This window comes from Paroedura picta, chromosome 5 (assembly GCF_049243985.1).
Source record: "Paroedura picta isolate Pp20150507F chromosome 5, Ppicta_v3.0, whole genome shotgun sequence".
Taxonomy (NCBI): domain Eukaryota; kingdom Metazoa; phylum Chordata; class Lepidosauria; order Squamata; family Gekkonidae; genus Paroedura; species Paroedura picta.
This window is the reverse complement of record NC_135373.1, coordinates 30,334,423-30,476,906: the sequence shown is the minus strand read 5'-3', so window position 1 is coordinate 30,476,906 and position 142,484 is coordinate 30,334,423. Positions and strand designations below refer to the sequence as shown.

The 142,484-nt window shown below is 49.0% G+C and overlaps 2 protein-coding genes and 1 long non-coding RNA gene across 3 annotated transcripts in view; 2 read left to right on the top strand and 1 right to left on the bottom strand.

Annotated features, from left to right (window-relative positions):
- The first annotated feature begins 34,445 nt into the window (after nt 1-34,445).
- Nucleotides 34,446-95,350, top strand: NPHS1 (NPHS1 adhesion molecule, nephrin). Its single transcript, XM_077337038.1, is given in 31 exon segments — nt 34,446-34,556; nt 35,596-35,787; nt 40,472-40,594; nt 42,282-42,413; nt 44,197-44,278; nt 47,288-47,391; nt 49,826-49,947; nt 52,888-53,059; nt 54,726-54,883; nt 55,920-56,061; nt 57,702-57,826; nt 59,396-59,536; nt 59,539-59,575; nt 60,512-60,641; nt 63,178-63,350; nt 65,490-65,630; nt 67,846-67,986; nt 68,232-68,353; nt 70,963-71,134; nt 72,286-72,442; nt 80,062-80,213; nt 80,320-80,431; nt 82,224-82,405; nt 83,473-83,526; nt 85,187-85,243; nt 87,441-87,563; nt 88,064-88,088; nt 89,725-89,833; nt 93,130-93,229; nt 93,368-93,510; nt 94,310-95,350. Coding segments are annotated over 31 exon segments (3,819 nt in total). The 5' UTR covers nt 34,446-34,495; the 3' UTR covers nt 94,445-95,350.
- A 2,702-nt stretch (nt 95,351-98,052) lies between these two features.
- On the bottom strand, nt 98,053-128,377 carry NFKBID (NFKB inhibitor delta). Its single transcript, XM_077340905.1, has 11 exons — nt 128,296-128,377; nt 116,522-116,625; nt 113,679-113,712; nt 106,083-106,393; nt 105,342-105,544; nt 103,735-103,840; nt 102,882-103,028; nt 101,103-101,154; nt 100,853-100,998; nt 100,636-100,746; nt 98,053-98,347 (listed from the first exon to the last, which is right to left on the bottom strand). The coding sequence occupies exons 1-11, from the start codon at nt 128,309-128,311 to the stop codon at nt 98,129-98,131; spliced, it is 1,449 nt and encodes a 482-aa protein (XP_077197020.1). The 5' UTR covers nt 128,312-128,377; the 3' UTR covers nt 98,053-98,128.
- Nucleotides 128,378-141,157: 12,780 nt separating this feature from the next.
- LOC143837345 (uncharacterized) overlaps nt 141,158-142,484 on the top strand; it is a 15,106-nt gene continuing 13,779 nt past the window's right edge. Inside the window, exon 1 of the long non-coding RNA XR_013230960.1 lies at nt 141,158-141,421. This is a non-coding gene — a long non-coding RNA (uncharacterized LOC143837345). The remainder of the gene's footprint in view (nt 141,422-142,484) is intronic.

The following is a 142,484-nucleotide window of genomic DNA, read 5'->3' as shown; positions in this document are numbered from 1 at the left end:
CCAAGAGAAGAGCCTCACCACAATAGCGTAAGCCATGGTCCAAAAACCCAAACTTAATGACACCATCTGTTGCAGTCACTTACCACCCAGGCAATGAACAGACAAAAACAGGGGTAGTCAACCTGCGGTCCTCCAGATGTCCATGGACTACAATTCCCATGAGCTAGCCCAGGGGTAGTCAAACTGCGGCCCTCCAGATGTCCATGGACTACAATTCCCATGAGCCCCTGCCAGCTGGCAGGGGCTCATGGGAATTGTAGTCCATGGACATCTGGAGGGCCGCAGTTTGACTACCCCTGAGCTAGCCAGTCATTTATTTGCATTGGTCTTTCCCTCCCTGAGCCAGGGCCATTAACAGGAAGAGCTGACAAAAGCTGGACCTCCCAGGTCCTTCACCTTTTCCCCAAGAGCTACATAGGCTCTTAATAAGCTCTGCGCTGCACTGCGCAGTACCATTTGTTCCCACATGAATGAGGAGGAAGGGATAATGATCCGTGGGCTTTATAAGCCTTTCCAGCCTTTCTGTGGCATCCTTGATGTATGCACCAGGTAGACGGAATACCTGTCGGGTTGACACACTTCAGCCTCCACCCCTCTCAGTAGGGAATCCCCAGTTACCAGCACCCATCTCTTACTATCTTGGGGAGCAGAAGAGCTAGTCCTCTCATCTGCAGGGGCCTGTGGGGGGAAAATTGAGCTGTGGGGGGACTGGGGAATGGCCCTTGCTCCTGTGGTCCTGAATCAATATCTACAGGCAGATCCTGGAATCTGAGATTCAAAGAAGTAGAACATCTCCTTATTTTTCTACACCTACAGGTAACATTCTTCCAAGTGTTGCCCTCATGTGTTGTGTGCTCCTCTGTTTGATGAGATACTTCTCCCTTCTCCCCCAAATGCCCCTCCCAAGAGGGCTTCATGAGTTCTGTGCAAGAACTCTTTACCCTCCTTTATTTATTTATTAGATTTTTATACCGCCCTCCCATACGGCTCAGGGCGGTTATAAAGACATAAATTATAAAATGCAGCGTGGACAAACTTGCCTCTAGCCTCTGTATCTTCTCCTCCAGCAGATCTACCAAATAACACTTGCTGTATGCGTCATTGCAGTTACCCTAAGGCAGGGGTAGTCAACCTGTGGTCCTCCTGATGTTCATGGACTGCAATTCCCATGCGCCCCTGCCAGCAAACACAGGGGCAAACACTGGCAGGGGCTCATGGGAATTGCAGTCCATGAACATCTGTTGACTACCCCTGCCTTAAGGTAAGAATATAAACATGGCACAGACCATGCACGCCACTGCCTCAGCTCCATCACCAGCCATGTTGCTTTGGTCCATTATGGAAGTGGTTTGTTTCTTCCTGCACTCCCTTGAGTACTTACAGGAACTCCTGGCTTGACCCTCAGGCCAAGAGCCATTCCACTCTGGCCCTTCAGCTTGGGCCCCTGGTGAGCAGGATACTTTTATTGTGCAAAGACCCACCAGGCAGGCAGAAAGCTGAATCAGCAGTCAGCCCCAGAAAAAACACTACCTCCCCTCTTTGCACTCAATCAGCACAACAATCAACCACTGAACGCAATCTGCTGCAGTCACTAACCACCCAGCCAATGAACAGACAAAAACAACACTTAATCAAATGGCCTCTGCTGTCTTGCAAGCTATATGCCCCCTCAGCACTCACCACTCCAGCAGCTCACCACCTGGCTCCTTCTCCTGGCCCACCTAGCTGCCTGTGCTTCATCCCCTGGTGAGCAGGAGCCTTTTCTAGTGCAAAGGCCCACCTAGCAGAGGGTTCAATCAACAGTCAGCCCCCAGGCAAACACTACCTCCTCTCTTTGGACTCAAGTTGGCACAACAATCAACCACCTAGTGCCATCTGTTGCAGTCACTCACCACCCCAGGGGTAGTCAACCTGCGGTCCTCCAGATGTCCATGGGCTACAATTCCCATGAGCCCCTGCCAGCAAACGCTGGCAGGGGCTCATGGGAATTGTAGCCCATGGACATCTGGAGGATCGCAGGTTGACTACCCCTGGACAAAAACAATTCTGGCACTTTAGATCCTGGATGTTTAGATGGTTTCGGACCTGAGATCCGTATCAGAGCCAGGGGACAGTCTGACGGGGCCTCGGTGTCCGTTGTGAGACTAATGGTGTTTGTTGGCTGAGGCGCAGGCTTCAGTAGGCCTGCTGACAAGGCCTTCTTCCACAGAGCGGCTTTAAGCTGAGGAGAGCCGTCAGACTGTGCCTTAGGCATAATGTTTTGACATATTGATTAGGTTCCAGCATCGTGAGCCTCTCTGAGGCAAAGGAGACATCTTTTGTGCTCGTCAGCAAGGGGGATTTTAACCCCACACCTCAAAACACTTTTAGAAGATTGCCCTGGAAACCAGGGCGAAAAGGAAGAAAGACCAAAAGGCTTGTCTCTCCAAAGGAACGTCAAGGTGAGGAGCACTGAGAAAGACCACTTCCTGTCGCAGTGGCGAAAAAGGAACTGAGGGATGGGGACGCTTAGCCGTCGGAACTTGTGAAGCGGCCGTCAGGAAACCAAATTCCTGTGCCCCCCTCGAAATGTACATTGAAAGGTCTCACAGCTGGCCTGCATGTGCTCAGTCTCAAGACAGATAATGCATTCATAGAATCATAGAGTTGGACGGGACCTCCTGGGTCATCTAGTCCAACCTCCTGCACCATGCAGGACACTCACATCCCCATCGCTCATCCACAGTAATCTGCCACCCCCTTGGACCTTCACAGAATCAGCCTCTCCATCAGATGGCTATCCAGCCTCTTCTTAAAAATCTCCAAAGATGGAGAACCCACCACCTCCCGAGGAAGCCTGTTCCACTGAGAAACCACTCTAACTGTCAAGAAATTCTTCCGGATGTTTAGAGAATTTTTTTTGCATTAATTTCATCCCCTTGGTTCTGGTCCGTCCCTCCGGGGCAAGAGAGAATCCTGGGAGATCTCCAGGCCCCATTGGGAGGCTAGCCTGTGTGTCGGTTTTGTGTTCCTGACTTGCAATTCAAATTTGGCAAGTGTCGAAAAGTGGGCTAAAGCAGGACGTGTTGAGCTGCAGTCCATCCACACAGCGAGCTGCCCCCCCCAGGGTTGATTCAACTTGGGCAAATCCCTGGGGAGGGGGAAGACCCCAGACCCACCCCAATGCTGGTCTGCTTCAAAAGGCAACACATAGAAAAATTGTACGCTGGGCTGCGAGGGGGAGATGCTGCTTGTGTATCTCCACATGCCAGCGTCCCGTTCCCCTGTTCCAAGGCACATTGCTTCTTTTTCTGCCGGTGGCCTGTCGTCCTCCCCCTCCCCGTGGCGCGCTCCCATACACCAGTGACAGCCTGAATGATGGACGGCATGCACGGCCGGTCACCCATCTGCTTCCCATACGGGGACAGTGTGGCAGAGAGCTGTCCTCTCTGTTGGGGACGGCATTGGAAGGCGACCGTTCCAGATGGGAATTTCTCTCCCTCTATAGGCGAAGCAGCCCTTTCGGTCAGAAGCCACAGAGGAGGGGCCAAAAGCGGGGAGTGGGTGGGCCAATCCTTTTTTTTTGGGGGGGGGGGAGGAAGGTTTACAGCAGGGCAATATGTCATTCTGGCAGATTGCAAAAGTGATGTGGGAAGCAGAGATGTATCCGATAAGGTTACCAACTCAACCCTGGGAGATTCCTGGAGATTTGGACTGTCACCTTCCCTTTCCTCTCCCCACCACAGACACCCTGTGAGCTGTGTGACGCTGAGAGAGCCCTGATATTACTGAAGAAGAAGAGTTGGTTCTTATATGCCGCTTTTATCTACCCAAAGGAGCCTCTAAGTGGCTTCCAATCGCCTTCCCTTTCCACTCCCCACAACAGACACCTTGTGAGGAAGGTGAGGCTGAGAGAGCCTTGATATTACTGAAGAAGAAGAAGAGTTGGTTCTTATATGCCGCTTTTCTCTACCCAAAGGAGGCTCAAAGTGGCTTACAATCGCCTTCCCTTTCCTGTCACCACAACAGACACCTTGTGAGGAAGGTGAGGCTGAGAGAGCCCTGATATCACTGCTCGGTCAGAACAGCTTGATCAGTGCTGTGGCGAGCCCATGGTCACCCAGCTTACTGTACAATGCAGTAGAATTTAGGAAATTGGCAAGCTTTTACTCTGCATGTGTATATTTTGCTAACGGACTCTTGTGCCATCACGCCCTTGTGACTTGTCAATGTGTCCCGAGCTGCCTTGAGCCTATGAAAAGAAGCCGGGATAGAAATATTTTGAACAAATACATCTAACAGCACGTGGTGAGGTTTGCCAGCTCTGGGTTGGGAAGTCATAGGAAGAGCCCTGCTGGATCAGGCCAGTGGTCCATCTAATCCAGTGACCCATCCTCTGGAGCAGGGGTAGTCAACCTGTGGTCCTGCAGATGTCCATGGACTACAATTCCCATGAGCCCTTGCCAGCGTTTGCAGGGGCTCGTGGGAATTGTAGTCCATGAACATCTGGAGGACTGCGTTGACTACCCCTGCTCTTGAGGGTACAGAAGTTGAGGCCTTTCCTTGATGTGCCTTCTGACACTAGGATGCAGGGGCTGACAGCCTCTGAATGCAAAGGCTCCCTTCAGTCACCCTGGCTAGTAGCCACTGACAGAAAATAGCCGCATAGAATAAGTCAAATCCCCTTTCTAAGGCTGTCTGTACCTGCGGCCATCACTGCCCCAAGCCTGATGTTTAGGGAAGGGCGGTTTATAAATCCAAGAATAATAACGCATCCTCCGGCAGCAAAGTCCCTGGAGAATTGGTGTAGATACCGAGGGCAACCTGATCAGGGTGTCATGCTACAGAGTCCTCTCTCCAAAGCAGCCATTTTCTCTAGGGGAACGGATCTCTGCAGTCCGGGGATCAGTTGTAATTCTGGGAGAGCTCTAGCGCCTACCTGGAGTTTGGAAACCTGGGCCAATTCCGCACAAATTAAATGTAGCAGGAGTGTGGCAAATTGTAAATGCTACTAATTTGCAGTTACTAATTTGCTAGGGGCACCAACCTGCAAGTGGGCCCTGGGGATCCCCTGCAATTCCACCTCATCTCCAGACGACAGAGATCAGTCCCCTTGGAGAAAATGGATGCTTGGGAGGGGGGACTCTGTGGCTTTCTACCCCACCAAGGCCCTGTCCTCCCCAGGCTCCACCCCAATTCACAATAGGTTTCCCAACCTGGGTCTGGCCGCCCTATCCTCCCATCCCTGCTGGGGACCAGGGGGGGACCTGCCACCCCCCAATGTTCCCAGAAGGTGAATCTATACCTCTGAAGAAGACAAAATGCTCATGGGACAAGGGCAGGGAACCGGGTATCGCAAAAGAAGGAAAACAAATCCAAAACACAAGGAACCGGGTGAAAGATGGAAAACAAATTTAAAACTGTGGGTATCTGGTCCCCTACAAGGCGTCAAAGAAATTAGGATACAAGCCGTCAGTATTCGACACTCTGATTTTAAAACAAAGCAAAAAACCCACAAGGAAATTACTGGGGGCCAGCCTACAAAAGCCGTAGTCTCTGCCGCTTGCTCCGGCTCCCACCGTGAGGAAGTTAACAGGTTCCTCGCTCAACTGGCGTTTCCAGGGATCCAGGCTGGCAGTCCCGCCCCTGCTGCTTGGTAAAACCCTCAGCCTGTGTCTGGGCGGGGAGCCGGAGGACAGGGGAGGCCAGGCTCTGTGGGCCCAGCAGACAGCCTGGGCTTCTGAGTGGCAGGCCAGTGTGCGGCATTCAGCGCTGGGGCTTTTCCTACATCTCGCTACACTGGGCTGCGGGTGAGGGAGGTGGTTGTGGGGTTTCATATCCACACACACACACCTTTGGAGGAAAATACTCCCTTCCATGGAGAAAAGTGATGTGCAGGGCCCTGCTTAGACATGGTTTTGAGAGATCTGGCACTGTGCTGCCTGCGGCACCAACAGAGTTGTGTGGTGGGGAGCAATTTGGATTGGTGTGCTGGTCTGGAAAATTTAGGGATGCCCCGATTGTACAGCGCATCCCTGAGTGACGGAAATCAGGTCCCCTGGAGAAAAAATACGGGTAAATACGATCAGAATTGTGACCACCGCCGCTTATATGTTATATGTGACTTGTTGTTGATGTTAATTGGGGTTTTTATGGGGATTTTATTGTGTTTTAATGGTTTATGTTGTAAACTGCCCTGAGACCTATTTGGAGAAGGGAGGTCTAAAAATTAAACAATAACAATAACAATAACAATAACAATAACAATAACAATAACAATGGCTGCTTTGGAGGGTGGACTCCACCGCATGACCTCAGGCAGACAATCCTAGTAGCACAGATAGCATGTGCTAGGGACCTTGCTGTTCCAGGGGCCTTGCAGGGCTGTACGGTTAGAGGACCTTCACGCTGTGATTGTTAGGAGTCTTCATACTTATGCGGCTTGCGGCCCACAAGAATGAAAAAAAAGGGTGATACACATCCTCTGTTAGTAACTGAGCATGCACATTGCTCATTGAGTATGCGTGTGGACCACAAACTGGGCCCAAGGGACCAAGCCCTATGAAGATAGTTTGAGGGACTTGGGAATGTTCAGCCTGGAGAAAAGGAGGTTGAGAGGGGACATGATAGCCCTCTTTAAGTATTTGAAAGGTTGTCTCTTGGAGGAGGGCAGGATGCTGTTTCCGTTGGCTGCAGAGGAGAGGACACGCAGTAATGGGTTTAAACTACAAGTACAACGATATAGGCTAGATATCAGGAAAAAAATGTTCACAGTCAGAGTAGTTCAGCAGTGGAATAGGCTGCCTAAGGAGGTGGTGAGCTCCCCCTCACTGGCAGTCTTCAAGCAAAGGTTGGATACACACTTTCCTTGGATGCTTTAGGATGCTTTGGGCTGATCCTGCGTACAGCAGGGGGTTGGACTAGATGGCCTGTATGGCCTCTTCCAACTCTATGATTCTATGAACTATGAAGGATCCCTTAGATATTAGGGCATTGAGCTTGTGCGTCCCACCAGGCTATAGGAATCAGTTACCCCCAAGAAAATGGCATCTCTGGGGGGGTCAGACTCTGTGGCATCACATCCTTGCTGACCTCTCTCTGACCCCCAAACCCTGCCTTCTTCAGGCTTACCCCCAAAGCTCCAGGAATTTCTCCACCCAGAGGTGGCAACTCTTATGAGCAGAGAGGGTTCCCAAGCTCCACCCCAGGCCTGTTTCATTCGAGCACCTGAAGCCTGAAGTGGTTTAGTCCGAGAGCGATTTTACCGTTTGAGTCCGTGGCATTCCCCACGGGGATTGCCCTTATGGCTATTACCCATCTGTTTTCCGCCCTTCTCGCGGAGATTCACAGCAGATTACAATTTAAAAAACCCTAAACGCCAGCAATACGATAAAAGAAAAATCCAATCAATACACTACTATCACGCAGACAATTTGCACAGATATTAAAACAACATTATTCCTTTTATAGATAGAAATGTTTCACTGGACAATTCCATTCGATACACTCCAGCAGGACTGGTGCTGCCCCAAAACAGGCCTGTAGCTGAACCCTTTTCTTCTTGTCCTGAATCTTTCCAGCAGCTCTACACCACAGCAGTAGATCAGCAGCTGGGGGAGATGCCGTCAAAGATGCCCTCAGAGAAGACAAGCAAATGAAGATGGTTGAAAATCGAGAAGAAAAATTTCAGGAGAGAAGGCTGACGGGACTGCATACATTTAGCCTGGAGGCGAGAAAAGAGAAGGGAGGCATATCCGAAATAGTTTTTAAAAGGGCTCCGAGAGAAAGGAGAAGGGGAGCACGCCAATTCTCTCTGCCTGCTAATGACAATCCAAGAAAAAAGCGCCCATTTAAGCAAAGGGAGAGCCATGGTGGTATATTTGTTAGTGTGGCAGACTAGTAGGCCCATTCTGCACACATAGGATTATGCACTTTTATTGTGTTTTGGCAGCTGGATTTTCCTGTGCAGAACAAGAAAATCTACTTCTAAAGTGCATTGAAAGTGCATTATCTATTGTGTGCAGAATAGGCACTAAAGTACCTTGAAAGTGGATCATCTATTGGATGCAGAATAGGCAGGATACTTCTAAAGTGTGTTGAAAGTGCATTATCTATTGTGTGCAAAATAGGCAGGATAATCTACTAAAGTGCATTGAAAGGACATCATCTATTGTGTGCAGAATAGGCAGGAGGGGAGAATCTTTGTTAGTCGTGGCTCGGATCTGGTGTCATCCATGGCGGCACTGCGGCTCACCAGTCCCATCTGTCGAGCGGGCCATGCCTCGGATTTGATCTTTGGTGCAGGGGTGGAAGTAGATCTGGTTGTGGTTAATCCTGTCCCATGGTCAAAGTGCTACGTCCATGTACCACATTCTCCCTGTTTAAGCGGAGGGTGTATTTTAGCCTGCCCAAAGAGATTTATGGATCCAGAGGGTTTCCTGAATGCTCTGCAAGACCCAAATGCCTCCTGGTGACTCAGATAACCTGGTCAGTGACTGCCATAACCAGATATTGGCTGCCATTGATGTGATTGCTCCCCAATGGCTTCTGTGCCCCCACCTTAAATGAACTCTTTGGGCCAGTCACCTACCTCTCAAGGTTGTTGTGAGGATAAAATGACAGAGGGGTGAGTGATGCAAACTGCTTTTGTTTCTCATTGGGAACTAAGGTGGAGTAGAAATGAAGTAAATTAATCAAATAAGTAAATAAACTCTCAAATTTCACACCTCTTGGAGCTCTCTCAATCCTCATCTGACTTTTTTTTGGTGCATTTCTCCCCTCTTAATTAATTAATTCATATTTTCCTAAATACTTGGGTTAGTCCTCTAAGTTTGTAGAAGCCCCTACCTTGTTTGTGGGTGGCTGTTTAGTGCTGCTATCCTGACCATAGTATCTCTTTTCCAAGGTTAGGGTGGAAAATCTGACAAGTTGCAGCAGCAACGTTGGAGGGTTTTCAAGGACGGAGACAAAAAGAGGCGATCTGCCATTGCCCACCTCTGTTTAGCAACCCTTGTTGGTCCCCAGTCCAAGTACTAAGGCTAGGGTTGCCAGGTCACACCTGGACAATGACAGGGGGTTGGGGGATTGGGCTTGCCAACTCCCAAGGTTGGGAGCTCCAGGGACTACATGGGGTGTGACGTTACAGAGTCCATTTTCCAAACCAGCCATTTTCTCCAGGGGAAATGATTTCTGTAGTCTGGAGATGAGCTGTAATTCTGGGGGATCCCTAGGTCCTACCTGGAGGGTTGGCAACCCTAGTCAGGGCCAACCCTGCTGAGCTTTTAAGGCCTGATGACATTGGGCAGCCTTGGCCAGGTGGCAAGGAAGACAGTCCTCCTGTCCCTTTGGGTCAGAGCCACTGACCATGCGGCTGGCTATACATCTAGGGAGGGACCCCTGCGAGGAACTCTACTGTTTAAAGAAAAGCCCTTTCCAGCTTGGATGCTCACAGATCAGCAATGAAAACCAACTAGCCCACTAAAAGAGACAGGACGGGATTTATAAATTATGGGTCCTATTGATTATGGATAAAACAAACTGTAATTCAGTTCGGGAGGCCACCGAAAAAAGACATGTATATGACAGAATGGTGTTGTCTGCTCATATATTTGCAGAATGGGTGCATAACCTCCGCCAGCAGATTCCAGAGAGCATACGATATAAATATTTTTGTTGTTGTCGTCAGGCCTTCAGCCGTGTCTGAACTCTTGGCAATCCCTATAGCACAGCGGTTGCCCCGATCCCGCACCACCTCCCTGAGCCATGCAGTGTCCTGGCCGGTGTCCATCCCGATCGTGTCTAGCTACCATGCCCTTTGTCGGCCTGGTTTCCTTTCCCACTGACCAGTCCTGCACAATTGCTTATTCTCCACTGAGTTGGATCGCATCATATGGCCAAAGTAAGTGAGCTGGAGTTTCGTGATTTTGCCTACCAATGACAGATCATACTTTATGTCCTGCAGTATTTCCTCGTTTGTGACTTTTGCTGCCCAGAAGCCTTCTCCGACACTAGAGTTCAAACAAATCGATTCTCCTCTTGTCCGATTTTTTTCGTCGTCCAACTTTCACAGCCATAAGTGGATTGAACTAATCTACATTTGGTAGTCAGGCTGATGTCTTTGCTTTTCCACGTTCGGCTCAAGCTATTCATTGCTAAATGACCCAGAGCAATTCAAAGGTTTTATTTCCTTACTGCAATCGCCACTCCCATCCATTTGTGATCCAAGAAAAAAGGAATTCTTGGATCACAATGCATTCGAACTCTTCAGCGTCAATTGTTATTGGGACATTTAGAAAACACTAAAATCTTGAAAACAAATCCATAATGTGGTAATGCCTAGGCCTTATTGAAAGTTGCAGACTTGCTATGCATTCATTACTTCCTTCAAGGGGCAAGGAGTTCCAGAGGCATCGTTTCCTGAGTTCAGCTACCTATGGATGAGGAGGCATGCCACTCTCCAGCCAGGGCCTGGAGATCTCCAGAATAACAGACAGAGATCACTTCCCCTGGATGCTTTGGAGAGCAGCCTGTAGGGCGTTATATCTCCCTGAGGTCCCAAGACACATCCTCCCAAGGCTCCACCCCGAAAATCTCCAGAAATTTCCCAACTTGGAGCTGGCAACCTTATAAGATAGCACCAGGAGAACTGGGGCTTCTTTGACAATTTTGCTCAATTTAATAAATATTCACAGAACAGCAACAGAAACAAGAACTGTTGATGTGCTTCCTCCACACACACCAGATTCTTAGAGAGAGAGAGAGAGAGAATGCGAGCAATTTTTGCTGGTTCCTCTTCCTGTATAGGCCGCAAAATCTATTTCTTCACCCAGCCTCCTGCCCCCCTTCCGCTGGGGAAATTTGCTTTCCATGATGGGTAAATCACAGATTCTCCTCTCCACCTGTCAGCAGACAATCTCCTAACCATCCGTTCTCATTGATAAAACTTCAGCCTCCTGGGCCTTTAGCCTAACAAAGGGCTGGTCAGCCAGCAGCCGCTAATGGCTGCCAAGATATAGATTATGTGTAATCATACATTATTATCGGATCGAGGTGAGTGTATATTAAATGAAAGACGTGAGGTGGTGGGAGACGGGCGGCAGGCAGGGCTGGATCCCGCTTGCGTCTTCCTTCGGAGAGCCGTTGGTCCAAATGCTTTCTTTCGCAAAATGAAAGAATCGCAACCAGAAAGGATTTTCAGCGGCTCTCTCACACCTCACTTTTGCAGGAAATTTGTGCAGAGGGAAGAATCCTGCTCTCTCTTTGTGCTTGTATGTGTGTGTGTGTGTCCCCTGCATCTGATCATGCTACAACCTGGCTGGTTTACGGACGCTCATGCTCTATTTATTTTTAAAGGCTTATACCTTTGGGGTTGGCTTTTACCTGCTTAGCAGGCCGAGGTATTTTCCTGTGAAATGAGAGGATAGAGACGGCTTTGTGCAGCAGATTCCAGAGGGGGGCCGGGGTGTTTGTGCCGCATGCCTCCGTCCAGGGCTGGCCCAAGGGTTTGGGATGCTCCAGGCAAGCAACGCTCACTCCAACATAATGAAATATCAGGCTGCCATCATGAGATGGCAAGGGCTGCCCTCCTTACGTGTGCTTATCCGCCAGTAAAGCTCATTGAAGACTGTTGGACTTACTTAAGAGTAGGCATCTCTCACATCCTATGCTTAGGTCGGTCCAGCGTACAGCCCTACATCCATGGGCGGGGTGGGGGGAGGAATCCAAGTTAGGGGTGGGGTGTCTTTTTGAGGTTTTGATTCAGGAAGATGCCTGAGTCCTGCAACTTTGGCTGAGATGAGGTCTGAACTGCCTGTCTCATCCTCCCCAGTAAAAGGTAAAGGTATCCCCTGTGCAAGCACCGAGTCATGTCTGACCCTTGGGGTGACGCCCTCCAGCGATTTCATGGCAGACTCAATACGGGATGGTTTGCCAGTGCCTTCCCCAGTCATTACCGTTTTACCCCCCAGCAGCAAGCTGGGTACTCATTTTACCGACCTCGGAGGGATGGAAGGCTGAGTCAACCTTGAGCCGGCTGCCGGGATCGAACTCCCAGCCTCATGGTCAGAGCTTTCAGACATTGGCATTTCCCCGGGTGATTGGCATTTCCCCGGGCATGCAAGAAAGAGCCCCAAGAGCCAAGCTCAGACACAACCCCTTCTTACCACTCTGCGCCACAAGAGGCTCATCCTCCCCAGAGCAGTCCATAAAAACAACCCCATAGAAGGTGTATTGGGGAGAAAAGCAAGCCATAAATAAAGTAAATAAACAAGTTGTGCACCGCTGAGGTCAAAGACTGGACAAAACACATCCAACAACAATTTGCCCATGGATCCAACAACCTAGAGAAATGGTTGTTTCTTTCACGCAAAGGTTATCTAGGGAAGGCATTCCAGCTCCCCCCTGCACACAGTTGCCTAGCTTGTCTCTGCCTTACCCTGCTATGATGTCAGAACAGGTCAACCAATGGCAGCCAGGGACTCTGTGACCTTCTTCTACCTTGGTCCCCAATATAGGCCCATCATGTCATTGAAAAAGGCCAGCCACTCACTGATGGGCTGGGACAATGCAAATAATTCTGCATTAGGCTTTTGCTGTTGAGAAGCTGCCAGGCTTGATTGCAACTTGCTGGCCACGTAGAATCAGAAATAACTTCATGGCTCTAGCAAAATCTAACCCTCCCCCTCCAGGTTTCCTAGTGGCTACAGTGTTAGACTAGGATTTAGGAGCGCCAGGTTCAAATCCCCAGTCAGTAATTATTCTTGCTGGGTGACCTTGAGCCAGTTGTAATCTTTCCACTTAACCAGCCTCACGAGGCTGTCGCTAGGATAAAATGGAGGATGGCAGAAACATGTGCAACTACCCTGAACTCCGGGGTGCAATGAGGGGATAAAAATATACTAAACAAAGATGGCCAGGAGTGAACTGGAGGGAAGAGGTACAATTTTAAACATGCATAAAGAAATGTGATTTGGGTTTTATAAGTCTCCCTTTCTCAGACATCTGGATATAGTTCAATAGCACATTTTTTTTCCTATTCTGTTCAGCCTTATCAATCAACCTCTGAGCTAGGTAAGATTGCTCCCACTTTCCTGATGGAAAAACCGTCATCGAGTTGGAAGGGATCTCCAAGGACATCTAGTCCAATCCCCTGCAGAATGCAGGGAATTCACAACTACCTGCCCACTCACAGTGACCCCAATTCAATGCCCAGATGATGCCTCCCCCCACCTCCCTGAATCCCTGGCAAGTCTGGCCTGGAATAAATTTGCTTCCCGATCCCAAAGTGGTGATTGGCATTTCCCCGGGCATGCAAGAAAGAGCCCCAAGAGCCAAGCTCAGACACAATCCCTTCTGCCCACCCACTCACCCAATCTGCCTAAGTTCACAGAACATTTATGTCAGATGGCTTTCTAGCCTCTGCTTAAAAACTTCCCCACCACCTCCCAAGGAAGCCTGTTCCACTAAGGAACCACTCTATCAGGAACTTCTTCTGGATGTTTAACCAAAAGTTCTTTTGAATTAATTTCATCCCATTGCTTCTGGTGCAACCCTATGGGGCAACAGAACACAACTCTGCTCCATCCTCTGTATGACAGCCCTTCCGGTACCTGAAGATGTTGTACTTGGACAACAGCTGACTGTGACTCATTATTCAGAAGCAACCGTTTAAAAAGAAGGATCCGGCAGCAACAAGGGTCATTTAGTGATTTTCTCGATCCCTGCAGCGTTCGGAAAAGCGGGGAGGGGAAGAGAAGGATGTGATTGAAGGAGAATTATAGCAGGGCTTACTCCTGTTTTAAGGGTTGCACCGAAGCTGTTGCACAGCAGAATCGGATCCATGTTTACACGCAAATTAGCAGAGCGTTGTTTGCTACGGTTGTGTCTCTGGAACTTTGTGGGTAGCATCGAATGATCCATGATCAGAACAAACTGGTTTCTTCTCATTGTGCCTCATGCAGGTTTTTTTTTTTTTTTTTACTTTCAGCATTCCTTTGGAAGGACGGGATCAAAATAAAACAAAAAATCCGAATCTGTTTCCACTTTGACAATGAGCATCACCCGAGCGGTTAGGCCCTGAATGCCTGAATACATTCTTTCTGATGGCTCAGGCTTCTCCTCTCCTCCTGGAGGGGGAGAAACAAGGCAAAATAAGCAGGCTGCTACCCCATTGGCAAAATGCCTCATTAGCACACATTGGATTGATACTCCCTGATGTTTTGTGGCAGGGCCGTGCTTGTCGAAGCTCGGTACCAGCAGAAAGTTATCTGCAAATGCATCACTGAGACAGTGTGGAAGGTAGAGAGAAGCAAAGCATCTTGGGCTCTCTCTGCCAGATGAAATTGCTACCAGGACGCCAGCCTTCTTGGTGGTACCCTGGAAGTACCATGGAGAGGCCTGGAAACTGGCCAGAATCTGGGGCAATCTACATTACAGCAAAGACGGATCTATCTTTCTGTCTGTCCATGAGGCTGACTACATTAGAGCAAAGGCCGATCTCTCTCTCTCTCTCTCTCTCTCTCTCTCTAATTTAAATTATGCCAGTATTGGTTACAGGTAACCTTGCTAGTCAGCCAGAAAAAACCTCCTCTCCAAAGCCAGAAAATAATTGTTTTTGGTAGGATCAACAAAAAATAAGTTAATTTGAGAGATTGTTGTTTTATGTTCAGCTGGCTGTCCCTACGGACATGGTGTGGCTTTGGTTTTTAAGACAATATTGTTCATCATTTCAGGGCGGCTTGGTTTTGGGGCCTGCCCGCTTGTGAATTGTTTGCAATCCGTCATCTTCTTGGGACGGAATGTTCATCCGCTAGCTGGTCTCCTTAGAGGATCAGGATGGATGCAGCAGTATGTTTCTTTTCTTTTCTTTAAAAAACCCCCCAGGTAAAACAATTATAAATTCTGGCTCGTTGGAGTAAATACCAGCCTCATTACAAACCATTAGTGCTTCAGTGAGCTGAATGGGCTACAGAGTTTTTATTACATGTGCTGAAAGTAATAAGAGATTTCAGGGAAGGAAAGTATCTGTTTAAAGCAAGTGCAGATATTTACAAATTTAAGAAACTTCCCATCTGTCTCTCTCTCAGATCAACTATTAATCATCTCTCTATGCACCCACCCATCCATTATCTGTCTGTCTGTCTGTCTGTCTGTCTACCTGTCTGTCTGTATCCATCCATCCATCCATCGGCCAAGGGGTGCTAGGTGGCTGTGGGGGCATTAAACACTTTTGCGGCCCCACTTCCAAACTTCCAGGAGCATGTTCAGACCAGGGACAGCCAACCTCCAGGTGGGGCCTGGAGATCTCCTGGAATTGCTGCTCATCTCCTGACTATAAAGATACTGAGTCATCCATCCATCCATCCATCCATCCATCCATCCATCCATCCATCCATCCATCCATCCATCCATCCATCTCAATAAAATCAGAGTCCAGTGGCACCTTTAAGACCAACAAAGATTTGCTTGCACTCTAAAGCTCACGCCTTGAATAAATCTTTGCTGGTCTTAAAGGTGCTGCTGGACTCTGACTTTATTGTGCTACTTCAGACCAACATGGCTACCCCTTTGAGTCTGTCTGTCTGTCTGTCTGTCTGTCTGTCTGTCTATCTATCTATCTATCTATCTATCTATCTATCTATCTATCTATCTATCTATCTATCTATCTATCTATCTATCTATCTATCTATCTATCTATCTATCTATCTATCTATCTATCTATCTATCTATCTATCTATCTCTAATTCCTGCCTCCCTCCCTCCCTCCCTGCCTGGCAGTTGGTTTAATCTATAACCAAGTGCGGGGCCCTCCCGGCCGCCTTTGTGCCTCTCCGCTGAGGCGGGAGGGCGCTCCTTTCACCATGGAGATCCCCCTTCCCTCTCCCCCCCTCCCCGGGGTCGGGGACCCGCATTGTGCCCGGGTGTTTTGCTTCATTAAATCTTTATCGGAGTTCATTAAAAGTGTGGTTCGGACATTCCTGCATAGTCTATTAATCCTGCCTGACACCGTCCCCTCCCCCGCGCTCCCAGCAGCCCCGCCATTATCCCCCACCAAGGTCACAAAAGCACCATCTGTTTCTGCCGTGTTTACTCCCGCCTGGCATGTTGGTTGGCGGCGGATTGGGTGGGAGGAGGGCGATCCCAGCCACTACCGGCTCTCCCCCCCCCCTCCCATCGGCTTTGCACCGCTCCCCTCTTCCCTCCGCTTCCCTTTGTGTGGTTGCCAGCTTGAGGCGGGAGGTGGCTACCTGCCTTCCCCCACCTCCCAGGGCTGCCTGCTGGTTGGCCTGTCCCTGCAATGGTCTAATGCAGGGGTAGTCAAACTGTGGCCCTCCAGATGTCCACGGACTACAATTCCCACAAGCCCCTGCCAGCGAATGCTGGCAGGGGCTTGTGGGAATTGTAGTCCGTGGACATCTGGAGGGCTGCAGTTTGACTACCCCTGGTCTAATGGCTTGGGATGGAGTCAGTGGTGGCCAGGGAGGGGGGAGGGAGAGGACGTGCCAATCACGGTGGGCAGGCCGTGATTGGCACGGACGGAAGCGTTTCTGCCCATGCCAGGTGGCAGCTTTGGAGACACGCAGAGAACCAGGGGCGACTGAGCAGGAGTGTGGCGTAACTCGGGTGTCTGCAGGGTGACGGGCGACGGGCCCAGTTAGGAGGGCTTCCGGCTCTGGTTTGGGCACTGGGTTGCGACTGGTGAGGAAGGTGGGGTAGGGTTGCCAGATCCTGGGAGGGAAACTGCTGGGGATTTGGGGGCGAAGTCTGGGAGCTGAGTGGGGGACAGTGATCTCTGAGGCCTGGAGAGGAGCTGTAATTCCAGGGGATCCCCAGGTCCCTCCTGGAGGCTGGGAAATACCTGGAGATTTTGTAGGTGGAACCTGAGGAGGGTGAGATTTGGGCAGGAAAGCAACCTCAGCTGGATTTAACACCATAGAGTCTACCCTCCAGACATTTTCTCCAGGGGAACTGATCTTGCTGGTCTAGGAAACAGCTGTAACAGTGGGAAATCTCCTGGAGTCATCTGGGGCTGAGAATCCTAAATCCTAGAGTTGGAAGGGGCCAGAAAGGCCCTCTAGCCCCACCCCCTGCTCAATGCAGGGTCAGCCTCAAGCATCCAGGGCCTAGTCTGCACACACAGGATAATGCACTTTCAATGTGCTTTAGCAGCTGGATTTTCCTGTGCAGAACACAGTGCATTGAAAGTGCATTGAAAGTGCATTATCTATTGTGAGCAGACTAGGTCCTGGATAAGGATCTGTCCAGCCCCTGCTTGAAGACTCAGAGAGGGAGAGCTCACCACCTCCTTACGCAGGCAATTCCACTGCCGAACTACTCTCACTGTGAAATCCTCCCCACATCTAGCTGATATCATTCTCCCTGTACTTTAAACCCATGCCTGCAGGTTCTATCCTCTGCTGCCTGCAGGAGCTTCCCCCTGCCCTCCTCTAAGTGACAACCTTTCAAATCATGTCCCCAGACCTCCAGGCAGGGCTGGAGTACTAGGTATTACAACTGGCATCTATTCTGCAGAGTTTGCTTGAAAGGACTGGCTGCTTTGCAGGAAGGACTCTGTGGCATCAAATCTCTGCTGAACTCCCTCCCTGGAGTCTGCTGTCCCCCCACTGCTGTCTGCCAAATAGCCAGGAATTGGCACTATGTGTTGTTTTAGGATTATTGTAGGAAACCTCTTTTATTAGGGCTGCCCCTGTTGCTTTGAATATTAACAAGATTCCAAAAAGGCATGCAAAAGGTTGTAAGAGAAGTGCGCCAGCTTTTGTTGCCTGGTGTTAAAATGCTTGTTGATTTTTGGGATTCGGGTTCTTTGTCCTGCCTTTTCTCCATGGAACCCAGTAGGGCTGCCAACATCCAGGTGAAGCCTGGAGTTTTCCTGAAACTGCAGCTGACAGAGATCAGTTCCCCTGGAGGGAGGAGCAGATTCGGAGGGTGGGCACTCCGTGGCATTACAACCTTGCTGATCTCTCTCCCCAGACCTCCAGGAATTTCCCAAGCTGGCATGACAATCCCAAATCCACAGCAGCTTACTCAGTTCTCCGCTCCTCCATTTTATCCTCACAACAACCTTGAGAAGTAGGCCAGACAAGAGGTTGATCGGGCCGTTAAAGTGGTCCTGGAACATGCTTGTCAGTGCCTGTGAAGGGCATGGGCCCCGCCTCCCATTGCGTCTTGCTTTGCCATAAGTGAATCAAACCCATGTGGCACCACATGCTGCAGGGCAGCGTGCGAAGAGGTAATGCCGAAGTCTATGCCCATCATTGCCTCTGTCTGAACGGTTCTCCATGGCTGCAGAGCTTTCTCCTGATTCTAAAGCAGTGGTTCTCAACCTTCCTAATGCCACGACCCTTTAATACTGTTCCTCATATTATGGTGACCCCCAACCATAACATTATGCAAGGGTTCTTTCACAGAAATTAAACCAAAACCGACCAAGGGCAGACAGACGAACGCTCTCTCTCGATCTACCCCAAAAGGCTGTTGTGTGGATCGCACTCCCCCCCCCCACGCAGGCTGCTTGCCCTGCCGCGGCCCCGTGAAAGGGTCGTTCGACCCCCAAAGGGGTCCCGACCCGCAGGTTGAGAACCACTGTTCTAAAGGAAAGGGACTTCCAATATGGGGAACCCTGCATTACACCCTGAGAGTCCAAAAGAAACTCTGGTTGGATCCAGCTCTGAGCCAGTCAAACACCTCTTGAACTGGGAACAACGTTAGATAACATAATCTACAAATGTGTGACCACAGGACTGCCTTTCCCAATTCCAGGCTGTTTGTGTGTGGCAGCCGCTGCAGGAGGCGAAGGGGGAGATACATCAAGGCAGGCACAACAGAATTTCAAATCCACAAATAGATTGAAGAACATTTGTTGTGATTCTTTTCTCCTGCTTAAATATTTCACAATCACGACGACACCGTTGCCAAAAAAAAAAGAAAAGTATTGTGGCCCTCTTTTAGATTTATTACAGCGTAAGCTTTCATGGATTTATTAATTTATGATGATGCTGTTATAAATCTGTTCGTCTTTCAGGTGTCACGAGATTCCCCCCCAGCCCCTCCCGAACAGGACTGTCAACGCTACCTCCTTTGGAATTTACGACGACGTTATTCAGGCGAGATGAAGAGTTTCTCTTGTATGAAGCTAAAGGGATTGGAGCCTGCGGAGGCAGAACTCCGTACATAAGCCAGCGGGGTGGCTTTCGGCCGTAATCGCACCACGCGGAGGACGACAAATATGGTGGCTTGAAATAAGAGCAAATGAGAGAGACAGCTGATGATGAAGATAAAGATCCAAGAAAAATGATGAAGATAAAATTGAAAGGGTACAGAGGAAAGCAGCGAGGATGATCTGGGGCCAAGGGACCAAGCCCTATGAAGATAGGTTGAGGGACTTGGGAATGTTCAGCCTGGAGAAAAGGAGGCTGAGAGGGGACATGATAGCCCTCTTTAAGTATTTGAAAGGTTGTCATTTGCAGGAGGGCAGGATGCTGTTCCCATTGGCTGCAGAGGAAAGGACACGCAGTAATGGGTTTAAACTACAAGTACAACGATATAGGCTAGATATCAGGAAAAAAAATTTCACAGTCAGAGTAGTTCAGCAGTGGAATAGGCTGCCTAAGGTGGTGGTGAGCTCCCCCTCACTGGCAGTCTTCAAGCAAAGGTTGGATACACACTTTTCTTGGATGCTTTAGGATGCTTTGGGCTGATCCTGCGTTGAGCAGGGGGTTGGACTAGATGGCCTCTATGGACCCTTCTAATTCTATGATTCTGTGATTCTATGATTCTATGTGGCTTAGTGGTTAGATTAGAATATGGATCTGGGGTGGCCTGCATTTGAATGCTTGCTTGGCCCATGAAACTCACGTGGGTAACCTTGGGACTGTCCCTCTCTTTGTCTCTGCCTGGCCTACCTCGCAGCAATGTTGTGAGGACAGAGCAGAGGAGAGCTGTATACACCTTGGCTCCTTGAAATGGAATGGATATATCTCCTCGGGACTTAATGGATATGGTCTGAAATGTGAGGGAAAGCTCAACTATGCTCCCCCCCTCGTGAATTTGAAACGAAAGGCCTACCTGTTGGGACTTTGGACTTGACTTGGGCCTGAGTCCCTCCAGAGAAACAGAGCTGCAGAGTAGCAGAACATTTGAAAGCACGAGTTACGTTTGTGGATGAGGCATAGATCCAGACTCACACTGCTTTGAGGTTCAAAGGAGAGTAATCTTTACTGGAAAGATTATTTACAAATATATATCGTATTCCTCTGCTTCAGTCTCCTTACATGCCACACATAAGCAGATGGAGGGAGTAATGAAGAATGCTTGTTTCTTGTAAGCAGGGCGATCCTTGTCTTCCTGAAGAAGCAGGAAGTGGATGAGAGGCCACTTTAATAACAGGAATCCCCAGACCATGTGCATGGGGTTTTTCCACTGCACAGGAGCAGCTCAGCTGGTTAAACAGCTTAACAACAGCCCTTCAAGGATGACTTCACCAAATTACTTGCTGATTGCAGTTCCCACATTACCCGTGTAGGATCAAGAGCTTATCTATGTGCTTCTTATCACTGTCACTAGTAAAATGCATATGTAAAAAAAAACAATACTTAGAGATACTTATTTATTTAATTTATTTATACCGCCCTACCCAGTGAGCTGGCTCAGGGCGCTGTGCATAATACCTCCACATCAATCTCCACGAGCAAATGCACATAATACAGGGGGCTGGACTAGATATTCCACCATGTCCCCCAAAGAGCATTGAGGTCAGCTGACCGAAACATGCTTAGGATCCCCAGCTCAAAAGATGTGAGGCTGGCCTTGGCCAGGGCGAAGACCTTTTTTGGATTCGGACTCAACCCCGGCCTGGTGGAACATTCTGCTGAAGGGGATCAGGGCCCTGCGGGAATAAAAGCAGTTCCGCAGGGCCTGTAAGACAGAGCATCTCTCCTCGCCTATGATTGAGGCCAGACGAAGCATCAGAAAAAAAACACCAGATAGAACATCATGTACAGCTGGCCTGACTGCTAAAAGAATGGAAGGAAGATAGACCTCCTTGCCAGGAAAGAACTGGAATCCCGCAAATAGTATGGAAATGAGGCGGTATGTAGATTACACGATGTTTTAAATACTTAATAATATTGATACGGGTTTTAGTATGGATGATTTTAATATACGGTAACCTGCCCTAAGCTACCGGGAAGGGCATGAAATAAGAATAAAATGATTTTGATGATGATGATGATGATGATGTTGGTGGTGATAGATGGCCTCTAAGATCCCTTCCAACTCTTGGCCATATAATTCTGTAACCCACTTCAGTCATTTTTTCAGGCTGCTCAGCTCAGGGAGCAAAAGTTATTTTTCCCACCTTGCAGGAATGCACACTCAGGAACAGAGCAAGGGAGTCTGGTGGTGGAGAGACATTTGGCCAACAGTGGTCAGTTCCAGCAAGCCACCCCCTTAGCTAAGCATGAAAGAAGCACCCTGTGGGATGCAGACAGAGCTGCCTTAATACCTTAGCCCAGGGGTAGTCAAACTGCGGCCCTCCAGATGTCCATGGACTACCATTCCCATGAGTCCCTGCCAGCGAATGCTGGCAGGGGCTCCTGGGAATGGTAGTCCATGGACATCTGGAGGGCCACAGTTTGACTACCCCTGCCTTAGCCCATCACTGTGCCTCCCAGGTTTTTTTGTCATGGAGACCCACAAGACCACATTGATTTGCTTTGGTGACCCATCCGAGGCTGGCCCAGATTTTCGGGGGGCCCTGGGCAAACTATGACCACAGCATCCATCTCAGTCAGCATTCCCTTTTCTACCTATACCCCCAAAAGAGCTTTATGCTCTGCCACTTCCAACTGGCTGCGGATCCCTGGCCCTAAAGAAACACGTCGGACCCCAACAGGAGCCAAAGCATTCTCTGTCGTGGCCCCCACCTGGTGGAACGAGCTCCCTCAAGAGATCAGGGGGGCCCTGCCTGAACTTTCACAGTTCCGCAGGGCCTGCAAGAGGGAGCTCTTCCACCAGGCATTTGCTTGGGGATGTCCAAATCAAAACATCTACAGGTTCTCCCACCCCCACCCCCGACTGAGAAGTCGAACCTCCCTAGGGATTGTCAATGTTATTGTTTGTAGAAATGCTGTTCTCGTTGGCATGTTATATCCTGATTGTTATCCGTTATATTGTTATATATGGAAGGGCGGTATAAAAATCTAAATCAATCAATAAATACAGTGACCAACCAGCTGTTTTTGAGAAACCATCAAAAGGCACACTGAAGTGGGCAGCTCCACATAGGGAGGTCACCTTCCAGCCCTTGACCATCTTCCCCTTCTTCATTCCATCCTCGAAACCCCCCTAAGATTCTAAGAAACACACCCTAGTAACCATCAGGACGTATTTTACTTGATCGACATGCAGAAAAAAACACCCCAACCAATGGATGACATGGGAGATTCTGTTTCCAGGGTCAGATCCGGATTTCCAAAATCCAGAAGAGAGACGAAGGAGAGGCAGGGGCAACCGTTAAGGAAGGCTGGCCCGCGCCCCATGTTTCAGAGGTTTTGAGATGCTCTTTTGCGTCCTGAGTCATACATTGAGAAACGCCCTCCCCGCACTTTTGTTTGCACCATCCAGCCTGTCGAAGAGTTCTGGAGAGCTCAAAAGCTCCCACGTTATTTTGTGTTCGGTCGCTCGCTTTTGATCATCATGATGATGTGACTTGTTTTGGAGGAATGCGCACCTGAGACTACAAAGAAAGCCTTGGATCCTAAATTGCCAGGCATAGCAGAGCTTTTGCTGATGCACGGGTATTTCCTTTTGCAAAGAAGGAAGCAATTTTTTTGCTCACCCCTCCTCCCCCTAGAATCTTAGAATAATAGAGTTGGAAGGGACCTCCTGGGTCATCTAGCCCAACCCCCTGCTCTGTGCAAGACACTCACGACCCTCCTTTTGCTGACACTGTTCTTCGTGGTCCATTGGTCCACGCAGTTGCAGTAGGCTCTGGAGCAGGGGTGGCCAAATTGTGGCTCTCCAGATGTCCATGGACTACAATTCCCATGAGCCCCTGCCAGCAGGGGCTCATGGGAATTGTAATCCATGGACATCTGGAGAGCCACAGTTTGACCACCCCTGCTCTAAGGTTTCCAGTACTTTGGGGAAGAAATTTGGCAAAAAACATTTTCAGTCTTTAAAGCGACACAAAATTCCTGCTAGCTTTTCGCATCGAGGATTGCCCCTCCTTCTGGCTGCAGCTGGAGCAAAACAAATTTGAAGGGGGAGTGGAGCACACAAACTAGGGTTGCCAGTTCTGGGTTGGAAAATACCTGGAGATTTTGAAGATGGAGCCTGAAAAGGGTGTGGTTTGGGGAGGGATCTCTGCATGATATAAGGCCTAGCAACCCACCCTCCAAAGCAGCCATATCCCCCTAGGAACTGGTCATGGTCATCTAGAGATGAACAGCAATAGTGAGAGATCCTTAGATGCCCCCTGGAGGGTGGCAACCTTCACAGGCACACACATGAAGCTGCCTGTGCTGAATCAGACCAAGGTTATTGACAACTGTGACATGCAGAAACTCTCCAGGGTCTCAGGTGGAGGTCTCCCCCATCACCTGGGACCGTGACCCCGGCAAGTAGCCCCCATAACAGAAGGCACCTCTCCTTGGCTAGAACATATTTAGCACTGTGCAGTGTGATACACACAGGGGCCAGACCAATAGTTGCTTGATATGGAAAGTCAATGGGATTCATTTCTTGGACTAGGAATTCAGGCCTGGATCTCCATCTTATCTGAAATGCTAGCGCAAAATAGAAAAGTCCCCTCCTTCCCCATTTCCTTTAGGGCCCAGGGGTAGTCAACCTGTGGTCCTCCAGATGTTCATGGACTACAATTCCCATGACCCCCTTTTGCTGGCAGGGGCTCATGGGAATTGTAGTCCATGAACATCTGGAGGACCACAGGTTGACTACCCCTGCTTTAGGCCATTCCAGCAGACTTTAGCTAAATGCACAGTTATGGGGACAAAGTGAGGGGCAGGACATAACATTAAAAAATCAATCAATCAGTCACTGGATCCTTCTAACTCAGTGGTTCTCAGCCTGGGGGTCGGGACCCCTCTGGGGGTCAAACGACACTTTCACAGGGGTCTTGGCAGGGCAAGCAGCTTGGCAGGGGGAGAAAGGCGCCACTGTTGCTGCTCCTCTTGAAGGTGCTCGCCAATTTACATACAATTTATAACTAATTTATATACAATCATGAACCATGGATCTCCACGCCATTGGTCAGTTTCGGTTTAATATCTGTGAAAAAACATAATTGTATGGTTGGGGGTCACCACAACAGGAGGAACTGTATTCAAGGGTCACGGCATTAGGAAGGTGGAGAACCACTGTTCTAACTAGAGATGTCAGGGGGTTAATCTGGGACCTCCTGCATGTCAAGCTGGTGCTCTGCCATGGAGCCCTGCCCTTCCGCTTCCCCAGGGACGTAATTCCTAGGTGATGGGTGATGCCAAGTGACCTTTATTTGCCCTTCTTCCAGAACGACCCGGACGGCTGCTGTGCAGTGAGATGGCAGGGGTGCCCAGCAGCTGGCTGACACCATGCCTCTTGCCGAACCAAACTCAGGAGCAAAGGGGGCAGAACTGTGGTCAGGAGACAGCAGGGAAGTGCTCTTAACATCTGCGCTGATCGCTGGGCATTTGTGCCCTGGATTCCGGAAGTGTTTAATGCAGATGTTCAGGGAACGCATATCCCCCGGAGTTGACAGAGGATGAAGGCAACTCACTTTATTCTCCATTAGACCAATGGGGCCTCTCTTTCCTCAGAGACGCAGTCCAGCTAAAGCTGGGGAGGGAGGGGGCAGATTTTTGCTGGGCTGCTGGCCATATTTCGTGAGGATTCTCTCCTAGAGGAAAAGTGGGAGGAGGAGTTGGATTCCTCTTGCAATTTTGAGCTCGCCTCTGGGGCATATTTCGTCTTGAAGCCTGAGACGCCAGGAGTTACACTGAGTTTCGCCCTCCCTTTTTTCGTCCCATAAGAATGTTTTCGAAGCTTCATTGTTGACATGGCTGTTCTTTATTTATTTCATATATTGTTTTAGCTGAGATGAGAAAATGGGACCGTGACTGCCTCAAAATTATTCTCCTTGTCCCTCGAGTTGCTGTGGCCAAGTCAGAAGCATTAGCCATGGCCACGGAGTACACATAAAAGCAACTCACCCTGTACTTGCATTGCCTCCCTCTCTCCAGGGCAGTCATTTCTTTGCTGCTACAAGGCTTTTCTTGTTGTTTTTTAGGGGGGGGGGGCAGTAACTGACAAATCTCTGTAGCTTAATGTTATAACCATCTACTGCATCAGTACACACGAACTCTCAGATTTCATTTTTTTTTAAGTGAGTTGCTTGCTCTTTTCCTTGTGGAGTTATAAGGGGAAACATGCAGGCTGCACATTCCCTTATGATTTTTTGCAGTGGAAGTTGCAGGGGGAAAGGGTGTTGGAGGGAAATACACACAACACTCCTGTATGGACATTCCATTGCCAGCGCAAATGCCTCTGCATTCGTGGTGGCGATGCAGAGAAATGGGGAATCCCGGCTGGCTCTCCATGTAGTGTGTTATGTGGCAGGGGAATGGCAATATTCTGTTGGCAGCCAGAGCCTGCAATCCCAAAATGGTTGCCACATCAAAGCCGCCTTCAGGAAAGAGATACCCGATGGCACACACGCGTCTGTGTGGTGGAACTGAATTGTGCTACAAGTGCGGACGTTGAGCCGTGTCACCCGCTGGGATCTTGCCAGCTTATTTGAGCCACCAGTGGCCACCACGTGGGTTGGCACAGAACCTGTGCCAAGCGCATTGACATGCAAAACACTTGGTCTGTAAGTAGCAGGCATGGGAAACCCCCAGCCCTGGAGCCTGCTTGGCAGTAACACCCTCTCAAGGGGTATCTCCTGCCTTGTCTTGTAGGTGTTTTGTGCTGGGTCTCCTGCAGAATAAGAGAGGCACAGTAGGATATCTGTCTGTGTGGACATCTATGAAGGGAGCCTGCAATGGCAGGCTTGCCAACCTCCAGGTGGGGGCTGGAATCCCCCAGAATTCCAACTGAGCTCCAGATGATAGAATTCTGTTCCCCCAGGGAAAGGGACTGGCCCCAAGGCTTTGTACCTTGCCAATTTCCCTCCCCTCCCTAGACCCTGCCCTTCTCCAGGTTCCACCCTGAATCTCCAGGAATTTCCTCAATCCAGACACAGCGGCCCTCCCTGCATGTTTCCGTCCCCCCCAAGCCTGCAAGGGAGTGGTGGACTCCATAGCATTCTGCTCCACTGAGGTCCCTTCCCGCCCCCAAATCTCGCCTAGTCCTAGCTCCACCCCCAAAGTCTCCAGGCTTTCCCCACCTGGAGGTGGCAACCCTATCTGGAGGAGCTGCAGGAAGAAGACGGATGTTTTCCTATGAGAGAAGAAAGATCCGTTTTCGATTTCAGGAGGCGATGTGGAAAAAGGCAGGTAGGCAGGGCTGCAAATTGGTGGGAGCAGCTTGAGGATCTCTCTCTCTCTCTCTCTCTCTCTCTTTCTCTGGGGATCTGATGCAAGGAGATGGATCCGTTGCCCTGCAGTTGGCTTTTCTCTGTAAGTGAATTTCTAAACAAACCAAGCCCTGGCCTGGATGGTCCAGCCTAGCTCCATCTCTTGAGATGGTGGAAGCTAAGCGAGGTCTGTCCGGGTCCCTGTTTGGATGGGCCGCCCCCAAGGAAGACCAGGCGAGGGCAAAATGGCAGATGCCTTGGAACGTCTCTTGCTTGGAAAGCCCTACTGGGTCACCATGAATCCGCGGTGACTTTTCCGCAAATAAAATAACACGATAAAACAAATGTTCCAGAAGCACCAGAAATCCCCGTTCTTCTCTCCTCCAAAGGAAACCGGACCTCACTGCAATTTTGCCCTGCAAGCGTAAAACACCCACCATCATGGCCTCCTCCTTTCTCAGGTTTGAGCCCAGGCCCCCAAAGCTAATCCCAAATTAAACCTTGCTAAGGCTGCATACGGATTGACCCACATCTTCCCTGTTAACCTCTAATTGGAGCCCCAAGAAGAAAGATTCTTTTGGCCTATTCTGCTGCCGTGGGGTACCAGGGAATTGTCCACAGGGGCCCATAACACTGGTTTAAGACTTAATCTCTTTTCTCCACCCCATCCCGAACTTGGCCATGATCCTACCGAAGACTGGGCTGGAGCCAGCTGTTGGGGGGACCCTGACCTGCCCCCCTCGTCTTCTGTCTAATGTTGGCAGGTGCTTGCTGTTAGTTGAGTCTTTGCCAAGGGGGTGGGTGGATGGTGTTCCCCCAGTTAATCCTGTTATCTCATTAACAGGAGCTCTTTTATTGCGAAATAGCCCGACAGTTAATTAGAAAAAGAGAAGGGTGGGGAAAAGGCTATGGGCCGGAGGGGCATGTTGGATCAACACGGTATTGTTAGCCATGCGGGGAAAGATGGAGGGGTGGAAGAGCCAAGAGAATCGCACGCAGGAAAGAGTTGGGGGGCAGATTTCAGATTTTGGGGACCAGGGAAGGAGATGGGTAAATTCCTGGAGATTGGGGGAGGGGGTGCAATATTTGGCGAAGGGAGAGCCCTCAGCTTGGTGTAGTGGTTAGGAGTGCGGACTTCTAATCTGGAGGGCCAGGTTTGATTCCCTGCTCCCCCAACATGCAGCCAGCTGGGTGACCTTGGGCTTGACACAGCCCTGATAAAGCTGTTCTGACCGAGCAGTGATATCAGGGCTCTCTCAGCCTCACCCACCTCACAGGGTGTCTGTTGTGGGGAGAGGAAAGGGAAGGCGACTGTAAGCCGCTTTGAGACTTGTCTGGGTAGAGAAAACCGGCATATAAGAACCAACTCTTCTTCTTCTTCTTCTTCTTCTTCTTCTTCTTCTTCTTCTTCTTCTTCTTCTTCTTCTTCTTCTTCAATTCTACAGAGTCCCCCTTCCAAAGCTGCCCTTTTTCTCCAGGACAAAATCTCTGTTGTAATCCTAGGGAGAACTCCAAGCCCTTCCTGGAGATTGGCAATCCTTGGTGAGAAGTCCTTGGTATTTTCTGTTTGCGCACGCACGCACGCCTATGTGTCAAATGCACCAAAAAGGATGCACCACCGTTAGAAGAAGGCTCTCAGCAAAGGATTTCCTCCACCCCACCGATCTAGGGAACGGCGTCCGTCCCTTCCTCCTTCAGGGCCGCGAGAGGTTTTGCAGATGTGCTTGGGAAGCCTTGCAAAAGGCTTGTCCAAAAGCAGAGTGGGCCGGGGTGCGTATGTATGCCCGTGGCAGCCGCCATTCCAGAGGGCGCGGGCCCTCCTCCCTTCCTTTGCCTCCCGTGATCCCCCCGCATTCCCCATCTGTGACCGAAGGGGGATTTTCACACGGTCTGGAGGTTTAAACCAGCCAGGCCTTAAAACCTTCTCCGCTGGCGGATTAGACTCTGCGCGGCTTGCAAGGGCATATGTCGCTCCATTATGTCCGCCCGCACACGCACGCCTGCACATGGCGAGGCAGGAGGGGCGCCGCGACGGCCTGTTGCTTCCCTCTGCCGGGCGGTGCTCGGCAGAGCGCGGCGTGGCTGGATCCGCTTCCCCAGGCCTCTGTCGCGCTCCGGAGGAGGGCCCGTCCCCGGGGCAGGCGACGGCGGGGGAACAGGACGCCTTTCCCTCGAGCCGCCCGGAAAGCGCAAACCGGCGCATCGAATCTGTCCACGTCGCGTCAAAATGTGGGACATGAACAAACCACAGGGGGTAGGGAGGGGGGAGCCGAGAGGCAGAGAGGCCGCTGAACTGAAGCGACTCCTGCCAGCTGGGCCCTGCTGGTGACATCCGTCGCTTTGCAGCCTCAGGTCGACGTGGCCGACAGGTCACCTCTCCCTGTATGTCCCTGTCTGCCGACGGAAGTCCTTTGGTGGAAGCGTCCCCCACTCTGGGTTGGAAAATTCCTGAAGAATGTGAGGGCAGAGGCTGGAGGGGGCAACATCTGGGGGAAGGGAGTGACCACAGCTGGCTAGGATGCCCGAGAGTCCACACTTCCAGATCTATCTATCTATCTATCTATCTATCTATCTATCTATCTATCTATCTATCTATCTATCTATCTATCTGGCGAGCTGGATTTGATTCCCCGCTCCTCCACGTGCAGCCAGCTGGGTGACCTTGAGGCAGTCTATGCTTGTAGCCACCACCACTTCCTCTTTGTTCTAAGCCTATTGCTCATCAGTTTCATTGAGTGCCTGTTGAGAGCCTTCATTGAGAGCCAGCTTGGTGTACTGGTTAGGAGGACTTCTAATCTGGCAAGCTGGATTTGATTCCCTGCTCCTCCACATGCAGCCAGCTGGGTGACCTTGGGCTCACCACAGCAATGATTAAGCTGTTCTGACCGATCAGTGATATCAGGGCTCTCTCAGCCTCACCTCCATCACAGGGTGTCTGTTGTGGGGAGAGGAAAGGGAAGGCGACTGTAAGCAGCTTGGAAACTCCTTCATGTATGGAAAGCAGCATATAAGAACCAACTCTTCTTCTTCATCCACCCACCCACCCATGTGAGGAGATCTCCCGCCAGGCCCTAGGTGGATATTGGCAGGCCTGTCTGCTTGCAGGGGCCTGGGCAGCCCCCACTGAAGCCCACTCCTTTTCGATAGTGGTTGGTGTTTGGTGGGACACTGAGGAGGGGAGCAGGGGTGGGTGCCCCTTTTAGGAATGGGCAAGAGATGCCCTAAGGCAAAGGTTTTTCTTGGGGGTTCAGCTGTTGTCTTAGGAAGGGGTTCCCATTCCTGGCATTGTAAGCGGCCTTGAGCCGTAAGGAAAAGGTACGCTATAAACAGTTTAATGAAACCAACCAACCAAGAAATAAAGCAGGGATTTCTGAAAATGCATCTCTGGAGCCAGTGAGGGGAAGGGCACATTTTACATTTTACTGAACTGTGCAACCCCAGTCTTGCAGGTGCGCCTTGTACATTCTTGCGCCTCTTCATGTGCTCTCGAGGAAATCGCGCTGTTTTTCAGCCTCCAGAGTCGTCCCGAGAACGGTTGAAATATGAGAGCTTTGCGCACCACAAAAGTGGTGCAGAAATTAATAACAATCAATTAATCCCATAAAGAAACACCTGCTGTGGTATTAGTTCTGTTTCATTGCTTCGATCGGAGAGGGAGGGGGAGGGGGGGGTCTGAGAAATTAAAACAGGATTTTCCCCAGGGGAAGATTCTCTCCCAGTGACAACCGAGCTTTTCAAAAGAGGCTGCGCTTCCTAAAATAAAATGTCCCCGTTCAAAAGGCTTGCTCTGTGACTGGAACTAGATTTAAAAGGGGCAGAGAGAGAGAGAGAGAGAGAGAGAGAGAGATCACACCACGCATCATGCCTGTGCAATTATCTCTGCCACATAGGTGGCTAAGCAAGTGGAACTTGCGCCACTGAAAGATGCACACTGGGGATTTGATGTGCTGGTGAGATTATCCTCTAAAACAGGGGTAGTCAACCTGTGGTCCTCCAGATGTCCATGGATTACAATCCCCATGAGCCCCTGCCAGCGTTTGCTGGCAGGGGCTCATGGGAATTGTAGTCCATGGACATCTGGAGGACCACAGGTTGACTACCCCTGATCTAAGGGGTCTCCATGGCATGACATGCTCAGGAGGAACCGTGCAGCGCAAGACAACTGGCTGGGGGGGGGGCGTGGCTGCTACGTCCACGATGGGCTCTGGGTGCATTAAGATCTGCAATGCAGATTGCATGCATGGGTGGGGGGGGGGGGGGTGAACGGGAACCCGTTGGGGGGCTGCAGCCGTAGAAGCGCGGAGCAGATTGGGTGAGCTCCTGGCAGGTGCCTCCTGCATAAAACTCTGCCCAAGGGCGTTAGGGCAAACACAGCCAAAGGTCTTGCCAAGCAAAGCGGAGAAGGATGAAGTGGGTGGCTTTGGGTCATTTATTTGGCGGCAGTGCTATTGGGAGGACAGGCTTGTGCGGAATGAGCCTGTCACCCTCTGTGACCTTGTAGGTTTGACCTCTGGAAAGGATTCTCATCTGCCCCGCTTTTTTGAACTTGGGAGGTGGCGAAAGACAGCTGACTCTGAGCTGGTAGCTTAGGCTGCGGGAGGTTGCTGCCCTCTGCTGGCAGGAGCCGGCCTGCCTTTGGGAGGGGCTTTATCCTAGGAGTCTTAAAACATCAGGAAAAACAAAAGGGAGGAGGGGGGGTGTTGTCTGTGATAAATATGTGTGTCTTTAAGGTGCCTCAGAACTCTTTTTGTTGTTGTTGCTGTTGGAGCATCTTCCTTATAAAGGATGAAGTGTCTGAGGAAGTGTGCGTGCCCACGAAAGCTCATACCTTGAATAAGGTGACCAGATTGTCCCACTTTTAGAGGGACATCTGGGGACACCTGGCAAATGGTACTTATGTTGAAATTAAATATATATATATATTACAATACTATTTTTGCGTTCTATGCATTCTATGAAACTTTTTGTTGCTCCATATAGACCAAATTTTTAATCAAGCACCCCCCCCCCCGGTCAATGTTGTCCCGCTTTACCAATGTTAAAATCTGGTCATCTTAACCTTGAATAAAAATGTGCTGGTCTTAAAGGTGCCACTGGACTCTCAGTTTGTCCTGCTGCTTCAGGCCAACACGGCTACTCACCTGAATCTAAGAGAGGACACGATGAAGTTTATAAAATTAAGCACCGAGGTAGGAGTGGAGTTGACAAGGAGACATTCCTTTCCTTCCTTCTTCCCAAATACTAGCACTCAAGGGCATCCATTGAAGCTGATAGAAGTTGGTTCAGGGTGAACAAAATAAATTTTGCAGTATAGCTGGCCCACACTAGGCCAGCCTCACCAAACCTTGGACTCTAAGCAGGGTCAGTGCCTGGATGGGAGCCCAACAAGGCAGACTGGGGTTGTTACACAGAGGAAGGTAATGTCAGATCGCCTCTGGTTATTTCTTCCTTTGGAAAAACCAAGAGGGGAAGACTCGTGGGGTCTCCATGGGTTGGTTACAACTCAACAGCACCCTTAAGCAATGCAGTCCTCAGAACCTTTTCCTGGAGAAAGCTCCATTGGGTAGACCTGAGTAAGATTCCACATAGAACTATTTAGGACTGCACCATGGGCCCATTGAAACCCACACGTTTAAGTGCGTTTAACTGTCGGATTATGGCTAGGGTGTAGCAGATCATGCATTGTGGTTCTGAGCCACTGATGGAATACCTCCCTTGGGAATACCTCTACAGGAATACCTCTATAGGAATACCTCCCTTGGGAATGATCCCTCTGAATGAATTCCAAATAGTCCTGGGTAACAACGAGGGAGGAGGAGAGGGAGAGGTATAAATAAAAACCTAGCAAAAAAAAAAAAGGCGTTTGGGAAATGGGTTTGAGGAAGGGCCGCGTTGCTGGCTTGGCAGAACCTTCCTCTCCGTCTGTCAACCGTGCTGCTTATTCGGGCAATGTGGGATGAGAAGTGAGAGATCCTGCTGGAGGGGCCTGCGGAGGAGGGACAAGGCTGGAATCCCAGCTATCTCCCTGACTCGGCAGTCCTGCTTCCGGAGAGGCAGCCTGAAGAGTCGGCCTGAGCATCCCTTGACGGGAACAAGGTAAGATCTGGGGAGAGCATGGGAGCATTCTTTGGGGGCATCGATTGGTTGATTAGCAGTGATGCAGAGCACATATGACGGGGGTGGGGGTGGGCAGTGGTGAGAAAGTCAGGCAAGGATCGGGGAGACGGAGGTCTTAATCGTCACTTTCCCAAGAGAGCTCATGGGGTGACCTTGGGCTTCTCATAGACTCTCAGCCTAACCTAACAGTAGGGCTGCTGGGTCCAGGTTGGAAAACTCCTGCAGATTTGGGGATGGAGCCTGGGGGAGACAGGGACCTCAGTGGGGTATAAGGCCATAGGGTTCCCCCTTCGAAGCATCCCTTTTCTACAGGGGAACTTTCTGTAGCCTGGAGAAGATTCCAGGGGCATCTCCAGGTCCCACCAGGAGGTTGGCATCCCAAGGGGGAGGATGATGCCAGCTGCTTTGTGTCTCCACTGGGGAGAAAGGGTGGGGTCTAAAGGAAGTAAGTAAATAAATCAATACAGTTATGTATGGCTTTAGTGTTCTGAGTAAAGCACCTTTCGCAGCCTTTGGGGACCTGCTTTTGAACCAACTCCCAACTTTTGCGGACTCCCTTGAAAGACATTTGCACACGGCTGTTTGCCTCCCCAACGTAAAATGCTGGAAGAGAACCTCAGGGAATTCTTGCACGGCAGCCAGACCATCTTAGGGGCTCCGTATGATAAAGGAATAAATAATAGTGGACGCGGCCACGTTTCATGCTTTTAATGCTTGCTGTTTATGCATCTTTGAGCAACCAGCTATATTCTGTGGCCTTTTCAGGTGGCGTGCAAAGGTAACCCCAGATTTGGCATTGAGTCTCCCAGGAAGTCTCCTCTCATAGCTCATGGCATTCCTCTTTCTCTCTCTGAGCTTTCAAACCCGTCCATCATGGAATCACGATCCATTTTTGGCTTCCATTTGGTCTAAGGCCTCAAGCAGCTGGGAGACGTCTCCAAGGGTTGCTAGGCTTTGGGTGGGGCCTAGCTGGACATCTCCCAGAAGTACAACAGATCCCCTGATGACGGAAATCATTTCCTCTGGAGAAAAGGGCTACCTTGGGGGTGGGTTCTGTGGCGTTATTCTCAGTTGAAATCCCCACATACCCTCCCCAGCCTCCACCCACAAACCTCCAGGTATTTCTCCAGTCAGAATTGTGAACCCTATGTCTTGGAGACCTGGATTTTTGCCCATATAGTAAATAGCTGCTCCTGGGATTGTATGAGATTAGGAAGATGCAGGGAGGGAGGCTAATCTGACCTTCCCTTTTGCCGTGGTCCCACTTTGGATCCCACCCCTTATGAGCCTGGTTTTTCAAGAAAAGAAATCCACCGGGATCTCTTTTCATGGAATTCCCATTGTGAAATCATAAGCAGGATTGGGAAATTTGGGGGCAGAGCCTGGAGAAGACAGAGAAGAAGAAGGGTAGGAACTTGATGGCGATGTGGTGCCACTCTAGGATTTCCATTTTGCCTAAGCTCTTTGGCAGAGGTAGTCAACCTGTGGTCCTCCAGATGTCCATGGACCACAATTCCTATGAGCCCCTGCCAGCAAACACTGGCAGGGGCTCATGGGAATTGCAGTCCATGGACATCTGGAGGACCACAGGTTGACTACCCCTGCTCTATGGTATACCATAGATCCTGCCCTACTGAAGCGGCCATTACCTCCAGAAGAATAACCTCTGGAAATCAGTCGGTCATTCTGGGAGAACTCCAGACCTCACCTGGATGTTGGTAACCCTAGTCTTACATGCCAACATTACCCAGAGAGGATCAGAGAGGGAAGAGAGCCTCTGGTGTGATTTCTCACAGTTCTCTGATTCCTCCTAGGTTTCCAGCTTCCCAGGATTCTGATTCTTACCTCCAAAGCAGCAGGGAGTGGGGAATGGTGCCTTGGGGCTTTGGAGTAATGCTCATCTGCCTTTTCCTGGGCCTGACAGAAGAAGGTGAGAATGTTCAGCCAAAGGGCAGCTCCTTACAGAAAGCAGTCTACCGGAAGCGACGGGCGTGCCGCTCGATCTCCTTCTGCTTCAACAGCTCACCACTTCCCCCGAATGAATTCCTTTAGGGCTGGGAACTCTGAAAGGGAGTATTTCGTCCTGGGTAATGGTAATTTGGCCGTGCCAAAGGTCACCGCAGCTGCTTCCCCCACCCAGTTTTCACACCCTGGTGGGATTTTATTATTGTTTTGAAGAGTCATCTGTTTTGCTTATAAGACAGTCAAACGTAAGGCTGCTTTTTCCTTCTTCAGCAGCTGGTGTGTGTTTGTGTGTGTGTGTGTGTGGGGGGGCACTGAGAATGTCGGACAAGGATCGGGAAGACCCAGGTTAAAATCTCCACTCATGGGGTTCCCTTGGCCCAGTCATTGCTTCTCCCCCTCGCCTACATGACAGGGTCGTTGTGGTGAGGATAAATTGGAGGAAGGGGGAGCAAAGTTGTAAGTTGCTCTGGGTTTCCAGTGAGAGAAAAGAGGGATGTAGAGAAGGTTCTGAGGTCTTTCCGGAATCCCCCTGCCCAACACTCTTTCAAACCCTACACATATTTTTGAACCCACAGAAAAGAAAAGAGCAGGTGAGCTACTTGAGGTCAGGAAAACAGTGTGGGAAAAGGAAGAGTTGGCACTTTGTTGTCAGATCAGAGGTCAGAGCGGGTTAGTACGGGGGTAGAAGGAAGACTAGAGATAGAAAGGACCAGGTTTTGATTGCTCACTCTGACAAAATGTTCATTGGATGACCTCTTGCCTGTCCCTAGCCTACCTCACAGGGTTGTTGTGAGGATCCAATGGAGGAGAATGATATCTGCCACCTTTTCACCTTTGCTTTTGATCTGAATGTAGAAAGTCCATTTGGTGGTCTGGCTTTCCTTCCTGGCCGCACAGAACTGGAAAGCCTCAGTTGTCATCAGTATTCAGGGAATAGCCAATGGCCGAGCGAAAACAGCTGCCAAGTGTCACAGATGCTTCTTGTTTCCCCGGCTGCCTTGCAGAGAATCTTCCACGGGCTGTCCTCGCACCGCCAGAGAACCTGGTCGTCTCGGAAGGGGAAACGGCTCTGCTCCGGTGCTCGGTGGAGAACGGGTCCAGCATCGTGCAGTGGGCAAAGGATGGGCTTCTGCTAGGTCCCAACCCCAAAATCCCAGGGTTCCCCCGCTACAGCATGGTTGGAGACCCTAGCAAAGGTGAGAGGTGGCGTAAGTCTGTGAGGTCACTGGGCCGGGCGTGTCTAGCTCTGTTTTGCCACACTGGGGCAGACTGGGTTGGGGAAACTGGCATGTACTAGAAGCCGGTACTGCAGGGCCATGTGGTCCAGGGGTCCGGCAGTGGGCAGTCCGGCCAGGGCATTTCCCTGAAAGTTCAGTGGCCAGTCTGTCCCGGCCACTCTGTGAACGTTAAGGCAAAGGCATTTGGCAGTTCGGCTAACTACGGTTCGGTTGCGGGGATGGCGCACGAGCCGACGGCCAGCCTCGTTCGGTTCCGCTCCGAACGACTCGAACGCTTGCTGGATGGGTTGGCCTAGGGCTTCTGCAAAACGGTGCACGTCCCACTACACTGCCAATCCAAAGAGACTGGCAGCCAATAATGTCGCTGAGGATTACTTCGACGAGGGAGGATGGTGTGAAATCCTAACGTTTGTTTACAGCTGATGTAGACAGTTTGTGACTGACTGCCTTCCAAGCAAAGTCGCTGAGCCGTGGAGACGGGGGGTGGGGGCAGCGGCTGGGGACTGCATGAGAACATGCGTGGCACAGCCTTTTGTGCTGTACGGTCAGGAAGGAATAAATTGTAGCAACCTACAGGGCTGCAGACACACACGGGTTCGTGGGGTTCGTTTTCAGATTTCTAGATGTGTGACGTGGTGTTTTAACTCTTTCAACAATCGGGCGGATTTTAATTCATTGATTAATCAATATGAATAGGTGAGGAAAACAAGATCTCTTTATTCAGCAGCTGCAGAAGAGGAGACGGCAGCCAGAACCCCCAAAGAGAAGCCCCTGAAATCCAAAATGCAACCAGCATTTAGACATATACATATTCATAGTATTATTTCCCTAAAGCCTTACCAACTTTCTTCTGAACATACCCCAGTATTAGCTTATTTTTTATTTATTTATGATTCAATTTATATCTTGCCACTCCCACATCACGGCTCAGGGTGGGTCACAATCACCTTACAAAACCCCATCACTTCACTAAACATAATAAAGCTCAAGTTCAGGGAGGATGGTGTAGGTCTTTTTTGACTTGCTCATTGACTGTTATGGGATTTCTTTCCTTTAAATTTGGGCCTTCTGGCCAATGGCTTCTCAGAGCAATCCAAGGAGGGAGACACATATTTCCTACATGGAGAGGTGATTATGTGGTTAATAAGGTTTGTAAATTGAGAAGGGAGGAAGGCTTCTCTCTCTGTCTCTCTCTCTCTTTCCCTCTCTCTGTATAGAGGGGAATGCTACCCAGCTCCCCCCATCCCAAGTGACTCTTTCCTCCAGGGGAACTGATCTCTGCAGTCTGGAGAGGAGCTTTCATTCTGGGGGTCCTTCAAGTCCCACTCGGGGGCTGGCATTCCTGAACAGTGTCAGGGATAGATTCAAGTGGGTAACTGTGTTGGTCTGAAGCAGCACAACAAAACAAAATCAAAGTCCAGTGGCACCTTTAAGACCAACAAAGATTTATTCAAGGCGTGAGCTTTTGAGTGCAAGCACTCTTCCTCAGACTAAGAACTACCATCATGGCAGTGGGAATATAGAGTTAATTCTGTTAAATGAGTAAACAGTGTCACAACATCCAAATATGATCATTCTTTGCTAAAACAGCCAATCAGTTGTAGTTCACAAAAACATAGGAGAAATAAAACTGTCTATGTTAGTGACTAACGACTTACACTTTACGATTTGTTGCTTGCCCCATCTGGACAGGGATGTTAGTCTCCAGCTGGGACCTTGTGATCCCACTTCTGGGGTTTCTCAAAGCCTGAAGAATATTTTAGGGGTTTCTCAATGATAAAAAGAAGTTAAGAAAAGCTGATATAGCAGCAGTAATTGAGAAAACCCTCTGTAAGTACTTGGTCAACCAATGTTTTCATGTTTGATTGTAACTGTTTTTGATTGACTTTGATATTGAACTGAATTGAAGAACATGCTCAACATCCTGAAAGGTTTTCAGTCCTTCCAGCAAATTTTGCTATCAATTAAATATTTTCATTGAAGGAGGAAACTGTGACAAGTTTATGAATCGTTGGATGTTTATAGTTAGCGTTTTCATGGCAGACTCAATACGGGGTGGTTTGCCAGTGCCTCCCTCAGTCATTACCGATTACCCCCCAGCAAGCAAGCTGGGTACTCATTTTACCGACCTCGGAAGGATGGAAGGCTGAGTCAACCTTGAGCCGGCTGCTGGGATCGAACCCCCAGCCTCATAGGCAGAGCTTTCAGACTTCATGTCTGCTGCCTTACCACTCTAGGCTCTACCACACTAAAACCTGATTAAACCCACCCAGCTTGCGACCAGACTCCCACTTTGCCCTGCTCACAGGCTTAGACCTCCAGAGGACTGCCAGGGCATCCTGCCAAGAGATCCTGATGCTCTGGCTAACTCAGGGTAGGTTCCAGATCTTTCTCACCCTGGCCACAAATAAAGACTTGGTGGAAAATCTCCAGTTTTCAGGGCCTGATGGAGCTGAGACAGTTCCTTCAGGGCCCGTAGCCCACATGTCACGTATGTGCTCTTATTCTTCTTTGTCCTGACAAACCAATTAAAATCCCTGTATTTATGACTTCTCATCCATCAATGAAGAGACACCGTATGTTCTTTCCCAGGGATCCTGGTGCCCATGTAGCAGCAAGGGACCGTTTCAAGGGTCCTTTTAATGAAACTCCTCGAACCTCTTTGGAATTCCTGTGTTCTCTAATTAACTGATAACAAAAAAAAAGAAAGGCTCCTAGCTAATTGCTATAATATTTAATAAAGAGGCTATAAACGTCCCTTTTTCTGGTCTGCCTTGCCATCTCCAGCCAGGGAGGTTAGCATATCAATACATTTCGTATTAATTTAAGCCATTCCTGCTGGTTGATGAACTGAGAGCCATCTTGGGGTGGTGGTTAAGAGTGGCGGCTTCTAATCTGGTGAGCCGGGTTTGATTCCCCGCTTCTCTACATGCAGCCAGCCGGGTGCCCTTGGGCTAGTCACAGTCCTGTTCTCACAGAGCAATCTCTCTCGGAGCTCTCTATGCCCCACTTCCCTCACAGGATGTCTGCTGTGGGGAGAGGAAGGGAAAGCGATTGTAAGCCGCTTTGAGACTTCTTCAGGCAGTGAAAAGCAGGGCATAAGAACCAGCTCTTCTTCTTCTGTGGTACATTTGTTCTCCAGCCTTGGTGTACCTCCACATTGCTGATTTCTCCCTGGGTTTTCTCCCTGGGTCGGTTTAATCATCATTGTGTGCAATGCTGCAATGATATTGTGTAATAAGGCTGATTGTTGATGTGGAACACATCTTCTGGCGTGGCCTCTGGGACGGAAATGGGTACGGAAAAGATGTCCATAACACTGCCCCATGGAGCGTGCCAGAATAGGCCGGGGAAGTTGCTGGGTGCCATGGCAGATGGCAAGCTGGGGCAGCGCCAGCTGTTTTGGGAGGAGGCACAGCACTGCCCGAGGAGACCTGAGCAGTTGCGGGGCAGTGTGACAGCTGGGAGGGCCAGCAGTGCTGTGAAGGTGAGGAGAGGGGGGAGCAAGGAGAGGGGAAGAGGGGAAGACAGCAGGGAGTCTTGGTGGGGGGAGGGGGGAGGGAACCCAGTGGTCGGGAGATGAGAGGGAGCAAGGAGTCTGGGGGGGGGAGGGAGGAGGGGCCTGTGTGTATGTCTGAGGGAGAGGGGACCAGGGAGGTGGTAAGATAAGCGAGAGGTATGCGTGGTGAGGGCAGGGGGGAATAGGGGGGCAGGAGTTTGCGTGTCTGTGTGTGTGTGTCTCAGAGGGGGAGAGGGGAGGTCAGGCAAGTGAGAAGTCAGGGGGAATGGGAGGGAAAGACTTTGCGTGTCTGTGTGTGTGTCTCAGAGAGGAGGAGGGGGGAATAGGGGGAATAGGGGGGAGGTCAGGCAAGTGAGGTCAGGGGGGGTGAGGTCAGGGGGAATGGGAGGGAAGGAGTTTGTATGTGTGTGTGTGACTGAGATAACGGGAAAGGGGGGATCAAGGAGCCCCCGAGCAGGTATGTGTTCCACATACCTGTGAGAGTCTGGCTGTCACTACTTTAATTTTTTTGAACTATGAACATTTGAAGCTCTCTCAAACTGAATCAGACCCTTGATCCATCGCATTCAGTATTGTCTACCCAAAACGTCAGTGGCTCTCCAGGATCTCTTTCGTGACATATAGTAACAAATCCTTTAACTGGAGATGCCAGGAAGCGAGCTTGGGATCTTCTGCATGTCAAACAGGTGCCTTTGGATATATTTTCTCACAAGCGAAGTCAGCTGCAGTTAAGGTCCTCTGATTATGAGGGACCTCTAAATGCAAAAAAAATATATTAAAAATTAGAAAATCACATTTCAGCATCAGAATTTTTGGGGGTAACACTACGGAGCCTCACGGGAGGGACGGCGACATGATATAGCCTGATCTCATCTGGTCTCGGAGGCTGAGCAGGGTGGCTGGAGACCGCCAAGGAGGGCTCGGTAGAGGAAAGCAACGGCAGACCCCCTCTGCTGCTCCCTTGCCTTGAGCGTTGGATGGGGGCAACAATTGCTAGCGGGGCCTGTCATGCAATGAGTTTAGGGGCAAGAAGCAAACATAGCCCAGTCCCAAAAACTAAAGTGTGTGAAAGGAACAGCAAGGATGCATTGCTTAGCTTGACCTTATCTTTGGGTGCTTCAGGCGAACATAACCTGCAAATAGCAAGAAGCCAACTGGAAGACGACGCCCTGTATGAGTGTCAGGTGGGACCGTCGGAGAGAAGCAGCGCCGTCATCTCACAGAGCGTGTTGCTCAGCGTTCTTGGTAAGGACCCGAGAGAATCTGAGCCCTGTGCTCTTTTGCTCTTTCACCTGAGTTAGTGCCACCTCTTTCAGGACCCGTTTTGAAACAGCCTGGGTACTTGCTCCGCTAGCTGGGCCTTTTAAAAATTGTTGTAGACCTGCCTCTCTCTCTTCTTCCAGATCCCTCCTTAGAATCATAGAATCATAGAACCATAGAGTTAGAAGGGGCCATGCAGGCCATCTAGTCCAACCCCCTGCTCAACGCAGGATCAGCCCTAAGCATCCTAAAGCATCCAAGAAAAGTGTGCATCCAACCTTTGCTTGAAGACTGCCAGTGAGGGGGAGCTCACCACCTCCTTAGGCAGCCTATTCCACTGCTGAACTACTCTGACTGTGAAATTTTTCCCCCTGATATCTAGCCTATATCGTTGTACTTGTAGTTTAAACTCCTTCAAACCCCATCTTTCCCATGAAGCCTTAGTTATAAACCCACAGCGTCCATCCCCCCTGGCCTGAGATAAAACCAGGGATATGTAACTGTATTTGTATATACATTTGTATATGTATTTGTATATGTATCTCACCTGTTACCCAAGATCCCCCTTTTCCTCCTCTGTTTTTCTGGCTGCCAACATTTTGATTGGAATGGCAGAGGACTACTTTTGTGCTTTCATCACTCTGTAAAGTTTAATACATCTATATCTATATTTAGCCTAGTCCAGGGGTTCTCAATCTGGGGGTCGGGACCCTTTTGGGGGTCGAACGATCCTTTCACAGAGGCAGAACTGAACTGAGAAACCCTGGGGAAAAAAAACAATTTATATACAATAATGAACCATGGATCTTCACGCCATTGGACAGTTTCGGTTCGATTTCTGTGAAAGAACTCTGGCATAGTTTATGGCTGGGGGTCACCACAACATGAGGAACTGTATTAAAGGGTCGCGGCATTAGGAAGGTTGAGAACCGCTGATCTAGTCTGTCCTATCCTAGTCTCGTTAACACAGAACTGAAACCTTTGTTGACTTTTGGTATGCGTTTTGTGAAAGTTTGATTAAATTCGAGAGCCAGTTTGGTGTAGTGGTTAGGAGTGCGGACTTCTAATCTGGCATGCCGGGTTCGATTCTGCACTCCCCCACATGCAACCAGCTGGGTGACCTTGGGCTCGCCACGGCACTGATAAAACTGTTCTGACCAAGCAGTGATATCAGGGCTCTCTCAGCCTCACCCACCCCACAGGGTGTCTGTTGTGGAGAGAGGAATGGGAAGGCGACTGTAAGCCGCTTTGAGCCTCCTTCAGGTAGGGAAAAGCGACATATAAGAACCAACTCTTCTTCTTCTTCTTCTTCTAAATGTGCCTAAATTTGTTTATAGTGCAAAAAATTTGTTTTGGAAGTAATGCAAATATATGATGTTGGTGTGTGTCTTATTGCTCACCATCCTCAGAGGATTGTTTTTGGGGAAGAGATAAAGAGGCATAAAGAAGCAGGGTAGAAATACCATCAACTGTCTCTGTCTGTCATCGCTGAGTTGAAGATCTATTGTTCAGTTAATCAGGGGCACCTTTTGAGTCAATCAAGAGATTTTTTCCCCATCGATCCATTTAGCCAGTTAATTGACTCAAGTTGTCATTGTGGGAATGCTTCCGTGTTGGAACTGGAAAAGCAATTTGAGATTTCCATTGTCCCCTTTGCTTCTTTTCCTCACAGTGCCCCCTAGGACGGCACTCCTGACAGAATACCAGGCCAACAGCACAGTGACCTGGGTGGCTGGCATGGACTACACGGTGAACTGCCAGGTGAAAGATGCTAGGCCTGCCGCAGAGATTGCCTTCAGCAAAGGTGAGAGGGTTCCCGCAATCCTGTTAAGATCATAAGAGAAACCATCTTGGATCAGGCCAATGGCCCATCCAGTCCAACACTCTGTGTCATGTAATGGCAAAAAACCAGATGCCATCAGGAGGTCCACCAGCAGGGCCAGAACCATAAAAATCCTCCCACTGTTGCTGCCCCCACCCCAAGCAGGAAGAATGCAGAGCATCACTCCCCCAAATATAGCATTATATCTATACGTTGTGGTTAATACATTGTGGGTCCATCTAAACATTGTGTGATGGACGTCTGCTCTAGATGCTTATCCACCCCCCCCCCCTTGAGGCAGTCTATGCCTGTAGCCACCACCACTTCCTGCGGTAGTGAATTTCAGATGTTAATGCCTCTTTGTTCTAAGCCTATTGCTCATCAATTTCATTGAGTGCCTGTTAAGAGACTTCATTGAGAGCCAGCTTGGTGTAGTGGTTAGGAGTGAGGACTTCTAATCTGGCGAGCTGGATTTGATTCCCTGCTCCTCCACGTGCAGCCAGCTGGGTGATCTTGGGCTTGCCACAGTACTGATTAAGCTGTTCTGACCGATCAGTGATATCAGGGCTCTCTCAGCCTCACCTCCCTCACAGGGTGTCTGTTGTGGGGAGAGGAAAGGGAAGGCGAATGTAAGCTGCTTTGAGACTCCTTTGGGTAGAGAAAAGTGGCATATAAGAACCAACTCTTCAGTCTTCGTCTTTGTCTTCGGCTTCTTTCCGCTTCTTCTTCTTCTTCTTCTTCTTCTTCTTCTTCTTCTTCTTCTTCTTCTTCTTCTTCTTCTTCTTCTTCTTCTTCTTCTTCTTTGAGAAAGGGAGCAAGGTACTTCTTTCTCTACCTTCTCCATCTCATGCATAATTTTGTAAACCCCAGTCTTTGTTTCTCCAAACTGAAGAACCGTCGCCCCTTTAACTTTGTCCAGGTGGGATTTTGGATAGAGATGCCCTTATCGGAGCTGTGAGAAAGCCCCAGGTTTTTATTTCCTTTGGATGAGAGTACTGGGGGCAGAACACGTCTGTTTTATTGTTACTTCTTTGACAAAGATATAACCCAAGCACTCCTTTCAGACAATTATCCATTCAGGAAACAGCCACAGCCATAAAGCACATTAACATTCTTTTGTCAAAGGCCCTGTCGAGTCCCGTCAAGAATCACCTCAGACGTAACCGTTTTATAGGCCCATTCACAGTAAAAAGCCAACATCTTTGTAGAGTTTTATGGAAACAACACAGAGAGAGCTTCACTTTATGCAGACCGGCTTGGATCTTGTGATAAGTTCCTGCTAACAGATGTGGGGTGCAATTTTCACCAGTTCCCTTCTCCACTTTGTGTCCTCTCTGTCCTCAGGAGTAGTTTTTTTCAGGAGACATTTTGGGCTGCTGTTGAAGGGGCAGTTCTGGGTCCGATCCTTTGGGAAGTTTTTAGCTCTGTCTCATTGAAACAAAAAGCTGCTGCATGGTGTTGGGCTATGGCCCATCACTTTCTATCACTCTCATTGACCTCGCCGGTTTATCATGAGAGAAAAAACTGAGATAACTCCAGCTGTTTTGAGTGAGCTGTGGAAGACCATGCTAGGTTGTGCTTCATGTTCTTCAGCCTGAAGGAGACATGCCATTTGGATTTCTGCCTCAGGCACAAAAAATGACCTGAAACCACTCAGCTGAATGTTTCAGGTCCATCCCCTGGTGGGGCAAATTTTGACGGCCACTGTGGGAAGAGTTTGAAAGAAGTTTGTGGTCTCCTCATCCATTTCCTTATTTCTCTTCAGGTGACGACAGTGCGCTAGATGCTGAATTGAGCACCCAGCCGGGATCCAAAGACAAACTTTTCAGCACAGAGGCTGTGCTGAGGTAAAAAAACAAAACAAAACGAAAAAGCCCTGACAGTGTCCTATACTGAAATCCTGACAGTGTCCTACACAATCACTCCCCTCTTCCTAATGCTTCCTTACTTGCTGCCATAACTGTCTAGTTAGTTTGAAGCCTGGAGGGAAACATATCATTTGCCTGACAACTGCTGGAAGTTAGGGAGTCCTGGGTCTGGGGTTGTGTGAGCTGAAAAATAACTGGTTGGGGGGGGGGGAGACAGAAGTGACAGCATGTCACTCTAGGAATTTCAGGAAACTCTGTGGTAAAACAGTGCAGTTCCGGACAATTCTTCGATTGACATAAGCTGTGATTGACATGTGTGAGCTGTGAAATAACTGGCTTTGGGGGGGGGGGAGGAGAGACAGAAGTGACAGCATGCCACTCTAGGCATTTCTGGAAACTCTGTGGTAAAACAGTGCAGCTCTAGACAGTTCTTAGATTGATGTGACATCAGTGATTAAAAAATTTATCCCACCATCATTTGGAGCAGTGGTGGTTGGCTACTTAGCTTCCAAGATTGCATGGATTCATTTGAATCCCAACTGAGAAATGGAAACAATCATGGCCACTGCAGAGTATCTTGGAGAAATACTGGAAAACAACAGTAAGAACCATGAAATATACAAGTGTGTCTGTTTTCTGGGTTTCCCACTCAGAGTTCTGGGGGCATCCCAGTCTGATTTATTTATTAGGGGCCAAGTCTGTTGCATTCAGGAATACACAGGCACTAGATTAGGGAGGTGGGGTGGAAGAATTCTATGGACGGCCTCCCCCTCCCCGCAGGACCTGGAAAGGCTGCAGGAAGCTGTCAGGGAACTCACCGACAGGGGCAGCTCTCACGCGGCAGGGATCTGCAGCCTCCAAGCCTCGGGTGGGGGACGGAAGGCAATTGGCTGGCTGCTGGACAGACAGGCAAGCAAGCCGGTTGGAGGAGGAGGCACTCAGGGGCGGGACAGTCGCCCGGAGTGGTTGTTAAGCGCTGAGTGGCACTCAAGCCATGAGACACTCTCCTCCTTCAAGGCCTTACCAGAAATATATTATGTGGAACATAGTAAACTTAAATGCCACATCTCAAAAGACCTACTGAAGGCAGCCTGCAGTCAAAACAATATACTACAACCCAAACAAGCCGTTAAAAAACAAACTGGGGCATGAAAACAGCATAAACCAAATTTGAGAGCGCTAAAATGATAGCCGTATACAGTCTTTGGGCTAGAAACAGATCATAAAACAGATGAAACCCCTCAATTAAAAGCCTGGTGCCTCAAAGATAGTAAGGGAAGTGCCAGGCAAGCCTCGAATAGGAGGGCGTTCCAAAGGCAAGACACCATCAGTGAGATGTCCCAACTTGGGTCACCATTTGCTTCAAATGTGTGAGTTCTGCTTAGACAAGGGGCAGGCGGGAGTGCCGCTGCTTCCCACCGAGCAGAACGGGCCGGTCATGCCAAAAAGGCTGGCACCCGTGTCTCACTGCTGATGCTCGCCGCAGCTACGCTGATGACCCACCACGGCCGCGCTGGATACTGCGCGATACTGGATGGTATGTAGAATGAGGTGGGCGGGCATCGGGAGGCCACTATGGGCAGCCATGTTTATCCCAACTGAAGTGCACCCGGCGTATAGGATGACCCCCCCCCCCACTTGGAGGCATGTTTCTCGGGGGGGGGGGGAAGTAGACTTATACGCCAGCAAATACTGTAAGTTCTATTAGACCTTAATAAAGGTGGTCTAAGAACCTTTTGAGGGGCAGAGTTGTAAGGCAGCAGACATGCAGTCTGAAAGCTGTGCCCATGAGGCTGGGAGTTCAATTCCAGCAGCCGGCTCAAGGTTGACTCAGCCTTCCATCCTTCCGAAGTCGGTAAAATGAGTACCCAGCTTGCTGGGGGGTAAACGGTAATGACTGGGGAAGGCACTGGCAAACCACCCCGTATTGAGTCTGCCATGAAAACGCTGGAGGGCGTCACCCCAAGGGTCAGACATGACTCAGTACTTGCACAGGGGATACCGTTACCTTTACCTTTACCTTTAAAGGTGGTCTAATAAGTTAATAATGTAATTAAATTCCGGAAGTTCCATTGTTTGTAATTGTTATTAATATAACTTTATTGCATGTACATGTCCCTTGTCACCTGCCCTGAGCCAACCTGGAAAGGTGGGCTACATAAATAATAAATAATTATATATTATCCTTCAGCCTCACCTACCACAAAGAAATCAGAGTCCGGTAGCACCTTTAAGACCAACAAAGCATTCTTCCTCAGGCCATGAACTCCTTACATGACAGTGGGAATATATAGCAAAAATTAATTGTTACCTTAGTCAATTCCAGGGGATTGATTGGCTGCTTTGACAAAGAATTGCCATTGGCTGTATTTGGATGTGTGACACAGTTTACTAAGGTAACAATTAATTTTTGCTATATATTCCCTGACAGGTAAGGAGTTCTTATTCTGAGGAAGAGTGCTTGCACTCGAAAGCTCACGCCTTGAATAAATCTTTGTTGGTCTTAAAGGTGCTACTGGACTCTGATTTCGTTGTGCTTCTTCAGACCAACACGGCTACCCATCTGAATCTAATAAAATCAGAGTTCAGTCTTTAAGACCAAGGCATGAACTTTCGAGTGCAAGCACTCTTCCTCAGAGACTAGTCTGAGGAAGAGTGCTTGCGCTCGAAAGCTCACGCCTTGAATAAATCTTTGTGGGTCTTAAAGGTGCCACGGGACTCTGATTTTGTTGTGCTACTTTAGACCAACACGGCTACCCATTTGAATCTTCCTCAAAGCGTTGCTGTAAGGGGAAAAAGGGGGGAAGAAAGAATGATCCCAAGTTCCCTGGAAGAATTACAGGATATATTTATACAGATAACTGCCAATGGCTGACCCCAGCTTTGGACTGCACAACAAGGGACTCGGCCACAATATCCCACCACTGAGAACTGGTCCTGCAATACCAGCCTGCTCCAGATTTCTCTCTCCTTTGCTTTTCTTTCCAGGATCATCCCCCAGAGCTCAGACAATAGGAAATGGCTCATGTGCCGAGCTTCTAACACAGCCTCTTTAATCCCAGCGGCTGCCGGTTTCGCCATGAACGTCCTGTGTGAGTAATTCTGAATGCTTTGCCAGACCTTGACAAGGAAACCTAATAATACCGGTGACCGAGCGCAGTCAGGAAACTTTTATTACAACCTAATAAAAAAAAAAAAGCTAACACAAAAGGAACTGGGGACTGAGGAGGAGAAAAGGAGGCCGAGAGGTGGAGGAGGAGGACGAGGGACATTATCCAGGGCAGCTGTAATTAAAAGGGGGGAAGAAAAGAAAAGAAACAGAGACTCCCAGGAACGAGAGAGGGAGAGCACGCTAACAAAGAGGATCTGGGGAAATGCACAAGCAAATGAATAGGCTTGCGGGCTCCTTCCTTTTTTTAAAAAAAGAGAGGGGAGGTAGATGCCATCTGAATCTCTGCTTGTTACCAAAGGTAGGGAAAAGAGGCAGATGATGTGCGGGGTGTGGAGTGGAAAAGGTGTGGGAAAGGTGGCGGCTGTTTCTCCTGCAATTTGGCATCTGAAAGCGTTGGTACAGATCTCTGGGTTGCAATCTGGCGACCTTCCAGAGCAAGTCCTCCTTCGGCCTGCATCCCTTCCGCAGGGTCGTTGTATGATTGGGAGGAGGCCAGGTATTTCCACCTGTGTCATTCAGGTCACCCATCCCGGGAGGAAATTTTTTTTTTAAAAAAAAGTAGATCCAATTGGAAAGAAACTGTTCAGAAGCACAAAAGTAGCGTGTAAGACAGAAAGTACGTGGGTGGTCTTGGACTTCGGAGTGATGCCATTTGAAAGCGAACGTCTTGCTTTCATGTTAGCATTCGAAAGGGGGAAAAAAAGGTGTCCCGTAAAAACATGTATTGTCTTCTTTTTAATGCTCTAATAATGAAGCGGGAAGACCGCTTTTATTTATTCCAGGAGATTTAGATGCAGGCTCTCCACAATAGCAGGAGCCTGCCTCCTCCACAAAGGGAAAGTAGAAGAATAGCGATGCCTTTTTCTTTTGCTCCCGTGAAAGGGAAGTGGGGGGGTGTGTTTTAATTCCGAACAGAACGTGCGGGTAGGCTGCCGTTGCCCTGATATGCAAAGCCCAGGGTCTTGTCAGCTCTCAGAAGCCAAGCAGGGCCTGCCCTGGTCCATACTTGAAAGGGAGGCAACCAAGGAAAAGGAAGTCCTTGGTTGCTGCACAGAGGCAGGCAATGGCAGACCACATCTGGACGCCTCTTGCCATGAAAACCCTACGACAGGGGTAGTCAAACTGCGGCCCTCCAGATGTCCATGGACTACAATTCCCAGGAGCCCCTGCCAGCGAATGCTGGCAGGGGCTCCTGGGAATTGTAGTCCATGGACATCTGGAGGGCCACAGTTTGACTACCCCTGCCCTACGATGTTGCCTTAAGTAGGCTACGATTCAACAGCCCTTTCCTACATCATCATTTAGGTTGAGGACCTGTCATGTGACAGTCTGGCTGAAGTTAAACCAGTGGAGGACCCATATTACACTGGTTCTTCGGTAACTGTACTGGGTCCCCGTTGAATCCTAGATCAAGTTTAAATTGTTGGTATTAGCCTTTAAGGATATACGTGGTCTGGGTCCAGTGTATTTTAGGGAATGTTTATCTGAATACGTCCCCCCGAAGGGATTTACGCTTTGCGAAGGCCAACAGACTGGTGTTCCTTGGCCCAAAATAAGTGTGTCTAGCCTCCACCTGGGGCAGGGCATTTTCGGTGCTGGCCCCGGTTTGGTGGAACGAGCTCCCAAGTGAGATCAGGGCCTTGTCAGAACTTCAACAATTCTGCAGGGCCTGTAAAACGGAGCTCTTCCACCAAACCTTTGGTTGAGGCCAGCATGGATGCAACCCGGTAATTATCGCCTCCCCCTACATACATGCATACAAACATGCATGCATGCATGCATACATACATACCTACCTACCTATATACATGCATGTATATACTCCCTTCTCTTCACTGTTTCACCAGGAATCGCTCCTATAAATTTTGGGTGACTAAAGGTCAATTAATCCTACTCCTATAAATCATCTTGGTTTTATATCAATTATGGTTTTATAATGTTTTTACTGTAATTAAGATGCACTTTAGTCACCCCGTAAGCAAGGGGCAGGTTATCAATCAAAATCGAAATTGTTTGAGGGTCTGATCCGAGGAGACCTGATGAGCTACTGCTTGGAAGCTGTGAGTCCTGCGGAAAAAAGATTATTTATTGTCATAGCAGGTGATCTCCCGGTGCCACCTGGAGGCTGTCAGCCCTAAAAAAGTGTGGTGCTGAGTTCTGGAAGGCCCAGGTTGAAATCTCCATTCTGTGATGACTTTGATCACACACTCTTGACCTAACCTATCTGACAGGGGTTTTGTGGGGAGAAAATGGAGGAAAAGGGGACGATGGAAGCCACTCTAGGTCCCCACTGGGTGAAAAGGTAGCGGTTAACTGAAATAATAAATGATTTTTGTCTTGTATTCCTTTGCCAGTCTCGCCTGATCCGCCTGTCATCTCGGGCTATAAGGGCCCTGTTGTCAAAGCCAAGGACAAGTTAAAGCTGACCTGCATTTCTCTGGGTGGGAATCCTCTGGCTACTCTGCAGTGGCTGAAGGTCAGGGGGAGACCTTGGGGGTACTGGATGGGGTTTGACCAAAACTGAAGGTTGTTGATCTGTTACCAACATTTTAAAAACACAACAGGAATGCCCTTTCCACTTTTTAATAAAGAACCGTCCAAAATATCAACGCAGTGAACACAAGTCTTTAGGTCTCCTAGAACTTCCTCATCAGATGAGATGTTTCTTACATAAAGAAGAAGAGTTGTTTCTTCTTCTTTATGTAAGAGAGCCAGTTTGGTGTAGTGGTTAGGAGTGCGGACTTCTAATCTGGCATGCCAGGTTTGATTCTGCGCTCCCCCACATGCAACCAGCTGGGTGACCTTGGGCTCGCCACGGCACTGATAAAGCTGTTCTGACTGGACAGTGATATCAGGGCTCTCCCAGCCTCACCCACCCCACAGGGTGTCTGTTGTGGGGAGAGGAATGGGAAGGCGACTGTAAGCCGCTTTGAGCCTCCTTTGGGTAGGAAAAAGCGGCATGTAAGAACCAACTCTTCTTCTTCTATATCAGTGCTATGGCAAGCCCAAGGTCAGCCACCTGGCTGCGTGTGCGAGAGTGCAGAATCAAACCTGCCTTGCCAGATTAGATGTCCATACTCCTAACCACTACACCAAGCCGGCTCTCTGGGGTGAGGGAAGAGGAACAAAGGTGTTTCAGAGCATGATGCAAGACCCTGAAGTCTGCCATCCATCCGTTAACTTAAAATGCAGACTTAGTCTGATCCCTTGAATGCTGGGTGTAAATTAGATTTCCAGCTGCCCCAGAAGTGACTAGGGACAGAGAAGCAAAACAGCAGGGGGCTCTCCTGTTGAGAACATTAAAAAAGCCCACAGTTCATCAGAATGGACCCTCATGGGAGTGGAGACCTGAGAATAGGATGTTAGAGTTGGGATTCTGAAGAAGACAGGTAGTAATGACCTGCCACAGAGCCAATGATGTAGGAGGTTCCAAGCCAAGTATCCTCCTGTGGTCAAGGCAGATGCTTCTGAATGGGCGTCTCTCTGAAGAAATGGATTCCGACAGGGCTTTTCTGAAACCCATCCGTCTCCAATGAATTGAAGGCAAGCCAAGACTGGAAAGCCAGGTTCTTTGCATAGAGGAAATCCAGGTTGTTTGCTCAGAAGAAGAACTGTTTGAGGGAAGTAGGTACCGGAAAGCAGATCAGTGGGTGTCATGGCCTACATGGGAACCATCTTGAAAATCACGGTTGCGTTCTGTGCAGTGGATACCAGCACTTCTTGCTAAGCGCTATTTGGTACTCATGCTCTCCTTAGAAGCCATCCAGAAACTAACAGACAGAGTTTTGCCAGGCTGCTGCAGATCAGGGCATGATATTTCCATAGGTCATGTAGCTTCTTTTGCCAGTTTGGTGTAGTGGTTAGGAATGCGGACTTCTAACCTGGCATGCCAGGTTCGATTCTGCACTCCCCCACATGCAGCCAGCTGGGTGACCTTGGGCTCGCCATGGCACTGATAAAGCTGTTCTGACCGAGCAGTGATATCAGGGCTCTCTCAGCTTCACCCACCTCACAGGGTGTCTGTTGTGGGGAGGGGCTTTGAGCCTCCTTCGGGTAGAGAAAAGTGGCATATAAGAACCAACACTTCTTCTTCTTCTCCTCTGCCCAGCTGTGGTCCCCTTATACCCCTGCTTGTTTCACCCACAATGCTCACAGATATTCTAGGCCCATTCCGCACACACTGGATAATGCACTTTCAGTGTGATTTTGCAGCTGGGTTTTCCTGTGCAAAACAGGAAAATCTACTTTGAAAGTGCATTGAAACACATTATCTAGCGTGTGCAGAATGGGCTCTAGTCTCTTGAACCTGTGTGGAACTTTAGCCCAGCTGCCTATTCTCTTTGCTCCTTCTTGTGTTCCACCATCTATCCTACTCTTCTTGTCTGACAGTCAACCCTTTGCTTCTTTTGATCAGCTTCTCCTCAAATCCTCCCACTTATCCTCTCTGACCTTTAGCCATCCTGCATTATTTTCTTGGGCTCTCATGGCTCCTGGGTCTTCTTCTCTGTTAGGTCTCTGATCTTCCACCTCTCTCTGCCAATAAGACAGAGCCTTCCCCACCTTGCTGTTTCCCTTCCATGTCATTTTCTTCCACACGTCACGATTGGCACTTTCCCTTCAACAGGTAGACTGTTCATGAACATTCGGTGATCTCAAAGAAAAATGACAGGCTGGCTTTACACATGGGGCAGGATTCCACTGCATGGGAGGAGTTTTGAAACAGTCTTTGAGGACAGTGGATGTTCCTGCTGTCATCTAGTAGTTGCATGGAGACTCTTTGGAGTGTCACTTTACAGGTGATAGCACAGCTGTTCAGCTGTTTATATCCTGCCCCGGACACTACGTACGGGTTTTCTGATTTGCTGAGGCCAATGTCAATCCCTTCTCCAAGAAATGTCATCTATTATTTCTGAGCCCTACGTCCCATGCAAGGCTTTATATTCAGCTAACTTATTGGCCATTCCTGGCCCCAGGGAGGCTCACCTGGCATCGACTTAGACAGGGCCTTTTCGGTTCTGGCTCCAACCTGGTGGAATGAGCTCCCGGAGAAGCAGTGGGCCCTTGGAGAGCTTCCAGCTTTCTGTAGGGCCTGTAAAACAGAACTCTTCAGCTTGGTTTTTGGTCAGGGCCAGTGCTAGAGCAAAGGGTATGGGTCCCCCTTGGTACTTTGTGCCAAACAGCTTGGTGCAGTTTGGTTTCCCCTATGCCACCCCCGTAAGGGCCTACCTCTTAGGAGGGTTGCTTTGCCATCTTGGGTGGTTGTAACTGTGTTTTATTGGGGTTTTAATGGGTATTTTATGGGGTTTTATTTTCTGGATTGCTTTTTGTAACCCGCTGTGAGCCGGTGTCTGGGAGCAGTGGGATATAAATCTAATAAATAAATAATAAAATAAATTAAACAGCAGCTGTCTTGCAGAATGGGGAAGTCATTTCCACCAACTGGGAGACAGATGATGCTAACCAATTGTCCCGGAGTTTCCTGACTCTCAGCCTAGCAGCAGAAGACAACAATGCCACAGTGACCTGCCAGGCTTTGAACCAAGTATTATCCCTCCCGCTGCAGGCCAGCTTCACCCTCCACGTAGTCTGTGAGTATTGGACATTTCCCGGCAAACACATGCCTTCCTTCTTGCTCCAGTTCTCACCACTCACATGTCCAAGGCTTCCCTCCCTGGTCCCCATTCCAGTTTCTTCCGGTTTCCTTCTGCATTCACCCATTCCTGTTTACAGCTAGGCTCTCAACTGACCTGGCTAGCCAGTACTTTTGCTGGAAAAGAAAGATGTAGTAACAACAAGAAGGAAGAAAGTATCTTGGGTTGGATCTGACCAGCTTTGAAGCTGGTGAAAAAGAGGAGGGAGCCCTTTTGACCACCCAAAAAGGTCATGCTGGAGATCATAGGACCTGGATGAGCGAAAGCCATGGCAGAACGCAAGCTTGGGATTTCCAGTGACTTTTGAAACTTCATTATCAGGTGTATGGATTTGGATCAGGACTATGGTGCGTGTAGAAAGTACACTTAAGCCTTTTCCTATTGTCTCTCTATGGAGTTTTACTGAAATGGCCTCGAAGAACTGCTGTTTGGCCCACAGCATAGCTCCTCAGTACGTGTAAGCTGCACAAAAGATGGCCCCCTGGGACTGGGTGTAGTCTGCACAGGGCTTTTTACCCACTGCCAGCTGGAATAAATGCCTGCTGTCTACACTGAATTCAATTTCCACTTTGATTTTCCCTCTGCAACATGCATGATTGATCCACGGTGACCCAACCTTTCCCCCACAATATCCAGAAGTGGATATAAGCCTTGATACTTGATAAATCGGCATCAGTAAACGTGTAGATCTCCACTTTTTGCGAATTAACTTGCTCCAATGCTGTAGCAAAGCAGTCATCCCTGACTGGCCAGCGCATCAGTTCAAAGACTTCCTGGTTCCCGGTTGCAAGGCTTGTCTTAAAGTGACTGCGCTCCAGAAGCCCTAACTTTGCCTCTTGTTATTTCCCTCGCCTCTGCTGTCTCCAATCCTCTCTCCCACCCCGATCGAGTGCAGAACACTTTCTGTTTCAATTTTTTTTTTGGGGGGAGATGGAGGAAGACCCGAGTCTTCTGAATTCAGCAGGATCCACAATGGAATAAACAAAGTAAGTGCAGAATCAGCCCTGGTCAGGTTTGGTAACGGTGGTGATGGGGATTTACACCCCCCCTTCCTATGTGCTATAGCTCTGCTCTGCAGGAGACCCCCCTCCCCCGCATTTCTCAAACTCTCGATTAAATTTCTATACAACCTGTCCGTCACGTCCATGTCCTATCAACCGGATAACATGTCAAACCTGAGAAGTCTTCTCCGCAGGTTTTGTTTGTGGTGAGCACTGCAGAGGCACTAAATCGAGAGGTAGGGATATGCCATTAGCAGCTCCGCTAGCTTTTATGTTTCACCCGCTGCTAATTTCCTTTCTTCCCGTGTGGGAGGAGCCGTCTGTCTCTACAAAGCCGTGGCGGTGGTGCCTACAAACATTCAGCTGTACCAAGTGGGGTGACTCGTAGTGGTGTTTGAAATCTGCCTGTTAGCACTGCCGTTCAGTGAGTCACCGGACTGCATTGCACGAGAATGGGTGTGGAGGGTGGTGGGCACAGAGGAACCCTCGAAAGACACCCTGAAAACAAACACTGCATGCATAGCTGTGTCCTTTGGGGATGCCCGTCAAGCACTAAGGGACTGTTTCTCTCTCTTCCCATATCTCTCTTTCCTGGCTGTCAGTTTTCCCTGAAGAGGTGAAAATCATTGGCTCCAGCAGCACTCCGGAAAGCAAGGAGATCTCCCTGAGCTGCTCCACGTCCTCCAGCAACCCTCCGGTGCAGTTGCGTTGGTGGCTGGGCTGGAGGGAACTCAACGCCACGGAAGTCACCCTTTCAGAGGTAGACGGGGCCAAAAGCGAGCAAATGAGCATGCGGCAAGGAGGTGGAAATGCGGCACGATCGATAGGATATAGTCCACCCAAAAGTTATCCTGCACAGCCCTTACAAGCTCTTGTTCATTTCAGTGACGCTTGCTCCAGAGACTTTCCAGGGGGGCTTGGTCCTCATGCTTCTTGTGTGTGTGTTTAAGCATCGTATCATGTAGGGTTGCCACTCTAGGGGTGGTGGTTGGAGATATCCTGGGATGACGCTGATCTCCAGGAACCGAGATTGGTTCCCCCCGGAGAAAACGGCCTCTCTGGAAAGTGAACTCTATGGCACTATATCTCATTGGAGTCCCTCCCCTCCCCAAACTCCACTCTCCTCAGGTTCCACCTCCAAAATCTCCAGGTGTTTCCCAGCCCAGAGCTGGAAGCCCTTGTAAGTCTTCCATATCGGGTAGCAGAAGAGGCTTGCCAACCTCCTGCTATTACAATTGCTCTCCAGACAGCAGAGATCAGTTCCCCTGGAGAAAACGGCCACCTTGGAAGGGGAAGAAAAAGCGGGGGCTGCATCAAGGCAGGACGATGACAAAGAAACAGATTGTGCTAAAGGAAAAGAATCTTTAATGACTGATTAACCCCAGTGCGTTTCACATGCAGTTTTGTCAGAGGAAATTTATTTCTAGATTCTTTTTCCTTTCCATACCTACACCTAAAACAGAGAATATATATTTTGACGATAGGTAAGCAAATTCCCCATGACGAAACGCATTGGAGTTGTTCAATCATTAAAGATTCTTTTTCTTTTGCACCATTTGTTTCTTCTTCTTCCCTTGCCGAAGCGGGTGCTATAGCATTATATCCCATTATTATAGCATTACAATCCCGCCCTCCACAGGCTCCACCCCCAAAATCTCCAGGTATTTTCCCACCTAGTGCCGGCAACCCTATACAAGAATGCCACACAGGCTGGGCCTAGTTAAGATTGTAGAGTTGCAGCCTGGGAGACAGTAGGCTCCGAAACCCAACAAACGAGGATTGTTTACCTCCTGCAGGGAAATCATGGTGGGAAGGTCACAGTCTCTAACCTGACGTACCGGGCACTCCGAGAAGACAACGACTTGCAGCTGACCTGCGAAGCCTTCAACGAAGCCATCCTGTATGCCAAGAAGGCTAGCGTGACCCTCAAAGTACTATGTGAGCATGTGACTCAAAGGAACATTCTCTGCTTTGCTTGCTAAAGGTCCCAAGTTCAGTCGCCATCAGCTTAGGGGGGGAAAGAGATTTGAAAGCTCTTTACCCAAAGGCCCGCAGAGCTGCTTCCCATCAAAGTAGACGATACAAACTTTGGCTGAATCTGCATGGAGCTTTTATTCCAATCCCAGGTCGATTCAGCCCCTGCCATCTCCACTGAATGCGATTTCCATTTCAATTTTGGGTGGTTTAAATTTTCCCTCTGCAGCAAGCATGATTGATCTGGGAGTGACCCTACCTTTATCCTGCAATATCTTAGAGTGCTTTTAACCCTCAATATTTGAAACATTGGTGTGAGAAAGCATGAGAAAGCATGCAAAGCTCTGCCTGTTCTGAATTTGCTGCCAAGCTCCGTGGTAGAGAAGCCCTGATTGGCCAAGCTTCAGTTCCTCGTTCTCAGACTGCAAGCTTGCCTTAAAGGGGAAGCCCTAACTTCTCTCAGCAGAGGCTCCAGAAGCCCTAACTTCTCTCAGTAGAGATTTGCCTCTTGGTTTTTTCCTCCCTTCTCTGCTGTCTCCAATCCTCCCCCCCCTTCAAGAAAAGAAAGAAAGAGGCTCCTGCTGTGCTTGGCTCCCCCCTCCTCTTCTGAGCTTCCCTGAAACTTTTTTGTTTCAATGGGGAGGGGGGGGAGGGAGAAGAAGACCCGAGTTCAAATCGATCTGGATTCAGCAGGATCCACAACGGAATAAACAAAGTAAGTGCAGATTCAGCCCTTGATAGATGAATGGTCTGACTCCATATAAGGCAGCTTCATAGCTCCTTGTCAAGGGAAGGAGCATTCACTATGCATAAAGGAGGACCAAGGTTTCTTCCGCAGCATCAGACAGATAAGGTTGCAGGTGATGAAAGACATCCCTGCACAAGAGCCTGGAAAACGGCCGCCAGTCAAGACAGACAATAGTAACTGCGATAGGCTGAGGATCCTGCTTGGTCCCCCTCGAAGGAAGCATTAGGTTAAAAGCAATATTTCTTCCCCCGGAGTGGATCAGTTCATATCCTGAGCAGAACAGAACTGCGGTCATCCTAAAATAGCCAACGGACAGGGGAGGACCCCGCATGGCTCCAGAACACCTTTATCGTTGCAAAACTAATACAAATCTTTTATGGTAAGGAACGCCATTCGAGGTAGGACAGAGACAGGATTCTAATCTAGTCTTCGCTAGGGTGGATGGAGATGCAGGAGGCATGTCCTGACTTTATGGTGCCAAGTTTGAGAAGAGCGGGGGTGGATGGGGGGAGGAGGTCAACAGGAAAGGAGGAGGACCCCCTGAGAGTAGCAATCTACATATCCGAGGTATAGCGTAAGGGCAGTAGAAAGGAAGGATGTTCAGAGCCGGAGCTACCTTTTTGACTCTCTATCGCCCCCGTCTGAAGTATGAAGTTAAGAGACAGCCCAAAGTCCTTCACTTAAAACACTCCTGCCCTATGTTGAGTCATCTTCATGGGGTGAGAACAAGACAGTATGAACCCAACGGGGGAGCCTGCACATAATGCTGTGTTTATTGATTTGCATAGTCCCCCCCGCCCCCCGCCTAATCTATTTTTCTTCTTCCTTTCCTTCCTGTTCATTTTCTTTGGTTCAGACCCTCCTCAGAAGATCTGGATCGATGTGCCTCCCCCAGAGACCCGCTTCCGTGTTGGCACCCAAGTCAAGCTCACCTGTTTTGCCAGTGGGGGGAATCCTTTGCCCCGCCTCGACTGGTTCAAGGTATCTGAACATCTCTCCTTCTTTTTGGAACGTTTTCTGGGTTCGGTTGGGGAGCATAAAGCCAGAGGAAGAGAAGCCCCTCTTTGCACAATGCCACAGCCTCCTTGACATCTCCTTAACTGGAGATGTTGGGGATTGAACCTGGGACCTTCTGCATGGCAGGCAGATGATCTACTAGGGCACCAGATGCCCTCGCCTAAGGAGTAGTTAGCCATCTGCCCACCACCATGAATGAGTGGACTGATGCATGAACAGTCTGCTAAAAAACTGGCTCTTTGTTTGTGACTGGACTGATCCAGCCAGCGTTCGAGTATTCCTATTTGTAGTTATAGATAAGAAGAAAAGGAGAAGTTGGTCCTTATCTGCCCCTTTTCGCTACCCAAAGGAGCCTCAAAGCGGCTTGCAATTGCCTTCCCTTTCCTCTCCCCACAACAGACCCCCTGTGAGGGAGGTGAGGCTGAGAGAGCCCTGATATTACTCCTCGGTCGAAACAGCTTTATCAGTGCTGTGGAGAGCCCAAGATCACCAAGTTGGCTGCATGTAGGGGAGAAACAGGGAATCAAACCCGACTCCCCAGATTAGAAGTCCGCACTCCTAACCACTACACCAAGCCTTCCATCTCTCCGACTTCACTCCGCTGGTTCAAGAGAGGCAGAATATAAATTGAATAAATAAATAAATAAATAAATAAATAAGATAATTCCTTCTCACTTCCAAATTGAGCATCTGGACTAATTAGCTTCCTAAGAATTGTTCTTTAAACCATTTTGTCCCAGATCTCTCAGATTGAAAGTTGTTTGATCATACAAATGAATTAATTGTTTACTGTGTTCTTTGAACTATTGCCAGCAAGCCAGGCAGAAAGCCTTCAGAGAACTCCTGTCTTTTATTGAAAGAAGAAATCATTCTCTTTATTAGACAAGGTGTTAAGAAATACAAGCATGTGAAAATTAGTTCTCCAGCTATAGCAAGAATGCCAAATCTTCTAAGATTGCTCAAACATATTTGAATATTAAGCAAACCAGATTTCAGTTTATAGTCTTTAGGATCTTTCTATAAACTCACGTCACACACACAAAGTAACTTCGCTCAATTTCTGTCTAGAGAAATCTGATTTGCTTATCATATCACATCATATCAATGCAATCTCATCTTAATGCTAAATCTTTTCTAACTTGAACACGTGATCATCATCAAGATGAATGATTGGCTCTCAACAGCCGGTGAGGTCATCAAACAGGTGCATCTAAAAATACATCTGCCATCTTTCATTATCTTTTTTCAAGCAAGATGAGGAAGCCAAACGTAACTCAATCTCTATTAAAAGGCAATACGTACAGTATCTCTGCTAACTGTTTTAATTAGCTGTCAAAGAGAACGATGAAAAAAGCCTTTCAAAGTCAGCCGATGAACCTGATATGAGCTCACTTCTACATGAAAATGTACACAATCAGCAATAAGAATCTTGTGATATAACCGAATTCTGCCGCATCTCTGCCCGCTTCCTTGTTCCGAGCCTATTGGGGGAACGAGTCGCCAACTCACTGCGTTCTGGGCTACTTTCCCTAGGATAACAAGATAGTGAGGGATGGGATCCTGGCGCCAGCAGGGCCTTCGGGAAATATCGTCTCTAAGGAATTGCTCCTGACCACAACTCCCAGTGATAACATGGCCACCTACAGGTGCAATGCCTCCAGCCCCTCCGAAGCCAGCCTCCGCTTGTCGCCTTCACTCGCCTGCACATCCAATGTAAGCTGTGATCCGTATGCGGGTATGCTCCCTCCCCTTGTGCACGTGGGTTCAGACGACTGGTGTGTGTAGTGAGGTGTTGTCTGCTCTGATTGGCAGCTGCTCTCCAGGGTCCAGGGTCTCAGCTGCCTGAGAAATGAGAGGTTGACATTGGGATCATGGCCCTGTTTAGTATTTGGGTGGGAGACCACCAAGGAAGTCCGCTATGCAGAAGCAGGCAATGATAAACCATCTGCGTTTGACTCTTGCCTTGAAAACCCTGCCAGGTTTGCCGTAAACCGGCTGAAATTGGTAGCCCTTCTGTCAGGAACCATGTGGTTGAGACCCAGCAGATGCACATGACAGACATCACTCTCGAGCTGCCGGCTGAAGCTTTAAGTAGAAGTCTTTATTAGGAGAATCAGGACAAAGACCAGCACTTTGCATTAAGTTCACAGACAGGATTCTTGACGGAGATGTTAAGGAAGGGGGTTGCCTAGCTTATATACCGTGGAGGGGAAAGGGGGGGCACAGGGGCTGCGTTTGGCGGGGACACCGATTCACACAGAAAGGGCAATGCAGCTTCCTCTGATCGACAAGGTGCCAAAACAGCCCATCCGGCCATCTGGTATTTAGTCTGAGCTACCAGCAAGGCCATCCTTGCGAGAGAAGATAAGGCAGGGAACACGGGAGGTTGCTTTGAAATGCAAAAGGGGGAAGGGAGGGGCGCTGTCAAGTGGGCCCAGGAAGGTGCCACAACTTCACAGGAGATCCGGGAGCATAAAGGGGATGCAGTATACATCAAAAGGGGTGAAGATTACAAGTCAGGAAACGGGGGTTCATGACGCATTCCCGCCACCACCTCCGAAGGACTGTGCTGCATTCCCCCAACAGTGCCGACAGTACATCTGAGACGTGAATCTGAGTCGGCTTTCTTGTTGCCCTCTCTTTCCGCAGTTCCACCCCTGCAGGTCACAATTTCTACGACGAGCAAGGAAGTCAGACGCAACCAGACCCTGAAGCTTACCTGCCGGTCAGGCAGCAGCAACCCTCCTGCCACACTCACGTGGCTGAAAGATGGAAAGAAGTAAGAGGTGCAAACTTTCCACACACCCCAAACGCCGAATTTAATCTTCCTCAGTTTCAGTTGTGGTTCTCAGTCCTTCTTCACAAACTCTTGCCAGCATTTGTCGGGAATCGGCCAGGAATAGGTGCACCAGAGAGGGATAGTGGAGCACCCTTCTTTGCATTGTTCCAATGGTCCAGCAATGGCTAGAGGTCCATTTCTAGGTTGAGTATTCTACTCAAGAACTCCTAAGCTGAATCTGCACTTGTGGATCCTGCTGAATTCAGATCGATTTGAACTTGGGGCTTCCTCTACCCCCCCCCCCCCCCAGTGAAACAGAAAAGTGTTCTGCATGTGATTAGGTAAGCTTAGAACGGAGGGAGGGGGGAGCCAAGAGCAGAAGGAGTCTCTTTCTTTTCTTGAAGGGGGGAGAGGATTGGAGACAGCAGAGGAGGGAGAAACAAAACAAAAAGCAAATCTCTGCCAAGAGAAGTTAGGGCTTCTGGAGCTTCTGCTGAGAGAAGATAGGGCTTCCCCTTTAAGACAAGATCGCAACCTGGGAACGAGGAAGCCTTTGAACTGAAGCCTTGGCCAATCAGGGCTTTCCTACAATATCAGAGGCTCAGTGCAAGCAGACAGCTGCATGCTTTCTTATGCCGATTTTTCAAATATTGAGGGTTATATCCACTCTAGGATATTGCGGGGAAAAGGTAGGGTCACTCTGGATCAATCCTGCTTGTTGCAGAAGGAAAATTAAAATCAAAATGGAAATCGCATTCAGTGGAGATGGCAGGGACTGAATCAACCTGGGATTGGAATAAAACCTCCGTGCAGATTCAGCCCTAGTGTAGCGGCTACAGGACCGAGTGGCAAGCCAGCAATTTTCACACCTTTGCTGTGAACTTACTGAGTAAAACCCGGTGGAGATAAGAAAGTACTTTGTTTGTCGGCCCCATAATTAACTTTCAGAACTGGATGCAATGATGGCCGTTAGTGCAGATGGCTTTAAAGTGGGATTAGGCAAACTCCTGGAGGAGAGGCAAATGACTCTATTTTTGCCAGCCTCGCTCGTCCACTTGGGATACAAAAAGGATAGCATTGGCCTGCCTTATAGGGTCAATGTAAGGAGAGCAATGCACAGAGGAATGGTGAAGGGCTTGAAGAAATGCTGCGGAAATGCTAATAATGCTAATAACAATACTCTCGTGAAACAAAGGTTCTTTGGGACTTCCGAGTGCAGACTTGATAAACAGCAGGAGCGTAACGCCCCTGTTATCACAGAGAAGGGATGAGATATAGGGGTCGATTAATTAATTTGTATTCATTGGTTTATTATTTTAGATTTATATCCCGCCGCTATTGAGGTTCGTCTCACAGTGGGTTACAATCTTTAAACAGCCCCACGGCGCACCGCGCCGCAGACTGAATAAAAGAGTAAGGGCTGTCTGGGAGGAGTTAGGGCAGGCCCTGTCTGGGATAAAAACTCAGAGGGGCCAAACAGGAGCCGCAAAGCGGCTCCTGATTGGCCCTTCTGAGTGTCCATCCCGGCCCAAGCAGCCAATGGGGAGCCGCGCAAAGCACGGCTCCCCATTGGCTGCTTCGCCCGGCCAGGGAATCACTGCATAGACTGGACTGCCAGCCGATGCGGTCAATCCTCTGGGGGGCCGCGCTGCCTTCTCCTGGCCACAGGAGCAGCCTCGCAGCGTCATGGACGCGGCAAGGCCGCTCCAGCGGCCGGGAGAAGGCTCCAGAGAGCTGCTGGTAGGGAGGGGGCTGCGCCGCCTTCTTTCGTCTTCAGGGAGGGTGGGGGGCCGGGAGCCGTCCTTCTTTCGGCCCCGGGAGCAGCCTCACCATGGCGAGGCCGCTCCCGGGGGCGAGAGAACGCTGTTTTGGGCTTCGGGGAGGGGTGGGGGTGGGGGTGGGAGTCAGCCTTGGTTTATTAGATTTATATCCTGCCGCTATTGAGGTTCGTCTCGCAGCGGGTTACAATGATAAAACATAAAACCCCACCAAGATGAAAACTTACCAACGAAAAACCCAATCATAATCGGCAGCGCCAAAGAGAGAAAAAACAAAAGGAGAACCTCCCCCCCATCTCTTCCCTTCCCTCCCCCTCCCTCCCAATGGCTCTGGGAAAAATCTCAGGGTGTCGATCACTCCAATGCAGATCATTGCAATTTGGGATGTGCAAGGACCCCTAGATCTTTGTAATCCCAGGAGGTGGCCCAACAGACAAGAAAGAACAGGAGAAGACCACTAAATATGAAAATAGAGTTAGAGCCAAAGAAGGTGATCATTGTGCCAGTTGTCCCTAGAGCCCTTGGAGGAGGGCTTCAGGAAACACGTGGGCACTCTGGACATTGAGCAAATCACATCAGCTCTGCTTCAGAAGAGAGTGTTCCTTGGAACATCAGGAATCCTGTGATGTTGCTTCTGCAGCTCCCAAGAACCTGGCTAGATCTCGAACTGCAGAACACCACCTACCAGTGAAATATCTGACTCTGACAATGAGTAATGATAATGACGATGATAGTAATCATACAGGTCTTTCCCTCAGGTTGAATGCAATTGACCTTGGGCAGAAGAAGGCAGAGTACGGAGGCTTTTCTGCTTCAAGCCAGGTGGTGTTGGTGGCTTACTCTGCAAATCATGGGCAGAGGGTGGAATGCCATGCATTCAGTTCGGTCCTCTCCGAAGGAGTAAACGCCTTTTACCAGCTCAATATCCTATGTAAGTAGTGAAGCTCTCTCTCAAGGGAAGGGGTTGGAGCCTTTGGTGCCTGGCACTTGAATGATCTTTGCTGCCAGCGAGCCAGGTGGTTAATGGGACTGATGCTTTGGAGAATTGTTGCCCTGGAATTTGTGTCAAGTCTGTTCTCCAGGAAAATGGGAAAGAGAGAAGGAGAGTTAATGGAGAGGTGCTCTCTAATTGCAGCCGCAGCTCTTTGAAATGTTCTTGGGCATCCTAGACAGGATGAAGAAGACAGGACTCGGTCCATGCAGCAAACTGATGGAAGTCACCCCACCACTGGATGAAGTTGTGGGACTGGACAAATTCACAGAGCAGTCCATCAGTGGCTAGAACCTGGGATGACTCCAGGGAAAGTCTAGGTTTTAGATTTTGTAAGCCGCTGGCTGCAGAGTGTGGGAAGAAGGCAAGGCGTTGGACTTTGTGCTCTCTGCCTGTGGGCCTTCTCGGGTTGCCGGCTTCTGAGTGAAGGCTGAAGAACAGGTTCGAGAATATGGCAAAACTAATAAACTTGAAGTTCAAACTTCAAGTTCCAAATCTTTCTTTCTTTCTTTCTTTCTTTCTTTCTTTCTTTCTTTCTTTCTTTCTTTCTTTCTTTCTTTCTTTCTTTCTTTCTTTCTTTCTTTCTTTCTTTCTTTCTTTCTTTCTTTCTTTCTTTCTTTCTTTCTTTCCCTCTCCCTCTCCCTCTCCCTCTCCCTCTCCCTCTCCCTCTCCCTCTCCCTCTCCCTCTCTCCCTCCCTCCCTCTCTTCCTTCCTTCCTTCCTTCCTTCCTTCCTTCCTTCCTTCCTTCCTTCCTTCCTTCCTTCCTTCCTTCCTTCCTTCCTTCCTTCTCTTGTGCAGAATGCGTGCTCAAACCAAATATCAATGCCAAAACGAGGTTCCAGACTTAACATTCGTTTTCAATGTTCATTCCTTCATCAGTGGCACTCCTTAAATATTAAAATAAAATTGTGCACAAATATCAATCCAGTTTATATACCCATTAATAACAATCCCTATATGGCTACATACCTTATAGAGTGAAATATAGTCTGTCTTCCTGATATATCACTTTGAAATTCACACTATAAAATAAGTATAATTCATGTAACTACCAGTGAAATAATTCATACTCAAAAACATTTTAACAGTAATACAAATATACATAAGACACATACCTAGAGTACCAATGTGGCTATTCGCTCCCAATTTTTTGGACATCAGAAAGCAAACAGAGTCTCAACCTGTTCTTGCAAATGTCCCCATAGAAATAAATTGCCAAATCAAAACAGGTGCATCATGGCTAAATGCAATCACTGACTACTTAAAGGGCCAAGTTATTAATTTTATAAGATCATAAAAAACAAGATAAGTCCAATGATGTATTTAGACCATTGGGTACAACAGAATCCAAGGCGTAAAAGAAAGAAAAAACAATCTCTCTGCAACAGTTTCTGACTCACATCAATCCTTCGGTCCAGTCCTCCTGTAATTTGCTCCAAGCCGAAGAAGGTCATCATGAGACCCAATGATTGATCAATCCCAATGATTGATCAACTGAGCCTTCCAAGTGAGGCCTGGAAGTCTCCTGGAATGCTCCTAGAAGCCAAATGCAATCTTGGGCTGTTTCAATAGAGGCATCTCATCAAAATCACGAGATGTCGTAGTCCCACTGTATACTGCATTGCTTAGGCCCCACTCGGGAATCTGAGTGGTTCAGCAGTGGAATCAACTGCCTAAAGAGGTAGTGAGCTCCCCCTCACTGGCAGTCCTCAATCAGCTGCTGGACAGAGACTTATCCTGGATGCTTGCGGCTGATTCTGCATTGAGCAGGGGGTTGGACTAGATGGCCCATAGGGCCCCTTCCAACTCTAGGATTCTATGAATTATCACTGATCCCCAGACCACAGAGAACGGCTTTCCTAGAGAAAATGCTCATGGAATCAACTCACCAAAGCCTTATAATACTGCCAAGGTCCTTCCCCTCCCAAATTCCACCCTCTCCAAGCTTCACTCCCCCCCCCCCCACCCCATTTCCAGGAATTTCCCAATTTAGTGTTGGTTGCCCAGTTCTAATCCAGCGGTGCTCTTCTAAAGTAAGGAACAAGATGCAAGGAGCCTTCTGTCTTCTGGTCATTGCAGTTCCGCCAGAATTCTCCGCTGAGCAGCCCCGTGCAGTGCAAGTTGCAGAGTATGAAACTGTCCGACTGCCTCTGCTGGTCTCTGCCAGCCCTCCTGAGATCACCTACCGCTGGAGCTTCCTTGGAGAGGTCATTCTGACAGGTGAGTTCCAAGAGATTACTAGGGCCAAATGCCTCAATGGACAGACGTCCTAGTACTGGGCCCTGATTAGGCTTGCAAAATGGTGCATGGGCTGGATAGAACGTGTATGTTTCAAGACCCTGTTCACATGTTTATGGTTCTCATGATTTTGCCATGTAATGTTTCTTTGACGTCTTCATGGTTGCCATGTGATGTTAACTTGACCTGTTTTTTTGTCTGATTGTGTAGTAGGGTTTTTTTTAAAGATTAGAAGGCCTCTTTCTGATTATATTTGCTGAGAGTGCTTTATTATTTTGACCTTGCTTGGCTTTAGGAATCCTTCTAGTGTCTAGGCTGTTACATTGCTTTTGCATGGGAATTTGGGCTTGAGAAACTGCAGGACTTGTATGTTGTGTAGATTCAAATGAGTAGCTGTGTTGGTTTGAAGTAGCACAATAAAATCAGAATCCAGTAGCACCTTTAAGACCAACAAAGATTTATTCAAGGCGTGAGCCTTCGAGTGCAAGAAGTCTTAGTCTGAGGAAGAGTGCTTCCACTCAAAAGCTTACGCCTTGAATAAATCTTTGTTGGTCTTAAAGGTGCTACTGGACTCTGATTTTATTGTATGTTGTGTAGTGTGCCAAGATTCAAAATGGGGGATCAGGGTTGCAGGGGAAGCATAAAGGTATGTTTGCTTTTCAGTTTCAGCAAGGAAAACCCTTGCTTCTGTTCACCATTTCTCTTAATAAAGATATTTCTTGTCAATAAGAAGTTTGCTTATTGGGAACTTGACAGAGGTCTGACAGTATGACAGTTCCCATTTCTTAGGATGATAACACTGGCTCTGTTCTTGACTGAGTAACCATCTGAAGAGAGGTCCCTGTCCCAATGAGATTCCAGTCTGAAATCTGACACAGGGAGAGTCCTGAATGTCAACAAGGGGAGAAGATGTCACTCTAGTAAAGGCAGGAGACTGTAGGAGTGAGCCAAAGTCTTTAGAGAGAATATTCATATATCTTATCTCCCAAGCATATCAGGACCCAGAGAAGTAACAACCACATAAAAAGAATCTCATAAACAAGCATTAAGATCAAGAGGTTTTCATGTATTTGTTTCACCTGGCCTTGAAATAGTATTGTATTTCTGCTTTCTTATTTTAAAGTCTTTTTTGACATTTGAAACTTAGCTGTTGCTCCTTCTAAAATCATCTTTGTTGCTTTTATTGATGTTGATGCTGCTGTTTTTTTAAAATTAATTTTATTGCTTTAAGAAGAAGAGTTGGTTTTTATGCCCTGCTTTTCACTACCCGAAGGAGTCTCAAAGCGACTTAGAATAGCCTTCCCTTCCTTTCCCCGCAACAGACACCCTGTGAGGGAGGTGGGGCTGAGAGAACTCTGACAGAACTGCTCTGTGAGAACAGCTCTAACAGGACTGGGACAGGCCCAAGGTCACTCAGCTGGCTGCATGTGGAGGAGGAGAGGGGAATCCAACCTGGCTTGCTAGAATAGAAGCCGCTGCTCTTAACCGCTGCACCAACCTGGCTCTATCATGAGCTGCCTTGGAAATATTTTTTCAGACAAGTGAGATATTAACACCTGAAACAAACAAACAAATTAAAATGGAATTGGTGCAGTGCCAACTTTGCAGAGCAGCCTATTGTAAAAGAGAGGTGGGTGCCATGCGGCTTTTGCATATCGTTGTGCAAAGCAGCCAACACAAAGGCTCTGGAATAAAGATGCCATGTTGTGATATCCCCCGTCTCCCTGGTCCATTGATCACCTATCCCAGTGGTTCTCAACCTTCCTAATGCAACTTACCCTTTAATACAGTTCCTCATGTTGTGGTGACCCCCAACCATAAAATCATGCAAGGGTTCTTTCACAGAAATTAAACCGAAACTGACCAAAGGCATGAAGATGATTGTATATAAATTGTTTCCCCCCCCCCCCCCCCAGGATTTCTCAGTTCAGCTCTGCCTCTTGTCCCACCATGCCGATCTCGCTCTTTTCCGCTGCTCCAGACAGACGAACACTCTATCTCGATCTACCCTGCAAGACTGTTGTGTGGATGGTGGTGCCCCCCCGACAAGCTGCTTGACCTGCCACAATCTCTATGAAAGGGTCGTTTGACCCCCAAAGGAGTCCCAACCTTCAGGTTGAGAACCACTGACCGATACTAAGGACACAGTAGCTGGGATGAACTCCATGTTGCATTCTGTTTTTTGTGTCTGCTCTAGAGGGCTCCCCACGGTACCACTTGGGAGACGGCGGATCTCTGGAGATCTCAAAAGCAATACGTGCAGACTCCGGCCAGTACTCAGTGCACTGTGAGAACTCAGAAGGGTACAGCGAGACGACCATTTTGCTGGATGTCCAATGTAAGCCCACCTGACCTTTGTTTACAAGGGCCAGAGCAATACGAGGCTTGGTCTGTCTTTCTCAACCAGCACGCCATATCCCACTTTAGGTTTCCCTTGGAGATTACGACCCCTAATCCTACCAGGCTGGGTTGCATTAAAAGGTCTCCGTGCCCTTGGGGTGGATGCTGAATCAGGATCTCCCCCCTTCCCCTGAATGTTCCCGGCATTGTCCCCTAGTGACACGAACCTCCTCTCCCTAACAGATGCCCCATCCATCCGCAGCATCGGGGACCCAACCACTGTGGACCTGGGAGGCACAGCTGAGATCGTGTGCCAGGCTGAGGCCAACCCCGCCCCTGTGGACATGTTCAAGTGGAGGTGGCTGGTAGGACTCTGAGCTAAACTTAAAGGAGGCTGGCTGTGCTTGTGCATGTTGGTACACCGCAAGCTCTGCAGCAGGAAGTAAAATAAGCTTTCTAGACTAACAGGCACCTTCTTGTGCCTTTCCCTTCTTATAAAAAACGACATGTTTTTCCTAGCTCAACCCTTCAAAGGGAAAAGATGCCCTTTCTTTAAGCTTTTGTTTATTAAGTGCTAGAGACACCTATTAAGTCTGCGGGTTCAGTGATCACAGACTCCAAGTCTTCAGAACAGCTCTTTTTATTTAGCAACTCCAGCAACAGACTACAACTACTGAACAGAGAAAAACAGGCAAACTCATGCACTTTTATACGTTTCAGGCAGCTAACCGCTGCCTCTGATTGGCTCCAAGCAGAGCAATCCGATTGGTCCTAGCGGAGCAATCTGAGCAATCCGATTGGCCCTTAAGCAGAGCAATCCGACTGGCCCTAGCGGAGCAATCCGATTGGCCCTAAGCAGAGCAATCCGACTGGCCCTAGCGGAGCAATCCGATTGGCCCTTAAGCAGAGCAATCCGACTGGCCCTAGCAGAGCAATCCGATTGGCCCTAAGCAGAGCTATCCGATTGGCTCCAGCAGAGCGATCAGGTTCCTTGGCTGGCTGGAGCCCTCATTTGCATTAGTGGCCAAATGTCCACAGACCTAACAACACTCCTCAGGAGACACCAGATTGGATGATCCTAGGTGATTACCCGGTATTGGACATATCCCATCTGCTTGGGTTTGGCTGCTGAGAAAGCCTTTTGGGGACAGCCAGTGAACCACGGAAAATGCAGAGTTGTAAATGAACCTGTGAAACAAGGAAAGCTTCAAGACTCTTCATAAGGAAACCGTCCTTGTTGTGCACTCTCTTAAAACTGTCTCTCAACAGTCAAGCTGCGGCTTTTTTGTGTGGGAGGCCCAATCCTTCGAATGCCATCCAGAGCAGCCACATTTGGGAAGGCACATTTGGGAATGCTTTGATTTCAGAAGTTGTTTGGCGGAGGGGAAACTGGTTAGCTGATGTGGCTCTTAAAAAAAAAAAACCCCAAACAAAACCCTGGCGTGTTGTTTTTATCTTGATGGACTTTCATGTTGTTTTGTGTGTTTGCAACTTGATTACCTGAATATATGCAGCTGCTTTGTAGTTCACCAGGCCACTGGCCCTTCAAGGTCAGGATCACTGACTCAGACTGGCCGCAGCTCTCTTGGGTCTCATGTCTTTCACCTTGCCTACCACCTGACCCTTTTAGCTAAAGATGCTGGGGATTGAACCTGGCTCCTTCTGCATGTGAAGTGGAGGGTCTTCCACTGAGCTCCAGCCATTCCTTATTGTTGCTTTGTTAAACCCCTTGAGCCCAAGGAGAGAAAGCAGGGTGTAAGTATTTGAAAATAAATCAAATGAAATATCTACCCCCTGGTATGTTCTTTGGCTCAGGGAAGTAGGCCAGGTGAAATACATGGTTCACTGATTCATTCTCACGTTGACCTCTGGGGAGAGGTAGTGGCCCAGTCCTGCCTCAAGCACGTTGTGTTCATAAGGTCCCTGGTTCGTTCCTTAGCACTGCCTGGGGCCTGTAGGAATTGGACTGTGAGTGCTTCCTTCAGAGTGAATTACAGCATTCCTTTGGCTGCACATCTCCTGAACCCCCGTCCAAGTTTGTCCAGGGTGACCTGGCATGAATTCTGTGCTGGACTCTAGTGGATAAAGGAGAAACTGCTAACCTCCTTACTGCTGCAATACTAGCAGGGCCCATAAAGCTGTCCCTATGAACTTTATTTATTTGTTGCCATATTTTACTCCCACCCCTTCTCCAAGAAGTTCACAGTAACGTACTTGATTCTCTACTTCTCTGTTGTATCCTCACGAAAAACCCTATTAGGGAGATTACGCTAAGACACCGGGCTTTTCCTTATTCTTATTTTCTTTGCCTGTGTGTCCCTGTTGCTTTAGTTTTTTCCCCTTGTTCCACGTATGTTTTTCTCCCCCTAGTGGTCAATTTGATATTACAACGGCTCGATGTCCGGTATAAAAACCTGGAGTCCTAGAGGAGATCAGCCCTGCCTGCTCCTTAGAAGGCCAGATCCTGAAGAGGAAACTCAAATACTTTGGCCACCTCATGAGAAGGAAGGACTCCCTGGAGAAGAGCCTAATGCTGGGAGCGATTGAGGGCAAAAGAAGAAGGGGACGACAGAGAATGAGGTGGCTGGATGGAGTCACGGAAGCAGTCGGTGCAAACTTAAATGGACTCCGTGGAATGGTAGAGGACAGGAAGGCCTGGAGGATCACGGGGTCGCGATGGGTCAGACACAACTTCGCAACTAACAACAACAACAATAGCTATGCCGGACATTACATGATGTAACTCTGGATTGACCGCTAAAAGGAGCAAAATATGTGCACAACAGGGGCGCCCCCCAAGCAACAGGAACACACAAGTGAGGAAAATGAGAATGCAGAAAATCTCATAGATCGGCTCAAGGAGCATCCTGGCAGAGCGAGGTTCTGAACCTGGGTCTCCCACACCTTAGTCTGACACTAACCATTCATTGCGCCGCATTGTTTTTAAGCTTTCTGATCCCTGCACCTCTCACAGGGTGATCTGGAACGCAGCCTGGAAGAGATGGGCATTGAGTTGCTGTCAGAAGGCCTGGTGGGGAGGCTGCGTATCCAGGAGGCAACGCGAGCCCACGCCGGACTCTATGAATGCCAGGTAGACAACGGCATTTCCCCAGCAGCGCGGAGCAGTGCCCGCTTGGTCGTGCAGTGTAAGTGCCTTGCTAAGGTACCCTGGGTATATCCTCAACCAACAGATGCATTCTAGAGCCCTGTCTTCCCCCTCCATGATCACCCACCCTCCCACGATGGTATTTCCTTATGTCATCAGACGGGACTCCCATTCGATTAGCTGAAAAATCCTCTCCACCTTTATCTGTGCCAAAGGCCATTGCATCTGCTCTGCAACTGTGAAATTCTTTTCTCTGGGGAACTCTCTGAACCCTGTGCTCAAACATCTTTTGGTCACATTTGAACAGTGGTTCTCAACCTGGGGGTCAGGACCCCTCTGGGGGTTGAATGACCCGTTCACAGGGGTCGCAGCAGGGCAAGCAGCTTGGCTGGGGGGGGCATTTACACAACAGCCTTGCGGGGTAGATTGAGATAGAGTGTTTGTCTGTCTGGAGCAGTGGAAAAGAGCGAGATCGGTATGGTGGGACGGAACTGAACTGAGAAACCCTGGGGGGGAAAACAATTTATATACAACCGTGAACAATGGATCTTCATGCCATTGATCAGTTTTGGTTTAATTTCTGTGAAAGAACCCTTGCATCATTTTATGGTTGGGGGTCACCGCAACACGAGGAACTGGATTAAAGGGTCGCAGCATTAGGAAGGTTGAGAACCACTGCATTAGAAGTTTGGATGTGAGGCCCCAGGTGAAGCTATTGTCCAGGAGTCACCAAAATTGAAGAGCATTCAGGCACCTTTGGATTGTTGAAACCCCCTGGTGAGTGCAGCCACAAAAGTCTGCTGCAGGAGGTCAAGGCAGCCACCATGGCTTCTGCAGCTTGCCTTCAGTGACACGGGGAAGATCCTTGCGTTGTGGTGGCAGCTGTGGCCAAAGCAACATGTTTTTAAAAATCTGCACAGCCAGTCAAAGCTCCAGTGGCCAAAAGACCCACCTGGCCCTGCCTAAAAACAGTTGCTGGGCCATAGAAAAAGTGGCCCAGTGTTGAGTTCCCCTGATGGAGTTCATCTCTCTGTTGAAATCTAAGAATCCTGCCAGAAATTCTGGCGGGTCTCCCCAAATTTGCCATGATTGCTTTCTGCTGACTAGGCATGCTTGCATGAAAGCTGTAGACGTTCTGATTGGATGGACTTTTTGGATATGTTTTCATTTTCTTTGTTTCCCTTCTCCCAGTTCCCCCAGAGATCATGAAAAGTCCTGGACGGAGAAAAGTGGGAGCTTCCGGGGATGGGATAAGTGCAGCGACTCTTCTATGCCATGCTGAAGGCATTCCCCCAGTGGAATTCAGTTGGGCCAAGAAAGGGGCCACTCTCGATTTCCAGAACCCCAGGTGAAAGTTCACATCTCTCAAGACATATGGGAACAGAGAGGGCATTTCCGCACATCTGTAAAAATAATGCTAAAAATAATCTCACCTCCCGGCCCCTCCTCATCTTTTTCCTGTCTTGCTCTTCTCCGTCACCTTTTCTCGCTTTTCACCCTCCATTTCATCTGCTTGAAATGGCGGAAGAGAGCAATGCAGTTTATACGCAACTCTCTTCCGCCTGTCAATCAAGCCAGGCAGCCAATCCCCTTTCTTCATGCTTTAAAGGTCCTGTGACACCCACTAATTTGTTTTTTAATGCATACTTATCCATTGAAACACTTATGCATATAATCATAGCACGTTTTGAACTCTAGCTCATATTGAATCACAAGTCTTGTTAATTAAAAAAAATTAATATTGTTCCCGATTTCAGGTGTGGGGGGGAGTTTAGAGAGGCATGCTTTGTGCTACAACATTGGGAAAAAATTATTCCTGGCATCGCCTGCATGCTTGTCGACCTATTCATTGCTCCAGCATGTCCGACATTTTAAAATGTTCTTGGGAACAAGGGAGAGGGGGGTGGGAGCTAGGGCAGGATAAGGCAGGTGCCTTTTGCATGTTTTAGCCTCCGCAACTTTCCTCTGCTGGTTACCTGCTGGTTACTCTCCTGTAGCTATGCTACATAGGTTGGTGAGTCCCCTTTTTGGGATTCACCAACTAGTGCTTTAAAATGGAGGATGTAACTGGCTGTTTACTGCCCAGATGCTGCATGTTGACGACGTCATATGTAGGGGCCGGAATATAACGACAACAAAAGTTAAGCATTTCACTATTTCGAAAGGGTGCGGAAATCCCCAGAGTCTAAATCTCTGGGAACCTTCACCCCTATGCCACAACTCCCTCTCAGCTGACAATTGCAGGAGACATACATCCTTTTAATTGGTGATATACTTTGATATGTCAAACTTTGGTTTCCTTTTAGAGAATCCCAAGCAAATCATTTGATGGGTGCAGCTGTTATATTTTTCAGATTTGATTTGGGTTCAGCAGTGACTCAAAGCTTAAGGTTCAAGCCAATCACGTTTTGGTATCTGGTTCAGCATGTATCTGAACCTGGGTCAACGGTGGACAAGATGGAGAGAATTAGATATAATTCACATCACGGCATTTGCAAGGCGGAATAGGGGTGTAAGATGAGAATTAGCGTTGGATGCATTTAGTGAGTGTGTCTCATTTATTATAACTAAATGTCAGCCGTCACCTCTCAAATTGGATGAAGGATGTCTCCACCAGAAAAGGATCTCGAACACTAAATGGCACATTCATAACGTGTTTTTAATTTGTAATGTTTAATTACAGCAGATGGCACATTTAACCTTTAAAGTACCCTTTGTCCGGCTGACTAGTTCTAGGGCTTTTAAGGGCAGACGATCAAATTTGGAGGGCAGGGTGGCAATCTGGTGTGTTCCTTCTAATGCTTTGTTAGTATTCATAGGGACAAGAATTGGGCAGGTGTGTTTATTCCTTCTGGGCCGGTCATGTAAATATCCCACTCCTGGAACTCAAATGCCTGTTTAGCCTTGAAGTGCAATGAATGACTTTGTGCTAGTCACTTTCTCTCAGCCTAAATGACCTTACAGGATTACCATGAAGCTAAAGGCCTGCTATGCACAGGTGTATTCCCTTGTTTTCACCATGCATACCCGTTGGGTTTTCTTTGTTGTTCTGCATTGATTTTTCTCCCTTCAGTGCTCAATTTACTTTTGGGTCACTGTTGCTCTGGGTTTTCTGAGTATCTATGTGCAGATTGCCCCCTTGTTTTGCTTCCACGAAGAAGGTAATTCAAAAGCATACAGATTCCCTTGGATTCCCTCCCACCTGCCCTTTCACCAACCCTTGAAGGTCACTCCCTACGTTGAAGTAATTTTGTCCACTCTGCACTTTCTGCCATCCTTCCCCTTTCACCGGTGTACAAGCTCTATTTCCCCCTCAGTTAAAGCAGGACGAGTCTAGCAATATGAAGCTGTTGCTAGTCTTAGACCACTGAATACAAGAAATAATAATAAGGGAAGCTGCGCAAAATTTAGTTCCCTTGTGTTATTGACTTAAAAGGGGGATTGAAGAGGAGGTAAATCATAGAATCATAGAGTTGGAAGGGGCCATACAGGCCATCTAGTCCAACCCCCTGCTCAACGCAGGATCAGCCCAAAGCATCCTAAAGCACCCAAGAAAAGTGTGTATCCAACCTTTGTTTGAAGACTGCCAGTGAAGGGGAGCTCACCACCTCCTTAGGCAGCCTATTCCACCGCTGAACTACTCTGACTGTGAAAAATGTTTTCCTGATATCTAGCCTATATCGTTGTACTTGTAGTTTAAACCCATTACTGCGTGTCCTTTCCTCTGCAGCCAGCAGAAACAGCATCGTGCCCTCCTCCAAGTGACAGCCTTTCAAATACTTAAAGAGGGCTATCATGTCCCCTCTCAACCTCCTTTTCTCCAGGATGAAAATTCCCAAGTCCCTCAACCTATCTTCATAGGGCTTGGTCCCTTGTCCCCAGATTATCCTCGTTGCTCTCCTCTGTACCCTTTCAATTTTATCTACGTCCTTCTTGGAGTGAGGCCTCCAGAACTGCACACAGTACTCCAGGGCAGAGTCTGCACTTACTTTGTTTATTCCATTGTCAATCCTGTTGAATTCAGATCGATTTGAACTTGAGTCTTCCTCTCCCCCCCCTCGCCATTGGAACAGGAAAGTGTTCTGCACATGGCTAGGGAGGCTCAGAAGAGTGGGGAGGAGGCAAATGGAGACTCTTTCTTTGTTTTCTTGAAGGGGGGAAGAGGATCGAAGAAGTCAGAGGAGGGAGGAAAAAATCCTTTCTTTTCTTGAAGGGGGGGAGGATCGAAGAAGGAAGGGGAAAAAATCCAAGACCTAAATAAGTTGAGAGAAATTAGGGGCTTCTCCTTTAAGGCAAGTGTGTCACATGACTACCTGTGGCCAATCATGGGTCCTCTACCACGGAGGAAAGCCCAGGGCAGAGTCTGCACTTACATTGTTTATTCCATTGTCAATTCTGTTGAATTCAGATCGCTTTGAACTCGAGTCTTCCTCTCCCCCCCCCCCCATTGAAACAGGAAAGTCTTCTGCACGTGGTTAGGGAGGCTCAGAAGAGGGGGCGAGGAGGCAAATGGAGACTCTTTCTCTGTTTTCTTGAAGGGGGGAGAGGATCCAAGAAGTCAGAGGAGGGAGGAAAAATCCTTTTTTTTCTTGAAGGGGTGGGGGTGTAAGAGGATCACAGAAGGCAGGAAAAAAATCCAAGACCAACAGAAGTTGAGAGAAATTAGGGGCTTCTCCTTTAAGGCAGGCATATCACATGACCACCTGTGGCCAATCATGGGTTCCCTACCACGGAGGAGAGCCCAGATTCAAAACAATGCAATTTTAAAATATAATGAGCGTTAAAAGCACTCCAAGATATCGCACAATAAAGGTAGGGTCACTCCGGATCAATCCTTCTTGTTGCAGAAGGAAAATTTAAATCGGCCAAAATCCAAACAGAAATCGAATCTGTGTAGAGGGCGGGGACTGAATCGACCTGGGGTTGGAATAAAAACTCCATGCAGTTTACACCCAGGCCTAGTCTGCACACATAGGATAATGCACTTTCAATTTGCTTTGGCAGCTGGATTTCCCTGTGCGGAACAGGAAAATCTACTACAAAAGTGCATTGAAAGTTCATTATCTATTGTGTGCAGACAGACCCCAGATTCAAAACAGCCTTTAAATATTGAGGGTTAAAAGCACTCTAAGACACCGCATAATAAAGGTAGGGTCACTCCAGATCAATCCTTCTTGCTGCAGAAGGAAATTTTAAATCGCCCAAGATCCAAACAGAAATTGCATTCTGTGTAGAGGGCAGGGACTGAATCGACCTGGGGTTGGAATAAAAGCTCCGTGCAGTTTACACCTAGGTGTGGTCTGACCAGTGCCGTATACAATGGGACTATGACATCTTGTGATTTTGATGTGATGCCCCTGTTGATACAGCCCTAAATGGCATTCACCTTTTTTACTGCTGCATCACACTGCCAGCTCATGTTTAGCTTACAGTCCACAAGTACCCCAAGGTCTCGTTCACACACAGTGTTACCTAGAAGCGTATCCCCCATCCAGTAGGCATGCTTTTCATTTTTCTGACCCAGATGCAGAACTTTACACTTACCTTTATTAAATTGCATCTTGTTCTCATTTGCCCATTTTTCCATTGTGTTCAGATCTCGTTGAACTCTGTCTCTAATGTCAGTTTATCCCGTGCAAAAAACCCTGCTAATCCCACATTTCCCAGTTCTCAAAGTACAATGTCTGAATTAACCAGAGATCCGAAATAAATCTCTGTGACCTCTGTTTATTTCTAACAAAATATCAAAATAAACCAAATTTCTAACAGAATCATCCATGTGGAATGAAATTGACATGAGAGAAAGAGAGATGTTCTCCAACAGCTGCACAGGCTGCTGCTTGAGTTCCAGATCAGGTTTAAGGTGTTGGTTATGACCTTTAAGGCCTTACACAGTCTGTGACATGAATACCTGAGAGTCTGCTTCTCCAAATACGTCCCCGAAGAGCTTTCTGTTCAGCAAAGTCCAATTTGCTGATGATCCCCAGCCCCAAAGAGGCATGCTCGGCCTCAGCCTAGTGGAATGAGTTGCCGGCTGAAGTGCGGACCCCATGGAGCTTCCAAAAATCTGGAGGGCTTGCAAGATGGCACTTGTCCACCAGGGATTTGGTTGTGGCCAAGGATCACCATGACCATCAAACCAGTCCCTTCCGTCTGTTCCATGCCCGGATAACCTCTTAATTTCCAGGCGATGTTAATTGGAGCATTGATTTCTGATACGAATAGGTTTTGAGGCATCTTAAATTTTAAATTTGTACTGGTTTTTAACCATTGTTGTGAGCTGCCCTGAGACAGCTTAGAGGGAGGTGGCCTATAATTCAAAATATAAACAGGGAACAAAGGTTTTCTTTGGGGGAGTGGTGGTGGAAGGACTATTTTGGCAGTCTCTGGAAGCCTAACATTATAATGGCATCTGAGCCACAGGGAACATCTGCAAAGTGCTGAATCGCTTGTGATCGATCAGTTTGGAGGGAGAGTGCATTCTGCTCAGGGCAGGCTTTAAGAAACTGTCAAGATCACAACCAGCATGGAGTAGTCTTTCTCAATCTTTTTTCACTGCGGAGAACCTCCTGAAACATTCTTCAGGCTTTGAGAAACCCTAGAAGTGGTGCGATTGTGTAGAATAGGGTTGGGAAGCAGAGCTGTGTATATGCCCACCTGAACACCCTTCCCTTCTCACCCCCTCCACGTCCATCATTGGCCATTTTGGGAGGGAGGGTGGGCCGACATGACTACGTATGGTCACATCACTGATACATGTTTAACAAATTAAGACAATTAATTAATTAACTAACTCCCACCCATTCAGGAAACCCTTGAAGGGCCATCAAGAAACCCCAGGGTTTCACGAAAGCCTGGAAGAAGATCAAATTAGAGAATCACAAAGAGAAAAACATGGGAATTAGCAAGGAAAGGCAAGAAATTAGCATTACTATACAGCTATGCTACTGGCAATCACACCACCCCCATTTTTTCCCAATTCAGTGGCATAATGCTAAAAAAGCTCTCCAGAGCTTCTGCCAGAGGACTCCTTCCCCCAACAAATTACAGCCCTGTACAAAGAGTGGTGGAGCCTCTTGTGGCGCAGAGTGGTAAGGCAGCAGACATGCAGTCTGAAAACTCTGCCCATGAGGCTGGGAGTTCAATCCCAGCAGCCGGCTCAAGGTTGACTCAGCCTTCCATCCTTCCGAGGTCGGTATAATGAGGACCCAGATTGCTGGGGGGTAAATGGTAATGACTGGGGAAGGCACTGGCAAACTACCCCGTATTGTGTCTGCCATGAAAAGGCTAGAGGGCGTCACCCCAATGGTCAGACATGACGCGGTGCTTGCACAGGGGATACCTTTACCTTTACCTTTACAAAGAGTGGTGGAGTTTCAGCTGACTTAGCATACACACATGTTGCCAGTGATCACAGCTGGCAATGGGGTTTGCTGGAACTTTTGTACATCTAGCCTGTTTTCCCTATATTATGAGATCATGTGACTCCTATTCTTCACAGTGGCTGATAACACAGCAGAGCATTTCCCAGTGCTCTGCAGTAGGGAAGACAGGACTTCACAGCTGCTTGTCAGTTTCCAGAAAGTCTGGTCAACTTCAGCATAGGCTTCCCCCCCCCACACCCCCTTTGGCTGTGTTCCTTTCTGTTCCCTTGACTTCAATGAACGAATGCATGGGCAAAACCCTGAACCCCAAGGATTTAAATGGAAAGCTCTTGCTGGATGCTACAATTTGGCCTTAACAGGGAAATTGCATTAGGATCCCCACCCCGGCACAAGTGGCGTTCCACCCCAATTTAGGAAGGTGCATTTTTAAAAATTGTCGCTAAAGAGTAAATACACTGGAGGAAAAAGAATGGTGTGTACGGTGGGCACAGAATCCAAAGTCAAGATTAAAGGCTTACTGCTCTGAAAATCTCATAAGATGTGTGTACGTAACGGGCCAAAATGAGATGCAGGGACAGTGCGTACCTCTGACCCTCTTAGAAGCAGCATGGCATAAAAATGTGATGGACAGGACAAGGCAATTCAGCACTCAACACCCTTTCTGATTTTCTCAGAAGCTTTTAAAAATATTTCCATGTCCCTGGGGGGTTTCAGGAACACTTTCCTGACCTGACTTGGCTTTGCCCCAGCTTGGCCTGGGTTTGCATCTTGCAAAAAAGACCTAATTAACATCTTTCAGCAGGCAGCCCTGTTACTCTGCTGCCAAATAGCTCAATTTGAGTCCAAAAGCATCACAGAGACCAACCAGAGTTTCAAGTTAGAAGCTTTTGACTTTCAAAACTCCCTTCATCAGTCACAAGTTTGTTTTAATTGTTGTTACTGGATTGTTGTTTTATGGGCTTGTTGTGAGCCGCCTTGGGCCGGCAGTTGCCGAGAGAGGTGGGATATAAATATAAAAATAAATAAATAAATGCAAGTAGAGTGGAATGATCAGAAATGTCCTTTTCTATTCGACTCATGTCTGACAAAGGGAAGCTTTGACTCTTAAAAGCGTCTTCCCTGAAATTCTTGTTGCTCTCTTAAGTTGTTACTGCACTTGAATTTAACTAATGCGGAGAGTGTCATTTATTTAATTTATTTTTATTTTATGATTGTACTTATAGGCCGCCACTCTCGGCCTGGCCGGCTTGTGGTGGTTTACCTAAAAACATAAAAACCAGATAAAACCTCCAGTACAATCAAAACTGGTGGCAGCAATCAACAATCTATATCGCCCCTACCATCCCTCAACCCTTCTGAGTCGCCATTGCCGTGGTGGTTGTCCACAGGCAATATTTGGCCTAGGTGGGCTACGGGCCACAAAGGGAGAGACCTGATCTTACTACCCTGTCCTCAACCAAATGCCTGGTGAAAGAGCTCCATCTTGCAGGCCCTGTGGAACCCAGAGAGCTCTGCCAGGTTTCTTAGCTCATCCCTCTTCAGGCTTCTTTTTCTGACTTTTTCTTTTGTGGCTCTCATTCAGGTACACAGTTCTCACAGAGCACAAAGCAGCTTTGCACACCGGCATTTTAACCATTGCCAATGCAAGCTCAGTTCATGATTTTGGCCTTTACACCTGCGTGGCCAGCAATGCGATGGGCACCGATACGCTGGACATTCAGTTGCTTAGTATTGGTAAGTCACCAGAGGGCTGTGGGCTAATGGTTCAACTGATGCAGAGCTGGAAGGGTGAAGAGCTGCCATTCTATGACTCACATTTGATTCTTCCCTTCCTCAACAGGCCACCCTGATCCTCCCACTCACCTCAAAGTTCTTGCTGTTTCCCACAACTGGCTGGCTTTGGAGTGGACCCCTGGCTTTGATGGAGGGCTTGATCAAAGCTTTCATGTGAGGTAGGAGTCATTAGATATCTTGCGGTCCAAATGCCAACCAGTCTTAGACCAGTTAAGCTGACATGACCACAGAGCACTGCTATAGGTCTAATTGCTACTAGATAGGAAGCCAAAGGATAACATACTCGTCGTAGGACAACTGACCAGGATCTGTATTCCAGGGTGATTAGGAAAATCATTTTGGGCTTGCCGGTCCTACCATCAGGACTGGGTTCTCCATCCCAAGGTTCCGTTGCTCCAAAACCCAGCAGTGTCACATGCACCATGATGTCACTTCTAAAGAAAACCAGGAAGTGACAGAGGGTAGTTCTAGGAATTGCCAGAAACTCTATAGTTTTCTGACCTGGCAACCCTAAATTGGTTGGTGACAATAAGTAATGCTAAATATGCTTAAAATCTGTTCAGTGTTACGGCGTTCTAAAATGGCTCAGTACCCATCACATCTAATTATTATAACCCTTACATTAAAACCCCATCAGGTAGGTCAATAGGAGAACCGAGACCAGGATAGATACCGGGAGAGGCTTAATAGTGTGTAGTGGTTAAGAACAGGGACCTTTAATCTGGGGAACCAGGTTTGATTCCCCACACCTACACATGCAACCAGCTGGGTGACCTTTCTCACAAAGTTGTCAGCCCCACCTACCTCACAGGGTTTGTAGTGGGGAGAGGTAATTGTAAGCCACTTTGACACTCCTTGACAATGCTTCTTCTAAAGATCTAACGGCTACTTATGACAAAGTAGAGATTTGAATTGGAGACTTCTTGATTTCTGGCATAAACCTGTTCTCCAGAGGACTTGAATGTAGCTAATGAGATGTGTGTAAGTGAAGGATCAGACTCTGAGGGCCTTTTCGCACAGGGATCTTTGTTGCAAATTGTTTGCGGAATGAAAAATCGCCATTTAAAATAGTGGAATTCGTCGTTATGCATACCTGCCTTTGTAGTGGAATCAGTTGCGTTTTTTAGCGTTTCTCACAGGCTTCCGGTCTCGGCAGAAATCGCTAGAAAGGAAGCGCTATTGCCAAGCTCGTCCCGCCCCTGGCCGTCAAGCAGCCAATGGGCAGCCGTTAGCATGCTCCCAAACAGCCCCTTTCCCTTTAAGAAAGGTTTTTTTAAAAAAAAAAACGACCCATAGCAACGAATCTGTGTAGATTCGTTGCTACGGAGAGACCCATCCAGCTGCCTAATGTGAACTGTCGTTTGATTGTATGATCGTTTGCACGCTGCCTCGAGTGATAAAAAAAAAATCCCCCCCCCCTCTCATGGGCTCGATTTTCGGCTGAATTTATTTGTAAAAAATAAAGGGACTTTATTTCAGCAAACGGGCTTTTCAGTGGTTTGTGCTTAGTGACTAAAGGTGAAGGACTGAAGCCAGGGAAGCCTCTAAACAGAAAGAGGCTCGCCGGTGCGTTTATCCCCGCTCGCTCGGAGAAAAAAAAATGGCGATCGCTTCGCCGGAAGTTTGGAGGAGAGAGCCAGGGGGAGGGACTTTGAAGAACCAGCAACAATGGTAACGCACAGGTCTTTAGCGCTACTGTTGCAGATTGGTTGCAGGAGTGTATCGCTATCCGGAGGGTGAATCCACTTTTCTGGATTCCCCTGAAAGCGCCACAACGAAGCGCTTTTTGCTGATTGGTTTCAGGATTGTTGCAGATTGTCTACGACGTCGTGGGTTATGGCAAATTAGTAGCGTTTCCAAATAGCAACCATTGTGCTACTTTGAAGCCGTGCGAAATGGCCCTGAATGTTTCTTCCCAGTAATTCCAACTTCCCACTTGCCTTCCTCCAGGTATCACAGGCTGGGGTCTCCCAGCTTTCTGGAAGTTGATGTCTTTCCACCACAGTCACCCACCTTCACCTTGACGGGACTGCACCCAAACACGCCCTACAACGTCTCTGTCCATGCCCGCAATGCTCTTGGCGAAAGTGGCTTTGCCGATGGGGTTTTGGGGCTCATTGTCACCACCACAGGTAAGGTACATCTCTCTGCGGAGCAAGGATGAGCCCTGGTCTAGGAGCACTAGGGCAACCTGGACTGTTTTGGTTGGGAATCCACATAGACAATAAGGAACGCTAAGCATGGTAATACTTCCTTAAGAGGTATGCTAAGCATGATTTCCTTTTAAAGCTTTATACTGTGCCTTTCAGTCAAAAGTGATTTTGTGATGCTCACATGACTCATAAACTACCTTGAACCATGAGGAAAGGTGGGGTATAAATGCTTTAATAAAGGAGGGGTCTTTCACAGTGTTAGATCCGTGGTGGATCTTGTGGGTCACTGACTCACAGACGCTGGAATCGTTGTAGCTCTTTATTGGTGTCAGAACACAATACAAGTCGCACCAAGGCCGTACTCCAATATATACACGTACAAGACAAAGGGATGGCTTGTGGTCCCACTCCATTGGCCAGACCCCACTGATTGGTTCCTGCACAGGTGCTTGGTCCTCTGTAGGATCATTAGCCTGGCCACATACACACAATACACTCCAGTTTTAAAATAGAATATTAGCCCCTTCTGGGTGCTCAGCAAGCCTTGAACTTCTGACCGTTGTTTGGGAGGCAAAGTTTCATGTGGGGAGGCATGTTGGTCCATAGTCGAAGAGCAAGATTCAAGCCCAGAAGCAGCTTAAAGACCAACAAGATTTCCAGAATACGAGCTCTTGAGAGACAAAACTCCCTTTGTCATGGGGTGGAAGTTCTCAAAGACTTCTCCTTCTCTGAACAATGGTTGAACTTTCAAGGAGGGAGTGGAGGAGAGGTAGACGACTGTCCTGGCTGGTTGCAGAGGCTGGAATATGGTTTGCAGATGAAATGGGCCACTGCGCTCTTTCAAGGAATATATTTGGTAAAGACTCTTAGAGACAATTCCAGTGACAGAAGTTGGTAGGGACCTCCTGCCCTTTCTGACAATAGAATGGGCAATAGATTGTCTCCACGTATAATGTCACTTTGGTGAGCAAGACCACCTTGTCCTTCATCTGGTGCTGCTAGGATTTGATTAACATCCAGTCCTTCTTCAATAACTTTCTTTCCAGAGAGAGAGAAGCCAATGGACAGAATGCCCCAGACTCCACCCGTACATGGACGAGGTACTGTAGCTAGTATGCTACTCTTGACTATTCTTTCTTGGGGAAGGTGGCAAGGGAACCCAAACTCCCTGAGAGTACTCCTCTTCTGGCCAACGGCTGTGACTAGATGGGTCTTCTGGGGCATTGGTAGTCTTTCAAGAAGGGAAAGGGTGTGCATCTTAGATGTGATGCTCCTGCTGCTCAAGGGCATATTGCCTTTGATCGGCAGTGCAGGACCTATAAAGACTCAGATAGAAGAGGGGATGGGGTTCTACCACCATGTCTCCCACCTTTCTGTATCTTTTGTTTTTCCAACAGGGATCCCAGCTGCAGATCCTCTTTAAATGGGCTGCCCTTCCAAATACCTGCCCCTGGCTTGCTCCTCCTCCTCCCCCCCAAGCAGAAGTGTCTTGGACCTGCTTCTTAGCTAGGGCTGCCTCCTGGGTGGTTCCCTTTCCCAGGGTTGATGATGTGACTGGTAGCCCAGTTCTGTTTCTGAACCTAGAGCCTGCAACCCCAGCTGGCCTGTTCCAGCTGCTGCCTGGGTTGGCTGCTGTCATTACTAGTTGTGTCGTTGCGGTCTCAGCTCAGGTCAGTTGACCCTGCCAGTCTGGGGTGGATTCCCTTCGCCCCTAGATTATGGCCAGTTGCAGCACTTGGGGAGTTCTCTTCCTGGATGCTTTAGACCTTCCGGGTTGGCAGGGAAATTGAGGTCACCTTGTGGTCTTAAGAGATGTTGGTAAAAGACTCTAGGCAGTTTAAGCCACAGAAACCAGCGTTGTTGTTGTTGTTGTTGTTGTTGTTGTTGTTGTTGTTGTCGTTGTCCTTCTTCTTCTTCCCCACCGCTCCCTGGTGCCTCATGATGCATTACCTATGTCTAAATAAAATTCCATAAACCCCACTATAAACCCCAGACATAAAATCACAACCATAAATCAAAAACCAGAAGAAAGAAGATCCGAAGGAAGAAGATACAGCGGAAAAACAAAACCCTCGCAACCCTCAGTTCCCCCCCCCCCAAAATTATAAAGGGGTGGGAGGGAAGAGGCTGCAGATGTCACTCGCAAACCGTCACTCATGCCACTATCCTGGAAGGGGGGGCCATACAGATCTCCCTGGCTGTACCCGCCTCAACCATATACCTGGTGGAAGAGTTCTGTTTTACAGGCCCTGTGGATTGCTGGAAGCTCCTGCAGGGCCCACAGCTCTGGTCGAAGGGTGATGCTTCGGTATTCAGTATGTCATCCCCAGGCCAAGCCTTTGTAGTTTCCAGTGCTCAGAAGATTCTTTTCTTCTTCTTCTGCCCCCTGCCTGCCCCAACACCCTCCCGTTCTCATTCTGGGGTTGTTATCATGATGTTGTGACTTCAAATGCACAGCATCTGTTCAATGTTCCCAGGAAGGGTGTCAGCCTTGCTGAACCCTATATGCGGCGACCTGAAGTTCGAATGTTCGTTCTAACTTTGTTCCCAGTGTAGCAGCTTGCTTTATTCTAATAAATGAAACTTTTCAACAAGAAGGTTTGCTTTATTGGAGCAAACGAAGAACCTCACATTGGGATGTGTAGCATTTTGATCCGATCTAGAAGTTGGCTTGGATAAGCAAGGCCGTCTCCTTCCCTGTCCTTTGTGTGATGCTGTGAAAATTCGGTTCCCTTCCAGTTTTTATTTGACCTCTTCCAGGGACAAATGGGGAGCCGACTGAGCGAGAGCCACAGACTCCACCGCTGCCTGGATCAGGTACGATGATATATATCCTCTTAACTGTGAGTGCCGTCTCCCTCTATCCCTTCTGTCGTCCCTTTAAAGTAGTCGAGTCTGGATATCTTCGGTGGCTCCTGATGGTTCACACCAAAACTTTGAGATCTGATGCACAATTCAGCAATTGGAGATTCAGCATCTCCATCCCTCCCCACCCCCATGAGTATTAAAAAGGTAAAAGTAAAGGTATCCCCTGTGCAACCACCAGGTCATGTCTGACCCTTGGGGTGATGCCCTCTAGCGTTTTCATGGCAGACTCAATACGGGGTGGTTTGCCAGTGCCTTCCCCAGTCATTACCGTTTACCCCCCCAGCAAGCTGGGTACTCATTTTACCGACCTCGGAAGGATGGAAGGCTGAGTCGACCTTGAGCCAGCTGCTGGGATCGAAATCCCAGCCTCATGGACAGAGCTTCAGACTGCATGTCTGCTGCCTTACCACTCTGCGCCACAAGAGGCTCTTGTACCATGAGTATTAAGAGAAGCTGTTTTCGTAGAGCAAAATGAGAGAGGCATCCAGAGGGGCAGGAGCAGGAGAGCCCTGTGGCATCCTTCAGCAGAGGCAGGTTGACAGGAGATGAGTATTTGCAAAGGCATTTAACGTGCGTATCTTCCTCCGTTCTGGTCCCCCCCCCTCTCTTTGCACACCATTCGATGCAGCATTTGGATCCATTTGTTTGCTTCTTTTGGTGCAGAGTACAACCCTGCCTTTACTGGGCCTGGTAATTAAATGCCTCTTGGCACAATTAGTTTATTACAGGATAAATGTGCGTCGTTTCCCATTTGATGTGCACCATCTATATGTCTGCCCTCAAGGTTGTACTTCCGTCGCAGAGATATTAGAGCTTCGGAGAACTCAAATGTGTTTTTTTACTTGCAAAAATAGCCCTTTTCTCCAGATACTGGGATCAGTGGTGATGCTGCAGTGGTCTTCAGCTCCATGTAGGTCACAACCCACCTGCTGGATCGGGTGCCCCTTCTGCTGGCACAGGCTGATTAGAGTCCCCACTCCCTACAAAAACTCCCCTTTGCCTTCTCAGTGCTAGGGAAGGTCACTTAGCCGCCACAAGCTCCCATGGGCTGACAGTGCTCTGGTAGTTGGCGGGAGGGGGAAAGAAATCACAAACACTGCAAAGATATTACCAGACTTCTTGGCGATTCCTAGAGGGATGTGATGTGATGTCACTTCTGGAATTTCCCCGGAGAGCTCCAGCCCCCACCGGGAGACTCACAACTCTAATTAGCTCATCTGATTGGATAGCCTCATTGTGCCATGGTGCTCCGCCCCCAGCCCCCTGACCGTCTCCCCGGACTCCTGCAGGTTGCCAACCCTACTCCCCCTCCCACTCTTCCTGTCATGTGGGCTCTAATGTCACATGACTTTCAAGTCAGGTTTGTGGCTAAGTTAGGGCTGCTGACTCCAAGTTCAGACGTTTGATGTTGTAGCCTGGTGATGGAAGGGACTTAATCCGCCCTACAGCTTACCCTCCCAAGCAGCCATTTCCTTCGGGGGCATTCATTCATTCATTCATTCATTCATTCATTCATTCATTCATTCATTCATTCATTGCATTTCTATACTGCTGCTCCCAGAAACCGGCTCACGGCGGTTAACAACAAAAGAGTATCAATTAAAATACTCCCGACAGAACAGTAAAACAATATAAAATATAAATACAAGATGGAGGTATACTAATATACTAACTGGAAAAAATTGCTCCCCGTATTCCGGGCATCGGTCTTAAGATGTATATGTACCAGCTGGGAGAAGGAAACAGCCCTCTAGCACAGTCTCCCACCGCAGTAGGAGCCTAATCAGGTAGGCTGGAGATCAGATCAAATAAGTAGCCGTGTTAGTCCGAAGTAGCACAATAAAATCGGATTTTATTGGATATCAGTTGTCATTCTGGCAGGTCCCCAGGCCTCACCTGGACGTTGGCAACCTATTGGGTCCCAGTCCATTAACAAGAAAAAGCAAGCAGGGCAAACGGTAGCTGGGTTACTCCCTCCCCTTTCTTCCTGCACAGCTGGGCTTGCCGTACAGCACCCGTGAATGAATCCTGCACTTTATGCGGTGGAGAAGGGGGAATTTGAAAGGAGGCTCCTCGATCTGTTTTCCGAAGAGAATGTGCGGAGATGCTCATTCATGGCATTGTCTTTTTCATTTTGCCCTTTCAGCCAGCCCTGCATTACCCCTTTTCCTCATCGAGCTCCTCGGTGCCGTGGGAGGGATCCTGATCATTTCTAGCTTCTCTCTCCTGGGCTTCCTGTTCTGCAGGCGGCAGGCCCAAGCCCTGGAAGGTAAGCACATGCACAGAGTGCCCTTGGCTGGCCCACTGGCCCTGGCAGAGCTCACGCACTTGGCTCTGCCTCCTCCCTTGCAGTGGCAAAGCTTCTGAAGAAAAGGTGGATTCAGAGCTGGGGGATTCCTGGAGATTTGGGTGGGGGAGCCTGGGAAGAATGACGTTTGGGGAAGGGAGGCATCTCAGAGGGACGAAATGCCTTGGGCTCCAAAGCAATGACCTTCTCCAAAGGAACTAGGGTTGCCAACTCCAGGTTGGGGAATACTTGGAGATTTTGGGGGTGGAGCCTGGGGAAGGGTGAAGTCCCAGCAAGCCCTCCTCCCAAAGCAGCCACTTTCTCCAAGGGAACGGAGCTCTGCGGAGACCGGCTGTCGTTCCTGGAGGTCTCCAGTCACCAGCTGGAGACTGGTGATCATAATTGGCTCACTGTTGCAATCAGGCCCTTGCTGGCTTTTCCCCATCCGACTGCATAAGGTCTTATTCTGGTTCTCTTTGCAGGAGAGGGGACCAAAGCAGGAGCCGTGTGAGTATTAATTGGGCACGAGGGATGGACCTTTTCTGCAGTAGGCAACTCTGGGCTGGGGAATTCCTGGAGATTTGGAGGGAGGGAGGGAAGGAACCACAAGAGGGTACACTGCCTTACAGTCCATCCTCCCAAGAAGCTGTTTTTCTCCTGGGGAATCGCTCTCTGTAGAAGAAGAGTTGGTTTTTGTACTCCACTTTTCACTACCCAAAGGAATCTCAAAGCAGCTTATAATTGCCTTCCCTTCCTTTCCTCAGCAGACACCTCGTGAGGCAGGGGAGGCTGAGAGAGCTCTGAGAGAAACTGCTCTGTGAGAGCAGCTCTGACAGGACTGCGACTAGCACACTGTCACCCAGCTGGTGGCATGGGGAGGACGAGTGAGGAATCGAACCCGGATCTCCAGATTAGAGGCTGCCACTCTTAACCATGACACCAACCAGGTTCTGTAGCCTGGAGGTCACTTGTAATTCTGGGAGATCTCCACCCCCCACCTGGAGACTGGCAACCCTGGGCCTACTGAGAGGGATGCATCACCTTTGCTTCTCCCCCTGTGCCTTCACTGACTGCCAGGCTTCAGGTGGACCTTTTTGCACAAACCGGGGTCTTTGGTGGTTGTTCCTGTGGCCTAAGGAGCCATTCTGCGTAGAGCAGTGAGTCCAACAAATCACCCCAGAGCTTTGAATGCATTGCAGGCAGTCATAAGGGCTCTGAGCACAGCTGGGACCCTGGCCTGGGTTTTCTGCTAGCCAGAACGGTCATGCCTCCTTTCTTCTCTTTGCGCTGCCTGCTTCCAGGTGAGCCTGGAGATCTCCCAGAATTGCATCTGAAGAAGTAGATTCTCATTCATGCAAGAGCATGCCCCAGATATTTGGAAGTTGTGAGACTCTTGGCTGTTTTTGCTGCCAGCTACCCAACCGTTGCATTTCCTGGATTGGTCGCGGAAAGTACTGGCCAGTTGCCACTGACTAAGAGACCTCACGGAATTCCCAAGGCAAGAGACACAATGGCCTGCCTCTGTGCAGCATCCCTGGCCTTCTGTGGTGGTCTCCCTTCGAAGTATTAAGCAAGGCCAGCCCCGCTTAGCTTCTGAGATGCAATGAGACTGGCCTAGCTTGGGCCATAGGGGGTTAAGGTTGCTGTAGACCAGTGGTTCTCAACCTCCCTAATGCCGCAACCCTTTAATACAGTTCCTCATGTTGTGGAGACCCCCAACCATAAAATTATGCAAGGGTTCTTTCACAGAAATTAAACCAAAACTGACCAAGGGCGTGAAGATCCATTGCTCATGATTGTATATAAATTGTGTTTTTTTCTGGGGTTTCTCAATTCAGTCTCAGTTCATGTCCCGCCTTGCCGATCTCGCTCTTTTCCGCTGCTCCAGAGAGATAAATGCTATATCTCGATCTACCCCGCAAGGCTGTTGTGTGTCTGGTGTCCCTCCCCTCCCCCCCCCCCGGCCAAGCTGCTTGCCCTGCCGTGACTTCTGTGAAAGAGTCATTTGGCCCGCAAAGGGGTCCTGACCCCCAGGTTGAGAACCACTGCTGTGGAGCGATGGGTTGCCTCAACTCTGCTTCACCTCTTGCGTGGCTTGGAAAGGCTGGGATGTCCCCTTGATTGAATGCTGTGGCTGTTGCAGGTCCAAGGAGCGAAGGGAGAACAACTACTCCGACAACAAGTGGCTGAGATTTGGCGCCAGGCTGGTCAGGTCGGAGGAGCACAGCTCAGAGACCAGCATGTCTCCCAGGGTAAGCAGCTCTGCAGGGAGGGCCTTCAGGGGTGTTGCTCAAAAGCTGCCTTGCCAATAGGATTAAACTTGCCTTTCGCTTGTACCGACTTCCTCAACCGAAAAAGGAGGTTGTTCCCAGTTCCCAGTCCTTTACATGACTGATAAGTTGTTGCTCTGCGATCAAGCCATGAAGCTAATCATTAGGACATGAATGTTTCTAGAGGCCTCCAGGCACTTGGGCAGGGCAAGGTTTTTGGCTGGGATCCACGGAGGAAGCAATCACAAGCGAAACAGTCTTCAAGCAAAGGTTGGATGCACACTTTTCTTGGATGCTTTAGGATGCTCTGGGCTGATCCTGCGTTGAGCAGGGGGTTGGACTAGATGGCCTGTATGGCCCCTTCTAACTCTATGATTCTATGATTTATTATTATTATTAGAATTTATTTCTCGCCACTCTCAGGAAAGCTGGCTCGTGGCGGGTTACAAGATAAAAATAAGATACAAAGTCCACTAAAAGCCCCGCTAAAATTACAACAATTAACAAAAATACAGAGTCCAATAACAAGAGAAGCGGCAAACCAACCCACCCCCCCTTACCCCTGCTAGGGACTAGGGGAGAACTGCTGGCCACCATTAAAATGTGGTGGAATACCTTCCTTTGAAGGAGTCTCTTGTGGCGCAGGGTGGTAAAACAGCCGACATGCTGTCTGAAGCTCTGACCATGGGGCTGGGAGTTCGATCCCAGCAGCTGGCTCAAGGTTGACTCAGCCTTCCATCCTTCCGAGGTCGGTAAAATGAGTACCCAGCTTGCTGCTGGGGGCTAAACGGTAATGACTGGGGAAGGCACTGGCAAGGCCACCCTGTATTGAGTCTGCCATGAAAACGCTGGAGGGCGTCACCCCAAGGGTCAGACATGACTCGGTGCTTGCACAGGGGATACCTTTACCTTTACTTTCCTTTGAGGGGGTTCTGGGTTAGGAATACCTGGAGGCTTTGGGAGTGGAGCCAGAAGTGGGCAGGATTTGGGGTGGGGAGGGAAGCTGGCAACCCTGCTTGCAAAAACGGACGCAGACCAACTTCTTTGCATTGTGCAGTTTGCTTGATAAGCAGAAATCAGGGAAGCTTCTACTTTTGACGTGGAGGAGAGACATGTTCACTTGCGATTTTCAGTGGCACAGTTATGGAGGATGCAGGGGCTGATATGAAAGTCGACAATCCTAATACTAGGAAGGATCAGAGTGTCCCCCAAAATGTTACTCCAACCCCCCCCCCCCCACGCTAGCTATGTTGGAAAGAACCAGACTCTTCTTTGACGCCTTCCTGAGATCTCCTCCCCCCACACACACGAGTTTACAATTAAGCAGAAGCAGCTGTTCTTCCTCATCTGTAACCCACGCTCACCATAAAGTTTATATCCCGTGAAAAAGAGTAAATCTTGAGCGAATCCCAGAAACAGCCCATTTGCAAGGTCTGCAGAATTTGGGGTAAAAACCCAGCATTCTGCAAGAGGGATAAATTATGCCAACGAGGAAAATTAGCATCTTGCGCCTAACGTAAATGCAGCTTTAAAATATACTTTCCTCTTCCCCTCCAGGGACTTGTATAGTAGAAACGGATATGGGTCCCTTGGGAGATGGTTCGTTGAGCTGTGGGGGAGCTACGGTGCTGATGGCTGGACGAGAAGCCTTACCCAGATGGCTCCTCCTTTTCTCAGCAGCAAAGAATCCCATGTTCTTCTTTCCAGCTCATTGGCCAAGCCCATGAGTGCTGGAGACTTGCCTTTTCTTTAAAACGACAGGGGATCTTTTGGGAACGCTTGCAGCTGCTGCAAGAGGCCACAGCTGGAAATTAAAAAAAAGTCTCCCCACCCTAAAAAAGTTACTCATCCAAAGGGCTCAGAAGCTTATTGCAAGCAGGGCTGGTTTATCTGCGTAGCTCTTGTAGCACGTGCTATGGGTCCCCCACACTTCCAGGGCCCTCATACTGCCTTTGTCCCCACGGAACAGGGCTGTAGTCTCTCCCCAATTTTCCCTCTTTAAGGATAGTCGGAATGACACCCGTTTCCACTCTGGGGGGGGGGGTCTCCAGACCTCCTGTCCCCCCTGGTATGGCAGTTTCCAGAGCAATTGTACTCTGCTAGGGCCCCATGCCTCCTTAAACTGGCTTTGGTGCTGCAGGCCCCAACAAATCCTTAAACCACCCCTGGTTGTAAGGGTGTGCATCAAGTCACTCGCAGCCAACTGATGGTGACCCTATAGCAGCAGTTCTCAACCGCCCAAATGCCATGACCCCTACAGCACGGGTTGGGGCGGCACGTGCACACATGCATGCGTGCGTGGACGGGCGCACATGTGCACACACCGCCGCTCCTACGTGTACATGCGCAAGTGCCACTCCTGCTGGCCTCTTCCGCGGCTTCCATGAGCTTCGAGGTGGCGTGGAGGAGGCCAGCACCACGTGGCCATCACAGCGACCCCCCGGGAAAGGGCTGAACGACCCCTTGAGGGGTCACAACCCCCACATTGAGAACCACTGCCCTATGCGGTTTTCAATGCAAGAGGTGTTCAGAGGCCAGCCTCTACGGCGCCACCCTGGACTTCCTTGGTGGTCTCCCACCCAAATACTCACCAAGGCTGATCCTGCTTAGCTTCTGAGCTCTAGCAAGATTGGTCTAGCCTGGCTCATCCAGGTCAAGGCATGTAGATATGTGTGCAGTAGCTTAGTTCCAGCCTTCCTCCGGAAAGGGATAAGAGTTAGTTTAGGCTAGGATCCGGGAGGTGCAGGTTCAACTGTGCACTCTGCCATGGAAGCTTGCTGGGTGAAATTTGGGCCAATCGCTCATTCCCACCCTAACCTACCTTGCAGGGATAAAATAGAGAAGAACGATCTTGTAAGCTGCTTTGGGAAGGAGAGAAACGGGGTGTAAAAGAAGGAAATAAATAAATGCAGAGATGTGGGCACGGTTCTTCCCCACTCCTGTTTTATCATCACAATCACCTTGGGATGAAAGCTAGGCTGGGAGAGTCATTGGCCCAGGGCACCCACTGCTGAGTGGGGTCTTGGATCTGAGCCCACGCAGTTCTTACACAACACTCTGGCCCAGGGTTGGCAAACTGTGGTTCTCTGAATGTCGTGGACCACAATGACCAAGCCGGCAGTGGCTCATGGTAATTGCAGACCACGGACACTTGGAGAGCTGGTTTGGCCTACCCTGCTTTGGCCACTGTTCCACACTACTGTTCTATTTGATGTACAGACATTACATGAAATGTTTTCCTGGTCGCTTCAGGCATGGTTATGCACTTCTCTCTGCAGGGCAGCTCGGTTACGACAAGGACCAGCTCTATGACCCCTTCAAGGCCTTGGTCCCAGCTGGGCCACCATGCTGAGAGTGAGATGGATGCCAGCATTATGGGTGGGTGGGACCTAACTCCTTCCTTCCCCTTACCCCTCGGGTAAGCTACAGCCCCAAAAAGCAGGCCCACATTGCCTGATCCGAAACCGCATAGTTTTAAGTTCCAAATTCTGAAGGAAGGTTCCTTTGTCTTGGCAGAGCTTCCTTCATCACCCCCGTGGCTCAGCTTTCCAGAGCTCCATGAGTATGAAGAAGTGATGGTGCCCCCAAAAGACAAGGGAAAGAGATCTCTTTACAGTGCCTGGTACCCTGAGGAAGCACCGTGGATTCCCGAGTACGAGGTAAGAGCCTCCTTCTTACTACGGTGGGCTGTCATTTTTCTTCTTTGAGACCAAGACGTATGAGGAAAGGTTGGGGGAGCTTGGTCTGTTTAATCCTGGAGAGGAGACGACTGAGAGGGGATTTGTTAACCATGTTCAAGTATTTAAAAGGGTGCCATATAGAGGCTGGGGCAAATATCCGGAAGAAGTTCCTGACAGTCACAGTGGTTTCTCAGTGGAACAGGCTTCTTCGGGAGGTGGTGGGTTCTCCATCTCTGGAAATGTTTAAACAAAGGCTGGATACCCATCTGAGGGAGAGGCTGATTCTGGGAAGGCGCAAGGGGGTGGCAGGTTATAGTGGGAGAGCGATAGGGTTGTGAGTGTCCTGCATAGTGCATGGGGTTGCATGAGGTCCCTTCCAACTCTATGGTTCAAGTGAAAGCATGGAGGTTTTACTTGCTCTCATGGCAACCAGCCACGGGTGGACCGCTGCTTCCTGAGCCACCCTCTGGTGCTACTACTGGAACTTGCCAGTTCTGTCGGTGGTCCTTGTTCTTGGTGCTGTGAGAAGAGCACAGGGGGCTGGGCCGGGGCTCTGTGGCTGAGCTTCAGCTTGGCATGCAGAAGGTCCCAGCTTCCACTCTAATGAAAAGAATCTGGTACTTACTAGTCATTGAGGTGAAAGACCCGAGACCTTGGAGAGCAGCTGCCGATCCAAGGAAACCACACCGACTTTGATGAAGGGTCTGATTCAGTCTAATCCTAAAAGGCACCTTCGTTTGTTTGCATGCTCACCTTGGCCTGTTTGCCTTGTGCCTAGGGGCCCTATCAGCAGAGAAGAAAACCATCGGCCGGCTACGAGGAAATAACGCCAATTTACGACCCTGTGGCCGAGTGGCCACCATTCAGCGGGGACAGGACGCTGCCGTTTGAGCATCTTGGGGAACTGGTCTGAGGGCCAAGGTACATGTCCTGTTGGACACGTGTCAGGATGTGGGGTGCTTGACCCCTACTGGTAGGTGAATGTTAAACTGGGGTTCTTGAGCCCTACATGTAGTCGAATGTTCTAATGGGGGCTAACCTTTAAAAAAGTACCTCTGTCGCCCCAGGAGGCTCCGAATACTGAGGAGGAAGAAGAAATGCTAAGAGAGGGGGTGCTAGTTTTGCCTGTCATTCAGCAGCGGGCCTGTTAGCCCAAGCTGGGAGGTTCGCTGCATTTCTGAATAAACCGCTCCCGAATGTGCCATCCCGGTCCCTTCCTGCTCTTTCCTCTAGACTCTCTGGCCTTGTCAAGGAGGCTGGGCTGAGTGGTCAGGAGGCGGCGTGGGAGAGGGGTGACGGACTGCGGCTGGCACCCAAGATGCACGGGGAGGAGAAGAGCGATGACACAGAGCCAGCTGCAAGATAACAACCATCTTTCTTTATTGCCACAAATTAGCTCGCCTCTGTTGCAATCACATGCGGGCTCATCAGCGGCGTTTCCAGCTTCCTTTTTTTTTTTTCATTTCGATCCTGCCTGGAGAGCGTTCGAGCAGAGGCAGGCACACGGGAAAAGGGGCCAGTTTCGAACTGAGAAAATCACTTGGCCTCCTCTTTAACCCGGGTGAAGCCTGTTTAGTCTGTAGTCTGCAGTTTTTAGGGATAAACTTGCAGCCAGAAGGTAGCAAACACCAGCAGCTGAGTCCTCCCTGGGAGAATTTGGCAATCCAGCTAAGCAAGAGTTTGGCTTGCTGGTCCAAAGGGGTCCACACAAAGACCACAGAAGAAATAAAGAGGTCTTACAGGAACAAAAGGAACAGGACAATGACTCCTCTACAGATGACCCAAGTAAGACCCAAGTATAACAGCTTTTGCAGTTTTATGCCAATAAAGGTACTCTAACTCTACACCGGGTGAACTGCAGCTGCTTCTGTAACATACATGGGTGGACAAGCAGCATCTGCCAAGATTCTCCCTCCTCTTCACAGTGGTTTCCACATGGGGAAATTGTTGTGACCTGGCTTTGAAATCCAGGATTTTGATATGGGGGTGGTTGGCTTTTGTTTTTGGAGCATCCACATGAGGTCTTCCTTTTGCAGTGTTCCTTGGCTGAGATATTTCTGGAACCTGCTCTCCAAAGATGTCTCCAGAAACACTGGAGTAAAAAATGGTAGCTGACACGTGGGCAGGAAGGTGCAATTTTCCTTCCCACCTGCCCTTGCCAGCCATTTCCCCCTGCCACGCTTTTTGTCAGCTCAAAAAACAACCCTGGAAGTCGATATAACACTATAGCAATAGGCCTACAATCAGTTTTGAAAAAGTCTGGCAGTAAGTTTAACACTATAGCGATATATTCAAGTGGGTAGCCGTGTTGGTCTGAAGCAGCACAACACAACAAAATCAGAGTCCAGTGGCAACTTTAAGACCAACAAAGATTTATTCAAGGTGTGAGCTTTCGAGGGCAAGCTCTCCGAGTCTGAGGAAGAGTGCTTACACTCGAAAGCTCACACCTTGAATAAATCTTTGTTGGTCTTAAAGGTGCCACTGGACTCTGATTCTGATTTTGTTTTACTAGAGCAGAGGTTGTCAACCTGTGGTCCTCCAGATGTTCATGGACTACAATTCCCATGAACCCCTGCCAGCAAATGCTTGCAAGGGCTCATGGGAATTGTAGTCCATGAATATCTGGAGGACCACAGGTTGACTACCCCTGCACTAGAGCGGTATATCTGCTACCATTTTTTTTCAAAAAAGCCAGCAAGCAGGCCCTCCGGGGGGTGGGATTTGGGGCATGAGTGGATGGATGGGGAGGAAAAGCTGATCAGCCGTAAGTGGATGCTTTGTAGTTGCTTTGATTGTCTCAGCAGTGAGGCCACAATGTGGAATCACCTCTGTGCAGAAACTCTGAATCTGGCCAGCTGAGGTGGGAATGCAAGGAGAGCCACACCTGCCGGTTATTTATAGAAGTTTATTAGGACAGCAAGAACAGTCGGAAGGCAGAGGGGGGGGGGACTGTTCTATAAAAGGAGAGAGATCTGCATTCTTTGAGCAGGGGAAAGGAAAGATTTGGTTTCCCACTTTGCGGGGATACAGTGCAGTCATGTCAGCAGACTGCTTCCTTTGCATAGAGCCACGGAGAGCCTTCTAGGCTCTGAATAAAATCAGGGAATGGCTACAGTTTTTTTTGGCCACAGATGCTGTGAGAAGGGTATCATGCAGGCCAGAGCCTTCTTTCTAAAAAAGAAACACGCAGTGTTTGTCCCTGCAGCTTAGATGACCGCAGGCCCTGATTCAGCCAGGGCCTCAGGATCAGTTCTAAGCACCAGAGGGTAATATTTGCCTTAGGCTTTTCGGGGTAGAACAAAATAGTAGCATCAGAGGTTTGTGCATGCCAAGAGGATGTTTTGTACCTTCTAAGGGCATATCTGCAATACAAACCTATCGTGTTTATGCCATTCTGATGGTCAGAGTTTGTACGCTCTTCCCAAGGAATCCTGGGAGCTGCCCTTTGATAAAGTTTGAAAGATTTGTTGCTAGAGGCCCTAATGACTGCTGTCACAAAACTACAATTCCCAGGATTCCCTGGGACAGAGGGAATGACTTTGAAACAGCTTTTGATGGTTGTGGTGTGCCTTAAAACAGGGGTGGTCAACCTATGGTCCTCCATGCTGGCAGGGGCTCATGGGAATTGTAGTCCATGGACATCTGGAGGACCACAGGTTGACTACTCCAGCCTTAAAAGACAACCAAGAATTTTGCCAGCTGTTACTTCTGCAGTTCCTGTACTGCAGGTAAAGGAAGCTACAGCTGCTGGAACTTTTCGGTGGAGTTCCTTAAAAAGGCACTCTTTTCAAGTTCTGAACGAGCTCTTGAAATGGGGACAGCCAAATCTCGTTGGCTAGGCCAGGGCAAATTTATGAGGCAGCTTGGCTCCATGCTATATGATCCAATTTTCAATAAACCAATATGGTTCAGATAAAACTCATTTCATAGAAATGATAAAGTGCCGTGGATCAGGGAAGGGAGAGAACTCATTTCACAGAAATGATAAAGTGCTGTGGATGGGCAACTTTCTTTGCCCCTGGGCAACTGGCGTGGGGGTATCTGCTGGAATACTCTCACAGAGAAATTTATTTGCGGGTCACGAGAGATCGTATTTGTTCCTCAGCTCCATGCCGGCTGCAATCTGAAGAAGGCTTGCCTGGGAGTAGGCCCCATGGAATAAAGAGGGATTTGCACCTGAGTAGAAACACTCAGGATTGCTAGGAGGTGAGGAACAGAATCAGATCTCTGTACGTCAGCCCCATCGGATGCAACCAGATGTCCCCAAAGGGACAGAGAATTGTGCACCACCAAGAACGATACTACCAAAGGGGCAATTCTTGTCAGTATCACTCAAAGAAAGCCGGGTCTAAGCCCCCCTGCCCAATAAGTTAGTTAAATAGAAACACATAGCTGCAGCTGCGAAACACACTGAAACACAACACAACATCGATTCGGCCAGTCCCTCCTTGGGCGACTGGCGGTCCTTCTGGTCGCAGGTAGATGATCCATCATGGAGCAGATTGAAGAGAAGCCGGTCCAGCAGTGCCTGCCCGGCGACTCCTGAGCAGCTGGCGCAGCTAGAGCAGAGATGAAACCAAGTCAGTCTCAGTTGCAATCACCTGACCTGCCTTACTATGCCCACCCAACCTTTGCCTGCCATTCCTCTCACCTCCTCGGTGGCCGGCCCCGAAGCCAGCAGGTGAACTGGCTGCTCGTTCTCCAGGTTCCGGGCCGTGGGGTCAGCCCAGTGATGCAGCAGGAGGTGCACAACCTGCTTCTGGAAGGGGTGCCCGTGCAGCCCGGCGGCCATGTGCAGAGCAGTGTTCCCATGCGCCTGACAGGGACAGAGAACATTATGGTGTCAACATTACGCTGAAATGGGGCAGTTGCCCTTAACCTCTACCTAGTGGGACCCACTGCCTTTGACCCCCTCCCCTGGGCTTTTCCCCTACCACCTGTCCTGTGCCCTTCCAATCTGCTTGCTTAAATTCTCCCACCACCTGTGCTCCCAGCTCCCCAACATCATTGTGCAAGTGGTGCACAAGTGGCAGTACCCCCGGCACAATGCATACACCTGGAGAAAGGGTGTACAGGTGCGATGGACAACTGACCATGGGATTATAAGCACAAGACAGAGGCCCAGGGCAGTGGGGGTGGGGTGGAAAAGGAGGCATTCAGGGGTCCCTGAACAGTGTCTGTCCAAGGGCCTACAAAACCGGGAATGAGACCAGATAGAGAATTCCAGAATTACAGCACAGTAGTACCTGCTCACTTGAAAGCTCCCTGGATAGCCCAGGCGAGTCTGATCCTATTGGATCCTGGAAGCTAAGCAGGATCAACCCTGGCTGGTATTTGGATGGGAGGCCACTAAACAGATGTCTGCTTCTCAGAAATTCTGCCCACAGAGATCATGGAGATTCCTATGATAATGCTATAGAATTTATGGGATTGCTCAAGCGGCTCTTGTCACTTCTGGGTAGCTCTAGGAACCAGCACGAACTCTGTGGTCAGAACTTCCGGTAAAGAGGTGAGGCCTTGTTTTTATTTTATACTAGGGGCAAAGCCCGTTGTACCCAGGAATACAACAGGCACTAGCACACGTGCCTAGCCCTGCAGCTTTCGTGGGTGCTGACCCTCCCCCTGCCCCGTTCCCCACTGGATCTCGATATCCAGCATGTTGGAAGTGATTAAAGAGTAGGAGATTCTAATCTCAAGGGCCCAGCTTGATCTCCCAATCATCCTCTGTGTGCAGCCAGCCCCAGCCTCTAGGTGGGGGCTTGGAGATGTTGGAGAACTTTAGGAATAACAGCTGATCTTCAGGCACCAGTTCTTCTGGAGAAAACAGCTGGGAGGGAGAGCAGAGGCCATGCTGGGTCCCTTGGGGCTGGTGGGCAGCCTTTATTCCTTCTCCAACCCACCCCCTCCAGACTCCCACCTCCAAACTACAAGGAACTTTCCTAACACAGGGATCACCAACTTCCAGGTACAGCCTGGAGACCTCCTGGAGTTGAGAGTTCATCTACAAACTATATAGGTGTCTTCCCAGGACAAACATGCACCCCCACCACACACCCCTCTCTTTGGCGCCAGTTTCCACCTGCTGAACAGCTGAGCATCAGCAGGCAAGGGCTGTGATTAACTGAATGTATCATGCCACAAACAGGCAGATGGGAACACTTTCAGGAATTGGGCCCGAAACATGTGGGAACTTGAGTTCCCCAGTGTCGTGTATGTTCGCAAGTCAGATCAGAGAATACGCAGCACAACCTATATTGCACATCTTGTTGTGCTGAGCCCTGAACTAGCCCCTGGGAAGGCAGAGATACATGTGCCGGTTGGTGGGGCCCTACCCAATCACAGCAGTAAATACAGAATAGCTCGACCAGGATGAAGTCTGCACGCATTGGATAATGCACATTGGATAGAAGCACTTCAACTGCATGCTGGTTTACCACCCTCAAAGTGGGGCCTCCGAGATTACAACTGATCTCTAGACTGAATGGGGAGGGGTTTCTGTGGCATCACATCCCTGCTGAACTCTTTCTCCCCCCTCCTCAAACACCGGTCCCAAATCTCTACAGATTTTCTAAGCAAGCGGTGGCAACCCTAAGTGTGTCAAAAGCATGATTTATGCTTTTGCTGTATAGCCTAGTTCCTGCTATTCACAGACCTTGGTCTGTTATCTGTTCATGGATCGTATGCAGCCCTTTGATCTGTAACTCAGTCTTTTCAACTTGGGTCCTAGGTTATTTTCCAGGGTAGATGTGAATGTAGCAAGCATGGAGTCTAGGCTTTTGGCCCCCATTCTGCTGCCTCTGGAAATTGCTCTCTCTCTGCAGGGACCTTGAGCAGCAACAGAGATGCGGAGCAGACGACAAGACAAAACCTTGTGTTTCTTAAGACAAACCTTCTGGCATCCCAGGGAAGGGTGGAGGGTAGGTAAGGGCCTGGTCAGTTAGGATCTTCAGTCTTAGCAAGGACCTTATGATGTTGAGTTTGTTTTCCTTTCAATAAAGAGGTTTTCTTCAAATGAAGCCTGCTTATTGGGTGTAATTGACAGGCTCACAAAGTGCACCCCTCCCTACAGACACTATGGAGGGAGGAGAAGTCTGAGCAGCTCACCTTCATGTTTACAAAGTTCTGAGGATCGGGCAGCTGGAGAAGAAACTGGATCAGAGGAAGGTTCGCTGCCTGGACAGCCAAATGCAGGGCAGTTTTGCTGCTCTTCAGGTCCTATGAGGAAGCAGAGAAGAGGTCAAACAACCAGACTGGCCAGCCGATGGGCTCTGCCTTGAAAGGAGGAAGAGGAGACCCTCAGCCCAGCCTGCTTCCTCCCTACCTGGCTCTTGTAGTCAGCCCCAAGTTGCAGCAGGAGTTGGATGCAGAGCAGCAGGTCGGACAGGCGATGCGGAGACAACAGTTCCATGCCTTGTGCCTGGAAGGCCGCATTGTGGGAGACGACAGCACAGTGCAAGGGAGTCAGACCTGTTGGGGTAGCGCACCAAGGGGAGTCAGAGCCAGGCACCATGGCAGGACCTTCTCACAAGTGAGTTGCAACTTTCAGAGAATTGATTACTCGGTCCTCATACCTTCAAAATTCCTGGCCTCTACATTGACAGACACAGCAGCCATCATAACGGCCTGGAAAAGAAAAACCCAGAAGACTTTTTAATGGGCATGTTATGGGGAGGAAAATACTGGAGATGCATCAGTGTCACTTTTGGTTGGAACCCAGATTCCGTGATTTTCTCCAATCTCTATGCAAAAAAACCATGAAAGCTTCCTAGAGCATTGCTAATGCCACTTTGGGTTCCAGCCGCAAGTGACATCAACATACAGGTGACGTCGTTTCCTGGTGGGGATGTTAAGGTGGGCCTGGGAGTCTGCCCACCGGCAGCAGGCCAACAGCAACCCAATAAATCCCCAAATTCAGATCAGCATGGAGGACCCAAATCACATAGATTAGGGCTACCAGATGGCCCCTTTTTTGGGGCTCTTAAAATAACATTTGGCTCTTTAAAAAAAACACTGATGAAAATGTATTCTTTTGGGGTTGGCAGGTTAGGAATATTCCTAGACAGTAGCAATTACCACCACTTTTAATTACAGTTTAATTAATTCATAGAATCACAGAATAACAGAGTTGGAAGGGACCTCCTGGGTCATCTAGTCCAACCCCCTGCACTATGCAGGACACTCACATCCCTCGTTCATCCACTGTAACCTGCCCCCCCCTTGAGCCTTCACAGAATCAGCCTCTTTGTCAGATGGCTCTCCAGCCTCTGTGTAAAATTTTCCAAAGATGGAGAACCCACCACCTCCCGAGGAAGCCTGTTCCACTGAGAAAACGCTCTAACAGTCAGGAACTTCTTCCGGGTGTTTAGATGGAATTTCTTTTGAATTAATTTCATCCCATTCGTTCTGGTCCATCCCTCCAGGGCAAGAGAGAACAACTCTGCTCCATCCTCTATATGGCACCCTTTTAAATACTTGAAGATGACTATCAGATCCCCTCTCAGATGAGATTTGCCATAGTGATAACGTGTTTGAAACAGTAATTGGGGAAACACATCCTCTTGGTTGCTTTTAAAAAATCTGCAACCTTAATCAAGATCCTTTACTTAGAATCATAGAATCATAGAGTTGGAAGGAGCCATACAGGCCATCTAGTCCAACCCCCTGCTCAACGCAGGATCAGCCCAAAGCATCCTAAAGCATCCAAGAAAAGTGTGTATCCAACCTTTGCTTGAAGACTGCCAGTGAGGGGGAGCTCACCACCTCCTTAGGCAGCCTATTCCACTGCTGAACTACTCTGACTGTGAAATTTCCCCCCCTGATATCTAGCCTATATCGTTGTACTTGAAGTTTAAACCCATTACTTCTTAACAGAGATGCACACCTATAGCCTCTCATTCATTTCCCACCCTGTCTCCTGCTCTCAGGGCAAATGACAATATCTGAGGTTCCAGGCGGTCCTTGCATCTTCTTCTCTGGATCTATTCTGGCTAAAATCCTTGGCAGCCCAATACATGTAAGAAGCAGGCTGCAAAGTGTTTTGAATGTCCTGGCTGCAGCTGACCACCTAGCTGGGGCAAGCAAGACCCCTGCTCAAAAGCCAACTTGCCTGTTCAACGACAAGTGCCTGCAAGGGGATGTTTCCCTCCCAGAGTGGAGATAATGGGATAGGAAAAACTGATTTGATTTCTATGTCAGCTGATAATAGTGGAGAACAGGGTTCGGGTTGCTTGTAACTTCCAGCTTGGGAAATTCCTGAAGATTTGGGGGTGATCATGGAGGAGGGGGCTTGGCAGGATGCAATTCCACGAAGCCCACCCTCTGAATCTGCCATTCTCCCCACCTACACTTACAGCAATGACACCAGGTAGTCCATAGGTGGCGCCAAAGTGCAACACGGTCTGGCCCTTCTGGTCCACCGCATTGACGTCCGCACCCAGCATAATCAGGTCTTTCACAATCTCCGGCTGGTTTGCTGCAGCTGCCACGAGCAGTGGAGTCTGGACACAGGGGAGACGGACAAGAGTAAGGACCAGTTGCAGGAGGGAAAGGGGAAAGAAGGCAGGTCGGAGCTAGTCTGGCAACGGGGTGATGCTCAGGCAATAACACAGTGGTCACATCTAGGACTCACAGGTTCAAGAACCTTCCTTTTAACTGGTTCAGATCACTACTCCGTCAAAGCCAGCATTGTCCCCTCTCTCCTGGGTCTCAGGCGGAGACCTTTCCCATTCCTTTGTGCCTGATCTTTTTAACTGGAGATTAACCCTGGAACACTCTGCCTGCAAAACAGATGCTCCACCACTGAAGAAGAAGAGTTGGTTCTTATATGCCGCTCTTCTCTCTATTTAAAATTTTGCTAGCAGTTCCAGCATTCCTGTTGGCTGGATGAGCCTCCTTGTTAGCTCTAAGTTCCATTTGCTAATGACTGTCTAGCACAGGGGTAGTCAAACTGCGGCCCTCCAGATGTCCATGGACTACAATTCCCAGGAGCCCCCTGCCAGCGAATGCTGGCAGGGGGCTCCTGGGAATTGTAGTCCATGGACATCTGGAGGGCCGCAGTTTGACTACCCCACATGGACAGAACGCTGGAGGTCCAGTGGACATAACTGCATTCTTCTGAAAGCCCCTAGAGATGCTCTGCTTTGAAGACAGCTCTCTCATTATACTTGGTGAGCACAGAGGAGAAAGCACAGGCCACTCCCTTACCTTCCCCCGGTGCTCTTTGGCATCCAGCTGTCCACAGTCCCGGAGCATCTCAGCTGCGGCATAAGCCAGAGGGCGGAGTCCTTGAGCCACCAACAGGTGGAGGAGCCTGTGGAGGACAACGAACCATCACAAGCTTGCTAAGTTGCTGACAACATCAGCTCACCATTCCAGATGCTCCAGGACAGAATGGTATAAGCCAAAAGAAAGAATTGTTCCCTAACTGAGATGTGTGGACGTATGCTCCTAGAAACACAGCTACCTGAAAAATACAGGGGAGAAGCCATTAATGTTGCTACCTACCTACAGAACAGGTTACCCACTAAAGGTGCCAGAAGAACACCATATGAAATATGGTGTGGATACAATTCCGGTATGAAGCATTTGAGAGTGTTTGGGTCGAAAACCTGTGCCTACATTCCCAAGGAGAAATGAAGCAAGATGGATATGAGAACTGAGCAAGGCATTTTTGTGGATGCTTTAGGATGTAAAGGAACCTCCATCCGAGAACCGAGGCTATAAAGATTTGTAACTCTGTCTATATTGATGAGAAGGAATAACCTCCAAATAGAGAAAAACCTCAAAAGAATCTACACAGATGGAAGAAAGCAAAGGGCAGCAGGCAGAAGGGGGGCAATTTTGCAGATGAAGTATTGGCCCAATCCCAGGAACGAGAAGGCGATGCAGAAGCTGAAGTGAGAAAATCAGCTGCAGCAAATAAGGGAGCAACATCAAGAAGATTCTCCCATCTAAATAAATCAGAAGCTGTGGCAGAACTGTTCGCAAGGGGAGGCAGAGAGAAGCCACCCGATAGCCAAGTGGAAAGTAGAAGGTGGGTGCAGGAGAGGAAATTGAAGCTCTGATTCAGAATGAAGCATGGCCACTCATGGACCAGCCTCCGTGCACGAGAGCAGAAGAAAAAAGTCTCAAACTGGCGATGGCGAAATGATTTATTCCAGAGAAAACAATGTTCAAAACAATTTTCAAAACGGATTTCTGGGTATAGTCTGTTTTCGATATCTTCATCAGTGATTTTCACTACTGAAGAGTAATTAAACATTGTGACGTTAATATTAGTAGACCACGAAAACTTTGGATATTGTATGACCAGTTGGGGACTGAAATATACAAAGCAAAATATTACCAGAGACTAAGTTATTTTCTATAATTTCATCGCCCAAAAGAATACATCCAGAGAAGATTATTAACAATATTGACAATATCACTGATGAAGATATCGAAAACAGACTATACCCAGGAATCCATTTTGAAATTATTTTGATGACATTGTTCTCCCTTCCTCTATATTATCCTCACAACAACAACAGCCCTGTGAGGTAGGTTAGACTGAGAGTGACCAGCCCAAGGTCCTCCTATGAGCTTCCACAGCAGCATGGGGATTCGAACCCGACTCTTCCAGATCCTTGTACAGCTCTTTGACTACATCACGCTGGCTTGCAGCCCCCAAGCTCTGATCTCCACCTCTTTCACACCTTTTTTGATGTCATTCTTTCCCCTCCTATTTTGCCATGTCCTTCCCCAAAAGGCAAGGACAAGGAGGTTTAAAACAGTCCTCCGGACCATCAGCAATCGGCTCTTCTGACACTCACATGTCCCCGTCTTCGTCCTGCTGCAGCAGCTGAGCCAACTCCATGTTCCGGATCTTCACCCGAGCCTGGGCCAGCTCCCCTGGTTCTATCGCCACTGACGTGGCCGGATAGTTCCCAGATGGAAGGAAACAAGAGGGGTTCTCCATCCAGGTTCCTCCCAGAACCGGGTAGAGGTTCAGGGCTTGGGGTTCAGCGACTGTCTTCTGGGAAACAGAAAGCACAAGGTTGCCAAACTTGCAGGTTGTGGCTGGAGAGCGACTGGGATTACAAGGGCAACGGGTCAGTCCACCTGCTGAAAATGTCTTCTGTGAAAGGTGGGCCCCATGAAATTACATCTTATTGATGTCCCTCCCCTCCCGGTATTTCCCACACAGCCGGTCTCTGACCCCTGACACAGTTCCCTCTTCAAGAGATCATTCCTGGCCAAGCTTCAGACGCAGTCTGGAGAGCTCCCAGAATTATAACTGACCACCAGATGAGGGAGACCAGTTCCTCAATCGGGAGAAAAGAGGAGGGCTCTCCAGATGTCCATGGACTACAATTCCCACGAGCCCCTGCCAGCAAGCTCATGGGAACTGTAGTCCATGGACACCTGGAGAATCCAGTTTGGCCGCCCCCAAATTTCCATCTATTTCCCAACCTGGAGCTGCCAAGTGGTCCTCTGCTCCCAGAGCCTTCCCTGTTCCTTGCTCAAAGCTCTCTGATATTCAACCCCAAGTTTTTCTCCCCTACCAATCTCACCTCATAATCCAGCACTGGTGTCATCTTAGGACCGTATCCTTGCTCGGTAGCGCTGGTCAATGGGTGGCCGTAAGCACCGGTTTCCACGGAGGGGAAAGCGTTCATCACATCATACACTGCCCCCGCAGGCTGGAGGTGGTAATTCTTGGTGTCCAGGCAGTGGTAGTGGCATTCTGGGAAGGCCGTTTGGCCCGAAGCATCCGGCTGCCAGGCAGGAAAGGCAGCAGTGGTGTACTCCTGGGCTGCCGTCTGTCCAGGGGTGGGTCCCCTCCCTTCTGTTGCTCCAGGGGACTCCAGGAATGAGGGCTCAGCTGAGCAAGGAGAAGACAGGGCATAGAGTTGGGCGCACAGAGAGGCATGCAAAACAATAGGGTGGGAACTGCTAGGACTTTTTAAAATTTGGATGATCACTCATTAACAATGTGAAAACATGTGCCAAGGGAATCTAAAAGTAAGAACACACAGACAAAGCTCGATAGATTCAGGTGGGTAGCTGTGTTGGCTTGAAGCAGCAGAACAGAGTTCGAATCCAGAGGCACCTTTAAGATCAACAAAGTTTTATTCAAGGTATGAGCTTTCATGGGCAAGCCTGCTTCTTCGGATAAAATGAAACAGAGTTTCCTCAACCGTACGTATAAGTCAGTGGTTCTCAATCTGGGGTCGAGACCCCTTTGGGGGGTCGAATGACCCTTTCGCGGGGGTCGCGGCAGGACAAGCAGCTTCATGGGGGGGCGCCATCCACACAACTGCTTTGTGGGGTAAATTGAGAGAGCGTTCATCTGTCTGGAGAAGTGAAAAAGAGCAAGATTGGCATGGTGGGACAAGAAGCAGAGCTGAACTGAGAAATCCCAGGGGGAAAAACAATTCATATACAATTCAATCAGCTAAGGATCCCTGGCCCTAAAGAAGTCCGTCTGGTCTCGACCAGGGCCAGAGCATTCTCTGTTCTGGCCCCTACCTGGTGGAACGAGCTCCCAGAGGAGATCAGGGCCCTGACGGAGCTCAAACAGTTCCGCAGGGCCTGCAAAAAGGAGCTCCTCCACCAGGCATTTGGCCGAGACCAGATGTAATCTACAGCGACCGAGGGCCCCTGCTCCCCCCCACCCCCCCTCAGAATTCAATCAATAAGCCACCCCCCTCAGAATCCCATCAACAAGCCCTGGACCTGTTTGTGTTATGATTGTTTATTGTTATACTGTGTTGTGTTTGGTTGCAATTGTTGGTTATTTGTGTACATGTTCTACAGACTGTTTTATGTATGGTTCTCTGTTATAATGTAAACCGCCCTGAGCCTCCGGGGAGGGCGGTATAAAAGTATGATAAATAAATAAATAAATAAATAAAATATACAATCAGTAACAATGGATCTTCATGTCTTTGGTCAGTTTTGGTTTAATTTCTGTGAAAGAACCCTTGCATAAGTTTATGGTTGGGGGTCACCACAACATGACGAACTGTATTAAAGGGTTGCGGCATTAGGAAGGCTGAGAACCACTGGTATATGTAGAAGGTTTATGTGTGTATTAATTCCCAAGAAGATTTAGCTAGAGTTCAGATGCATAATTAACTGGGCAATTATAGCTGAGAGGATTGAAGCAATTCATCCCCTCTCTCCAACCTAGATATGTTTGAGCAAAATCCGTTTCATTATATCTGAAGAAGTTGTGAGTTCCTGCATTGTGGACAAGATGACCTTGGAGGTCCCTTCAAACTCTATGATTCTAAGCACGTTTGCCCATCAAAGATTCTATCTGCCTTTCTCAACTTTTTTTACCATCAAGAAACCTCTGAAACATTCTTCAGGCCTTGAGAAACCCCAGAAGTGGCAGAACCATGCAGAATAAAGCTGGGAAGCACACCTGCGTACATGCTCACCTGGGGACCCTCCCCTTCAAGGCCCATCATTGGCCACTGGGGGGTTGGCAGGTTGACATGGCCCTATATGATGATCCCACCTGATAAAATTTCAACAAATTTAAAAATATATATTAAAAATTTATTAACTCCCACCCATTCCGGAAACCCATCCAGGGCAGTCAAGAAAACCTGGCATAAATCTTGAGTAATTCTTTGTCAGCTTTAAAACTGCTTCTGTACTCAAATTCCGCTCCACCAGAAAGCTGGTTATTATAAGTCAAGTTCTTTCTGCCAATTAACATCAGTCTGTTTCTTTATGCTCTTTGATGTCCTGGCTTACTCTTCTGGCTGCTTTTTCATTGGCATGTTTTATTGACATTGGTCTCCATTATTCATTTTATTGACCGGGTTTGTTTTATTAATTTGTGTATGTAGCCATGAACTCCCCCTTCAAGGATCGCTGCCTTGTTGTGGCAAGGGGGCTTGCGTAGTTCAGTGAAGCTATGAGCTATGCCGTGCAGGGCCACCCAAGACGGACAGGTCATAGCTGAGAGCTCTGACAAAAGGTGATCCACTGGAGAAGGCAATGGCAAACCACTCCAGTATCTTTGCCATGAAAACTCTATGGACAGTTCCAATAGGCATAACGATATGACGCTGGAAGATGAGCCCCTCAGGTCGGAAGGTGTCCAATATGCTACTGGGGATGAGCAGACGGCTAGTACGAGTAGCGCCAGAATGAATGAAGCGGCTGGGCCAAAGCCGAAAGGACGCTCAGTTGTGGAAGTAACTGGTGGTGAAAAGACAGTCCGATGCTGTAAAGATTTTTATTCCATAGGAACCTGGAACGTCAGATCCATGAATCAAGGCAAGCTGGACGTGGTTAAACAAGAAATGAGAAGACTGAACATCGACATTTTAGGAATCAGTGAACTAAAATGGACAGGAATGGGTGAATTTAATTCAGATGACCATCAGGTATACTACTGTGGACAAGAATCTCGCAGAAGAAATGGAGTAGCATTCATAATCAATAAGAGAGTAGGAAAAGCAGTCTTGGGATACAATCCCCAAAATGACAGAATGATCTCAGTTCGAATCCAAGGCAAACCATTCAACATCACAGTGATCCAGGTCTACGCCCCAACCACTGCTGCTGAAGAGGATGAAGTTGATCAGTTCTATGAAGCCCTACAACACCTTCTAGAAGCAACGCCCCAAAATGATGTGCTTATCATCATGGGGGATTGGAATGCTAAAGTAGGAAGCCAAAAGATAACCGGGATAACAGGCAAGTTTGGCCTTGGAGTACAAAATGAAGCAGGGCACAGGCTGGTAGAATTTTGTCAAGAGAATACAATGGTCATAGCAAACACTCTTTTCCAGCAACCCAAGAGACGACTCTACACATGGACATCACCAGACGGTCAACACAGAAATCAGATTGACTATGTGCTCTGCAGCCAAAGATGGAAAAGTTCTATCCAGTCAATAAAAACAAGACCAGGAGCTGATTGTGGTTCAGATCATGAGCTTCTTGTTGCAAAATTTAGGCTTAAATTGAAGAAAGTAGGGAAAAGCACTAGGCCACTCAGGTATGAACTAAATCATATCCCTGACGAATACACAGTGGAGGTGACAAATAGATTTAAGGAATTAGATCTGATAGACAGAGTGCCTGAAGAACTATGGACGGAGGTTCGCAACATTGTACAAGAGGTAGCAACTAAAACCATCCCAAAGAAAAAGAAATGCAAGAAATCAAAATGGCTGTCTGAGGAAGCTTTACAAATAGCTAAGGAGAGAAGGGAAGTGAAAGGCAAGGGAGAAAGAGAAAGATACACCCAATTGAATGCAGAATTCCAGAGAAAAGCTAGAAGAGATAAGAATGCCTTCTTAAATGAACAGTGCAAACAAATAGAAGAAAACAATAGAATGGGGAGGACCAGAGATCTTTTCAAGAAAATTGGAGATATGAAGAGAACGTTTCATGCAAAGATGGGTATGATAAGGGACCAAAATGGTAGGGACCTCACAGAAGCAGAAGAGATCAAACAAAGGTGGCAAAATTATACAGAAGAACTATACAAGAGCGAGCTTAACATCCCTGATGACCACAATGGGGTAGTTACTGACCTGGAGCCAGACATCCTGGAATGTGAAGTCAAATGGGCCTTAGGAAGTCTGAGCAACAATAAAGCTAGTGGTAGTGACAGCATTCCAGTTGAACTATTCAAAATCTTAAAGGACGATGCAGTAAAAGTGCTACACTCAATATGCCAGCAAATTTGGAAAACTCAAAAATGGCCACAGGATTGGAAAAGGTCAGTTTACATTCCAATCCCAAAGAAGGGCAATGCCAAAGAATGTTCAAACTACCGCACCATCGCACTAATTTCTCATGCTAGCAAAGTTATGCTCAAAATCCTACAAGCTAGGCTCCAGCAATATGTGGACCGAGAACTTCCAGAAGTACAGGCAGGATTTCGAAGAGGCAGAGGAACTAGAGATCAAATTGCCAACATACGCTGGATCATGGAGAAAGCTAGGGAGTACCAGAAGAACGTCTACTTCTGCTTCATTGACTATGCTAAAGCCTTTGATTGTGTGGAGCACAACAAATTGTGGCAAGTTCTTAAAGAGATGGGAATACCAGAGCATCTTATTTGTCTCTTGAGAAATTTATATGCAGGTCAAGAAGCAACAGTGAGAACTGAACATGGAATCACTGACTGGTTCAAAATTGAGAAAGGAGTTCGGCAAGGCTGTATACTGTCGCCTTGCCTATTTAACTTGTATGCAGAGCACATCATGAGAAATGCGGGATTAGAGGAGTCACAAATTGGGATCAAGATTGCAGGGAGAAATATCAACAACCTCAGATATGCAGATGATACCACTCTAATGGCAGAAAGTGAAGAGGAACTAAAGAGCCTGTTGATGCGGGTGAAGGAGGAGAGTGCCAAAGTTGGCTTGAAACTCAACATCAAGAAAACAAAGATCATGGCATCCGGCCCTCTCAATTCCTGGCAAATAGAAGGGGAAGAAATGGAGATAGTGACAGATTTTATTTTCCTGGGCTCCAAGATCACTGCAGATGGGGACTGCAGCAAAGAAATTAAAAGACGCTTGCTCCTGGGGAGGAAAGCTATGGCAAATCTAGACCGCATCCTAAAAAGCAGAGACATCACCCTGCCAACAAAAGTGCGTTTAGTCAAGGCTATGGTCTTCCCAGTTGCAATGTATGGCTGCGAAAGTTGGACCATAAGGAAGGCCGAGCGTCAAAGAATTGAGGCTTTTGAACTCTGGTGCTGGAGAAGACTCTTGCGAGTCCCTTGGACTGCAAGGCGAACAAACCAGTCAGTCCTAGAGGAGATCAGCCCTGACTGCTCTTTAGAAGGCCAGATCCTGAAGATGAAACTCAAATATTTTGGCCACCTCATGAGAAGGAAGGATTCCCTGGAGAAGAGCCTAATGCTGGGAGAGATCGAGGGCAAAAGAAGAAGGGGACGACAGAGAATGAGGTGGATGGATGGAGTCACTGAAGCAGTAGGTGCAAACTTAAATGGACTCCGGGGAATGGTAGAGGACAGGAAGGCCTGGAGGATCATTGTCCATGGGGTCGCGATGGGTCGGACACGACTTCGCACATAACAACAATAACAAGCCATGAACTGGCCTGATCTCCTTGGTGTGTGTTTATTTGGTTTTTTTTTTTGGTTCTGTTGGGAGCTGTGTCAATCTCATCCAGAGAGGCATCTTATGGTTTTTCTAAAGCAGGAATTCATTGAAGCGCCTATGCGTGTTTTGCTCAACTTATTTTAGCATCGGTATGTATTTACATAACTTGTACATTGAATTCCAGTTACTGACCGCAGAAGATTTTGCCACGCAACTGTAAGCGGAATTACATCCTTCTAAATCAGTGATTTTCAGCCTTCCTAATGCCGCGATCCTTTAATGTAGTTCCTCAAGCTGTGGTGATCCCCAACCATAAAATTATGCATGTGTTCTTTCACAGAAATTAAACCGAAATGGACCAAAGGCGTGAAGATCCATTGTTACTGATTGTATATAAATTGTTTTTTTCCCTGGGGTTTCTCAATTCAGTTCTGCCTCTTGTTCCACCATGCTGATCTCGCTCTTTCCCGCTACTTCAGACAGACGGACGCTCTGTCTTGATCTACCCCGCAAGGCTGTTGTGTGGATGAAATGGAAGAGGAGCAATGTCGGCTGATTTGGGACCTGCTTGGAGAGAAGGGCTGCTCGACCTGCCGCAACCCCTGTGAAAAGGTCGTTTGACCCCCAAAGGGGTCCTGACCCCCTTAGAACCACTGTTCTAAGTCCACTGAATGCCGTTAAACAGAGCTGCCCTGTCCTGGACAGGCCACGCTAAACCAATCTCTTCAGGCCTTGGAAGATAAGCACGGTCAGCTCTGGTTGGCACTAGAATGCGAAGTCACCAGATAAGTCCTTCCTCTCTGTGCAGAGGCAGGCAGCGGAAAGCCACCTCTGTCCATCACTTGCCCTGAGAACTCTAAGGGGTAGCGACCAGCTGGCTGTGACTTGATGTCACTTCCTGCCAAGCAGAGCGGCATCCTTCCTAGTTCACTGAATCCAGGAGGCTTAGAAAGGAGGTTGCTTCCCTTCTAATAGTCTATTCATTCATTGTTATTACGTATTTAGCTTGCATGCCCTCGGGAGAGGAGAGGAGGGAAAGAGAGAGGAGAGGAAGGCCTGTCTGGTGTTAAACCACCCTGGCCTCAACCACAAGCCTGGCGGAGGAGTGCCACCTTATAGGTCCCGCAGAACCGCAATAGTTCTGCCAGGGTCCTCCTGATCTCAGATGGCAGCTCACTCCACCAGGCTGGAGCTAAAAAGGCCCTGGTTGAGGTTAGGCGGATATCTTTACGGCCAGGGATTACCAACAGATTGACACTTGAAGAACTGAGTGCTCTTTGGGGGATGCATTGGGAGAGACGGTCCCTCAGAAACGCAGCAGCCTCTCCTCGATTCTCTCTGGCTTCGGAGAGTTTGGCAGTCGTTTACTATGTTTACTATCATGAGGACTAGAAACTTTCTTTTAAAGAGGAATTGGTGGGAAGAGAATCATAGCAGGATGTTGCTGCTCAAACACCTTCAAGTGTATATTTACTATCATGAGGGCTAGAAACTTTCTCTTAAAGAAAAGAGGAACTGGTGGGAAGAGAACTGTAGCAGGATGCTCGGTTTGACATGTGCACACCTGGGTGTTGGTAGCCACACAAGATGCAATGGAGGAGGCCAGGAGTGACCTTCAAATCACACAAGGTTGACTCCAGCATTAGCGGCTGTCTTGCCAGCCGTGCAGAGTAGATCTGTCCGGCTACCCCGGTGCAAAGTGCTGACTCCTGAAAGGTGAAAAATCCCCATCCTTTCCTCCTGTCCCAAAACAGACTTTGCAGGTGGAGATACCAAGAAATCAACACCACAGTGGCTGGATCAGTACCACTAGATGAAAACTGATGGGCTTGATGTCTGATGGGCTTGTTTACACCATGGATCAGGATGCTAAGTGTGGGGTTGACTTACTATGTTGGAATAAAGGTGTTCCCATCTTTCCCTGTGTAGAAGGCGCGCCCACTGAGGTTATGGCTGGCATTCCCCACCCCAAATGAAGGAGTTTGAAAAATCATGGGATAAAAAAAGGAGGGCACTTTTCCCAGTCAGCAGTGGGAATGAACCAAAACACTCACTCACCTGGCTTGTTGGCTTCTGAAGCCACTGGTGGGACCTGGAAAGGAAGAGAAAGATCCGGTATTGAGCCTAATATAGGCAAGATGTCTGGTTGGACCCCACTAATGCCATGGGCAGGATCCTGCTCTGATCCAAACAGACTGGTCTCATGCTCCCCAGTTCTGGAGAATGCACCATATATATATATATATATATGTCCATGTCAAATCCCTGACAAAGCCTCAATAAGTAGACTTATTGTGGAAGAAGAGTAGAGAGCGAACAGAGGGCAAGACCTTTCCTTGCCAAAACTGAAACACCCAAACGACAAGCTTACGATTATGTTTCTTGCAGCTCCTCCCTGCAATTCAATTCTTGACAGATCCTCATTTTCCCAGACCAGTTTTCTAAGCTTAAAAGTGCATGCCAATTCCCAGACACGACATGGCCATTCTTAAGAGCATAGGCCAGCCCCGCAAAATCGTGATGCTCAAGACCCGCAAGACAGCTGTGAGAAAGGCCTGCTGAATTAGACACGGGGTAGAGGCAGGTCAAGCAGAACATGACCTATGATACAAACCCCAAAGCCATTACATGGCAAGATCATAACACGGGATTTGGATGGTATGAAGCTGCTTTATGGGAGTCAGGCAATCTGCACAATATACTTTTAGACCACCCTTCTTTATTTGGTGTTATTTTGCTTACTGATTGACCCCCTTCCAAGCAGAGATGAAAGGTGGGATGACATCAGGTAAATCAAGTACCATTAACAGGATGGGGCCTCCAGTATGCAACGCAATGGAGTTTGAAGAAGAGTTGGCTTTTATATGCCGCTTTTCTCTCTCCGAAGGAGCTTCAAAGCAGCTTGCAGTGGCCTTCTCTTTCCTCTCCCCACAACAGACGCCCTGTGAGGGAGGTGAGGCTGAGACAGCCCCGATATTACTGAAGAAGAAGAAGAGTTGGTTCTTCTATGCCACTTTTCTCTACCCGAAGGAGTCTCAAAGCGGCTTCTATTTGCCTTTCCTTTCCTCTCCCCGCAACAGACCCCCTGTGAGGTGGGTGAGGCTGAGAGAGCCCTGATATCACTGCTCTGTCAGAACAGCTCTATCAGTGCCATGGCGAGCCCAAGGTCACCCAGCTGGGGGAGCACAGAATCAAACCTGGCTCACCAGATTAGAAGTCTGTAAATTCCCAAATGAACCTTTATCTACTCTTTAATCAGGCTGTGCCCTGTTGCTTGCTGCATTAAATAACACTCCCCAACAGTTCCATCTCAGAGGTTTCAAAAAACCCCAAGAAAACGTGGAGCAGAGGAAGCGTGAATCACTCACGTTTCCCCTTCCGCCTACATTTTGAGAGGTTCGAAACCGCTCTCGGCCCCTCCCGCGCCTGAGCGGGTGGCAGTCACAGAGCTGCTCCTGGAGCTTAAAGCTCCTCCCCGTCTCCACGTGCTTCCCAGCTTCTATTGACCACAATTGAGGTCTTGTGCCAAGGAGCCCCTGAACATACTAAGAGTGGAATTGTCGTTTCGGTGCTTAAAACAGCCGATTAAACTGGACCACACTGAGGGGCGACGGATCACCTCTCCCATGGAAATGGGCAGGACCCATGTGAACGCAAGAGCATCTCTTCCAGCTGTGCCTACAAAGAATTTACTTTCAGAATATAAAAACATCCTCCCCCCCCCTTCCCGCTGTGTCTCTGGGAAGGAAGCTCAGAGCAGCAACTCATGCAGAGGCACAACATGGCAGCCTGATGCCAAGACCGGGTCGTGCTGCTGTCTCTCTGCATCAGCGGGGACAGAGCAAACCAGCCACCACAACCAGTGCAGAAAGACAATGACCCCCCAGAGAAATTATTTCCTGGCAGAACTCTCTGGTTATTTGGGGATGTGATCCAGCCTTGTTGCCAGTAGGATGACTCCCCCACACCCTTCAAACAGCAGGGGGGAAGGAAGCTTGCGGGGTGACCTTGGGTGAATCACACACTCTCAGCCTAGCCTACCTCACAGGGTTGTTGTGAGGATAAAACAGAGGAGAAAGTCGCCAGCAATTCTTCGTCCCCCATTGAGGAGAGAAAGGCAGGGATATATTTATTATGAATGATGAAGGGAATAAATTTGGCCTGGCTTGCCTGCGATCCTTCCTAATGATTCTTGACAATGGCCTTTTGGGAAAGACTGCAGGAAAACCAGGCTGGTGGCTGTATTGCCAGGAAAGCCCGGCTCTTTTGTGGTGACAATTTGCTTGGCTAAGTCCCTCATGGTAGCCAACCCACTGCACCATTGGAGGTAAGAGTAGTGTTATATTAATGAATTATTTTTAGAAGACACAAAGATTACCCCCCCTTTGCAGGGGACTGGGATGAGGACAATGCAGGGACACCAAATGAGAGCCAGCTGAGTGGTGTAGTGGTTAGGAGTGCGGATTTCTAATCTGGAGAACCAGGATTGATTCCCCACCCCACACCTCCACATGCAACCAGCCAGGGAATCTTCGGTCAGTCACAGTTCTATCAGAGCTGCTCTCCCAGAACAGTTCTCCCAGAGCTCTCCCAGCCTTGCCTACCTCACAGGGTGTCTGTTGGGGGGAGAGGAAGGGGAGGAGCTTGTAAGCCGCTTTGGGACTCCTGCAGATAGTTAAAAGTGAGAGACAAAGAAATCCAGCTCTTCTTCTGTGAGGCAAAGAAACCCTGATGATACCCTTGGGAGATGACAGTCATACAGGCAAAGAGAAAACCCCGGGGTATCTTTTCTGGTTGGAAGTCACCTGCCTGGTGTGGGAATTACTGATTTAACTCCATGGCCATTGGGTCTACCATTCTGAGGGCCAAGGGGGCTGGAGTGAGAGGCAGGGTCTGCTCACCAGGAGGGCGTGGCCATGACCCAGCGAGGTCTGCTGCTGCCGCTTCTTTTCCAGAAGTTTCCGCACCGTCTGAGGGGCCAGACTGCTCCGCTGCACTTTGCAACCTGCTGAGAGAGAGAAAGGTTAATGAACTCATGATTGCAGAGGGAGGCAAAGGGAGAAGAAGAGAAGAGCTGGTTTCTTGTACTCCGCTTTTCACTATATGAAGGAGTCTCAAAGCGGCTTACAATCACCTTCCCCTTCCTCTCCCCACAACTGACACCTTGTGAGGCAGGTGGGGCTGAGAGAGCTCTAAGGGAACTGATATTTGAGAACGGTTTGAAGAGAACTTTGACTAGCTCAAGGGCACCCAGCTGGGTTATGTAGAGGAGTGGGAAGTCAAACCCAGTTCTCCAGATTAGTATCCACCAACCCACAACACCACGCTGGTTCAGAAGCAGAGGGCCTGATCCTTTGAGAAATGGAGATGAATTCCTTCTCTGTCATAGAAACTTGCCGGGTGACCTTTAGCTAGTCACATATTCTCAGCCTACCCTACCTCACAGGATTGTTGTGAAGACAAAACAGAGGACAGTGAGACTTTGGGTCACCTTTGGAGAGAAAAGTGGGAGATAAATAAATTGGTGTGTCCGCCAGCAACCCTTTTGAGTATTTGTTCAGGGCGTGGGACATCTTCCCAAGTTTTAAACAAAGATCAATGGTATCATGCAAGCAGACATTTTGAATACAAGAGATGGTTTCTGTACCCATAGGATAAAGAAGCCATGTGGGTGTACCCCACCCTATTTTGCAAGTCCTGGAAGGAACATGTTGATTGTTGCCAGCCTCCAGGTCTGGTCTGGATATCTCCCCAAATTACAAAGAAATCCACCCCCTGGGAAAATGACTGCTTCAGAGGACAGATTCTACCTCCCCTCTCTAAACCTCACCCTCTCCAGGCAGCCGCCCTCCCCCTCCCCAAATCTACGGTTTTCCCTCCAACCCAAAATTGGCAGCCTTTAGATGCTATAAAGCAACATTAACCCAGTGGCAGGGCCAAGTTTCACCCACTATGACTCCCCCATTTGCAAGCCCGTCTCTGTAGCCTTGAGGACTAGATGCTTGGAAATTACTTTCAAACCAAAGCCAAAGCTCTCAGCATGTCCAATTCTGTTCGCGGTCCCAATTCCTACACTTTTGTGAAGGCAGGTCAAGTGTTAGCCTGTAGGAAAATGCAGGAGTCCTTGAAGACTCCCAACATTTGTGGCTGGGGAGGAGCTCTTTCATGAAGAAGTGAGCAGGGACTCGCATGCCACAAATTGTGTCATTTTGTGAAGGCAGTACACACACACACACACACACACACACTCATCCAATCCGATTTTCCTTGCCATGTGTTATATTATGTTGGTGAACCATGGCTACGAAACAGCACCAGGAGATTGTAAAATCTCCACTTTCCGGAGAGACGGATGCACTGAATGCATTTGGGGGCCAAGCAGCTCTGGAGCCCTTAATTTGTGCACCCCAATTCCACCCTGACGAGAACCAGCAACTGTTTCCCTCCACCCCCCCCCCCGGCAGTTAATCACTCTTTGCCCTCTGCCGGCTTTCCGCCTCAGTCAGTTGTGGCTTTCCTTTCCAGCCCACACAGGCTGTTTTTCCAGAGCGGGCGGCACCTGGGCCCAGAGGCCGTGGGCTTTTCTTCTCCACTCAGTCCATCCCAGCGCAAAGGAAGAGGGGCGAAGGGAGAGAGCAACCTGGCAGCTCGAGGAACAGTGGAGTGCTGGATGTTCACGGGGTGGTGGTGGTGGTGGTGGCTTGGGCAGCCTTGATTGACAGCTAAGCTGCTCTGTGGCTTCCATAAAGGAAGGCAGAACAGGCTGTCGGGCGGAAGTGAGGTGGAGGCAAAAGGCGGAAACTTTGACGGGCCAGGCTGGCTACGTGGATCGTAGCACTCCTGGGCTGGAAAGGTCGCACTGGCTGTCTCTTTTTTTCCCCCAGGCACCATACAAAGGGCTGGTTGTTTCCTTTGCACGCCCTGAAAGGCTGGCTGGGCCATCTTGTCTCAGCCTTTTGACCACGGAGGAACCCCTGTGAAATTTTTTAGGCTTTGGGGAACCGTGGAAGTGGTGCCATGCCACTTCAGAGAAGCGGGCGTGGGAGTAAAATGCGGGAGCCACCAACCAATCAATCCATCAAATGGTTTCCCATTTCCATTCATTTATTCATTTTCATTGAATAAATGAAACTCAGGAGACTCAGGGCAGTTTACATAAAACATATAAACAATACATGAAACATTGCAGAGAAAGAGACGAGGCCCACAGAGCAACCGGGGAAGGGGGCTCCATTGACCTCTAGTGATGCCAGCATCCAACCGAAATTGCGCTTAAAGCAGTGGTCCCCAACCTTTTTGAGGCTGGGGACCAGCAGGGCAACTGCCTGCCTGCGCATGCTGCGCATGAGCGCCCGCGCATCGCGCATGCACGGCCCTGATTCCCTCTCCCCGCCCTCCCCGCAATAAGAAGCTTCCCGGGCCGCAAGCTTGCGGCCTGGGAAGTTTTTTACTGCGGGGGGGGGGGGGAGGCGGGGAGAGGGAGCCGCGGCCCAGCGCCATGGCCTTTGTGGCCCGCGGGTTGGGGACCACTGGCTTAAAGCTTTTGGTGCTGGGAGAGGCTGGGGGCAAAGGGTAAATAAGGGGTTGTTGGGTTTCACGCGGCCGTCTTATTTATTTTTATATATATACCGCCCTCCCCTGAGGCTCAGGGTGGTTCACGTAAAACGTAGAAACAATACATAGAACTTAGTTTTCATAACGATAAATAACATGAACATTAAACCGTAACATGGGTGCAAACTATAACAATACAAACAGGTCCAGAGCAGAACACATGAGTAGATTTTTCAGGAGGGAGGTTGCTGTAGATGTTGCTGGTTGCTCAGTCTCAACCTGGTGGAAGAGCTCCCTCTTGCAGGCCCTGCGGAACTGTTTTAGCTCAGTCAGGCCCCTGATCTCCTCTGGGAGCTCATTCCACCAGGTGGGGGCCAGGACAGAGAAGGCTCTGGCCCTGGTTGAGGCCAGGCAGGCTTCTTTAGGGCCAGGGATCATTAGCCGATTGATGGTGGCAGAGCGTAAAGCTCTTTGAGGGGCATATTTCTCCATTAAGGAGCTTTCTTTTCCTAAATTAAGCCTGTTTTTTGGGAATCATTGGAAATTCTCACGTTGGGCAGCTGGGAGCATGGGTACAGACTGGTGGCAGGGAAGTCATGTGAGGGGGGGTCATTAGTGGAAGTCCTGGGCCCTGGCAGCTGCCCCACCTCAGGGGAGGGGATAGACCACCATGGCTTAGAGTCAACTTTCTAAAGTGGCCATTTTCTCCTGGTGAATTAGCCTGTCGCCTGGAGATCAGCTCAAATCCCAGGAGATCTCCAGTCACCACCTGGAGGCTGGCAACCCTATTGTCTGGAAATAAACCATAATAGCAGTTGCTATCCAAGGACTCCTCGGTGGTTGGTAACCCTAATTTGCGCACGATGCTTTAATAAGCAGCATGCACTAAAAGCAATTCTCCTGACAGCAGTAGTTTGTAAGGATTTCACTGGAGGGTCTTTACGCTTGTTAGCTGTCTCAAGCAGATCTTTGGAGAGGCAGTGCATACATGTGCCCATCAAACCATGCTGCCCTTCTCGGTCCTGGGTCCTAATCCCCATCATAGCCATGTGTGTGTCCAAGCTACAGGGAGCATCATTTGGGGAATAACAGGCAGCACTCACAAGGAGTCGAGAGGAAATTTCCCTGCAGAAAAGGGCCAGAATAAGGCACTCATGCAATTCTTCTTCTTGAGATGTCAGTGGTAAAAATACAAGGATAAAGGGGATAAATTATGGGGAAATCCCAGATGTTTTGCCAGAGGCTTTCTTCTTAGCCCTGGCAGATCTCAGCACAGACTGGAAAGCCCCCTTTTGCTCCACAGGGAAACCCAAGAGCAAAACTTCTCATTTCTTTATCTGTACACAACCGCGAGCCTATGTTTGTTATTTCAGAGCCCCCACAGAACGGAAGAGTGGAGTGTTTCGAGGGCCACATGGTAATTCTTAACGTTTACAAACAAAACCCGCACTGAGAAAAACAGTGACCCTGTTTGAAGCATAAAAGAGAAGTCCTGCCAATTGGCAACCAAAGTGTCAGGAGCTCGTAGAAGGTGCAGATTTCCTGTTTAAGATCACGGCAATTCAAGGCCGGCCCCTTTCATGGTGCCACTTAGAAATTAATCCGGCAGTTTCTCAAATCTAATGGGTTCTACGGTTGTTCCCAGAATCTTTATCCAGTCCTTGGCCTGATTAGAAACACAGCTGGCTCCAGGTTTCAGGAGGGTCCTGGGCAGAGAAGATAAGGGGATCCTGGGCAGGCCCCCCCTGCTCTCCTCTGCCCAGGCCCTGCTCTCACACCCCCTTCCCTCCAGCTGGCCCACCTGCGTGCCCATAATTTCCCCCACCCTTCCACAAGCCCTCTCCCCACCTGTACCAGCCATCCATCTCTTCCCGGAGAGTGCAGGGTGATGCTGAAGGCTGGCCAGGCCACGTGGAAGGCACAGTGCTGACAAGCAAGCAGGTGGGGGAACTGGGGCGGGGGCAGCAGGGAAAGTGAGTAGGCAGTGGGCCCCACTTAGGTTTGCCAGCCTCCAGGGGTAAAATAGACAAAGCTGTAAGTTGGTGTACAAAGACAATACTGTAAATTTGTCTGCAATAATACCAGAAGTATAATACGAAAAAATATTTCAGGCAAAGTTCAACAGGTTAGTTCCAACTGGAATCAACCTGTTAAACTTTTGCCTGAAATAATACACATCGGGAGGCTTTGTTTACTGTAGTTTCAGAGCCCCTAGTACACAGCCCCCCCCTTTTTTTCCTGGTATTTTCCATTTGCCAGGTAACCCCACTTTTTGTTTGCTTGTGAGTGGAGGGTGGCTGGAGACCTTCCACTGTGACAACAGATCTGCACTTTGGAAGGTGGACCTCCTCAGCCTCCACATAACCCCCATCATGGTGTAGTGGTTAGGAGTGCGGACTTCTAATCTGGCATGCCAGTTTCGATTCTGCGCTCCCCCACATGCAACCAGCTGGGTGACCTTGGGCTGGCCACGGCGCTGATAAAACTGTTCTGACCAGGCAGTGATATCAGGGCTCTCTCAGCCTCACCCACTCCACAGGGTGTCTGTTGTGGGGAGAGGAATGGAAAGGCGACTGTAAGCTGCTTTGAGCCTCCTTCGGGTAGGGAAAAGCAGCATATAGGAACCAGCTCTTCTTCTTCATCTCCAGGTAGTTCCCAACCCAGTGCTGGCCACCTTGGCCCCACCCAAAGCCCTGCTCTCCCCAAGGGGATCCTGAGCCTGGCCCTGGTGCCAAAGAGTCTGCAGGCAAAAGTTGGGAGCGCTGCTTTGTTTATTTAGGGCCATGGCCATTTTATTGGGTAGCCAGAAGTCCTGGAGAAAAATGCACAGTCCTTACTGTGTGGAAATAGGAAGTCGAAGCTATACATAGCACCGTGGAGACAATATCTGGCCAGTAACATCCCATTCCTCCCTTGTTAAAAGGATGTGAAATTTTCCTTCTTCCAAATAAGGGAATGCTACATCCTGCTAGGCCAGTGGTCCTCAACCTTCCTCATGCTGCAACCCTTTAATATAGTTCCTCATGTTGTGGTGACCCCCAACCATAAAATTATGCCAGGGTTCTTTCACAGAAATTAAACTGAAACTGACCAATGACATGAAGATCCATTGTTACTGATTGTGTATAAATTGGGTTTTTTCCAGGGGTTTCTCAGTTCAGCCCTGCCTCTTGTCCCACCATGCTGATCTCGCTCTTTTCCGCTGCTCCGGACAGACAAACTCTCTGTCTTGATCTACCTCGCAAGGCTGTTGTGTGGATGAGCAGCTGGTGGGCACTAAGTGTGGGTGCCTGCAAGAGGAGCAGCAACAGTGGTGGTGCTCCCCTGGCCAAGCTGCTTGCCCTGCCGCGACCCCTGTGAAAGGGTCATTCGACCCCCAAAGGGGTCCCGACCTCCAGGTAGAGAACCAGTGCGCTAGGCCAAAGGAACCCTGTCTGGCCCAGGGCACACACAGCCACCCTGTGCCACCTAGTTGGTCAGCCTGTTTCCAGCACTGGTCCACCAGGAATCCCAGCGACTGTTTTTCAGAGATATGCTGCTCCTGAACATGCAGGCGATCCCAGGTATTTATTCTCTACCTGATTTATATCTTGCCTCTCTCCCCAGCAGAGACCCCCAAAGCCGCTTCCATCCTCGCCCTCTTTTCCATTTATCCGCACAACAACCCTGTGAGGTCGATTACACTATGGGTGTATAGATGGCAGGGGCCACCTATATCACAGCGGCCTTCTGTTGCCCGGAGAGGAAGGGAAAGGGCTTTGGAAGCTCCCTTGGAACTCCTTAGGGTAGATGAAAGTGCTGCATAAAAAGCCAGCTCTTCTTACACATTTGTGTGTGATTTTTTAAAAATCCAGCAGTGATTCATCGGTAATGGGGAGGGGGGGGGGGGAGTAGCATTTGCTTTCATTTATTAAAGGCAGGTGTTAACTCCATCCTTGATTAAGTATCCTCAAGCCTTCAATTAAAACACAGAACAATTAAAAGTTGCTCAGTTGACAATTGCTGGCGTATCATCCAAATACACACCCGAGGGTTCCAATTACCCTAGAAGCTGGCAGATCAGGTGCAGCTGAACTGAAGCAGTACAGGCAGCTTCAGATGCAAAACTACTATGCATTCCCTTCTCCCTTCCAGGCTGACCCAGAGTCTTCCAGGATCTGTGAGTACAGATGCCAACCACCAGGCATAGCCTGGAGATCACCGAGAATTATAATACACCTCCAGATTACAGAGATCGGTTTCCCAGGAGAAAATGGCTATTTTGGAGCATGGCTTGACCCTTGTCCTCCAATCCTGCCCTCCCCAGGCTCCACCTCTGAATTCCCAGGAACTTCCCAACCTAGAGCTGGCAACCCTACAGGCAATCCCAAAGTGGGACTCTTTTGTCCACTAGTAGGCTCTCAAAATCTTCCTCGATCTTGGGAACTTTCTACCGTGAAAGGCAAAATCCAAAGAAGTAGCCTTCAGCATGTAGGTTCCCTCTATAGATTCATAGCAGAGGCAGGAATTCAAAATTCTGAGTTCAGATCTCTGCTCTTCCACTAGTTGGCAACAGACAAGCCTCAGCCTCAAGCAGAATCATCATTCAAGCCTACTTCAGAGGGTTGTTGTGAGTGTGATCGAAAAAAAAATGTGTAGTGAATGTAATACAGCAGCACAGACATATCAAGTCTCAGAGGGCCTAAAATTACATTATTTACTCACTTCAGAGGGTCTTCTGCAGGAAAAAAAGCCCATATTTTTCTTACTAGTTCTTCGGGGAGACCATTTCCCCCTCACAACAACCTTGTGATCTAGCTCAGGATCACCCACTCGCTTTATACTTGGAATCGAAATTTGAACTCAGGTCTCCCCAGGCCTAGACCGATAGCCTAAATACGGCTTATGGTGAGGCTGCCTCTGGCTAGCCCCACTTTCCTCCAGATTGTGCCCCAACATTATTGGCTTCATTGCCAGTGAAAATTCTTCACTGCAGGATCCTGCCCTACCCCATGCAAGCTGGGGAAATACTTTATAGTTTCCTGGATTCCCTGTTGAATAGATTCAAATGGGTAGCCCTGTTGGTCTGAAGTACCACACTAAAATCAGAGTTTGAGGAAGAGTGCTTGCACTCGAAAGCTCACACCTTGAATAAATCTTTGTTGGTCTTAAAGGTGCTGCTGGACTCTGATTTTATTTCCCTGTTGGATGTCAGAGATGAGATTGGCCAGACTTTTAGATATGTTCGAGACGGGGAAGTGCTGTAAATCCAGGGCAGGGAAGTCTTCAGAATCTGTTCTCACTTAAAAATAATCAGTGGCCATGCTATCATGAAGTGGCCTTATACTGAATCCAGATCTTTGGTCTTTCAAGGCCACAACTGTCTCCTCAGACTGGCTGTAGCTCTCCAGGGTATCAGACAGAGTCCTTTTTCAACTACTGTCTGGTCAGCAGAGAGCCAGCATGGTATAGTGCAGGGTTGGCCAAACTGTAGCTCTCCAGAGGCCATGGACTACAATTCCCACAAGCCCCTGTCAGCAAGGGCTCAAGGGACTTGTAGTCCATGGACATCTGAAGAGGCCCAGTTTGGCCACCCCTGAGAGGCAGAGCAAGGCTTGATTCCCCACTCTTGCATATGAAGCCCGCTGGGTGACCTTGGGCCAGTTCCAGTTCCCACAGAACTCTCTCTGCCCCACATACCTCACGAACTGACTGTTATGGGGAAAGGAAGAGAAGGGGATTGTAAGCCACTTTGGGACTCCTTAGTGTAGAGAAGGGCAGGGTATAAAAGCCAACTCTTCTAATCTAATCAGAGTCCAGTTGCACCTTTAAGACCAACAAAGAGCTATTCAAGGCGTGAGCTTTTGAGTGCAAGCAAGTCTGATGAAGAGTGCTTGCACTCGAAAGCTCACGCCTTGAATAAATCTTTCTTGGCCTTAAAGGCGCTACTGGACTCTGATTTTATTGTGCTACTTCAGGCCAAGACGGCTACTCATTTGAATCTCTTCTAATCTCTGAGAGCCAGTTTGGTGTATTGGTTAGGAGTGCGGACATCTAATCTGGCACGCTGGGTTCAATTCTGCACTCCCCCACATGCAGCCAGCTGGGTGACCTTGGGCTCACCATGGCACTGATAAAACTGTTCAGACCGAGCAGTGATATCAGGACTCTCTGGGCCTCACCCACCTCACAGGGCGTCTGTTGTGGGGAGAGGAAAGGGAAGGCGACTGTAAGCTGCTTTGATACTCCTTTGGGTAGAGAAAAGTGGCATATAAGAACCAACTCTTCTTCTTTTAACGACTGCAGAGAGCTGCCGCAGTTCCCCTGCTCTCTCCGCACACCGACGCATCCGATCATCTGCCACTTCTATAAAGGTTGTAGCGCAGGGGTAGAGCATCTGTGTGGCATGAAGAGAGTCTTAGGTTCAGTTCCTGACGTTACCAGCTAAAAGGATCAGGCAGTAAATGATGCCAGAGAGCTGCTGCCGACTTGAGTAGACAATGCTGACCTGGATAGGCCAAAGATCTTACTTACTGCAAGGCAGCTTCATGTTCACCTTCAGGATGGCTCATTGGGGGTGCATTTATTTTGCATGGAGAAGGCTCCCTGGTTCACACCCTGGCTCCTCCCGTTAGAAGGATCCACTAGGTTAGAAAATGATGGGGGAAAGACCTGGGGCTCCAGAGAGCTGCTGCCTGCCAGTGTAGATGATACAGAACTCGAGAAACTGACCATATGACTCCACAGACAGAAGTTTCATGAATTCAAGCTGTGCCAATGGGTTGGATCCAACTAACTTTCCCACAATCTCACCAAGTTCACCTCATTACTGCAGCCTCCATACAGCCCTGGTTGCACGATCCCCAGAAGAACCTTCCAGGGTAGTCCAAGAAGATGCTTTGCAGAAAAACAGGATAAATCCAACCCAATAGCAGAAGTGCTGGTTTTTATACCCCGCTTTTCACCACCCAAAGGAGTCCCCAAAGCAGCTTACAAACAAAGCTTTCCCTTCCTCTCCCCACAACAGGGTCCCTGTGAGGTAGGGCCTGGAGAGTTGTAAGAGAACTGCTCCACAAGAACAGCTCTGAGAGAACCGTGACTGGCCCGAGATCACCCAGCTGGCTGCATATGGAAGAGGGAGGGGATCCAACCTGGTTCTCTAGATTAGAGGCCACTGCTCTGAACGACACCATCCCACTGGCTCTGAGTGCGCGCACACTGCTCAAGAAGCAGGAGACAAGGAAGGGGACGCAGGCTTCCGCACTTGACATTTAGGGTGCTGTGCATGTTTGGAATTCCACGCAACATTTTATTTCCTCTATATCTGTGCCGCTTTCCACCCCAATGGGGACCCAAAGCAGTTCTCCTCTCCATCCTCAACATCCCAAAACAGGTATGTGGGCGGGTCTGTCTGAAGCAGGAGCAACCCAGCAACCCCTTAAAGAGAAGAGCTTTCGTGAGCCACTGCTCACTTCTTCAGGAAGGGAGGCGAGGCTGACAATGGGCAAGGGCTGGGTCAGGGGGTAAGAGTAGAGGTTCAAGCCCGGGCCTTAAAACCTAAACCTAAAAACAATCTAACCACCACCTGGTCCCTGAGGCACTAGCTTTCCACGTGCGGGGGTGACGATGATGAAACAGGAGCTCCCCCTCATCCTTCTTGAAAACGGTCCACTCCATCGGTCCGCCGGCCTTGTCTGCTCAAGGGGCCAGCGCCGCCCAGGCGCGGCTCTCCTCATTTGCAAAGCAAACTCTCCGCCCCTGCAGGCAGGCAGGCAGGCAGACCCCCGGAGGCTAGGGTTGCCCGGGGAGCTCTCGGGGTTTTTTGGGGGAAGCCAGGGCCGCAGGGGATTCCTGGCGCTTCCCCCGGCAGCAAGGGGGACCTGGCGGCTCGCCCGACCGTCTGGCCCAGGCAGCGAGCCCTCCCTCCTTCGCGTCCGCCCCGGAGCCCTGCAGGCTGCCAAGCGTGGCCGGCCCCCGCGCGCGGAATGGAATCCCCAGTGACGCGGCGCGGGGAAAGCCCGGCCTTTGCCTGGGGCTGGCGGAGGCGGTGCAGCCGCATCTTGCCTGCTTCCCCCCACCCCCCACGCTCAAGATCCTGGTCCGAGAAGCAGCAAGGGTCGCCCCGTCCCGAGAGCAGCCCCTGGGCCGGCTCCCCCCCCCCCGCCTCCCAAAAAGTCGGGGGGGGGCAACGGGCCCGCAGAACAAAGCGAGTCAGCCGGCCTTTGGAGGTAGGGGGAGATTGGCCGAGTAGAAAGGCCACAATCTCTCGCCAATGACACCCGTCTCCACCGGCCGCGCGCCAGCTGCAGCCCGCCCCTTTTTTGATTTTTAAAAATTTATTTATTGAATTTGTATACCGCCGATCCCAGTTGTATACCGCCCTCCTTAACCCTGCCTAGGCGACCGGCCCCGCATTCCGGTGGGGGAGAACGAGGCTTTCCATGTGCAGCTCCCACCCGGTGCTCTGTTTTGGGAGGATTTGAATCTAGGGCCGCTCCGCTGGAAGCCTGGGGGGCGGGGCTGCCAGGAAAGGATGAGGATGGGGGCCGGGGTGGGGTGGGGGAAGCGGCAAACCTGGTGGCGCCTGGTAGGGACAGCGAAGCGGGTTGGGGGAGAGGTCTGTTTCCAAAGTGGCAAGAGGGGCTAGGACCCCGACACGGATCCGAGAGGAACGTCCGAATCAGGAAAAGCTGCTAAACTCTCTGGCGGGTGTGATTCACAAGGCAGAAGAGCCCTGTCCGGAAAGAGGATGGCAACCCCGGTTCAAGCGCAAGACGCTTGGATTGACCAAAGGCCCTCCCAGATGGCAAAGACCATTTAGACGCAAACGAAGGCTAAAAAACTCTAGGCAAGGTTAAGAGGACGCATCTCCGCACGACATTCAGACGTGACGTGTTAGCAAGCGCCACGACCCGCCTCCGCTCCACAAGATTCGCCCGTGGGGAGCTGTGGGGCCCCGTAGCCTTCGGAAACCCGAAAGAGACCACGAGGTGGCCAACCTTTTCGCTAGGCAAGGCTCCTGTGCCTTTCCAAACTGCACCGCCCGTGGGGAAACGGCGCCGGCGAGTTATTTCTGCGCCTCTCCCCGGCGGGGCAACTCGGGCCACCGGATCGCGCCCCCCCCCCCCCCAAGCCCCCTTACCCTTCTGCAGTCCCATCCCTGCGTGCAGCCCCCGCGGGCCACCGGCGCTTTCGCCGCCCTCCGCCACCTTCCTCGGCCGGCTCCCGCCGAGATGCTTTCGAGAGTTGCCGAGAGGAAGCCGGCCGCACGCTTATAGGTCGCCCAAACGGCGCTGCCCCGCCCTCCCCGAGGGCCCGCCCCGCCCCCGCCTCGCTACCCGAAGGAGCGGGGGGGGGGGGGAAGGCTGCACCTGTCTTCTCTCCTTGGTGTTTGCTCCTCACAACAACCCTGTAAGGTGGCTTCGATTCAGAGAGAACGGGACTGGCTCGAAAATCATTTTGATTCTGGGAAGAATATAGCCGCATCTGTGCTTGCAGGTACCCCTGGAGTTGCAGAAAGTGCCGGGGAGGGTGAGTGCGTTGGCCTATGGATTTAAGCAGATACCTATGTTTGAGAAAAATCTATATCTATCTATCTATCTATCTGTCTGTCTGTCTGTCTGTCTGTCTGTCTGTCTGTCTGTCTGTCTATCCGTCCATCCGTCCATCCGTCCATCCATCCAATCTCAGCATCAGGGGAAAGTCTTGGCCTCTCTGCCTTGATGTTGCCCCTCCAGAGAGATTGGCTGGCTACTGTGCAAGACAGGATGCTGGACTAGCTAGCCACTGGTCTGACCCATTAGGCCTCTTATTCTGTTTTTATTTATCTCATTCTAATCCTCCTCTCCTCCATGAAATAATCATTTCATTATCTCAGCCCTTTTTTCTTCTCACAACAACCCTGTAAGGTAGGCAAAGCTGAGAAAGAGTGCATGGTGCTGAGTCTTCCAGCAATAAGAATAGCAAGGGGGAGGCTTTCCAGTCCAGCATCCTAACCATTACCCAACACTTCCTCTGGGGTTATCTGTCTCTACACCCAGTTCTGAGAACCAGGAAGGTCTCCTTTTCCTACACCAGGGGTCTCCAACCGGAGGCCCATGGGCCCCATGTGGCCCCCGATCTCTTTCTGTGTGGCCCTCCAACCTGCTTATCCACTACTATCACCCTCAGGGCATTTCTTCTCAGACCCATCCTGTTCTTCCTGCCTCAAGAGGCACCATCTACTGCTGTGCATCCTGCCCCTTTCTTGCAAAAATGGCAGTAGCAACATGGTTTGTTCTCCCTGGTTCCTTCTGTCAGCTTCCTCTTGTTCTTACCCTCCACAATAGCATTTTGGCCATTCTAGCCAGCAAGGTTCAGGCACCCAAACCCCTCAGCTTTTTCACTCCCCCTCTCCATGAATTACCATGTTGAAGATATTTATGTATGTAAGGAAGGTAAAGTCATCACATGGATGGGTTCAGGAGATGTCAGGTCTGCTTTTGCAAAAAAAGGTGGGGGAAAGGACAGTAAAAGGCCTGGTATTCTTTTTTTTAAGAGATACAAAGTGTTTTGCATACTGATCATCTCTAGAGGCTCCAGCCGTCAAAGCGTGTGGGTCACAAACCTTGACTTGGGCATCAATGCCTCGGCTAACAGAAGACAGTCACAAAAATCACACTGACTAGGTGAGCATGTGCAGCTAAATAAAAGGATTCCACAGTAAAATAGTGTTCAAAAATGGATTGCATCCAAGTTAACCTAATTTATTTCTTTATTTAGATTTTTATACCGCCCATTTCTTTGTAGCTCTGGGTGGTTTACATTGAACATTATATAATGCACATATAATATATATATTTACCTTTGGATGTTTACTTTTGATCTGAACAAATAGGTTAATAATTTTGTTACATTTTAGTTTACGACGTGGCCCTCTTTAGGCACTAGGCACGCTAGTGCGGCCCCCGTGCGCAAAAAGGTTGGGGACCCCTGCCTTACGCCATTTGAAGCTGGCATTTGAGGCTCCTAGCCTGTTCTTCTAACCCCTGCCCCTCAAACTCAGTGGCCACCAAACAGGAGAAGGAAGCAAGAACCTTCTAGGCCTCCAAAGTGCGTCTCTCAGCAGTTATAACGCCTGACTGCTGCCCCCTTAGTCTGTGAGGTTTGATTTCGTCTTACCAAAGGCTCTGCGGAAATAAAAACCGAGTTTCCTCTAAGCTCCCAGACAATCAGGCAAGAATATCAAAGGCACAACAATAAGTGGGGTGGGTGGGTGTGGGGTGAGCGGAGGCACCAGGGTAGGACACAGAGGCTCAATTAGCTTGCTCCTGGGGTAAAAAGTCATGGTGGAGGGGAAGGGAATCCGTCATAAGTATTTATACTTGCGGCCACCCATTCATGCCGATGGTATGGTGAATGTGGTAGTCACTTGAGTATTTGGGAAGGGGACATGAGGCGGATCCCCCCCCCCCCTTATCCAGCTGCACCCTCCCTAGCAGTCGGTTTAGGGCAGGGGTCCTCAACCAGGGGGTCGGGACCCCTTTGGGGGTCAAACGACCCTTTCACAGGGGTCGTGGCAGAGCAAACAGCTTGGCTGGGAGGGGCGCCATCCACACAACAGCCTTGCAGGGTAGATCGAGATAGAGATAGTCTGTCTGGAGCAGCAGAAAAGAGTGAGATCGGCAAAGAGTGAGGAGGCAAAACTGAACTGAGAAATCCTGGGGGGGAAAAACCCAATTTATATACAATCTTGAACAATGGATCTTCATGCCATTGGTCAGTTTTGGTTTAATGTCTGTGCAAGAACCCTGGCATCATTTTATGGTTGGGGGTCACCACAACAGGAGGAACTGCATCAAAGGGTCGCGGCATTAGGAAGGTTGAGAGCCACTGGTTTAGAGCTTCGGTGCTCACAGGGCTTGAGAAATAGCCGATTATTTATTTTAGTCTAAATGATATCTAGCTCCCCTCCCCCCTCCCCTCCCTGCCTGAGACTTCTCTCAACTCAACGTTATGAAGGGATAGAGCATTTTAATGGTTTAATTTTCCACCGTTCTATTTTACCATGTTCGTCATGCATCCCCCCTCCCCGTAAACTCATATGTACACACATCTGCGTACTGTAGGTGGGCCAGGCTAGCTTGATTTTGCCAGATCTTGGTCATTTTTTCTAGTGTTACTGTGCAGAGAGGGAAGTTATGGGATGGAGGAACACTTCTTCATCCAAAGAGTAGTGAACGCAAGGGATTCACTATCAAGGGAAATGAGGAAGAGTTGGTTTCTATACCCTGCTTTTTACTACCCCAAAGAGTCTCAAAGCAGCTTACAATCACCTTCCCTTCCTTTCCCCACAACAATCACCCTGTGAGGTAGATGGAGTTGAGAGATAGTACTGTTCTATGAGAACAACTCTAACAGGACTGTGACTAGCCCGGGGCCACCCAGCCGGCTGCATGTGGAGGAGTGAGGAATCTAACTGGGCTCTCCAGATAAGAGGCCATTGCTTTTAACCACTACAGCCAGCTTGGTGTCGTGGTTAGGAGTGGCGGGTTCTAATCTGGCAAGCCGAGTTTGATTTCCTTCTCCTCCTCCACATACAGCCAGCTGGCTGACCTTGGGTTAGTCACAGTACTGATAAAACTGTTCTGACCGAGCAGTGATATCAGGGCTCTCTCAGCCTCCCCTCTCTCACAGGGTGTCTGTTGTGGGAAGAGGAAAGGGAAGGCAACTGTAAGCCACTTTGAGACTCCTTTGGGTAGAGAAAAGTGGCATAAAGGTAAAGGTATCCCCTGTGCAAGCACCGAGTCATGTCTGACCCTTGGGGTGACGCCCTCTAGCGTTTTCATGGCAGACTCAATACGGGGTGGTTTGCCAGTGCCTTCCCCAGTCATTACCGTTTACCCCCCAGCAAGCTGGGTACTCATTTTACCGACCTCGGAAGGATGGAAGGCTGAGTCAACCTTGAGCCGGCTGCTGGGATCAAACTCCCAGCCTCATGGGCAAAGCTTTCAGACGGCTGCCTTACCACTCTGTGCCACAAGAGGACTCAGAGAAAAGTGGCATATAAGAACCAACTCCACTTCTTCAGTAATATCAGGGGCTCTCTCAGCCTCACCCACCTCACAGGGTGTCTGTTGTGGGGAGAGGAAAGGGAAGGCAACTGTAAGCCGCTTTGACTCCTTTGGGTAGAGAAAAGTGGCATATAAGAACCAACTCTTCTTCTTCTGCACCAAGTTGGCTCTTGGTGGTGGCTACAAGTTTCAAGAGGGGACTGGATAAACACATGGGGCAGAGGTCCATCAGGGCCCACAAGATACAGATGGAACATGATATCTGGGTCAGTGATGCTCTGTGTTCATGGAGTTTGAGGGCTTCTGGAGTTCTGGCCTGTTGGTTGACGTCTTGGTGGCACCTGGGTTTGGGCTACTGTGTGACACAAAGAGTTAAATGGGCTGCTGACCTGATCCAACATGGCTTCTCTTATGTTCTTAAGTTCCCCTTACCCATGTGATTCCATTTTTGTTGAGAAGACCTCTACCTTCACTTTGGTTTTAGATAAATCTGCATCCTCCCTGCATTTTTAGTTTGACCTGGGTTTGGACCTGAGATCTGGTCACCTCAGTCATAAAACTCAGTCATAAAACTCATGGGGTGTTCTGAGACCAGTCCCTCCTTTATTCAACCCGGCCCACCTCCTAGGGTGGTTGCGGGGATAAAAGGGAACAGGGAAGAATTGTGCATGACAACCTCGACTGAGGAATAACAGAGTTTAAGAAGATGTGCAAGAAAGTGCAAAAAAGTGACAGACAGATCAGAGAAGCATCTTTATAATGAAATTTTCCGATTAAAAACAACAATAACACCTCTCTATATTTAGGCCCCAAGAGATTTAGAGTCTTTATACAAAATGAAAACTGGGCATTCAGAATATTCTGGGGTTTGGAAATCGATAGTCATCCTGCTCTGGAAGATTGCTTGAAACCGATGGTGCTTTCGTCTGAACGGACACATATAAACCCTGCTGTCCGTCTGACTACAGTTATAAGCAGACTTGCTTAATGTAAATCTTCTGCTTAGAGCACTCATTCAAAGCCTCTGCATGCTTAAGTGAGCGCATAAACCAGCCAATAAACCAGTTAGCTTCTGCATATCTTTTTGTGTCCGGGTTAATCATTTGGGGAGGAAAACCACAACTGCTCAGATCTACATTGGGTTTACAAATGGCCCCCTTGCCATTTTTAAAAATGTCATATACAGAAGTGACGCATCCCCAGAAGGGTCGCTTGTCAAAAAAGCCCTGAAGTTCAATTCTGTCATCGGATTCTTCGCATCCAGAGAACGTGAAGGAGAGCTGTTCAGAAGGGCTGACTAGTGTCCCCTTGTGGTCGCCTCTGTAAACTGTCGGAACAATAACAACAAAGGGCGGGGGACCGAGAATGTGTCATAAAAGAATGACAAATCCTTTTGTCAGGCTATGGAATTTCTTCTCGGCTCTTTTTGACTTGGCAATAAGCACGTCCGCTCCTCGGGCACTAACACTGGCTGACTTAGAGGCGACTCATGAGTCTACCTTTTCCTGGAAGTTTGGGGGCCTTACACTCTTGATCTGACGCTATTTTGAGACGTCACCGTCACTCAGCAAGTATAAAACCCAACGTTCTTTATGAAGGAATATATTTATATGCCACTTTTCAACAACCAAAGTGGCTCAAGGTGTGTTTTACGACCCCCCCCCCTCACTAGACTTGCCGTCAACAGACAATTTAAATGAAAAACAGATTAGAAAAAGCAGCTCTGCAGCTTTCCCTCAAAATAATATCCCTTTCGATGAAATTAACAGCAAGGAAACCAAGGGAAAGTGGATGGCATAGGAAACCTCCAAACCTCCTATCATCTGTTAGATCTGTGTGATATACATATCTTGGGGATGCAAAGTGATGACTTACGACGGCCCCATGGGGCTTTAAAGTCACGGGTGGTTTGCCATTGCCTGCCTCTGAGTCATGACCCTGGGGTTTTCTGGGTGGTCTCCCATCCAAATATTCACCAGGACCAACCCTGCTTAGCTTCTGACAAGATCTGTGCTAGCCTTGGCTATCCAGGTGAGGACATAGCTTATGGCCACACCCTAGCTGAGCATCCCTTGTAATACAATAACAACCAGTGCTGAATTGTGTGGCTGGAATCTGTAGATTGAGTTGGGATAGCTGTTTCCGCCATCTTGTGGGTTGTTATATGTATGTTTAATGTTTTAATGGGGTTTTGATGCACTTTCAATGCATGTTAGAAGTAGATTTTCCTGGAAAATCCAGCTGCCAAAGCACATTGAAAGTGCATTATTCTATGTGTGCGGAGTGGGCCCTGTTCTGCACAGGAAAATCCAGCTGCCAAAGCACATTGAAAGTGCATTAGCCTATGTGTGCGGAAAGTGCGTTATCCTATGTGTGCGGAATGGGCCCTGTTCCGCACAGGAAAATCCACCTGCCAAAGCACATTGAAAGTGCATTATCCTATGTGTGCGGAACTGGGCTTGTGGCAGAAAGGGCTGTCAGGCTGCAGCCGATTTATGGAAACCGCATGGAGTTCTTAAAGCAAGAGATGTTCAGAGAGGGTTAGCTGCGGCCTTCCTTTGCGTGGCCATTCTGCCCTTCCTCTCCAAACAGTCTCCAAGGCCAACTCTGTTTAGCTCCCAAGATCTAATTATAATCACCGCCTTGATTGGAATGCTCTTTTTCATTGCAGAGGTCAACGCTGCAGCCGGGAGATTCCGGTGAGACATTTTGTTGACATGTTATGTCTGCTAGAATGCACTCCACTTTGCTATGGGCAGTTCCCCTTGGCCAGGCCTAGAGAAGGTTTTCTGTTGCCAGTCTCCAATAAAGCACATCTCTTTATGCTTTTATTTATTTATGACACATATATCACATTGTTTCTCGTCTTACAAAACACTTAGGCAGACTGAGCCAGCAGGGTATTGAAATTCTTTCTTTCTTTCTTTCTTTCTTTCTTTCTTTCTTTCTTTCTTTCTTTCTTTCTTTCTTTCTTTCTTTCTTTCTTTCTGCTGCAGAGTGTAGGAAGAAGGTCAAGGCATTGGACTTTGTGCTCTCTGCCTGTGGGCCTTCTCGGGTTGCCGGCTTCTGAGTGAAGACTGAAGAACAGGTTCGAGAATATGGCAAAACTAATAAACTTGAAGTTCTTTCTTTCTTTCTTTCTTTCTTTCTTTCTTTCTTTCTTTCTTTCTTTCTTTCTTTCTTTCTTTCTTTCTTTCTTTCTTTCTTTCTTTCTTTCTTTCTTTCTTTCTTTCTTTCTTTCTTTCCCTCTCTCCCTCTCTCTCCCTCCCTCCCTCCCTCCCTCCCTTCCTTCCTTCTCTTGTGCAGAATGCGTGCTCAAACCAAATATCAATGCAAAAATGTGGTTCCAGACTTAACATGTGTTTCCAGTGTTCATTCCTTCATCAGTGGCACTCCTTAAATATTAAAATAAAAATTGTGCACAAATATCAATCCAGTTTATATACCCATTAATAACCATCCCTATATGGCTACATACCTTATAGAGTGAAATATAGTCTGTCTTCCTGATATATCACTTTGAAATTCACACTATAAAATAAGAAGTATAATTCATGTAACTACCAGTAAAATAATTCATACTCAAAAACATTTTAACAGTAATACAAACATACATAAGAAACACACCTAGAGGGCCAATGTGGCTATTAGCTCCCAGTTTTTCGGACACCCGTCTGCCAGAAAGCAAACAGAGTCTCAACCCGTTCTTGCAAATGTCCCCATAGGAATAAATTGCCTAATCAAAACAGGTGCATCAGGGCTAAATGCAATTACTGACTACTTAAAGGGCCAAGTTATTAATTTTATAAGCTCATAAAAAACAAGATAAGTCCAGTGATGTATTTAGACCATTGGGTACAACAGAATCCAAGGCATAAAAGAAAGAAAAAACAATCTCTCTGCAACAGTTTCTGACTCACATCAATCCTTCGGTGCAGTCCTCCTGTAATTTGCTCCAAACCGAAAAAGAGAAGGTCATCATGAGACCCAATGATTGATCAATCCCAATGATTTATCAACTGAGCCTTCCAAGAGAGGCCTGGAAGTCTCCTGGAATGCTCCTAGAAGCCAAATGCAATCTTGGGCTGTTTCAATAGAGGCATCTCATCAAACTCACGAGATGTCATAGTCCCACTCTATACTGCATTGCTTAGGCTCCACTCGGGAGTCCTGTGTGCAGTTCTGGAGGCTTCATGTCAAAAAGGATGTGGAAAAAATTGAAGGGGTTCAGAGAAGAACATTGAGGATGATCCAGGGCCTGGGGACCAAGCCCTATGAGGAAAGGCTGAGGGACTTGGGAATGTTCAGCCTTTAGAGGACAGGATTGCTGTTTAAGTATTTGAAAGGTTGTCACTTAGAGGAGGGCAGGGAAAGGTTCCTGTTGGCAGCAGAGGATAGGGGTCACAGTAATGGGTTTAAACTACATCTAGAATGGTATTGGTCAAAATCTGAGTGGTTCAGCAGTGGAATCAATTGCCTAAAGAGGTAGTGAGCTCCCCCTCACTGGCAGTCCTCAATCAGCGGCTGGACAGAGACTTATCCTGGATGCTTGAGGCTGATTCTGCATTGAGCAGGGGGTTGGACTAGATGGCCCATAGGGTCCCTTCCAACTCTAGGATTCTATGAATTATCACTGATCCCCAGACCACAGAGAACGGCTTTCTTTGTCAGGCCTTCACTCCTTCCTCTGGTTCACTGCCATTGATTCTTGCGTCCAGAGTATGATGGACGGGTCAACTCATGGAATCCTGGACTGATTCTGCACTTACTTTGTTTATTCTGTTGTGAATCTTGCTAAATTCAGATGGATTTGAACTCAGGTCTTCTTCTATCCCCCCCTCCAATTGAAACAAAAAGTGTTCTGCACTTGATTGGTGAAGCTCAGAAGGGGGGGAGTCAAGCACAGCTCTTTCTTTCTTTTCTTGAACGGGGTGTGGGGGGAGAGGATTGGAGATAGCAGAGGAGGAGGAATAAATCCAAGAGGAAAATCTCTGCTGAGAGAAGTTAGGGCTTCCCCTTTAAGGGAAGCCTTGCAACCTGGGAACCAGGAACTGACACCCTGGCCAATCAGGGCTTTTCTACAGCGTTGGAGGCTCAGCAGCAAGTTATTTCACGTAAAGCAGACAGCTGCATGCTTACTCATGCTGATTTTTCAAATATCAAGAGTTATATCCACTCCAGGATATCACAGGGGAAAGGTAGGGTCACTCCAGATCAATCATGCTTGCTGTAGATGAAAAATTTAAATTGCCCAAAATCAAAATGGAAATCACATTCCGTGTAGACGGCACGGACTGAATCAATTTGGGATTGGAATAAAATCTCTGTGCAGATTCAGACCAGATCTGCTTGTTCCTCTGGCACTTGAACAAGAATCAGACAAGCAAGGCAAGATGTCTTTCCCTGGAGACTGCATTCAGGAGGCCTTGTGTACAGTCTGAACCACGGGGAGCGGGGGTTTGAAGTCCTCGAGACGTCTTCCCTTTTCTCCCAAGAGTCTTCCACCCAAACTGAGGCTGGGCAAGGTCTTTGAAGACGTTCAGAGCAAAATGGGGAATCAGATATGCTTTTAGGCCAACCAGTTTGTCGATTGTCTTATTTATGCTGTGCCAGTATTTTCTGGCTTTGGGGCAGATCCACCACCAGGGACTGGGACTTCCCAGTTCTGTTTTTCACTTTCGGTTCATCCCTACTCTTTCTGAAGAACAATGTGTCACCCAGACATGACTGAAGCAGTCCTTCCTGGATGATCGCGCACCCTTCTCGGATCTTCAAAGCCATGTGTGGGCAAAGGGATGACACGACTGCAGACTTGCACATGAATATGGTTGCCAGTTCTGGGTTAGGGAACACCTGGAGATTTGAGTCTGGAGCTTGGGGAGGCAGGGTTTAGGGAGGGGAGGCAGAGAGACCACTCTCCCAAACAGCCATTTCCCCGAAGAGATGTGATCTCTTGTAATCTGGAGATCAGTTGTAATTCCTGGAAACCTCCAGGCCCAGCCTGGATATTGGCAACCCTACACATGGAACATATTGATCCATGAACATTGTTGCCTAGGCGGAATTCAGCTGTTCCCTGCATGAGAATGTGAGTCATCTAAATCAGGGGTAGTCAACCTGTGGTCGTCCAGATGTCCATGGACTACAATTCCCATGAGCCCCTGCCAGCAAGTGCTGGCAGGGGCTCATGGGAATTGTAGTCCATGGACATCTGGACGACCACAGGTTGACTACCCCTGATATAAATATTCATTTAGTACTTTTAAAATCCCAACACTAGTCGAAGGCAAGGTTTCTCAACCAGGGTTTTATTCACAGCCCTGGGGTTTCTTGACCACCTTGGGGGTTCTGGACAGACAGCCTTGGAAGGGTTTCCTGAATGGGTGGGAATTAATTAATTTCTAATATATTTTTAAAATTTGTTAAACATTTATCAGGTGATATGGACATATATGGTCATGTTGACCCCCCCCCCCTAAAATCACCAATTCTGGGTCTGGAGGGGGTGGGGGCAGGGAGGTCTCTGAGTGGATGGGTACACAGCTATAGAATCATAGAATCATAGAGTTGGAAGGGACCTCCTGGGGCATCTAGTCCAACCCCCTGCACTGTGCAGGACACTCACAACCCTCTCGCTCACCCACTGTCACCTGCCACCCCCTTGAACCTTCACAGAATCAGCCTCTACGTCAGATGCCTCTCCGGCCCCTGTTTTAAAATTTCCAAAGATGAAGAACCCACTGCCTCACGAGGAAGCCTGTTCCACTGAGAAACCGCTCTAACTGTTTCTCAACCATATTCTATGCTTCCCAAAAATATTCTGTATGATCGTGCCACTTCTGGGGTTTCTCAAAGCCTGAGGAATGTTTCAGGGGCTTCTCAGCAGTAAAAAAAAAGTTGAGAAAAGCTGGTCTAAGAAGCTCAGGTTGGCATCTATCCATCTCCCCTCATAAATTTTAACTTTACATCAACCAAGTGAGCCTGAGAGACAGAGAGAGAGAGAGAGAGAGAGAGACAGAGAGAGAGAGAGAGAGAGAGACAGAGAGAAAGTGACCCAAGGTAATCTCGAAACCATCATGGCCCAGTGGGGATCTGGTTGCCTAGATCACCGGTTCCTTTCTTTCACTTTCTTTCACCAATGGTGCGAAGATCCATGTTTCATGATTGTATATAAATTGGGTCTTTCCCCCCGGGGTTTCTCAGTTCAGTTCTGCCTCTTGTCCCACCATGCTGATTTCGCTCTTTTCCGCTGCTCCAGACAGACAAACCCTCTATCTCGACCTACCCCACAAGGCTGTTGTGTGGATGGTGCCCCTCCCCCCCGGCCAAGCTGCTTGCCCTGCCGCAACCCCTGTGAAAGGGTCATTCAGCCCCAGAGGGGTCCTGACCCCCGTTTGAGAACCACTGGCCTAGATCCTAGCCCAACACGTTAGCCACTACGCCATGCTGCCTTTGCGTGTGGCACACTGGAAAACCCACCTGTCTCCTCCAAACTTTGCAAGGCTTTGGACAGACTGACGGTCTCTTCTGCAGCAGGCAGATTTTATAGAAGCGACAGTTATAGTGTGTGCGACCCAAGGGGAAGTGGTGCGTCGCTGCAGAGCCAAACATGGCGAAGGGAATGTGGGGGTCTGTGGCTGACTTGGGTGGGCTCTCGCTTAACAGCTGAGGTGGAGGGGGAAGATGGGCTGACTCACGCGCAGCCAGGAAAAGAGCTTGAGTTCTTACAAACTGGAGGACGGGAGGGTGACGTTCCCCAAGGGTGACTGCATTAGAAACAGAGAATTGCGACTCATCTCTCCGTCAGGCAAAAGTTTGGGCCGTTGTTTTCCCCCACTCGGCAAAAGGTTCTCAAATTGATTCAGGCCGGGCTTTCCAAAGGAGGTCTGGGTCAAGTTATTTTGCCCTTTAAACAATCCTCTCCCGCGCGTCCCCCCTAATTAATGCAGAGACTTGTTTTAAATGTAGAAAGAAAATATGTGCTAAGGAGGAAGGCTGAGAGGTTCGTAAAAAGATGCATGGGGAGAAGCTTTTTCTCCCTCTGGCAGAATACAAGAACTGAGGAACACTCAATGAAGCTGAGAGACAGTGTGGTGTAGTGGTTATGGAGTGGCAGACTCTAATCTGGAACCCCTGGTTTGATTCCCCCATCCCTCCACATGCAGCTCGCTGGGTGACCTTGGGTCAGTCACAGTTCTCTTAGAGCTGTTCTTGTACAGCAGTTCTGTATGAGCTCTCTCAGCCCCACCTACCTCACAGGGTACCCGTTGTGGAGAGAGGAAGGGAAAGGGACTCCTTTGGGACATCTTTGAGTACTGCAAAGCAGGGTATAAAAACAGCTCTCCTCGTCCTTTTTCTCTTCTGGAAGGGCCATTGGAACAGTATGAAATGCTTCAATATTCAATAGATTCAATCAGATTTGAGTCTAATAGCAGGTTAGAAACCAGCAAGATTTTGAGGGAGGGGGAATAAGCTTTTGAGAGTCACAGCTGTCTGACCAAGGGAGCTTTTTGGGTAGCCCGGGGGCACTTTTAAGTTTAATTCTGGGTATAAGCTGTTGTGTGCCTGGATCCTTCTTCAGAAGCGGGACTCGGGGTTGCTTTCCACAGCCATGGAAACATGCCCTATCGTGCTGTAATGCATGTATTTAATTAACAGCCTGCCTTTCTCACTGAGCCTTAAGACGGTTGGCCAAAATACGGATCAAAACCCAGCACTATTAAAAACCGCACAAGAGACACAGCCCTGTCAGACTGGATCACCAAACGCAAAGGCCAGGCAGGAAATTAATGACGCAAAAACTGGAAGGCAATGCAGTCCAAACGAGACAGTACACAGCTGCGTTCCTGGTTTTTATTTTTTGAAAGGCCCTCCTGGATGGTTCTCAGGCTCACGGGCCGAGCGGCAGCTCAACACGCAGAAACAAGGTTTGATTCCAGAGTCGGCAGCCCGACTCCCAGCGCTGCCCTCCCAAGCCCTGCAGAGCGGGCTGCCTCTGCTGCCAGAGGCGGCCGGATGGGGAGGCGGAAGCAGTCCTGCCTGTGCCTCTTTGGCTCAGGGGGAGGCAGCTGTCCTGTGACTCCCTCCGACTTCCCTGCTGCTGGCTCCTGAGGCACGGGAGACTCAGGCTGCTTCACTGCAGAGCGGCAGCTCTCTCCGCCAGAAGCAGCTGGACCATGTGGGAACTGGCCATCTCCCTGTCCTGCCTCTTGGCTGGTGAGTGTCTTCCAAGTTTTTTTTCCCATGAGGTTGGGGGAATGCCCTTGGGAGTTCCTTTGGATGAACCCTGGTAGATGTTCTGTTTGACCTGAGGACGTGGGGTGTTATGGTTAGAGCAGGGGTAGTCAAACTGTGGCCCTCCAGATGTCCATGGACTACAATTCCCAGGAGCCCCCTGCCAGCGAATGCTGGCAGGGGCTCCTGGGAATTGTAGTCCATGGACATCTGGAGGGCCGCAGTTTGACTACCCCTGGGTTAGAGTGTCAGACTGGGATCTGGGAGGACCCAGATTCAAATCCTTGCTCTGCCAAGGAAGCTTCTGGGGCAGTGGTTCTCAACCTGGGGGTCGTTCGAGGCCCTTGCACAGGGGTTGTGGCAGGGCAAGCAGCTTGCCATCCACACAACAGCCTTGCGGGGTAGATCGGGATTGAGCGTTCGTCAGTCTGGAGCAGTGGAAAAGAGCAAGATCGGCATGGTGGGACAAGAGGCAGAACTGAGAAACTCCGGAACCCCCCCCCCCCAATTTATAGACAATCATGAACCATGGATCATCATGCCATTGGTCAGTTTCGGTTTAATGTCTGTGAAAGAACCCGTGCATCATTTTATGGTTGGGGGTCACCACAACATGAGGAACTGTATTAAAGGGTCGCGGCATTAGGAAGGCTGAGAACCACTGGGGTGTCCCGGGGCCAGCTGCTGTGTCCTGTCGAAATCTACCTAAACAGAGGGATGGTTGTGAACCAAAAGGGACCAGGGGAGAACCACGTTGGATGCCACTTTGGGTCCCCATAGAATAAAAAAGTGCGGTGTCGATATCTAAATGAATCAGTTAAAAGACGTGCAGTTCGTTTCCCCCCACTGTTCTTGCTCCTAACCTTACTGGTTTTAGCCAGCATTTGAAATCACGTTACTCTTCGGCTATGTTGCCCTGTGCCTTTAAATCCCACCCTGCCTCTGCCCTGGAGGGGACTAACAAGTAAATCATGCTGATCTCCAGAGAAGCTGTCCTCTCCCCTCCTCCCCAGTCTGCAAAACTCTGTCCTGTCCCAAATCCACA

What these genes read in the sequence shown, in the direction of transcription:
- NFKBID (XM_077340905.1), bottom strand. An exon ending in TTCAGAAGCCAACAAGCCAG is followed by an intron (nt 106,394 to 113,678) that starts GTGAGTGAGTGT and finishes CTCCTTGCTCAG; the next exon opens with CTGAGCCCTCATTCCTGGAG. An exon ending in AGAGGCCAGGAATTTTGAAG is followed by an intron (nt 100,999 to 101,102) that starts GTATGAGGACCG and finishes CTACCCCAACAG; the next exon opens with GTCTGACTCCCTTGCACTGT.